We start from the raw sequence: 144,179 nt of genomic DNA on the forward strand, positions 1-144,179 counted from the left end.
TTTCAGTTTCGCGCAAATCACGGTTTCTGGTTTGGGAATGTTTTAATGTTTAATGTTTGTTGTGGGTACGACATCGCCGGTGCACTTGCTAATAAACTCGCTCACCGAATCAGTGTATTCATCAATGTTGTTGTTTGACGCAATGCGGAACATATCCCAATTCACGTGATCGAAGCCATCTTGAAGCGTGGAATCAGATTGGTCGGACCAGCGTTGAACAGACCTGAGCGTGGGAGCTTCCTGTTTTAGTCTCTGCCATCGATGTGTCTGCTTGGGGGGGAATATATGCGGCTGTGATTATAATCGAAGAGAATTCTCTTGGTAGATAATGCGGTCGACATTTGATTGTGAAGTCAGGTGAACAGAAGGACTTGAGTTCCTGTATGTTGTTATGATCACACCACGTCTTGTTAATCATAAGGCATACCCCCCCGCCCCTCTTTTTACTAGAAAGATGCTTGTTTCTGTCGGCGCGATGCGTGAAGAAACCAGCTGGCTGTCCCGACTCCGATAGCATGTCTCGAGTGAGCCATGTTTCCGTGAAGCAAAGAACGTTACAGTCTCTTATGTCTCTCTGGAATGTAACCCTTGCTCGGATTTCACCAACCTTGTTGTCAAGAGACTGGACATTGGCGAGTAGTATGCTCAGGAGTGGTGCGCGATGTGCCCGTCTCCGGAGCCTGACCAGAAGACTGCTTCGTCTGCCCCTTTTACGGCATCGTTGTTTTGGTTCGCCGGCTGGGATAAGATCCATTGTCCTGGGTGGTGGGCAAAACACAGGATCCACTTTGGGAAAGTCAATGACTTTGTAAGTGAGGAGCACAGATAAGTAGGCAATAATCCAAGCACAAAAGATGTTTCAGGCTTCTTGTTGGAGGGTAGGGCCACCTCACCATGTTCTGTAGATCACAGTGATGGGTGAGTGGTCTTGCATTAGTTCTAAATCTAAGTGACTTGTGATACACAGTGCCCAGTATCTGAAGGATGCTGGCTGGGGTTTGCATGTGTCTTGTCTTTGGCATCATTAAAAGTGAAGACTTATTTTATCAAATCGATTCTCTGTAATTATTATTACGTGATTAAACTAATAATGTACATTTTATTAACTAGGAAGTCGGGGCACCACGGAAAATCTTCAGATTACAGTTATGCTTTTCCGAATATAACTCTTCAGATATTTTAATGTCTGATCAATTAGTCTTCTATTAATTAATTATTATTAGTCTTCTATTAATGAATTATTATATCAGTCTCATCATTTAATACCATAGACACTTGTTAAGCGGCTAGTTAAAACATGGCAGTTATTTCATATTCAAGCGCTACACCTGCATTGCTTGCTGTTTGGGGTTTTAGGCTGGGTTTCTGTACAGCACTTTGAGATATCAGCTGATGTACGAAGGGCTATATAAATAAATTTGATTTGATTTGATTTGATCTGAATGTCGTAAATTGTTGGTTATCTGCATGAACCCAGCCTTTACTATAAATCATCCATACACCAGTTGGCTTAATCATTTATTTACTAACTAAATAATCACAGAAATGCACAAACAGTAGATATTGGTTACTAAAAATGATAGAGAAGATTCCCTAGTGGGCTAAACTGATATGACGGCTTGGTGGACAAAGGGAAGGGGGTGGTACTGAGAAAGAGCGGGAAAGACAAAAATGGATTCATTACACAGTCTATAATTATATACATTGAAATGCTAATCCTTCACACGTGAACGGCTGCTCATTCGAGAATAATTGCAAGTACATATTTATGGTGTGTCATTGTTGACTTCTCTTTTGGAATCCAGTCCATCTGCTGGAGAGTTCATCCAAGTCTTTCTTTCTGTTTCCCTGAAGATCAAAGTATTTTGTGGTTAGAATGGATACTTCAGAGAACCATTCAGAAATGATCTCATAGACTAGATGTTTCGGCGGTTGTCGGTATTCGCATCCCAGGTTTACATAATTTTTAGCTGCATACTAGTAATTAGTATCTAAGATTTGCTCTTATTCTGAAGGGATCGATAGTCTCGGAGTTGAACCATTTACAGCCGTGTAGCCAATGCTCCACGGGGTTATGGTTAGGAATTCAACAACCAATGCAATCACAGCTCACGCTGTTGGTTTGCTTAGTCTTGGTACAGAAACCTGTGCCACCTCAGCTTACACCAAGGTATGCGTGATCTTAACTATTCACAATCACAGCTCACGCTGGCTTGCTTAGTCTGAAGAGGATTTTCTTGGGAGGGGATTTTATTCATAACAGTAGAAGAGGGCGCTTCCATGACACCTGATCATGTCTGTGGTCACGAGGGCGGGCCAATGACTTAGTTCAAGTTTAAAGGGAATACAATTCTCTCACATTAAAGGTTCAACATCACATTACATCATTTCACAAATAGTTTCATCTTTACTCATTCAAATTATACAATAATTAGATGCAAAAACCATAATTGAGAAATGTACACATTCAGAGATATAGTTGTGTGTGTTTTCTGTCCTTCGTGAGGTCACCAAATGAAACACACTCAACATAGCTGTCCCTTAAGTGTCCACGGACCCTTCCCACATTCTTACAAGTGGACATATAGTTTACTTTTCCCATTTTGGGGATTTAGGAGTTCGTCCACGTGAAATCCTGTGTTCACTCTGTGGTCTCTCTCTCTGCATGGCCAGGGGGAGAGAGTCTCCGCCAGGAATTTACGACCTGAGATAACAGAACCTGGGTGTAGAAGAGAGTGAGAGAGGGGGAAGCCATGATCTATACCCAGAAAGGGCCACGTCATGACACATGTAAACTATATTAGGTCTTTCCTGACACATAAAGAAACAAGATTTATTCCTGAAATAAAACCCAACTTTTGAGATACAAATTGTATGTGCTGTTTAAAACAATGTTTTTAATCTATCCAGATACCAAGATAAGAGGCCACCCTTTCAATGTGTTGATAACTTACTGTTAAAATCTGTCTGCTTTGAGATTGGAAAAAAATATGAACCGTCTTTCCATTGGTGAAGTTGTTTCTGAATGTCGTCAAATTATGAAAAGCATCTTCAATTTAGAGGCACAGGATTGTAGCAGTATAGTAGTAATATTGTGTATAATTGTGTCTGACAGGACGCCGTATGGTAAAGGATATGAGGTGGCAGTAGTGTAGTAGTAGTGCTAGTATTATTGTCTCTAACAGGACTCTGCATGGTAAAGAATATAAGGTGACAGCAGTAGCAGTAGTGCAGTAGTGATATTATGTATTATTGTGTCTAACAGAACTATGCTTGGTAAAGAATACGAGGTGACAGCAGTAGCAGTAGTGTGAGTAGCTAGTAGTATGGTAGTAATCTTGTATATATTATTGTCTCTAACAGGACTCTGCATGGTAAAGAATATGATGTGACAATAGTCATAGTGTAGTAGTAGTGGTATTGATGTAGTAGTAATATTATATATTGTTGCAGGACTCTGTATGGCAAATAATACGAGGTGGCAGTAGTAGTAGTATTGTAATAGTGTAGTATTAGTACTATTGTAGTAGTAGTATTGTAATAGTGTAGAAGTAATATTATTTTGTATATTCCTGCAGGACTCCGTATGGTAAAGAATATGAGGTGACAGCCCACACCTTCCTGGACTCCCATAAGGCTGAGCGAGACATCAACCATTGGCTGCTGCTGACCGCTGACCCTGCAGGGGCCCGGCTTACTCTACTGGACCACCCATAGACACACAATGGCACTTAACACACACACAACAGGGAATATGAAATTAAGTGGCACAGTTTCAATAAAGGTTTGATTCTGATCATCTCGTTTTTATTACTGCTCTAAGAAAGTGGGAACGTCACCACCATCATCATCACCACCAAAGTCATCACAGTACAGTGTACCGGGTTACTGGGTTAGTACAGTGTAAAGGGTTAGTACAGTGTAAAGGGTTACTGGGTTAGTACAGTGTAAAGGGTTAGTACAGTGTAAAGGGTTACTGGGCTAGTAAAGGGTTAGTACAGTGTAAAGGGTTACTGGGTTAGTACAGTGTAAAGGGTTAGTACAATGTAAAGGGTTAGTACAGTGTAAAGGGTTACTGGGTTGGTACAGTGTAACGGGTTACTGGGTTAGTACAATGTAAAGGGTTACTGGGTTAGTACAGTGTAAAGGGTTGCTGGGTTAGTACAGTGCAAATGGTTACTGGGTTAGTACAGTGTAAAGGGTTGCTGGGTTAGTACAGTGTAAAGGGTTAGTACAGTGTAAATGGTTACTGGGTTAGTACAGTGTAAAGGGTTACTGGGTTAGTACAGTGTAAAGGGTTAGTACAGTGTAAAGGGTTACTGGGCTAGTACAGTGTAAAGGGTTAGTACGGTGTAAAGGGTTACTGGGTTGGTACAGTGTAACGGGTTACTGGGTTGGTACAGTGTAAAGGGTTAGTACAATGTAAATGGTTACTGGGTTAGTACAGTGTAAAGGGTTACTGGGTTGGTACAGTGTAAAGGGTTACTGGGTTAGTACAGTGTAACGGGTTACTGGGTTAGTACAGTGTAAAGGGTTACTGGGTTGGTACAGTGTAAAGGGTTAGTACAATGTAAATGGTTACTGGGTTAGTACAGTGTAAAGGGTTACTGGGTTGGTACAGTGTAAAGGGTTACTGGGTTAGTACAGTGTAACGGGTTACTGGGTTAGTACAGTGTAAAGGGTTACTGGGTTAGTACAGTGTAAAGGGTTACTGGGTTAGTACAGTGTAAAGGGTTACTGGGTTGGTACAGTGTAACGGGTTACTGGGTTAGTACAGTGTAAAGGGTTACTGGGTTGGTACAGTGTAAAGGGTTACTGGGTTAGTACAGTGTAAAGGGTTACTGGGTTGGTACAGTGTACCGGGTTACTGGGTTAGTACAGTGTAAAGGGTTACTGGGTTAGTACAGTGTAAAGGGTTAGTACAGTGTAAAGGGTTGCTGGGTTAGTACAGTGTAAAGGGTTAGTACAGTGTAAAGGGTTGCTGGGTTAGTACAGTGTAAAGGGTTACTGGGTTAGTACAGTGCAAAGGGTTACTGGGTTAGCACAGTGTAAAGGGTTACTGGGTTAGTACAGTGTAAAGGGTTACTGGGTTAGCACAGTGTAAAGGGTTACTGGGTTAGTACAGTGCAAAGGGTTACTGGGTTAGTACAGTGTAAAGGGTTACTGGGTTAGTACAGTGCAAAGGGTTACTGGGTTAGCACAGTGTAAAGGGTTACTGGGTTAGTACAGTGTAAAGGGTTACTGGGTTAGTACAGTGTAAAGGGTTACTGGGTTAGTACAGTGCAAAGGGTTACTGGGTTAGCACAGTGTAAAGGGTTACTGGGTTAGTACAGTGTAAAGGGTTACTGGGTTAGCACAGTGTAAAGGGTTACTGGGTTAGTACAGTGCAAAGGGTTACTGGGTTAGTACAGTGTAAAGGGTTACTGGGTTAGCACAGTGTAAAGGGTTACTGGGTTAGTACAGTGTAAAGGGTTAGTACAGTGTAAAGGGTTACTGGGTTAGTACAGTGCAAAGGGTTACTGGGTTAGCACAGTGTAAAGGGTTACTGGGTTAGTACAGTGTAAAGGGTTACTGGGTTAGCACAGTGTAAAGGGTTACTGGGTTAGTACAGTGCAAAGGGTTACTGGGTTAGTACAGTGTAAAGGGTTACTGGGTTAGCACAGTGTAAAGGGTTACTGGGTTAGTACAGTGTAAAGGGTTAGTACAGTGTAGTTTCCTGAATCGGGTCACATATTTGGTAGTTAGTGGAAACCCCAACTGGATGCTTCACACATTATTTGTCACGTGCGACGAATACAACAATACACCTTACAGTGAAACGCTTGCTTACAGGTTCTAACCAACAGTGCAAAAAATATATTAGGTGAACAATAGGTAAGTAAAGAAATAAAACAACAGTAGAAGGACAGTGAAAAATAACAGCAGCGAGGCTACATACAGACACCGGTTAGTCAGGCTGATTGAGGTAGTATGTACATGTAGATATGGTTAAAGTGACTATGCATATATGATGAACAGAGAGTAGCAGTAGCCTAAAAGAGGGGGGGTGGGTGGCAGGACACAATGCAATATCCAATGAATTATCTGGGTCATTGTTCTATCTGTGTGCAGATGGCCCACATCGCACTTCCCACGGAGAGAAAGAGAAAAGTGTATAATTTATGCTGCTACTGCTCTTGCTTTTCATAAGTGCCGCGTGCAGCTTGTTGTCGCCCAATCACAAGTCATCAAACCGGCACTGCAGCCTGGTCTCATAGACTAGATGTAACATAGGAAATGTAAATCCAAGACACTCAAACTAATATGATACCGTATGTTACATTTAGTATGGTAACATTAAGACTGTGCTTCGATCTAGGTTGGGCAAAACTATACATGGCGGTGTTCGCCTTAGTAATCTCACTGGAATAAAGACCTCCTCCATTCCTGTCATTACTGAAAGAGATTATGATGTTGCACATCTCAAAATAGGGCTACTTAATGTTAGATCCCTCACTTCCAAGGCGGTTATAGTCAATGAACTAATCACTATTCATAATCTTGATGTGATTGGCCTGACTGAAACATGGCTTAAGTCTGATGAATTTACTGTGTTAAATGAGGCCTCTCCTCCTGGTTACACTTGTGACCATATCCCCCATGCATCCCACAAAGGCGGAGGTGTTACTAACATTTAACCTGTCTAGGACACAGGTTCCGCTAACGGAACGCCCCCCCATCATTCCGCTGAAAAGGCAGCGCGGGAAATTCAAAAATATTTTTTTGAAATATTTAACTTTCACACATTAACAAGTCCAATACAGTAAATGAAAGATAAACATCTTGTTAATCTACCCATCGTGTCCGATTTGTAAAATGTTTTACTGCGAACACTGTCAAACATGGTGGTGGCAGCATCATGGTTTGGGCCTGCTTTTCTTCAGCAGGGACAGGGAAGATGGTTAAAATTGATGGGAAGATGGATGGAGCCAAATACAGGACCATTCTGGAAGAAAACCTGATGGAGTCTGCAAAAGACCTGAGACTGGGACGGAGATTTGTCTTCCAACAAGACAATGATCCAAAACATAAAGCAAAATCTACAATGGAATGGTTCAAAAATAAACATATCCAGGTGTTAGAATGGCCAAGTCAAAGTCCAGACCTGAATCCAATCGAGAATCTGTGGAAAGAACTGAAAACTGCTGTTCACAAATGCTCTCCATCCAACCTCAATGAGCTCGAGCTGTTTTGCAAGGAGGAATGGGAAAAAGTTTCAGTCTCTCGATGTGCAAAACTGATAGAGACATACCCCAAGCGACTTACAGCTGTAATCGCAGCAAAAGGTGGCGCTACAAAGTATTAACTTAAGGGGGCTGAATAATTTTGCACGCCCAATTTTTCAGTTTTTGATTTGTTAAAAAGTTTGAAATATCCAATAAATGTCGTTCCACTTCATGATTGTGTCCCACTTGTTGTTGATTCTTCACAAAAAAATACAGTTTTATATCTTTATGTTTGAAGCCTGAAATGTGGCAAAAGGTCGCCGAATACTTTCGCAAGGCACTGTACATATGAGATGAGTATGTAAACAAAGTGGCATAGTTAAAGTGACTAGTGATACATGTATTACATAAGTATGCAGTAGATGATATAGAGTACAGTATATACGTATACATATGAGATGAATAATGTAGGGTATGTAAACATTATATTAGGTAGCATTGTTTAAAGTGGCGAGTGATATATTTTACATCATTTCCCATCAATTCCCATTATTAAAGTGGCTGGAGTTGAGTCAGTGTGTTGGCAGCAGCCACTCAATGTTAGTGGTGGCTGTTTAACAGTCTGATGGCCTTGAGATAGAAGCTGTTTTTCAGTCTCTCGGTCCCAGCTTTGATGCACCTGTACTGACCTCGCCTTCTGGATGATAGCGGGGTGAACAGGCAGTGGCTCGGGTGGTTGTTGCCCTTGATGATCTTTATGGCCTTCCTGTAACATCGGGTGGTGTAGGTGTCCTGGAGGGCAGGTAGTTTGCCCCCAGTGATGCGTTGTGCAGACCTCACTACCCTCTGGAGAGCCTTACGGTTGTGGGCGGAGCAGTTTCCGTACCAGGCGGTGATACAGCCCGACAGGATACTCTCGCTTGTGCATCTGTAGAAGTTTGTGAGTGCTTTTGGTGACAAGCCGAATTTCTTCAGCCTCCTGAGGTTGAAGAGGCGCTGCTGCGCCTTCTTCACGATGCTGTCTGTGTGGGTGGACCAATTCAGTTTGTCTGTGATGTGTACGCCGAGGAACTTAAACTTACTACCCTCTCCACTACTCTCCACTAAGTCAGCCATCAGACAATAAGATATCATACTGACACCAAACGTACACATACAGTACTGACTCCAACTATCACATATTTCAGAGCCTGCCCACAATTCATAGCGCCTTTTTTAAAAACCATAAAAACCTTCAAAAACATAAATTACATTGCTACAGAAACTTTAGGGTCTGTCTCTATGGGCCGAGATGGTTTCAATGCACGTAAACTCCTCTCACTGTCAACTGCGTTTATTTTCGGCAAATTTAATGTGTAAATATTTGTATGAACATAACAAGATTCAACAACAGACAAAAATTGAACAAGTTCCACAGACATATGACTTAAAGAAATGGAATAATGTGTCCCTGAACAAAGGGGGGGTCAAAAGTAACAGACAGTATCTGATGTGGCCACCAGCTGTATTAAGCACTGCATTGCATCTCCTCCTCATGAACTGCACCAGATTTGCCCGTTCTTGCTGTGAGATGTTACCCCACTCTTCCACCAAGGCACCTGCAAGTTCCCAGACATTTCTGGGGGGAATGGCCCTAGCCAACACCCTCCGATCCAACAGGTCCCAGACGTGCTCAATGGGATTGAGATCCGAGCTCTTCGCTGGCCATGGCAGAACACTGACATTCTTGTCTTGCAGGAAATCAGGCACAGAACGAGCAGTATGGCTGGTGGCATTGTCATGTCAGGATGAGCCTGCAGGAAGGGTACCACATGAGGGAGGATGTCTTCCCTGTAACGCACAGCGTTGAGATTGCCTGCAATGACAACAAGCTCAGTCCAATGATGCTGTGACACACCGCCCCAGACCATGATGGAACCTCCGCCTCCAAATCCAAACCTCCGCCTCCAAATCCAGAGTACAGGCATCGGTGTAACGCTCATTCCTTCAACGATAAACATGAATCCAACCATCACCCCTGTTGAGACCAAACCACGACTCGTCAGTGAAGAGCACTTTTTGCCAGTCCTGTCTGGTCCAGCGATGGTGGATTTGTGCCCATAGGCAATGTTGTTGCCAGTGATGTCTGGTGAGGACCTGCCTTACAACAGGCCTACAAGCCCTCAGTCCAGCCTCTCTCAGCCTATTGCGGACAGTCTGAGCACTGATGAAGGGATTGTCCTGGTGTAGCTCGGGCAGTTGTTGCCATCCTGTACCTGTCCCGCAGGTGTGATGTTCGGATGCACCGATCATGTGCAGGTGTTGTTACACGTGGTCTGACACTGCAAGGACGATCAGCTGTTGTCCTGTCTCCCTGTAGTACGGACATTGCAATTTATTGCCCTGGCCACATCTGCAGTCCTCATGCCTCCTTGCAGCATGCATAAGGCACATTCACGCATGTGAGCAGGGACCATGGGCATCTTTCTTTTGGTGTTTTTCAGAGTCAGCAGAAAGGCCTCTTTAGTGTCCTCTAAGTTTACATAACTGTGACCTTAATTGCCTACCGTCTGTCAGCTGTTAGTGTCTTATGACCGTTCCACAGGTGCATGTTCATTAATTGTTTTTGGTTTATTGAACAAGAATGGGAAACACCTCCTGTCTCAGCCTCCAGTATTTATGCTGCAGTAGTTTATGTGTCGGGGGGCTAGGGTCAGTTTGTTATATCTGGAGTACTTCTCCTGTCCTATTCGGTGTCCTGTGTGAATCTAAGTGTGCGTTCTCTAATTCTCTCCTTCTCTCTCTCGGAGGACCTGAGCCCTAGGACCATGCCCCAGGATTACCTGACATGATGACTCCTTGCTGTCCCCAGTCCACCTGGCCGTGCTGCTGCTCCAGTTTCAACTGTTCTGCCTTCTTATTATTCGAACATGCTGATCATTTATGAACATTTGAACATCTTGGCCATGTTCTGTTATAATCTCCACCCGGCACAGCCAGAAGAGGACTGGCCACCCAACATATGCTCTCTCTCATTCTCTCTTTTTTTCTCTCTCTCAGAGGACCTGAGCCCTAGGACCATGCCCCAGGATTACCTGACATGATGACTCCTTGCTGTCCGTCCCCAGTCCACCTGGCCGTGCTGCTGCTCCAGTTTCAACTGTTCTGCCTTCTTATTATTCGAACATGCTGATCATTTATGAACATTTGAACATCTTGGCCATGTTCTGTTATAATCTCCACCCGGCACAGCCAGGAGAGGACTGGCCACCCCACATAGCCTGGTTCCTCTCTAGGTTTCTTCCTAGGTTTTGGCCTTTCTAGGGAGTTTTTCCTAGCCACCGTGCTTCTACACCTGCATTGCTTGCTGTTTGGGGTTTTAGACTGGGTTTCTGTACAGCACTTTGAGATATCAGCTGATGTACGAAGGGCTATATAAATAAATTTGATTTGATTTGAAACAGTGTTTAAAACTTTTACAATGAACTTCTGTGAAGTTATTTAAATTTTTACGAATTATCATTGAAAGACAGGGTCCTGAAAAAGGGATGTTTCTTTTTTTGCTGAGTTTACTGTTGTGATTCTGGGACTTTTCTAAATGTCATTTTCGAGACATTAAAAATGAATTGAAGGTTTTGCAAATGGACAAGGCTGTTTCTCGGCCTGAGAACCTTCTAGAGCCACATAACTCACCGTGCACTATCGACTTAAGGTTTCTAAAGTTTCAAAGATCTAGGTCTGATGGTTCTTTGATAGTTCGAACACAGGTAACTATTGCAGGCTCTGTGTGTCTGTAAGCCTCACACTGTGTCACTCCACATTGACTGTGTGTGAGTACAGATAATCACAGAAATCACGTAGAGCTCCGAAACCCTCAATGGATTCGCCTGAAAATGTAACCATCACCAGACGGACGTTGTACAATTTCTCGTAAATTACGATAGATAAATGGCTGGTTCTATTTTTCCTTACACCGTAGGTTTATGTACTTTGACGTGAAGTGGTCAAATTAGTGCTGTATTACTGTTTTTGACCATTAATTCCAGAACTCAAAGAGCCTCAACGCCATCTTATTTATGGGCTAAAAGCACATTTGGCCAAACCTGTGATCACGGAGTTTCGTCTTCGAAGTCTTTTCCATTTACGAGAAACGGCCATGTCCGTTTGATGTTTTGTCCATTTGCAATAAGCAGCCAGTTGCCATCTGGTGGAATTTTCCAGTACAGCGGAAAAATGTGAAAACTTTACAACGCCGAAACCAAATGCCCGAGATACTTTTTTTCCGGGCCCTGGGGGACGATCTGGGGCCGTAGGACTATTTTAATAACATCCACAGACGTCTAATAAGGGACCATACATTTGCAAGATGGAGATTCTCATCAACTATACGGGAAATGGCACTCGCATCCCTTATGTAGGTAAATCTATTGTAGTGACATGTAAAGGAATTGGCACCTTACCTGACTGTACTGAAGCGAGCTGAGGTGCTGTACTGGAAGGGTTGTAGTGCTTAAATACCACAGGGATGTTTCTAAATGTAATGTCTAGGGCCTATAATAAAACTCTGCCACTAGTCTCCACCTCTGAGTCAGACCAGCCCTGGCCCAAGGACTAGCCACCACACTTCTTGACTTTTCCCAAGGAAAAGGTACACCGTTTAAGCTCTTATTCGATCAAAATGTAAAGTAATTTGCTATTGAGCTTCTCCAAAGCATGACAAAGTGTAATATTCAATAGTTTATCTTTCTGTATTTTCACTACAAAGGGGGGCGTCTCACCTCAAGTTCTTCAAAACATTATAGGTTTTTAAATGTTCTTATTCATTGCCACAGTTAATGTGAGTATACATAATTATTATTTTGACATTTAAGGTACATATACATATTATTTTGATAGTTAATGTGTGTGTGTGTGTGTGTGTGTGTGTGTGTGTGTGTGTATATGTATAAATATTGGAGCTCAAGAATTTCACTGTACTCTAATCACACCTGCAACACTGTACCCTGTAATAACACCTGCAACCCTGTACATGTGACTATTAAACACTGTAATAACACCTGCAACCCTGTACATGTGACTATTAAACACTGTACCCTGTAATCACACCTGCTACCCTGTACATGTGACAATTACACTGTAATAACACCTGCAACCCTGTACATGTGACTATTAAACACTGTACCCTGTAATCACACCTGCTACCCTGTACATGTGACAATTACACTGTAATAACACCTGCTACCCTGTACATGTGACTATTAAACACTGTAATCACACCTGTAACCCTGTACATGTGACTATTAAACACTGTAATAACACCTGTAACCCTGTACATGTGACTATTAAACACTGTAATAACACCTGTAACCCTGTACATGTGACTATTAAACACTGTACCCTGTAATAGCACCTGTAACCCAGTACATGTGACTATTAAACACTGTACCCTGTAATAACACCTGCAACCCTGTACATGTGACTATTAAACACTGTAATAACACCTGTAACCCTGTACATGTGACTATTAAACACTGTACCCTGTAATAACACCTGCAACCCAGTACATGTGACTATTAAACACTGTACCCTGTAATAACACCTGTAACCCTGTACATGTGACTATTAAACACTGTACCCTGTAATAACACCTGCCCCCCTGTACATGTGACTATTAAACACTGTAATAACACCTGTAACCCTGTACATGTGACTATTAAACACTGTAATAACACCTGTAACCCTGAACATGTGACTATTAAACACTGTACCCTGTAATAACACCTGTAACCCTGTAAATGTGACTATTAAACACTGTACCCTGTAATAACACCTGCAACCATGTACATGTGACTATTAAACACTAATAACACCTGCAACCCTGTACATGTGACTATTAAACACTGTAATAACACCTGTAACCCTGTACATGTGACTATTAAACACTGTAATAACACCTGCAACCCTGTACATGTGACTATTAAACACTGTACCCTGTAATAACACCTGTAACCCTGTACATGTGACTATTAAACACTGTAATAACACCTGTAACCCTGTACATCTGACTATTAAACACTGTACCCTGTAATAACACCTGCAACCATGTAAATGTGACTATTACACACTAATAACACCTGCAACCCTGTACATCTGACTATTAAACACTGTACCCTGCAATCACACCTGCAACCCTGTACATGTGACTATTAAACACTGTACCCTGTAATAGCACCTGTAACCCAGTACATGTGACTATTAAACACTGTACCCTGTAATAACACCTGTAACCCTGTACATGTGACTATTAAACACTGTACCCTGTAATAACACCTGCCCCCCTGTACATGTGACTATTAAACACTGTAATAACACCTGTAACCCTGTACATGTGACTATTAAACACTGTAATAACACCTGTAACCCTGAACATGTGACTATTAAACACTGTACCCTGTAATAACACCTGTAACCCTGTAAATGTGACTATTAAACACTGTACCCTGTAATAACACCTGTAACCCTGTAAATGTGACTATTAAACACTGTACCCTGTAATAACACCTGTAACCCTGTAAATGTGACTATTAAACACTGTACCCTGTAATAACACCTGCAACCATGTACATGTGACTATTAAACACTAATAACACCTGTAACCCTGTACATGTGACTATTAAACACTGTAATAACACCTGTAACCCTGTACATCTGACTATTAAACACTGTACCCTGTAATAACACCTGCAACCATGTAAATGTGACTATTAAACACTAATAACACCTGCAACCCTGTACATGTGACTATTAAACACTGTACCCTGTAATCACACCTGCTACCCTGTACATGTGACTATTACACTGTAATAACACCTGCAACCCTGTACATGTGACTATTACACTGTAATAACACCTGCTATCCTGTACATGTGACTATTAAACACTGTACCCTGTAATCACACCTGCTACCCTGTACATGTGACTATTACACTGTAATAACACCTGCAACCCTGTACATGTGACTATTAAACACTGTACCCTGTAATCACACCTGCTACCCTGTACATGTGACTATTACACTGTAATAACACCTGTAACCCTGTACATGTGACTAAACACTTAAACACTGTACCCTGTACATCTGACTATTAAACACACCCTGTAATCAACCCTGTACATCTGACTATTAAACACTGTAACACCCTGTAATCACACACTGCTAACACCTGTAACCCATCTGACTATTAAACACTGTACCCTGTAATCACACCTGCTACCCTGTACATGTGACTATTAAACACTGTAATAACACCTGCAACCCTGTACATGTGACTATTAAACACTAATAACACCTGCAACCCTGTACATGTGACTATTAAACACTGTAATAACACCTGTAACCCTGTACATGTGACTATTAAACACTGTAATAACACCTGCAACCCTGTACATGTGACTATTACACTGTAATAACAACTGCTACCCTGTACATCTGACTATTAAACACTGTACCCTGCAATCACACCTGCTACCCTGTACATGTGACTATTACACTGTAATAACACCTGTAACCCTGTACATGTGACTATTAAACACTGAAATAACACCTGTAACCCTGAACATGTGATTATTATACTCTTTAATCTGAATAATGCAGAAAGTACACCAACCCACTCAACATTTTAGTAATTTAGCAGACGCTTTCATCCAGAGCATACATGTTCGTACTGGTCCCTCATGAGAATCGAACCCACAAACCTGGCATTGCAAGCGCCATGCTATAATGGTTCTATACATGCATATCTAACACTTGTGAAATTGTTAAATATTATTTGTTAAATATTACTGCACTGTTGGAGCTAGAAACACAAGCATTTCGCTTCACCTGCAATAACATCTACTAAACATGTGTATGCGACCAATAACATTTGATTTATAGATGGTTCTGTAGGTGGTCCTAAGGGCTGTTCTGCTGGATAGAGCGTTGGATCTGCCTCTTCATCCACTTGTCTCGCCTCTGTGTTCTCTTCCCTTTATTCTTCTTCTTCTTCGCTCCCCGGCTGGAGGTGGGGTTAGCTGGCCCTACCTTCCCCTTACTTGGACCCGGCGTCCCTGGTTCTCCAGCCCCGCCCTTCCTTGCCTGGGAGGACAGGAGAGAGTAACTGCTATGGGAGCTGCTGGGGGCAGACTAGCTGTATGAGAGGGGTGTGTTATGACAGACATGTTAGGGTGTGTTAGAGGGTGTTACCCTGAAGGCCTGTAGCAGCACAACAGTAAACTCTGAGGGTGAATAGAATGTTTCAGATTCCATTTTTCCACCATGATGATACCTTCCTGCTGTTGAGTTCTACAGCTACTTATTAAAGCAACTTTTTGGGCGACCTGACCAAATTCACAGAAATGTCAGTAATAGTTCTGATATTCTCATTGAAAGCGAGTCTAAGAATGGGTTGATCTGTTCTATGTGCGCCATTTCTATGCACTCGTTCTTAAGTTTTGTTTTTCCGTATTTTATTTTCGGCTTCTGGTCGAAGGTCCAGGAATGGCAGAAGAATTGAAACATTTACCTGGAGCTAACTCTGCAGATAGTACTGCTGGGTAATCTGAAAAGTCAGTCAATTTCCCTCTCAGCAAAAATGTTTTTTTTTAATTTACAATCTGTAGAAACTAAGAGAATAGAAAGGTTCAGAACTTGTGTGAAACATCACAGCAGAGTTGAAAAATATGACAAATAGAAATAAAAACTGGGAGGGGTTGAGGATAGCTGAAGGATGAGACTACAAACAAACAAAAGATAACTATTGTAAAATATACTGTGTCTAACATGTACATAGTATGTATAAGCTGGAAGTAGAAGCCTAATAGTTGTTGTCCATTAGTTTACTAAATGGTACGGTTAGGGGAAAATAATAAAGGAAATCATTCATAATATATATTTTAAGGGGATTGGAAATGCAGACAATTACATTGATGGAAGCCGCAATGTTAAAGTTGATCCACCCCCTACATTTCTTTGAACAAACATTCTCTACACTATACTTGCTTGCTGTCACAAACTGAAAGTAGGCGAACTATTCGAATTTTAGCAACCAGGAAACATATATATTTTTCCCATTAATATTTCAAAAGCTAGTAACGATATAAAGTAAAAGTATAGTATTCAGAGCCCTTGACTTTTTCCACATTTTGTTACGTTACAGCCTTATTCTACAATGGATTAAATTGTCCCCCCCCCCACAATACCCCTAATGACATCACAATACCCCCTGATGACAAAGAAAAAAACAGGTATTTAGAAATGTTTGCAAATGTATTAAAAAAAAATAATAATAATAATTGAATATTACATTTACATAAGTATTCAGACTCTTTACTCAGTACTTTGTTGAAGCACCTTTGGCAGCGATTACAGCCTCGAGTCTTGGGTATTTGTATTTATTATGGATCCTCATCAAGCCAGCAGCTTCTCTTCCCGCAAAATGAAGGCAGTTATACCATTTAAAAAACGTTAAAATATATTCACAGATGTCACAACACACGATGTGCCCTCAGGCCCCTACTCCACCACATATCTACAGTACAAAATCTCTGTGTACATGTGTGTAGAGTGCGTATGTTATCGTGTGTGTCTGTGCCAATGTTTGTGCTGCCTCACAGTCCCCGCTGTTCCATAAGGTATATTTTTATCTGTTTTTTAAATATAATATTACTGCTGCATCAGGTACTTGATGTGGAATAGAGTTCCATGCAGTCATGGCTCTATGTAGTACTGTGTGCCTTCCATAGTCTGTTCTGGACTTGGGGACTGTGAAGAGACCTCTGGTGTCATGTCTTGTGGGGTATGAATGGGTGTCTGAGCTGTGCGCCAGTAGTTCAAACAGACAGCTTGGTGAATTCAACATGTCAATACCTCTCATAAATACAAGTAGTGATGAACTCAATCTCTCTTCCACTTTGAGCCAGGAGAGATTGACATGCATATTATTAATATTAGTTATCTGTGTACTGTACATCCAAGGGCTTTATTATGGACAGACTTTTCCCCATTTTAGCTATTGTTGTATCAATATGTTATTACCATGACAGTTTACAATCCAGGGTTACTCCAAGCAGCTTAGTCACCTCAACTTGCTCAATTTTCACATTACTTATTACAAGATTTAGTTAACGACTTGTCCCAAATACAATGGTTTTAGTTTTAGAAACATTTAGGACTAACATTCTTTGCCACCCACTCTGAAACTAACTGCAGCTCTTTGTTAATTAAGTGTTGCAGTCATTTCAGTTGCTGTAGTAGCTGACGTATAATCAGTCATTCGCTAACATAGACACACTGGCTTTACTCAAAGCGAGTGGCATGTTATTAGTAAAGATTGAAAAAAGTAAGGGGCCTGGACAACTGCCCTGGGGAATTCCTGATTCTATCTGGATTATGTTGGAGAAGATTCCATTAAAGAACAACCTCTGTGTTCTGTTAGACAGGTAACACTATCCACAATATAGCAGGTGGTGTAAAGCCATAACACGTGTTTTTCCAGCAGCAGACAATGATCGATAGTCAAAAGCCGCACTTCAGTCTAACAAAAAAGACCCCAGAATCTTATCATCAAGCCAATCATCAGTCATTTGTGTAAGTGCTACACTTGTCCTTCCCTATAAGCATGCTGAAAGTTTGTTGTCAATTTGTTTACAGTAAAATAGCATTGTATCAGTTCAAACTATTTTTTCAAAAGGTTTACTAAGGGTTGGTAACAGGCCGATTGGTCGGCTATTTGAGCCAGTAAAAGGGGCTTTACTATTTGTAGGTAGCGGAATTACTTTTGCTTCCTTCCAAGCCTGGGGGCATGCACTTTCTAGTAGGCTTAAATTGACAATATGGCAAATAAGTGGCAATTTCATCCATTATTATCCTCAGTAATTTTCCATCCAAGTAGTCAGACCCCGGTGGCATGTCATTGTTGATAGACAACAACAAAAATCACCTCTTTCACTCACTTTACGGAATTCAAAATTACAATTCTTGTCTTTAATAATTTGGTCAAACATAATTGGATGTGTAGTGTCAGCATTTGTTGCTGGCTTGTCATGCCTAAGTTTGCTTATCTTGCCAATGAAAAACAAATTAAAGTAGTTAGGAATATCAGTTGGTTTTGTGATGAATGAGCCATCTGATTCAATTAATGGAGGAGCTGAGTTTGCCTTTTTCCCCAAAATGCCATTTAAGGTGCTCCAAAGCTTTTTACTGTCATTCTTCATATAATTTCTTTCTTTCATAGTGTAGTTTCTTCTTTTTATTCAGTTTAGTCGCATGATTTCTCAATTTGCAATAAGTTTGCCAATCGGTTGTGCAGACTTATTTGCCATTCATTTTGCCTCATCCCTCTCCATACAATTTTTCAAATCCTCCTCAATCCACAGGAATTTAACAGTTTTTACAGTCATTTTCTTGCATACTTATTAGTAACTGGAATAAGCAATTACATAAATGTGTCCAGTGCAGCATCTGTTTGCTCCTCATTACACACCATGGACCAATGCATTCTTCACAACAACAGGAATCACCACAAAACTTCTTATATTACCTCTTATACACTATATTTGATCCAGCCTTAAATGTTGTTTTCCAAGATATGGTTACTATATTATGATCACTACATCCGATGGATTTGTATACTGCTTTCAAGCAAATTTCTGCAGCATTAGTAAAGATGTGATCAATACATTTAATTCCTGTGCTGTTTGTAACTAACTACCCTGGTAGGTTGACTGATTACAGGTGCTGGTTACAGTTTGACGTTTTTCTTGAGGGCAGCTTGATGAATGCCAGTCAATATTTAAAATCACCCAGAAAATATACCTCTGTTGATATCACATACATTATCAAGCATTTCACATGTTATCCAGATACTGACTGTAAGCACTTGGTGGTCTATAGCAGCTTCCCACCAGAATGGGCTTTAGGTGAGGCAGATGAACCTGTAGCCATATTACTTCAACAGTATTTAACATTAGATCTTCTCTAAGCTTTACAGGAATGTGGTTCTGAATACAAACAGCAAGATCTCCACCATTGGAAATTCTATCTTTTCTGTAAATGTTATAACCTTGTATTGCTACCACTCTTATCAAAGGTATTGTCTAAGTGAGTTTCAGAGATAGTCCGAATATGAATGTCATCTGTTACTAGCAAGTTATTGATTTTATGAACCTTGTTTCTTAAGCTACATATGGTAACGTGGGCTATTTTGAGCCCTTTTCTTCTGGGATGCTTGCTTGTTTTCATTGCTTTACTGGGAAGCTTAGTAGAAGTAGATATGTTTGTGTTATTTATGTTAGTGCAGGATCAGCTGCTCACAGTGGACTTCCTTCTAGGGCACACCGGCTCAGTGCTAACAGTATAACTCTGGTTCATAGGCACATGATTACAGCATAGCTGTAGGATCAGCAGAGATATTCAGGGCAGTTAGAGATACATACATTGTGTCTACCAACACCCCTGGTGTAATGTACATTTGCTAAAGCATTGATAACTCTATGTTACAATGGTAGGGATCAACTGAGCTGGGCTTGAGTCATTGGGTAGCCTAGTGGTTAGAGTGTTGGACTAGTAACCGAAAGGTTGCAAGTTCAAATCCCCGAGCTGACAAGGTACAAATCTGTCGTTCTGCCCCTGCACAGGCAGTTAACCCACTGTTCCTAGGCCGTCTTTGAAAATAAGAATTTGTTCTTAACTGACTTGCCTAGTTAAATAAAGGTTAAAAAAATGAATAAATTGATAAGCCATTGTCTCAACGCAGCCTTATAATGCTGTGAAAGGATCCAGGAACCCAAATGATTTGGGTGGATCCCATCCTCCTTATAAAACCTGTTATGTTTCCAAAAGGTATCGAAATTGTCAACAAAAGTTGCACCCATTGAGCTACAATAATCAAGTAGCCAGTTGTGAAGAGATGGAATCCTGCTAAAGCATTCAATGCCTCGATTCAGAGAGGGCACAGGGCCAGATATGATGGGTCTTTTGTTAGTGTCTAGCACGGAGTCAATCACCTCTTTAAAATACAGTTTCAACTGTTCAGAACTGCCCTTCATAATGTCATTAAAACCCTCATGGACTATGATAGAATGAATTTCCATGTCCTGACGTAGTACATTTGGGAGCATCTTAGTAATGTAATTTACTCAAGCTCCGAGATAGGACATTGTTTTTGCACCAGGAACGGTCACATGTCTTACCATGGAGCTGCCCAGAATCAGATGGCTTAAAGGACGGGGAAATCCGCCCACTCCCACAGAGAACCCTTTATAGAACAGCGAGAGGCAGGATAACCTGAGCCCGTTGCTCCCGGCGCAGGCCTCCCACAGATGGAGAAGTCCCGCTCGATCCAGAGCAGGGACGGAAGGTTGCCGATGACGAATTTGAAATGGTAGTAGTAGGCACTGCGACCACAGACACAGGCCCAGCGACGAAGATGCAGGAAGATCAAGCTCCAGGATGGCGAAACTATTAGTTGTTTGTATCCGCTCCGGGCCTCTCGTTGGGAGTGTAGACTGCGTTGCGGGATTCCTATGTCTTTGGCTTACACGGCTCATGACATGAGATCATCGTCGATTGCCTTGCTCCTCTTGCTGTGCTCCATCGACTCCGCTATCAGATGGGGGACCTCCGGGCAACACAGGCCAGTCTGTTAACGGCAAGGCGGAGATGCATCCAACAATGCCGTCCAGCCACCGGTGTAGAAAATGTTAACATCACCTCTGCATTTTTCCCCCAGTTTCTTAAGTAGGCTGGCGACCTGCGTGATCAAGGAAGCCACCTCAAGCCAATAATCCTCGGCAAGCAAACATTTGCTGCATTGGAACATGGAGGGATACGGTTTGTCCCGAAACAAAGCGTAGTAGATACAGCGCCGACAGCGCTGGAACAATTCATTTCTTTCCCCAGACAAAGATGGCTCCATTGCAAAACTCATCTGGTACCAACTTCCTTAGCTTGATGGCTAGTAGCTTAGCTTTTCTTTTAAGCAGGGTTTAAACTGTCAAGCAGGATTCCGGGACAAGAAATAGCGGTGCTCTTAATACCTAACGGCGTCGCAAAAACAAGTTCGGTATTCGTATTTAATGAAAAGTTTGTTTGAATCAAAAATAACAAACCAAGTGTTTTCCAGCATACAAGTATGACGCTAAACTTTTGACTGGTACTCGAGTCTTCTTGGGTATGACGCTACAAGCTTGGCACACCTATATTTGGGGAGTTTCTCCCATTCTTCTCTGCAGATCTTTTTAACGTCTGTCAGGTTGTGTTGAGAGCGTCGCTGTACAGCTATTTTCAGGTCTCTTAAGAGATGGTCGAAGCATTCTGCAACACTCGCAATAACATCTGCTAACCATGTATATGTGACCAATAAAATGTTATTTGATCGGGTTCCAGTCTGTGCTCTGGCTGGGCCACTCAAGGACATTCAGAGACTTGTCCCGAAGCCACTCCTCCGTTGTCTTGGCTGTGTGATTAGGGTTTTGTCCTGTTGGAAGGGGAACCTTCGCCCCAGTCTGACGTCCTGAGTGCTCTGGAGCAGGTTTTCATCAAGGATCTCTCTGTACTTTGCTCTGTTCATCTTTCCCTTGATCCTGATTAGTCTCCCATTCCCTGCCGCTGAAAAACATCCCTACAGTATGATGATGATGCCAGGTTTCCTTCAGACGTGATGCTTGACATTCAGGCCAAAGATTTCAACTTTGGTTTCATCAGACAAGAAAATCTTGTTTCTCATGTTCTGAGAGTCTTTAGGTGTCTTTTGGCAAACTCTAAGCGGGCCTTCATGTGCCTTTTACTGAGGAGTGGCTTCCATCTGGCCACTCTACCATAAAGGCCTGATTGGTGGAGTGCTGCAGAGATGGTTTTCCTTCTGGAAGGTATTCCCATCACCACAGAACAACTCTGGAGAGTGATCATCGGATTCTTGGTCACCTCTCTGACCAAGGCCCTTCTTCCCCGATTGCTCAGTTTGGCCATGCGGCCAGCTCAAGGAAGAGTCTTGGTGGTTCCAAATGAAGGCCATTGTGTTCTTGGGGACCTTCTATGCTGCAGACTGTTTTTTGGTGCCCTTCCCAGATCTGTGCCTCAACACAATTCTGTCTCAGAGCTCTACGGACAACTCCTTCGACCCCATGGCTTGGTTTTTGCTCTTACATGCACTGTCAACTGTGGGACCTTATATAGACAGGTGCGTGCCTTTCCAAATCATGTCAAATCAATTGAATTTACCACAGATGGACTCCAGTTTGTAGAAACAGAAGGACAACTAATGAAGTCACTGAAACCCTTAAAGAGTTGCAGTCGGTTTTTAGAATGGGTGGCCAGTAATAAACTGGTCCTGAACATCTCTAAAACTAAAAGCATTGTATTTGGTACAAATCATTCCTTAAGTTCTAGACCTCAGCTGAATCTAGTAATGAATGGTGTGGCTGTTGAACAAGTTGAGACTAAATCACTTGGCGTTACCTTAGATTGTAAACTGTCATGGTCAAAACATATAGATTCAATGTTTGTAAAGATGGGTAGAGGTTTGGCCGTAATAAAGAGATGCCTTGCTTTTTTGACACCACACTCCAAAAAGCAAGTTCTGCAGGCTCTAGTTTTATCTCATCTTGATTGTGGTCCGGTCGTGTGGTCCAGTGCTGCAAGGAAAGACCTAGTTAAACTGCAGCTGGCCCAGAACAGAGCGGTACGTTCTACTCTCATTGTAATCAGAGGGCTGATATAAATACTATGCATGCCAGTCTCTCTTGGCTAAGAGTTGAGGAGAGACTGACTGCATCACTTATTTTTATAAGAAACATTAATGTGTTGAAAATCCCAAATTGTTCACAAAGTCAACTTACACAAAGCTCTGACACACACACTTACCCCACCAGACATGCCACCAGGCGTCTTTTCACAGTCCCCAAATCCAGAACAAATTAAAGAGAACGTACAGTATTACATACAATGCCTTGCAAAAATATTCATCCCCCTTGGCATGTTCCCTATTTTGTGGCATTACAACCTGTAATATAAATGTATTTAATTTAAATGGACATACACAAAATAGTCCAAATTGGGAAGTGAAATGAAAAAATAATATAAAAAATTAAAAAGTGGTGGGTGCATATGTGTTCACCCCTTTGCTTTGAAGCCCCTAAATAAGATCTGGTGCAACCAATTACCGTCAGAAGTCACATAATTAGTTAAATAAAGTCCACCTGTATACTATCTAAGTGTCACATGATCTCAGTATATATACACCTGTTCTAAAAGGCCCCAGAGTCTGGGGCACAACCAAGCAAGTGGCACCATGAAGACAAAAGGAGCTCTCCAAACAGGTCAGGGATAAAGTTGTGGAGAAGTACAGATGAGGGTTGGGTTATAAAAAAAAAATCCCAAACTTTCAACATCCCACGGAGCACCATTAAATCCATTATTTTAAAAATGGAAAGAATATGGCACCACAGCAAACCTGCCAAGTGAGGGCCGCCCACCAAAACTCATGGACCAGGCAAGGAGGGCATTAATCAGAGAGGCAACAAAAGATAACCCTGAAGGAGCTGCAAAGCTCCACAGCGGAGATTGGAGAATCTGTCCATAGGACCACTTTAAACCGTACACTCCACAGAGCTGGGCTTTACGGAAGAGTGGCCAGAAAAAAAGCAATTGCAAACAATGAAATAAGCAAACACGTTTGCTGTTCGTCAAAGAGCATGTGGGAGACTCCCCAAACATATGGAAGAAGGTACTCTGGTCAGATGAGACAAAAATGTAGCTATTTGGTCATCAAGGAAAATGCTATGTCTGGCTCAAACCCAACACCTCTCATCACCCCAATAATACCATCCCCACAGTGAAGCATGGTGGTGGCAGCATCATGCTGTGGAAATGTTGTTCATCAGCAGGGACTGGGAAACTGGTCAGAATTGAAGGAATGAGGGATGGCGCTAAATACAAGGATATTCTTGAGGGAAACCTGTTTCAGCCTTCCAGAGATTTGAGAATGGGACCTTCACCTTCCAGCAGGACAATGACCCGAAGCATACTGCTAAAGCAACACTCAAGTGGTTTAAAGGGAAACATTTAAATATCTTGGAATGGCCTAATCAAACCCAGACCTCAATCCAATTGAGAATCTGTGGTATGACTTAAAGATTGCTGTACACAAGCGGAACACATACAACTTGATGGAGCCGGAGCAGTTTGCCTTGAAGAATGGGCAAAAATCCCAGTGGCTAGTTGTGCCAAGCTTATAGAGACATACCCCAAGAGACTTGCAGCTGTAATTGCTGCAAAAGGTACATAGTATTGACTTTGAGGGGGTGAATAGTTATGCACAATCAAGTTAATTTTTTTTGTCTTATTTCTTGTTTGTTTCACAATAAAAAAATATTTAGCATCTTCAAAGTGGTAGGCATGTTGTGTAAATCAAATGATACAATCTGGAATTAAAATAGATTTTGGGGGGGATTGTAAGGCAACAAAATAGGAAAAATACCAAGGGGTGAATACTTTCGCAAGCCACTGTAGAGCGCTTATTGCATGGAACTTCCTTTCATCTCAAATAAACAGCGAACCTGGTTTCAAAAAACAGATAAAGCAACACCTCGCGGCACAACACCTCTCCCTTATTTGACCTAGATAGTGTGTGTGTATGCATTGATATGAAGGCTACGTTTGCCTTTTAAAAAATGTATGTAGTTCTGTTCTTGTCTAATGATGTTCTGTATTATTTATTTATTTATTTAACCAGGTAGGCTAGTTGAGAACAAGTTCTCATTTACAACTGTGACCTGGCAAAGATAAAGCAAAGCAGTGCGACACAAACAACAACACAGAGTTACACATGGAATAAACAAACATACAGTCAATAACACAATATACATTTTTTTTAAGTCTATGTACAGTGTGTGCAAATGAGGTAAGGCAATAAATAGGCCATAGTGGCAAAATAATTACAATTTAGCAATTTAAACACTGGAGTGGTAGATGTGCAGAAGATGAATGTGCAAGTAGAGATACTGGGGTGCAAAGGAGTTTTTTTTAATGTCATTCTGTATTATGTGTCATGACATTGGCCTCTTTGGGTATAGCAAGGTCCTGAGAAGACCTCATGGACACACAGTTATAGAGAGTCGTTTTTCATGGAGAACAAAGGAAATCCTTCCACCTCACAGAACTTGTGGTACGAACCAAATTTCATGTTCCTGAGATAGTATAAAAGATCGGTGAAGAATCCAGCTACGAACTTGTCCGTTTTTCAAAACTTGAGAAAGCTCATGGGAGACGATGTGGCCACATTACCATAACGCCGTTTATATAATAGCCCCAGATATAAGGTTTACATCTAATTGTTGTATAAGATGAATGAGTGAGTATGATACTGTTTACACAATTTTACAATGTGATTTTGGACTGTTTAATGAAGGAAAACTCAAAAAGGGAATTGGATTTGAACTAAATCAGAGGACCGCCCCTGAGCCCAGTTAGGGTCAGACATCCTGGGACAGCCCTTTTCTGCCATTCCGAATAAAACCCAACTTTGAGAAATTATCACCAGACCAAGCTTACCTCAATTACGAGATGGCTAAAGGTTGCAGACCATGTTTTTCTCCATTAGAAGGACAAAGGTTGTAGACCTGAATCTTTTAACCATACCACGTGATTAAACTCTTAGACTATCGATAACGACAGAATAAGAACAAGTCTTTGATATTGATTACTAGTCTGCAGCTAGGAATTCGGTATAATTGAATGCGAAGAACGACAACTGCCGAAACATCCATTCTATAACAAATGAATGCATGTCACTTTGAACTATCCCCTCTAACCACAACCGAGAGAGAGAGGGAGGGAGAGAGATGGACAATTCTACCAAAAACACAAACTTTTCACCAGCGATCAAGACGACACACTGAGCGTAAATATATATATTGATTGCAATTGTTCCCGAATGAGTGAGTGTTCAAGTGTAAAGGATTAGCATTTCAATTGTTATAATCATTAACTGTAGTGACTTTAGTCGACCCCCACTCCCCCTTTTGTCTAACAAGCCGCCATGCCGGTTTAGCCCACTAGGGCACATTCTCCTATCATTTCATGTAACCATATTTACCATGTTTGTTTGTTTATGCATTTCTGTGAATTACTTAGTAATAAATAAATTATTTAAGACAATTGATGTATGGATGACTCATAGTGAAGACTGGGTTCGTGCAGATAACCAACAATTTACGACGTTTGGAATGAGACTAACGGGAGGTACAGTAAATAATTAATTAATTAGAAGACTAATTGATCAGATAAAATATCTGAAAAGTTATTTTAGGAACTGATAACTTTGTAATCTGAATATATTTCCTAGGTCCCCCGACTTCCTAGTTAATTCGTTTTTGCAACAGCTAATGGGGATCCTAATAAAATACCAAATCTCTGCAGCACTCCACCAATCAGGCCTTTATGCTAAAGTGGAAAGATGGAAGCCACTCCTTAGTAAAAGGAGCATGACAGCCCACTTGGAGTTTGCCAAAAGGCACCTAAAGACTCTCTGGTCTAATGAAACCAAGATTGAACTCTTTGGACTGAATGTCAAGTGTCACGTCTGTAGGAAACCTGACACCATGAAGCATGGTGGTGGCTGCATCGTTCTGTGGGGATGTTTTTCAGTGGCAGGGACTGGGAGACTAGTCTAGTTCATCTTCCAACTGGACAATGACCCTAAGCACACAGCCAAGACAACGCAGTGGCTTCGAGGCAAGTATCAATGTCCATGAGTGGCCCAGCAAAAGCCTGGATCGGATCCAACATCTCTGGAGAGACCTGAAAACAGCTGTGCAGCGAAGCTCCCCATCCAACCTGACAAAGCTTGAGAGGATTTGCAGAGAAGAATGGGAGAAACTCTGCATATAAAGGTGTGCCAAGCTAGTACACACCCAAGAAGACTTGTAATCACTGCCAAAAGGTGCTTCAACAAAGTACTAAGTAAAGGGTCTGAACAGTACCAGTCAAAAGTTTGGACACACCTACTCATTCAAGGGGTTTCCTTTACTTTGGCAATTTTCTACTTTGTAGAATAATAGTGAAGACATCAAAACTATGAACTAACACATACATTATGTGTTAAACAAATCAAAATATATTTTAGATTCTTCAAATTAGCCTTTGCCTTGATGGCAGCTTTGCACACTCTCGGCATTCACTCAACCAGCTTCACCTGGAATGCTTTTCCAACAGTCTTGAAGGAGTTTCCACATATGCTGAGCACTTGTTGGCTGTTTTTCCTTCATCCTGCAGTCCAAACAAACACTCTCATCCCAAACAATCTCAATTGGGTTGAGGTCGGGTGATTGTGGAGGCCAGGTCATCTGATGCAGCACTCAATCACTCTCCTTCTTGGTCAAATAGCCCTTACAGAGCCTGGAGGTGTGTTGGGTTATTAACCTGTTAAAAAACAACTGATAACCCCACTAAACCCAAAACAGATGGGATGGTATTGTTGCAGAATGCTGTGGTAGCCATGCTGGTTAAGTGTGCCTTGACTTCTAAATAAATCACTGACAGTGTCACCAGCAAAGCACCCCCACACCATTTCCATGCTCACAGTGGGAACCACACATGCAGAGATCATCCGCTCACCTACTCTGCGTCTCACTGAGACACAGCGGTTGGAACCAAAAATCTGAAATTTGGATTCATCAGACCAATGGATTGTTTTTCTACCAGTCAAATGTCCATTGCTCATGTTTCTTAGCCCAAGCAATTCTCTTCTTATTATTGGTGTCCTTTACTGCAAAGTGGTTTCTTTGCAGTAACTCATGCAGTCTCCTCTGAACAGTTGATGTTGAGATGTGTTTTTTACTTGAACTCTGAAGCATTTATTTGGGCTGCAATTTCTGAGGCTGGTAACTCTAATGAACTTATCCTCTGCAGCAGAGGTAACTCTGGGTCTTCCTTTCCTGTGGCAGTCCTCATGAGAGACAGTTTTATCATAGCACTTGATGGTTTTTGCAACTGCACTCAAAGTTCTTAAAGTAATGATGGACTGTTGTTTCCCTTTGCTTATTTGAGCTGTTCTTGCCATAATATGGACTTGGTCTTTAATAGTGCTATCTTCTGTACAACACCTGATTGGCTCAAACAAATGAAGGACAGAAATTCCACAAATTAACTTTTAACAAGGCACACCTGTTAATTGAAATGCATTCCAGGTGACTAACTCATGAAGCTGGTTGAGAGAATGCCAAGAATGTGCAAAGGGTGACTACTTTGAAGAATCAAAAATCTAAAATATATTTGATTTGTTTGACTTTTTTGGGATAGGGGGCAGCATTTTCACTTTTGGATGAATAGCGTGCCCAGAGTGAACTGCCTCCTACTCTGTCCCAGATGCTAATATAAGCATATTATTATTCGTATTGGATAAAAAACTCTGAAGTTTCTAAAACTGTTTGAATGATGTCTGAGTATAACAGAACTCATATGAGTAATGTTGACTACCCAATATGGCGGGTATCTTTTTGGCTGCTTTGTTGTCTAAAGGTTGTACTCAAATTATTGCATGGTTTGCTCTGACACAGCGGTTGCATTAAGGAGAAGTTTATCTAAAGTTCCATGTATAATAGTCGTATCTTTATCAATGTTTATTATGAGTATTTCTGTAAATTGATGTGGCTCTCTGCAATATCACCGCTTGTTTTAGAACTACTGAACGTACCGCGCCAATGTAAACTCTGATTTTTTGAAAAAAATATGAACTTTATCAAACAAAACATACATTATTATTGTGTAACATGAAGTCCTATGAGTGTCATCTGATGAAGATTTCAGTGTCATCTGATTTTATCTCTATTTCTGCTTTTTGTGACTCCTCTCTTTGGCTGGAAAAAATGGCTGTGTTTTTCTGTGGCTTGGTGGTTTGTGGTGCTTTCACTGTAAATCCTTTTTGAAATCAGACACTGTGGCTGGATTAAAGAGAATTGTATCTTTAAAATAGTGTAAAATACTTGTATACTTGAGGAATTGTAATTATGAGATTTTTGTTGTTTTGAATTTGGCGCACAGCACTTTCACTGGCTGTTGTGGGACGGAACCCCAGTCCTAGACAGGTTAACCTCACTAGGGGATGTGGGACGGTAGCGTCCCACCTGGCCAACATGCAGTGAAATTGCAGAGCGCCAAATTCAAAAACAGAAGTACTTATTATAAAAATTCATAAAACATACAAGTGTTATACATCGGTTTAAAGATCAACTTGTTAATCCAACCACATGTAGAGGAGTTACACAAGTCAGAAATAGCAATAAAATTAATCACTTACCTTTGATGATCTTCATATGGTTACACTCACAAGACTCCCATTTAGTCAATAAATGTTTGTTTTGTTTGATAAAGTCCCTCTTTATATCCAAAAAACGCGTTATGTTCACTAATCCACAGGCTCAAACGCAGTCACAACAGGCAGACGAAAAATCCAAATAGTATCATTAAAGTTCGTAGAAACATGTCAAATAATGTTTATAATCAATCCTCAGGTTGTTTTTAGCCTAAATAATCGATAATATTTCAATCGGACAATAACGTCGTCAATATAAAAGGTAAACAAGAAAGGCGCGCTCTTGGTCGCACGCATGAAAAATCTCTGGGACACTGTAGGGTCCACTCATTCAGAGTGCTCTTACTCTCTCATTTTTCAGAATACAAACAGTCTAAAGACTGTGGACATCTAATGGAAGCCATAGGAAGTGCAATTTGAGTCCTAAGTCAATGGATACTGTAATGGCATTCAATAGAAAACTACAAACGTTTAACAAATCCCACTTCTTGGATGGATTTTTCTCAGGTTTTCGCCTGCCAAATCAGTTCTGTTATACTCACAGACATTAAAGTTTACAAAACTGTTCAAATAGAGTGTTTTCTATGCAAATCTACCAATTATATGCATATCCTAACTTCTGGGCCTGAGTAGCAGGCAGTTTACTTTGGGCATGCTTTTCATCCGGAGGTAAAAATAGTGCCCCCTACCCTAGTGAAGTTAACACTTTTTTGGTTACTTCATAGTTTTGATGTCTTTGCTATTATTCAACAATGTAGAAAATAGTAAAAATAAAGGAAAAACCCTGGAATGAGTAGGTGTGTCAACTTTTGACTGGTACTGCAAATGTGATAGTTTCTTATTTGTAATACATTATACATTTTTTATTTGCAACAATTTCAAAAAATCTGTTTTTGCTTTGTCATTATGGGATATTGTGTGTAGTTGGATTAAATAGTTTTTTCCCTCATCAATCTTAGAATAAGGCTGTAGCGTAACAAAATGTGAAACGAGTCAAGGGGTCTGAATAGTTTCCGAATGCACTGTGTTGCCATTTTGACGATTCTATTTGTATACTGATTCGTTACTGTGATTTTATTGCAATTTCATGTTCCAAACATATTGCTCATTCCTCCTCTCCCCTGTAACTCCCCAGGTCATTGTTCTAAACGAGACTGTGTTCTCAGTCAACTCACCTGGTGAAATAAGGGTTCAATAAAATAAAATAAAAATATGTCTGTTGAAGAGAGACAGCATATTGATCAGTCATGGAAATAAGTGCCAAAAACATGTTGGCTCACTATTTAAAAAGAAGCTGGAGAACAAGCTATAGGGTTAGGGTTGGGGTTGGGGTTAGGGTTGGGGGTTAGGGTTGGGGTTAGGGTTAAACTATAGGATGACATGTTTTTTAAATTTGTATTAATTGATACTTGGTATTGGTATAATATTGCGATATGTAACATTCTTTCCCCCTCTCACATCTGTTGTACCTTCTGTCTATGCTGCAGGTTTGGTTGGGGGTTAGAATTAGTGGTTAAGACTAGGGGTTAAGGTTACCTTGTGTTGCTGCAGGTCTGGTTGGGGAATAAGGTTAGGATCATCAGGGGTTAAGGTTACCTTGTATTATTGCAGGTCTGGTTGGGGGTTAGGATTAGGGGTTAAGATTACCTTGTGTTGCTGCAGGTCTGATTGGGGAATAGGGTTAGGATTAGAGGTTAAGATTACCTTGTGTTGCTGTAGGTCTGATGATTGGGGAATAGGGTTAGGAGTTAGGATTAGGGGTTAAGATTACCTTGTGTTGCTGCAGGTCTGGTTAGGGGTTAAGATTAGGGGTTAAGGTTACCTTGTGTTGTTGCAGGTCTGGAGGGGGGAAGGTACAGGGTGGCCGGCTGTGTTTCTGGTGGAAGGGTAGGACCAGCGTGGGGTCCAGCGGTACCCAGGGTACAGGGCCGAGGGCAGAGGGAGGGGGCACGCTGCTATGGGTCTGGTGCAGGTTATAGGCCTCTCGGACAATCCTCCGCCCCTCCGTTGCCTTTAAGATGGTTACGAAGGGCTCCCCTGCCTTATGACCAATCAGATAGTGGCCCTCAGATAACCTATTAGACACACAGATCAGATAGTGGCCCGCAGATAACCTAAAGACACAATTGTGTGAGGGGTAGGAATGGGAGGATTTCTCCATTCCCTTCTCAGGCCTTTGTATTGGGCAGTTGAATGGTGAGAAATGCCTCAGTCCCTAAAGCAAAAACTTTACAGTACAGGGCATCAATAAGCTGCTCCCAAACATTTTTAACAGCACCAGGAAAGTGAGGCAATGATAGTTCATGTGGGATTCAAAGACATTATGAAGGGCAGCTCGGAACAGCTGAAGATGTATTTTAAAAAACTGATTGGGTCTCTGCTTGACACCAACAAACGCCCCATAATATCTGTCCTCTGCCCTCCCTAAATGGTGCCATTGAACGGTTCAGCAGACTTCCATAACTGACTACCAGACTATTACAGCTCTGTGGGTGTGACATTTATTGACAATTCTGATACCTTCTGGAAACAAAGCTCATTTTATAAGGAGGATGGGATCCAAACAAATCACTTGGGGTCCTGGATCCTTTCACAGCATTATAAGGCTGCGTTGAGACAATGACTTATCAATGACCCAAGCCCAGCTCATTTAATCCCTACCATTGTGTCCCTGAGTCATCATAATGCTTCAGCAAATATACATTATTCTAGGGGCGTTGGAAGATACAATGTAAGTAACCTAATTTATGTCCATCTGAATGCCACTGCTGATCCCATAGCTATTGTATGCAGTAATCAACCTCTTCACCCTCATCATTCAGTTAGGCCTCATTTAAATTATATTGTGAGGTACATTTTTACTCCTGAATTTATTTAGACTTGCCATAACAAAAGGGTTGAATACTTATTGACTTAAGACATTTCAGCTTTATTTTGATTTTTTATTAATTTAAATAAATAAATCTAATTCCACTTTGACATTATGGGGTATTACTGTGTGTTGGCCAGGAAAACACAATCCCAATTCAACACATTTTAAATTCAGGCTATAAGTCAAGGGGTGTGAAGACTTGAGGCACTGTATCATGATATTAATTGAATATTGAAATCATTTCAAATGCCCATCCCTAAAAGTACACTAGGTGATGAGGCAGTAAGCGAAAGATCGCTGGTTCCAATACCCGCGACGCCAAGGTGAATAATCTGTTGATGTGCCCTTGAACAAGTCACTGAACCCTAATTTGCTCCAGGGACACCGTACTACTATGGCTGACCCTGTAAAACCATATATTTCACTGCATCTATCCGGTGTGTGACAAAATAAAATGAATGCTACACTATAATACACTACAATAAATGGTTCGAAGACATTACACCACCTTTACATCTTTAGCAAGTCAACTCACCAGTAAGAGGAAGTCAACTCACCAGTAAGAGGAAGTCAACTCACCAGTAAGAGGAAGTCAACTCACCAGTAAGAGGAAGTCAACTCACCAGTAAGAGGAAGTCAACTCACCAGTAAGAGGAAGTCAACTCACCAGTAAGAGGAAGTCAACTCACCCAGTGATCTTCTTCAGCAGATGATGCAGTATGTTGAGGGACTTGGCTGGTCTGCAGGGTAGAGACAGAGGAGAGTGGAGACAGAGGAGAGAAGACAGAGGAGAGAGAAGACCGAGGAGAGAGAAGAGTAGATAGGCAAGAGAGTAGAGGAGGAAGAGACAGATAATAGAGAGAGTGGAGAGTAGAGTAGAGAGGACAGGAGAGAGAGGAGAGACGGAAGATTAGAGAGAGTAGAGTAGAGGAGACAGGAGAGTAGAGTTGAAAAGGAAACCAGAGTAGAGTAGGAGAGGAGAGTAGAGACAGGAGACAGAAGAGAGTAGAGAGGAGAAAGAGAGAGTAGAGGATAATAGAGGATAAGAGAGAGAGCAGAGTAGAGAGAATAGATAAACATCAGGTTGGACTGAGGACGATAGACATGAGATAATTAATTCTAACATACATCACTGAGGACAGCTAGTGATGATTAGATGCATTTCTGTAGTATGGCTCTCCTGTCCTTAAGGACACTCACTTGAAGTCACAGGAAGCGTTGGGTTTCCAGTTTTCTGGCAGCTTCCTGAGCAGAGCTACCTTTGAAGTGTGGGCGCTGATATGACCTAGAGAGAGAGAGAGAGGGAGAAGAGACCCTTCAGCAAGCTGGTCCTGGGGCTCTGTTCACAAACAGACCCCACAGAGCCCCAGGACAGCAACACAATTAGACCCAAGCAAATCATGAGGAAACAAAGAAATGATTACTTGACACATTGGAAATTATTAACAAAAAAACAGAGCAAACTAGAATGCTATTTGGCCCTAAACAGAGAGTACACAGTGGCAGAATACCTGACCACTGTGACTGACCCAAACTTAAGGAAAGCTATGACTATGTACAGACTCAGTGAGCATAGCCTTGCTATTGAGAAAGGCCGCCATTTGCGGACCTGGCTCTCGAGAAGTCAGGCTACATGCACACTGCCTACAAAATGAGGTGGAAACTGAGCTGCACTTCCTAACCTCCTGCCAAATGTATGACCATATTAGAGACACATATTACCCTCTGATTAAACAGATCCAAAAATAATTAGAAAAAAATCTATTTTGATAAACTCCCATATCGACTGGGTGAAATACCACAGTGTGCCATCACAGCAGCAAGATTTGTGACCTTTTGCCAGAAGAAAAGGGCAACCAGTGAAGAACACACACAATTATAAATACAAGCCATATTTATATATATATATATTCCCTCTTGTACTTTAACTATTTGCACATTGTTACAACACTGTGTGTATATATAAATATATATATATAAATATATATATATATATATATACATATACATACACACACATACATACATACACACAGCGGGGCAAAAAAGTATTTAGTCAGCCACCAATTGTGCAAATTCTCCCACTTAAAAAGATGAGGCCTGTAATTTTCATCATAGGTACACTTCAACTATGACAGACAAAATGAGAAAAAAAATCCAGAAAATCACATTGTAGGATTTTCAATTAATTTATTTGCAATTTATGGTGGAAAATAAGTATTTGGTCAATAACAAAAGTTTATCTCAATACTTTCATTGCCAACAAAGGGTATGTAAACAGAGGTCAAATGTTTTCTTTAAGTCTTCACAAGGTTTTCACACACTTTTCTATGGGGTTGAGATCTGGAGACTGGCTAGGCCACTCCAGGAGATTGAAATACTTCTTACGAAGCCACTCCTTCATTGCCCGGGCGGTGTGTTTGGGATCATTGTCATGCTGAAAGACCCAGCCACGTTTCATCTTCAATGCCCTTGCTGATGGAAGCAGGTTTTCACTCAAAATCTCACGATACATGGCCCCATTCATTCTTTCCTTTACACGGATCAGTCGTCCTGGTCCCTTTGCAGAAAAACAGCCCCAAAGCATGATGTTTCCACCCCCATGCTTCACAGTAGGTATGGTGTTCTTTGGATGCAACTCAGCATTCTTTGTCCTCCAAACACGACGAGTTGAGTTTTTACCAAAAAGTTATATTTTGGTTTCATCTGACCTTCTCCCAATCTTCTTCTGGATCATCCAAATGCTCTCTAGCAAACTTCAGACGGGCCTGGACATGTACTGGCTTAAGCAGGGGGACACGTCTGGCACTGCAGGATTTGAGTCCCTGGCGGCGTAGTGTGTTACTGAAGGTAGGCTTTGTTACTTTTGTCCCAGCTCTCTGCAGGTCATTCACTAGGTCACCCCGTGTGGTTCTGGGATTTTTGCTCACCGTTCTTGTGATCATTTTGACCCCACGGGGTGAGATCTTGCATGGAGCCTCCGATCGAGGGAGATTATCAGTGGTCTTGTATGTCTTCCATTTCCTAATAATTGCTCCCACAGTTGATTTCTTCAAACCAAGCTGCCTACCTATTGCAGATTCAGTCTTCCCAGCCTGGTGCAGGTCTACAGGTCTGTTTTTGGTGTCCTTTGACAGCTCTTTTGTCTTGGCCATAGTGGAGTTTGGAGTGTGACTGTTTGAGGTTGTGGACAGGTGTCTTTTATACTGATAATAAGTTCAAACAGGTGCCATTAATACAGGTAACAAGTGGAGGACAGAGGAGCCTGTTAAAGAAGAAGGTACAGGTCTGTGAGAGCCAGAAATCTTGCTTGTTTGTAGGTGACCAAATACTTATTTTCCACCATAATTTGCAAATAAATTAATAAAAAATCATACAATGTGATTTTCTGGATTTTTTTCTCATTTTGTCTGTCATAGTTGAAGTGTACCTATGATGAAAATTACAGGCCTCTCTCATCTTTTTAAGTGGGAGAACTTGCACAATTGGTGGCTGACTAAATACTTTTTGCCCCACTGTATATAGGGGACAGTGTAGTAGTATCTTCCAGAGGGACATCAGAGACTGTAACGTTCTTTGCTTCACGGAAACATGGCTCACTGGAGAGACGCTATCGGAGGCGGTGCAGCCAGCGGGTTTCTCCATGCATCGCGCCGACAGAAACATACATCTTTCTGGCAAGAAGAGGGGCGGGGGCGTATGCCTTATGGCTAACGAGACATGGTGTGATGAAAGAAACATACAGGAACTCAAATCCTTCTGTTCACCTGATTTAGAATTCCTCACAATCAAATGTAGACCGCATTATCTACCAAGAGAATTCTCTTCGATTATAATCACAGCCGTATATATCCCCCCCCCAAGCAGACACATCGATGGCTCTGAACGAACTTTATTTGACTCTTTGCAAACTGGAATCCATTTATCCGGAGGCTGCATTCATTGTAGCTGGGGATTTTAACAAGGGTAATCTGAAAACAAGACTCCCTAAATTTTATCAGCATATCGATTGCGCAACCAGGGGTGGAAAACCTTGGATCATTGTTACTCTAACTTCCGCGACGCATATAAGGCCCTGCCCCGCCCTCCTTTCGGAAAAGCTGACCACGACTCCATTTTGTTGATCCCTGCCTACAGACAGAAACTAAAACAAGAGGCTCCCACGCTGAGGTCTGTCCAACGCTGGTCCGACCAAGCTGACTCCACACTCCAAGACTGCTTCCATCACGTGGACTGGGATATGTTTCGTATTGCGTCAGATAACAATATTGACGAATACGCTGATTCGGTGTGCGAGTTCATTAGAACGTGCATTGAAGATGTCGTTCCCATAGCAACGATTAAAACATTCCCTAACCAGAAACCGTGGATTGATGGCAGCATTCGCGTGAAACTGAAAGCGCGAACCACTGCTTTTAATCAGGGCAAGGTGACTGGTAACATGACCGAACACAAACAGTGCAGCTATTCCTTCCGCAAGGCTATCAAACAAGCTAAGCGTCAGTACAGAGACAAAGTAGAATCTCAATTCAACGGCTCAGACACAAGAGTCATGTGGCAGGGTCTACAGTCAATCACGGACTACAAGAAGAAATCCAGCCCAGTCACGGACCAGGATGTCTTGCTCCCAGGCAGACTAAATAACTTTTTTGCCCGCTTTGAGGACAATACAGTGCCACTGACACGGACGGCAACGAAAACATGCGGACTCTCCTTCACTGCAGCCGAGGTGAGTAAGACATTTAAACGTGTTAACCCTCGCAAGGCTGCAGGCCCAGACGGCATCCCCAGCCGTGCCCTCAGAGCATGCGCAGACCAGCTGGCCGGTGTGTTTATGGACATATTCAATCAATCCCTATACCAGTCTGCTGTTCCCACATGCTTCAAGAGGGCCACCATTGTTCCTGTTCCCAAGAAAGCTAAGGTAACTGAGCTAAACGACTACCACCCCGTAGCACTCACTTCCGTCATCATGAAGTGCTTTGAGAGACTAGTCAAGGACCATATCACCTCCACCCTACCTGACACCCTAGACCCACTCCAATTTGCTTACCGCCCAAATAGGTCCACAGTCGATGCAATCTCAATCACACTGCACACTGCCCTAACCCATCTGGACAAGAGGAATACCTTTGTGAGAATGCTGTTCATCGACTACAGCTCGGCATTCAACACCATAGTACCCTCCAAGCTCGTCATCAAGCTCGAGACCCTGGGTCTCGACCCCGCCCTGTGCAACTGGGTACTGGACTTCCTGACGGGCCGCCCCCAGGTGGTGAGGGTAGGCAACAACATCTCCACCCCGCTGATCCTCAACACTGGGGCCCCACAAGGGTGCGTTCTGAGCCCTCTCCTGTACTCCCTGTTCACCCACGACTGCGTGGCAACGCACGCCTCCAACTCAATCATCAAGTTTGCGGACGACACAACAGTGGTAGGCTTGATTACCAACAACGACGAGACGGCCTACAGGGAGGAGGTGAGGGCCCTCGGAGTGTGGTGTCAGGAAAATAACCTCACACTCAACGTCAACAAAACTAAGGAGATGATTGTGGACTTCAGGAAACAGCAGAGGGAACACCCCCTATCCACATCGATGGAACAGTAGTGGAGAGGGTAGCAAGTTTTAAGTTCCTCGGCATACACATCACAGACAAACTGAATTGGTCCACTCACACAGACAGCATCGTGAAGAAGGCGCAGCAGCGCCTCTTCAACCTCAGGAGGCTGAAGAAATTCGGCTTGTCACCAAAAGCACTCACAAACTTCTACAGATGCACAATCGAGAGCATCCTGGCGGGCTGTATCACCGCCTGGTACGGCAACTGCTCCGCCCACAACCGTAAGGCTCTCCAGAGGGTAGTGAGGTCTGCACAACGCATTACCGGGGCAAACTACCTGCCCTCCAGGACACCTACACCACCCGATGTTACAGGAAGGCCATAAAGATCATCAAGGACATCAACCAACCGAGCCACTGCCTGTTCACCCCGCTATCATCCAGAAGGCGAGGTCAGTACAGGTGCATCAAAGCTGGGACCGAGAGACTGAAAAACAGCTTCTATTTCAAGGCCATCAGACTGTTAAACAGCCACCACTAACATTGAGTGGCTGCTGCCAACACACTGACACTGACACTGACTCAACTCCAGCCACTTTAATAATGGGAATTGATGGGAAATGATGTAAATATATCACTAGCCACTTTAAACAAATGCTACCTTATATAATGTTACTTACCCTACATTATTCATCTCATATGCATACGTATATACTGTACTCTATATCATCGACTGCATCCTTATGTAATACATGTATCACTAGCCACTTTAACTATGCCACTTTGTTTACATACTCATCTCATATGTATATACTGTACTCGATACCATCTACTGTATCTTGCCTATGCTGCTCTGTACCATCACTCATTCATATATCCTTATGTACATATTCTTTATCCCCTTACACTGTGTATAAGACAGTAGTTTTGGAATTGTTAGCTATATTACTTGTTGGTTATCACTGCATTGTCGGAACTAGAAGCACAAGCATTTCGCTACACTCGCATTAACATCTGCTAACCATGTGTATGTGACAAATAACATTTGATTTGATTTGATTTTTTACCTATAAGATACAGATCTCCGCTGTGCAATCTGGTGTCCGAGCTGGTCACGGGTGCACCTCAGCCACACTCAAGGTACTAAACGATATCATAACCGCCATCGATAAAAGACAGTACTGTGCAGCCGTCTTCAGCGACCTTGCCAAGGCTTTCGACTCTGTCAATCACCATATTCTTATCGGCAGACTCAGTAGCCTTGGTTTTTCTAATGACTGCCTTGCCTGGTTCACCAACTACTTTGCAGACAGAGTTCAGTGTGTCAAATCGGAGGGCATGCTGTCCGGTCCTCTGGCAGTCTCTATGGGGGTGCCACAGGGTTCAATTCTCGGGCCGACTCTTTTCTCTGTATATATCAATGATGTTGCTCTTGCTGCGGGCGATTCCCTGATCCACCTCTACGCAGACGACACCATTCTGTATACTTCCGGCCCGTCCTTGGACACTGTGCTATCTAACCTCCAAACGAGCTTCAATGCCATACAACACTCCTTCCGTGGCTTCCAACTGCTCTTAAACGCTAGTAAAACCAAATGCATGCTTTTCAACCGTTCGCTGCCAGCACCCGCACGCCCGACTAGCATCACCACCCTGGATGGTTCCGACCTAGAATATGTGGACATCTATAAGTACCTAGGTGTCTGGCTAAACTGTAAACTCTCCTTCCAGACTCATATCAAACATCTCAAATCTAAAATCAAATCTAGAGTCGGCTTTCTATTCCGCAACAAAGCCTCCTTCACTCACGCCGCCAAACTTACCCTAGTAAAACTGACTATTCTACCGATCCTCGACTTCGGCGATGTCATCTACAAAATAGCTTCCAATACTCTACTCAGCAAACTGGATGCAGTTTATCACAGTGCCATCCGTTTTGTTACTAAAGCACCTTATACCATCCACCACTGCGACCTGTATGCTCTAGTCGGCTGGCCCTCCCTACAGATTCGTCGCCAGACCCACTGGCTCCAGCTCATCTACAAGTCCATAATAGGTAAAGCTCCGCCTTATCTCAGATCACTGGTCACGATGGCAACACCCACCCGTAGCACGCGCTCCAGCAGGTGTATCTCACTGATCATCCCTAAAGCCAACACCTCATTTGGCCGCCTTTCGTTCCAGTTCTCTGCTGCCTGTGACTGGAACGAATTGCAAAAATGGCTGAAGTTGGAGACTTTTATCTCCCTCACCAACTTCAAACATTTGCTATCTGAGCAGCTAACCGATCGCTGCAGCTGTACATAGTCTATCGGTAAATAGCCCACCCAATTTTACCTACCTCATCCCCATACTGTTTATATTTATTTACTTTTCTGCTCTTTTGCACACCAATATCTCTACCTGTACATGACCATCTGATCATTTATCACTCCAGTGTTAATCTGCTAAATTGTAATTATTCGCCTACCTCCTCATGCTTTCTGCACACAATGTATATAGACTTTTTTCTCTATTGTGTTATCGACTTGTTAATTGTTGACTCCATGTGTAACTCTGTGTTGTCTGTTCACACTGCTATGCTTTATCTTGGCCAGGTCGCAGTTGCAAATGAGAACTTGTTCTCAACTAGCCTACCTGGTTAAATAAAGGTGAAATAAAACAATAAAATAAAAATATATAGGGGACAGTGTAGTAGTATCTTACCTATATAGGGGACAGTATAGTAGTATCTTACCTATATATAAGGGACAGTGCTCTAGTGTAGTAGTATATTACCTATATAGGGGACAGTGCTCTAGTGTAGTAGTATCTTACCTATATATAGGGGACAGTGTAGTAGTATCTTACCTATATATAAGGGACAGTGCTCTAGTGTAGTAGTATCTTACCTATATATAAGGGACAGTGCTCTAGTGTAGTAGTATCTTACCTACATATAAGGGACAGTGCTCTAGTGTAGTAGTATCTTACCTATATATAGAGGAGAGTGTAGTAGTATAAGGGACAGTGCTCTAGCGTAGCAGTATCATACCTATATAGGGGACAGTGTAGTAGTAGTATCTTACCTATATATAGGGGACAGTGTAGTAGTATCTTACCTATATATAAGGGACAGTGCTCTAGTGTAGTAGTATCTTACCTATATATAGGGGACATTGTAGTAGTATCTTACCTATATATAGGGGACAGCATAGTAGTATCTTACCTATATATAGGGGACAGTGTAGTAGTATCTTACCTATATATAGGAGACAGTGTAGTAGTATCTTACCTATATAGGGGCCAGTATAGTAGTATCTTACCTATATATAAGGGACAGTGCTCTAGTGTAGTAGTATATTACCTATATAGGGGACAGTGCTCTAGTGTAGTAGTATCTTACCTATATATAGGGGACAGTGTAGTAGTATCTTACCTATATATAGGGGACAGTGTAGTAGTATCTTACCTATATATAAGGGACAGTGCTCTAGTGTAGTAGTATCTTACCTATATAAAGGGGACAGTGTAGTAGAATCTTACCTATATATAAGGGACAGTGCTCTAGTGTAGTAGTATCTTACCTATATATAGGGGACAGTGTAGTAGTATCTTACCTATATAGGGGACAGTATAGTAGTATCTTACCTATATATAAGGGACAGTGCTCTAGTGTAGTAGTATATTACCTATATAGGGGACAGTGCTCTAGTGTAGTAGTATCTTACCTATATATAGGGGACAGTGTAGTAGTATCTTACCTATATATAAGGGACAGTGCTCTAGTGTAGTAGTATCTTACCTATATAAAGGGGACAGTGTAGTAGAATCTTACCTATATATAAGGGACAGTGCTCTAGTGTAGTAGTATCTTACCTATATATAGGGGACAGTGTAGTAGTATCTTACCTATATAGGGGACAGTGCAGTAGTATCTTACCTATATAGGGGACAGTATAGTAGTATCTTACCTATATATAAGGGACAGTGCTCTAGTGTAGTAGTATATTACCTATATAGGGGACAGTGCTCTAGTGTAGTAGTATCTTACCTATATATAGGGGACAGTGTAGTAGTATCTTACCTATATATAGGGGACAGTGCAGTAGTATCTTACCTATATATAGGGGACAGTGCTCTAGTGTAGTAGTATCTTACCTATATAGGGGACAGTGTAGTAGTATCTTACCTATATATAGGGGACAGTGCTCTAGTGTAGTAGAATCTTACCTATATAGGGGACAGTGTAGTCGTATCTTACCTATATATAGGGGACAGTGTAGTAGTATCTTACCTATATATAGGGGACAGTGTAGTAGTATCTTACCTATATATAAGGGACAGTGCTCTAGTGTAGTAGTATCTTACCTATATAAAGGGGACAGTGTAGTAGAATCTTACCTATATATAAGGGACAGTGCTCTAGTGTAGTAGTATCTTACCTATATAAAGGGGACAGTGTAGTAGAATCTTACCTATATATAGGGGACAGTGTAGTAGTATCTTACCTATATATAGGGGACAGTGTAGTAGTATCTTACCTATATAGGGGACAGTGCAGTAGTATCTTACCTATATAGGGGACAGTATAGTAGTATCTTACCTATATATAAGGGACAGTGCTCTAGTGTAGTAGTATATTACCTATATAGGGGACAGTGCTCTAGTGTAGTAGTATCTTACCTATATATAGGGGACAGTGTAGTAGTATCTTACCTATATATAGGGGACAGTGCAGTAGTATCTTACCTATATATAGGGGACAGTGCTCTAGTGTAGTAGTATCTTACCTATATAGGGGACAGTGTAGTAGTATCTTACCTATATATAGGGGACAGTGCTCTAGTGTAGTAGAATCTTACCTATATAGGGGACAGTGTAGTCGTATCTTACCTATATATAGGGGACAGTGTAGTAGTATCTTACCTATATATAGGGGACAGTGTAGTAGTATCTTACCTATATATAAGGGACAGTGCTCTAGTGTAGTAGTATCTTACCTATATAAAGGGGACAGTGCAGTAGTATCTTACCTATATATAGGGGACAGTGCTCTAGTGTAGTAGTATCTTACCTATATAGGGGACAGTGTAGTAGAATCTTACCTATATATAGGGGACAGTGTAGTAGTATCTTACCTATATATAGGGGACAGTGTAGTAGTATCTTACCTATATAGGGGACAGTGCAGTAGTATCTTACCTATATAGGGGAAAGTGCTCTAGTGTAGTAGTATTTTACCTATATAGGGGACAGTGTAGTAGTATCTTACCTATATATAGGGGACAGTGCAGTAGTATCTTACCTATAGAGGGGAAAGTGCTCTAGTGTATTAGAATCTTACCTATATATAAGGGAGAGTGCTCTAGTGTAGTAGTAACTTACCTATATATAGGGGACAGTGTAGTAGTATCTTACCTATATATAGGGGACAGTGCAGTAGTATCTTACCTATATATAGGGGACAGTGCTCTAGTGTAGTAGTATCTTACCTATATAAAAGGGGACAGTGTAGTAGAGTCTTACCTATATATAGGGGACAGTGTAGTAGAATCTTACCTATATATAAGGGACAGTGCTCTAGTGTAGTAGTATCTTACCTATATATAAGGGACAGTGCTCTAGTGTAGTAGTATCTTACCTATATAAAGGGGACAGTGTAGTAGAGTCTTACCTATATATAGGGGACAGTGTAGTAGTATCTTACCTATGTATAGGGGACAGTGCTCTAGTGTAGTAGTATTTTACCTATATAGGGGACAGTGTAGTAGTATCTTACCTATATATAGGGGACAGTGTAGTAATATCTTACCTATATAGGGGACAGTGCAGTAGTATCTTGCCTATATAGGGAAAGTGCTCTAGTGTAGTAGAATCTTACCTATATATAAGGGAGAGTGCTCTAGTGTAGTAGTATCTTACCTATATATAGGGGACAGTGTAGTAGTATCTTACCTATATATAGGGGACAGTGCAGTAGTATCTTACCTATATATAGGGGACAGTGCTCTAGTGTAGTAGTATCTTACCTATATAGGGGACAGTGTAGTAGTATCTTACCTATATATAGGGGACAGTGCAGTAGTATCTTACCTATATAGGGGAAAGTGCTCTAGTGTAGTAGTATTTTACCTATATAGGGGACAGTGTAGTAGTATCTTACCTATATATAGGGGACAGTGCAGTAGTATCTTACCTATAGAGGGGAAAGTGCTCTAGTGTATTAGAATCTTACCTATATATAAGGGAGAGTGCTCTAGTGTAGTAGTAACTTACCTATATATAGGGGACAGTGTAGTAGTATCTTACCTATATATAGGGGACAGTGCAGTAGTATCTTACCTATATATAGGGGACAGTGCTCTAGTGTAGTAGTATCTTACCTATATAAAAGGGGACAGTGTAGTAGAGTCTTACCTATATATAGGGGACAGTGTAGTAGAATCTTACCTATATATAAGGGACAGTGCTCTAGTGTAGTAGTATCTTACCTATATATAAGGGACAGTGCTCTAGTGTAGTAGTATCTTACCTATATAAAGGGGACAGTGTAGTAGAGTCTTACCTATATATAGGGGACAGTGTAGTAGTATCTTACCTATGTATAGGGGACAGTGCTCTAGTGTAGTAGTATTTTACCTATATAGGGGACAGTGTAGTAGTATCTTACCTATATAGGGGACAGTGCAGTAGTATCTTGCCTATATAGGGAAAGTGCTCTAGTGTAGTAGAATCTTACCTATATATAAGGGAGAGTGCTCTAGTGTAGTAGTATCTTACCTATATATAGGGGACAGTGTAGTAGTATCTTACCTATATATAGGGGACAGTGCAGTAGTATCTTACCTATATATAGGGGACAGTGCTCTAGTGTAGTAGTATCTTACCTATATAGGGGACAGTGTAGTAATATCTTACCTATATATAGGGGACAGTGTTCTAGTGTAGTAGAATCTTACCTATATAGGGGACAGTGTAGTCGTATCTTACCTAGAAATAGGGGACAGTGTAGTAGTATCTTACCTATATATAGGGGACAGTGTAGTAGTATCTTACCTATATATAAGGGACAGTGCTCTAGTGTAGTAGTATCTTACCTATATAGGGGACAGTGCTCTAGTGTAGTAGTATCTTACCTATATATAGGGGACAGTGCTCTAGTGTAGTAGTATCTTACCTATATATAGGGGACAGTGCTCTAGTGTAGTAGTATCTTACCTATATATAGGGGACAGTGCTCTAGTGTAGTAGTATCTTACCTATATATAGGGGACAGTGCTCTAGTGTCGTAGTATCTTACCTTTTATAGGGGACAGTGTAGTAGTATCTTACCTATATAGGGGACAGTGCTCTAGTGTAGTAGTATCTTACCTATTTATAGGGGACAGTGTAGTAGTATCTTACCTATATATAGGGGACAGTGTAGTAGTATCTTACCTATATATAGGGGACAGTGTAGTAGTATCTTACCTATATATACAGGACAGTGCTCTAGTGTAGTAGTATCTTACCTATATATAGGGGACAGTGCTCTAGTGTAGTAGTATCTTACCTATATATAGGGGACAGTGCTCTAGTGTAGTAGTATCTTACCTATATAAAGGGGACAGTGTAGTAGAATCTTACCTATATATAAGGGACAGTGCTCTAGTGTAGTAGTATCTTACCTATATAAAGGGGACAGTGTAGTAGAATCTTACCTATATATAGGGGACAGTGCTCTAGTGTCGTAGTATCTTACCTTTTATAGGGGACAGTGTAGTAGTATCTTACCTATATAGGGGACAGTGCTCTAGTGTAGTAGTATCTTACCTATTTATAGGGGACAGTGTAGTAGTATCTTACCTATATATAGGGGACAGTGTAGTAGTATCTTACCTATATAGGGGACAGTGTAGTAGAATCTTACCTATATAGGGGACAGTGTAGTAGTATCTTACCTATATATAAGGGACAGTGCTCTAGTGTAGTAGTATCTTACCTATATATAGGGGACAGTGTAGTAGTATTGTACCTATATATAGGGGACAGTGTAGTAGTATCTTACCTATATATACAGGACAGTGCTCTAGTGGAGTAGTATCTTACCAATATATAGGGGACAGTGCTCTATTGTAGTAGTATCTTACCTATATATAAGGGACAGTGCTCTAGTGTAGTAGTATCTTACCTATATATAAGGGACAGTGCTCTAGTGTAGCAGTATCTTACCTATATAGGGGACAGTGTAGTAGTACCTTACCTATATAGGGGACAGTGTAGTAGTATCTTACCTATATATAAGGGACAGTGCTCTAGTGTAGTAGTATCTTACCTATATATAGGGGACAGTGTAGTAGTATCTTACCTATATATAGGGGACAGTGTAGTAGTATCTTACCTATATATAGGGGACAGTGTAGTAGTATCTTACATATATATAGGGGACAGTGCTCTAGTGGAGTAGTATCTTACCTATATATAGGGGACAGTGCTCTAGTGTAGTAGTATCTTACCTATATATAGGGGACAGTGCTCTAGTGTAGTAGTATCTTACCTATATATAGGGGACAGTGCTCTAGTGTAGTAGTATCTTACCTATATAAAGGGGACAGTGTAGTAGAATCTTACCTATATATAGGGGACAGTGCTCTAGTGTCGTAGTATCTTACCTTTTATAGGGGACAGTGTAGTAGTATCTTACCTATATAGGGGACAGTGCGCTAGTGTAGTAGTATCTTACCTATTTATAGGGGACAGTGTAGTAGTATCTTACCTATATATAGGGGACAGTGTAGTAGTATCTTACCTATATATAGGGGACAGTGTAGTAGTATCTTACCTATATATACAGGACAGTGCTCTAGTGTAGTAGTATCTTACCTATATATAGGGGACAGTGTAGTAGTATCTTACCTATATATAGGGGACAGTGCTCTAGTGTAGTAGTATCTTACCTATATAAAGGGGACAGTGTAGTAGAATCTTACCTATATATAAGGGACAGTGCTCTAGTGTAGTAGTATCTTACCTATATAAAGGGGACAGTGTAGTAGAATCTTACCTATATATAGGGACAGTGCTCTAGTGTAGTAGTATCTTACCTTTTATAGGGGACAGTGTAGTAGTATCTTACCTATATAGGGACAGTGCTCTAGTGTAGTAGTATCTTACCTATTTATAGGGGACAGTGTAGTAGTAGTATCTTACCTATATATAGGGGACAGTGTAGTAGTATCTTACCTATATAGGGGACAGTGTAGTAGAATCTTAGCTATATAGGGGACAGTGTAGTAGTATCTTACCTATATATAAGGGACAGTGCTCTAGTGTAGTAGTATCTTACCTATATATAGGGGACAGTGTAGTAGTATCGTACCTATATATAGGGGACAGTGTAGTAGTATCTTACCTATATATACAGGACAGTGCTCTAGTGGAGTAGTATCTTACCAATATATAGGGGAAAGTGCTCTATTGTAGTAGTATCTTACCTATATATAAGGGACAGTGCTCTAGTAGTAGTATCTTACCTATATATAGGGACAGTGCTCTAGTGTAGCAGTATCTTACCTATATAGGGGACAGTGTAGTAGTAGTACCTTACCTATATAGGGGACAGTGTAGTAGTATCTTACCTATATATAGGGACAGTGCTCTAGTGTAGTAGTATCTTACCTATATAGGGGACAGTGTAGTAGTATCTTACCTATATATAGGGGACAGTGTAGTAGTATCTTACCTATATATAGGGGACAGTGTAGTAGTATCTTACATATATATAGGGGACAGTGCTCTAGTGGAGTAGTATCTTACCTATATATAGGGGACAGTGCTCTAGTGTAGTAGTATCTTACCTTTTATATGGGACAGTGTAGTAGTATCTTACCTATATAGGGGACAGTGCTCTAGTGTAGTAGTATCTTACCTATATGTAGGGGACAGTGTAGTAGTATCTTACCTATATATAAGGGACAGTGCTCTAGTGTAGCAGTATCTTACCTATATAGGGGACAGTGTAGTAGTATCTTACCTATATATAAGGGACAGTGCTCTAGTGTAGTAGTATCTTACCTATATATAGGGGACAGTGTAGTAGTATCCACCTATATATAGGGGACAGTGTAGTAGTATCTTACCTATATATAGGGGACAGTGTAGTAGTATCTTACCTATATAGGGGACAGTGTAGCAGTATCTTACCTATATAGGGGACAGTGTAGTAGTATCTTACCTATATATAGGGGACAGTGTAGTAGTATCTTACCTATATATAGGGGACAGTGTAGTAGTACCTTACCTATATAGGGGACAGTGTAGTAGTATCTTACCTATATTTAAGGGACAGTGCTCTAGTGTAGTAGTATCTTACCTATATAAGGGACAGTGCTCTAGTGTAGTAGTATCTTACCTATATATAGGGGACAGTGTAGTAGTATCTTACCTATATATAGGGGACAGTGTAGTAGTATCTTACCTATATATAAGGGACAGTGCTCTAGTGTAGTAGTATCTTACCTATATGTAGGGGACAGTGTAGTAGTATCTTACCTATATATAAGGGACAGTGCTCTAGTGTAGCAGTATCTTACCTATATAGGGGACAGTGTAGTCGTATCTTACCTATATATAGGGGACAGTGTAGTAGTATCTTACCTATATATAAGGGACAGTGTAGTAGTATCTTACCTATATATAGGGGACAGTGTAGTCGTATCTTACCTATATATAGGGGACAGTGTAGTAGTATCTTACCTATATATAAGGGACAGTGTAGTAGTATCTTACCTATATGTAGGGGACAGTGTAGTAGTATCTTACCTATATATAAGGGACAGTGCTCTAGTGTAGCAGTATCTTACCTATATAGGGGACAGTGTAGTCGTATCTTACCTATATATAGGGGACAGTGTAGTAGTATCTTACCTATATATAGGGGACAGTGTAGTAGTACCTTACCTATATAGGGGACAGTGTAGTAGTATCTTACCTATATATAAGGGACAGTGCTCTAGTGTAGTAGTATCTTACCTATATATAGGGGACAGTGTAGTAGTATCTTAACTATATATAGGGGACAGTGTAGTAGTATCTTACCTATATATAGGGGACAGTGTAGTAGTATCTTACCTATATATAAGGGACAGTGCTCTAGTGTAGTAGTATCTTACCTATATATAGGGGACAGTGTAGTAGTATCTTACCTATATATAGGGGACAGTGTAGTAGTATCTTACCTATATATAAGGGACAGTGCTCTAGTGTAGTAGTATCTTACCTTTTTTAGGGGACAGTGTAGTAGTATCTTACATATATAGGGGACAGTGCTCTAGTGTAGTAGTATCTTACCTTTTTTAGGGGACAGTGTAGTAGTATCTTACCTATATAGGGGACAGTGCTCTAGTGTAGTAGAATCTTACCTATATATATATATATATTGTTTTTTTTTACCTTTATTTAACTAGACAAGTCGCCCCAGGGGACAATGTAGTAGTGTCTTACTTATATATAGGGGATAGTGTAGTAGTACCTTACCTATATATAAGGGACAGTGCTCTAGTGTAGCAGTATCTTACCTATATATAGGGGACAATGTAGTAGTATCTTACCTATATAGGGGACAGTGCTCTAGTGTGGTAGTATCTTACCTATATAGGGGACAGTGTAGTAGTATCTTACCTATATAGGGGACAGTGCTCTAGTGTAGTAGTATCTTACCTATATAGGGGACAGTGTAGTAGTATCTTACCTATATATAGGGGACAGTGCTCTAGTGTAGTAGTATCTTACCTATATAGGGGACAGTGTAGTAGTATCTTACCTATATATAGGGGACAGTGTAGTAGTATCTTACCTATATATAGGGGACAGTGTAGTAGTATCTTACCTATATAGGGGACAGTGTAGTAGTATCTTACCTATATATAGGGGACAGTGTAGTAGTATCTTACCTATATAGGGGATAGTGTAGTAGTACCTTACCTATATATAAGGGACAGTGCTCTAGTGTAGCAGTATCTTACCTATATATAGGGGACAATGTAGTAGTATCTTACCTATATAGGGGACAGTGCTCTAGTGTGGTAGTATCTTACCTATATAGGGGACAGTGTAGTAGTATCTTACCTATATAGGGGACAGTGCTCTAGTGTAGTAGTATCTTACCTATATAGGGGACAGTGTAGTAGTATCTTACCTATATATAGGGGACAGTGCTCTAGTGTAGTAGTATCTTACCTATATATAGGGGACAGTGCTCTAGTGTAGTAGTATCTTACCTATATAGGGGACAGTGTAGTAGTATCTTACCTATATATAGGGGACAGTGTAGTAGTATCTTACCTATATAGGGGACAGTGTAGTAGTACCTTACCTATATATAAGGGACAGTGCTCTAGTGTAGCAGTATCTTACCTATATATAGGGGACAGTGTAGCAGTACCTTACCTATATATAAGGGACAGTGCTCTAGTGTAGTAGTATCTTACCTATATAGGGGACAGTGCTCTAGTGTGGTAGTATCTTACCTATATATAGGGGACAGTGTAGTAGTATCTTACCTATATAGGGGACAGTGTAGTAGTATCTTACTTATTTGGGGGACAATGCTCTAGTGTAGTAGAATCTTACCTTTATAGGGGACAGTGCTGGAGTGTACTGGTATCTTACCTATATAGGGGACAGTGCTGGAGTGTAGTAGTGTCTCGGCCCACAGCCGGCAGGCCTCAGTCTTAGTTAGACTCTCCACTCCATAAGAAAGCTGGTACTCCATCTTGGACAGGACATAGACAGGGACCACCTGCAGGACACACACGCAGGTTTACTAAGGGTTTACTCAACACAGTGAACAGCATATACCAGATGTGTGGTACATGTTTACAGAGAAGGAGTATATTAAAAACAGAAAACTGTTTTGGTTGAAATATTTGTTTTTGTCTGAAGCCCGAAAAACACATGAAATTCAAAAGATAATTTGACCTACGCACTAACTAGGCTTTTCAGCAGCTCAACTACTGTCCGTTTATTGATCTACTGTACTGCAACAACATATGTACTCACACAACAGACTATATTGGATTCAGACAGGACCTATAGGTTACCATGCTTCCTCTCTACAGGACCTATAGGTTACCATGCTTCCTCTCTACAGGACCTATAGGTTACCATGCTTCCTCTCTACAAGGTCTATAGGTTACCATGCGTCCTCTCTACAAGGTCTATAGGTTACCATGCTTCCTCTCTACAGGACCTATAGGTTACCATGCTTCCTCTCTACAGGGCCTATAGGTTACCATGCTTCCTCTCTACAGGGCCTATAGGTTACCATGCTTCCTCTCTACAGGACCTGTAGGTTACCATGCTAGTTCTGGTCTTCACTGATCTCCACCAGCTCCATCTGTGGTGTAGTTCTGGTCTTCACTGATCTCCATCAGCTCCAGCTGTGGTGTAGTTCTGGTCTTCACTGATCTGCATCAGCTCCATCTGTGGTGTAGTTCTGGTCTTCACTGATCTCCGTCAGATCCATCTGTGACATATTGGGGCAGGACTCGGTTGTATCCTGATGGTCGTTGATGTCCTGTCACCACACACCACACCAGACCTCCTACTTAAGGTTGTCTCATCGTTGTCGGTGAACAGGCCTACCACCGTTGTGTCGTCAGAAAACTTAATGATAGTGTTGGAGTTGTGTTTGGCCGCGCAGTCGTGGGTGAACAGGGAGTACAGGAGGAGGGGACTAAGCACGCACCCCTGAGGGACTCCAGTGTTGAGGATCAGCGTGGCAGATGTGTTGTTGCCTACCCTTACCACCTGGGGGTGGCCTGTCAAGAAGTCCATGATCCAGTTGCAGAGAGAGGGGTTTAGTCCCAGGGTCCTTAGCTTAGTGATGAGCTTTGAGGGCACTATGGTGTTGAACGCTGAGCTGTAGTCAATGAATTGCATTCTCACATAGGTGTTCTTTTTGTCCAGGTAGGAAAGGGCAGTGTGGAGTGCGATTGAGATTGTGTCATCTGTTGATTTGTTGGGACGGTATGTGAATTGGAGTGGGTCTCAGGTTTCTGGGATGATGGTGTTGTGATGTGAGCCATGACCAGCCTTTCAAAGCACTTCATGGCTACCGACGTGAGTGCTGCGGGGCGGTAGTCATTTAGGCAGGTTACCTTAGTGTTCTCAGGCACAGAGACTACGGCGGTCTGCTTAAAACATATTAGTATTACAGACTGTCAGGGAGAGGTTGAAAATGTCAGTGAAGACAATTGCCTGTTGGACCTCGCATGACCCGAGTACACGTCCTGGTAATACACCTGGCCCTGCAGCCTTGTGAATGTTGACCTGTTTAAAGGTCTTACTCACATCGGCTACAGAGAGCATTATCACACAGTCGTCCGTAACAGCTGGTGCTCTAATGCATGTTTCCTTGTTGCTTTCCTCGAAACGAGCATAAAAGGAATTTAGCTCGTCTGGTAGGCTTGCATCACTGGGCAGCTCGCGTCTGGGATTCCCTTTGTAGTCCATAATAGTTTTCAAGCCCTGCCACATCCGACGAGCGTCAGAGCCGGTGGACTAGGATTTAATCTTAATCCTGTATTGATGCTTTGCTTGTTTGATAGTGTGTCAGAGGGCATAGTGGGATTTCTTATAGGCGTCCGGATTAGTCTCCCGCTCCTTGAAAGCGGCAGCTCTAGCCTTTAGCTCAGTGTGAATGTTGCCTGTAATCCATGGCTTCTGGTTGGGGTATGTACGTATGGTCACCGTGGGGACGACGTCATTGATGCACTTATTGATGAAGCAATTGTCTGTGGTGGTATACTCCTCAATGCCATCGGAGGAATCCCGGAACATATTCCAGTCTGTACTAGCAAAACAGTCCTGTAGCGTAGCATCCACGTCATCTGACCACTTCCATACTGAGCGAGTCGCTGGTACTTCCTGCTGTAGTTCTAGCTTGTAAGCAGGAATCAGGATGATAGAATTATGGTCAGATTTATGGAGGGCGAGGGAGAGCTTTGTACGCATCTCTGTGTGTGGAATAAAGGTGGTCAGAGTTTTTTTTCTTCCTCTGGTTGCACATGTGACATGCTGGTAGAAATGAGGTAAAACAGACTACAGTTTCCCTGCATTAAAGTCCCCGGCCACTAGGAGCGCTGCTTCTGGATGAGCATGTTCTTGTTAGCTTACGGCCTTTGCACTCAACGAGCTGTATGTCTGAGTGCAAATATTATACAATCCAGGTGTGCAAATCTCTAAGCGACTTACCCAGAAGACTCGCTGCCAAAGGTGATTCTTACGTATTGACTCAGGGGGTTGAATACTTATGTATTTAAGATATATTAGTTTTATTTTTCACAAATGTTTCTTCCACTTTGACATTAACAAGTATTTTGTGTAGATCCTTGACAAAAAAAATGACAATTAGATTTGAATCCCACCTTGTAATAACAAAACGTGGGAAAAAACGTTGTTGCTGGTGCCCAGCCTGCGTGTGTGTGTGTATCTGTGTTCCAGACCTTGTTGCTGGTTGCTGGTGCCCAGCCTGCGCGTGTGTGTGTGTGTTCCAGACCTTGTTGCTGGTGTCCAGCCCTGTGTGTGTGTGTGTGTGTACGTTCCAGACCTTGTTGCTGGTGCCCAGCCTGCGCGTGTGTGTGTGTGTACGTTCCAGACCTTGTTGCTGGTGCCCAGCCTGCGCGTGTGTGTGTGTTCCAGACCTTGTTGCTGGTGCCCAGCCTGCGTGCGTGTGTGTGTGTGTTCCAGACCTTGTTGCTGGTGCCCAGCCTGCGTGCGTGTGTGTGTTCCAGACCTTGTTGCTGGTGCCCAGCCTGCGTGCGTGTGTGTGTGTTCCAGACCTTGTTGCTGGTGCCCAGCCTGCGTGTGTGTGTGTTCCAGACCTTGTTGCTGGTGCCCAGCCTGCGTGTGTGTGTGTGTTCCAGACCTTGTTGCTGGTGCCCAGCCTGCGTGTGTGTGTGTGTGTGTGTTCCAGACCTTGTTGCTGGTGCCCAGCCTGCGCGCGCATGTGTGTGTGTGTGTGTTCCAGACCTTGTTGCTGGTGCCCAGCCTCTGTGTGCGTGTGTGTGTGTGTGTGTGTGTGTGTGTGTGTGTGTGTGTGTGTGTGTGTGTGTGTGTGTGTGTGTGTACGTTCCAGACCTTGTTGCTGGTGCCCAGCCTGCGCGTGTGTGTGTGTGTACGTTCCAGACCTTGTTGCTGGTGCCCAGCCTGCGCGTGTGTGTGTGTTCCAGACCTTGTTGCTGGTGCCCAGCCTGCGTGCGTGTGTGTGTGTGTTCCAGACCTTGTTGCTGGTGCCCAGCCTGCGTGCGTGTGTGTGTTCCAGACCTTGTTGCTGGTGCCCAGCCTGCGTGCGTGTGTGTGTGTGTTCCAGACCTTGTTGCTGGTGCCCAGCCTGTGTGTGTGTGTTCCAGACCTTGTTGCTGGTGCCCAGCCTGCGTGTGTGTGTGTGTTCCAGACCTTGTTGCTGGTGCCCAGCCTGCGTGTGTGTGTGTGTGTGTGTGTTCCAGACCTTGTTGCTGGTGCCCAGCCTGCGCGCGCATGTGTGTGTGTGTGTGTTCCAGACCTTGTTGCTGGTGCCCAGCCTCTGTGTGTGTGTGTGTGTGTGTGTGTGTGTGTGTGTGTGTGTGTGTGTGTGTGTGTGTTCCAGACCTTGTTGCTGGTGCCCAGCCTGCGAGTGAGTGAGTGTGTGTGTGTGTTCCAGACCTTGTTGCTGGTGCCCAGCCTGCGAGTGAGTGAGTGTGTGTGTGTGTTCCAGACCTTGTTGCTGGTGCCCAGCCTGCGCGTGTGTGCCAGACAGACGTCACTCCGCACCAGCAGCAGCAGGTCCTGTAGACTGTACAGTTTATACAGCAGGTTTCCTTCCTCTGGAGATGAATAGTCCTCCTCATCCTCAGCCCCCCATGAGATCATCACACAGCAGCCCTGGGGGGGGACATTAACATGTAACACAGCAGCCCTGGGGGGTGACATTAACATGTAACACATCAGCCCTGGGGAGGAACACATTAACATGTAACACATCAGCCCTGGGGAGGGACACATTAACATGTAACACATCAGCCCTGGGGGAACATTAACATGTAACACATCAGCCCTGAGGGGATGGACACATTAACATGTAACACATCAGCCCTGGGGGGAACATGAACATGTAACACATCAGCCCTGGGGGGAGGGACACATTAACATGTAACAGATCAGCCCTGGGGGGGACACATTAACATGTAACACAACCACAGCTATAATCACTACACACATACCATGCTACAGTCTCACATACTGAATATATTTATATCTGTCCATGTTGATGGTTAATACTAACGTTTTTGTTGTACAGTCTTCCTGTTGTCTATTGGTCCAGATTGAGAAGGGGCGTCGACATACGTCTCTCCATCCTGGGTACTCTCCAGGTAGTTGGACACACAGGGCTTCACCAGCGACTGGGGGTTTGGGTTGGAGAGGGGTTCTGCGGGCTGGGAGGAGCAGGGTCTGGCTGGGTCCTGGGTCTGGTTGTTAGAGGGTTTGGGTTTGAGCATGGCCTTCTGCATGGCTAGGATCTGACCCAGCTGGTCACAGCCCCCTGGTACCTTAGCCTTCCTGGCCACTCTCCTTGTCCCGGTGGCGAGGGGTGGTGGTGAGGAGGCAGAGGGGGATCGGGGAGTGTCCTGTTGATGTGTTGGGGAGAGTTGGGTCGCCGTGGTTGGGGGTAACCTGTTGGTGGTGGAGACTGGGGATACAGGGTCATCAATCACCAGGCGCTCGTCTTCTGAGTCTCCACCTGAGGATAACTGTTCCTCAGAGTCCTGTACAGAGCCAGGTTTCAGCTGATTGGCTGAAGGGACAGTAGCAGCCAATGATTGTTCAGCACAGCTCTGCTCTCTTAGCTCTATCCCCTCTGTCTCTGAAACCACCTTTGTGTTTGTCCATAATAAGTTCACCTCTTCATCCTGAGTTCTGCTGGCCTTAGATACCTCTTTACCCAGGGTCCCACTGTACTGTTTAGACTTGGTTTTAGGCTGACTGACCAAGTCTTTCTGTAGATGATGGGTCTTCAGCCTCTTGGGGGACTGAGTCGTTTCTCCAAACGTTTCTAAGTCTGTGAGATCAAGTCCAAAGTCCAGACCAGAGGTCTCAAACGAGGCCAGCCTCCTCTGGGAGCTCTCCTGTAGAGCACACACTGAGTTAGAGCTATCCTGTAGAGCGCACACTGAGTTCGAGCTCTCCTGTAGAGCGCACACCGAGTTAGAAACCAACTTTACTCTAGCAAGGGAAACAATTACAAAACATCTGCTATGAAACCAAATTAAGGGTTAGGCTACATACAGCTAGGAGATGTAGGGTTAAGGTCAGGGTTAGGGGTTAGGCTACAGACAGCTAGGAGATGTAGGGTTAAGGTCAGGGTTAGGGGTTAGGCTACATACAGCTAGGAGATGTAGGGTTAAGGTCAGGGTTTAGGGTACAGACAGCTAAGAGATGTAGGGTTAAGGTCAGTGTTAGGAGTTAGGGTACAGACAGCTAGGAGATGTAGGGTTACGGTCAGGGTTAGGGTACAGACATCTAGGAGATGTAGGGTTAATATCAGGGGTTAGGGTACAGACAGCTAGGAGATGTAGGGTTAAGGTCAGGGTTAGGGTACAGACAGCTAGGAGATGTAGGGTTAAGGTCAGGGTTAGGGGTTGGGGTACAGACAGCTAGGAGATGTAGGGTTAAGGTCAGGGTTAGGCTACAGACAGCTAGGAGATGTAGGGTTAAGGTCAGGGTTAGGCTACAGACAGCTAGGAGATATAGGGTTAAGGTCAGGGTTAGGCTACAGACAGCTAGGAGATGTAGGGTTAAGGTCAGGGTTAGGCTACAGACAGCTAGGAGATATAGGGTTAAGGTCAGGGTTAGGGTACAGACAGCTAGGAGATGTAAGGTTAAGGTCAGGGTTAGGGGTTAGGCTACAGACAGCTAGGAGATGTAGGGTTAAGGTTAGGGTTAGGGGTTAGGGTACAGACAGCTAGGAGATGTAGGGTTAAGGTCAGGGTTAGGGGTTAGGGGTTAGGCTCCAGACAGCTAGGAGATGTAGGGTTAAGGTCAGGGTTAGGGTACAGACAGCTAGGAGATGTAGGGTTAAGGTCAGGGTTAGGCTACAGACAGCTAGGAGATATAGGGTTAAGGTCAGAGTTAGGGGTTAGGGTACAGACAGCTAGGAGATGTAGGGTTAAGGTTAGCGGTTAGGGTACAGACAGCTAGGAGATGTAGGGTTAAGGTCAGTGTTAGGGGTTAGGGTAGACAGCTAGGAGATGTAGGGTTAAGGTCAGGGTTAGGGGTTAGGGTAGACAGCTAGGAGATGTAGGGTTAAGGTCAGAGTTAGGCTACAGACAGCTAGGAGATATAGGGTTAAGGTCAGAGTTAGGGGTTAGGGTACAGACGGCTAGGAGATGTAGGGTTAAGGTTAGCGGTTAGGGTACAGACAGCTAGGAGATGTAGGGTTAAGGTCAGTGTTAGGGGTTAGGGTAGACAGCTAGGAGATGTAGGGTTAAGGTCAGGGTTAGGGGTTAGGGTAGACAGCTAGGAGATGTAGGGTTAAGGTCAGAGTTAGGCTACAGACAGCTAGGAGATATAGGGTTAAGGTCAGAGTTAGGGGTTAGGGTACAGACGGCTAGGAGATATAGGGTTAAGGTTAGGGGTTAGGGTACAGACAGTTAGGAGATGTAGGGTTAAGGTTAGGGGTTAGGGTACAGACAGTTAGGAGATGTAGGGTTAAGGTTAGGCTACATACAGCGGGTAGTTGTTTGTTCATAGCTGGAGTCTCAGTCATGAGGTGGAAGACATTCTTGGTTCCAGTCTTGTTGACTGACAGCTTCATGCTCTCCTCATGGAACAGCAGACTCCTCTCTCTCACAGTCATCTCTGTCTGCAGCAGTGGAGGGTCGATGTACACCGTCTTACTCCGGCTACTGCCTGCAATACAGATACATTACTTACAGGTCTGCTGGTTCACATCATGAAAACTAGTTTATTAAACAGATGTTGACTTTATGGCAGGTCTGAACATTGTAGATCTCTCATTGGATTGTTCAACGTTGGTCTGACCAATTGGAATCTATGCTTCAAAACAGTTTTGATCACCTGGACTGGGAAAGGTTCCGGGTCACCTCTGGGAATAGTATGGACATATACACTGACTCTGTGACTGGGTTCACCAGGAAGTGCATAGAGGATGTTGTTACTACTGTGACTGGGTTCACCAGGAAGTGCATAGAGGATGTTGTTACGACTGTGATGATTAGAACTTATCCAAACCTAAAATGTGGATAGATGGCAGCATTCAAAATGCAAAATTAAAGTGTGAACCACCACAGTTAACCACAGCAAGGTGACTGGGAACATGGACGTGTACAAACAGACCAGCTCTGTGAGGCAATAAAATAGGCACAAACAACAGCACAGGAACAAAGTGGAGTTGCAAGTCAACTGCTCAGACACACTATATGTGGCAGGGACTACAGGCAATCACAGACAATAAAGGGAGAGCCAGCCACGTTGCGGACACAAACACCTCGCTCTCGGTCAAGTTAAGGACCTTGTTCGCCCGCATTGAGGAAAACACCACCGAGCCACCAACGCGGGCCCCGCCTCTCATGAAGACTGTGTGCTACCGATCTCTGTCGCTGACGTGAGTAAGTGATTTAAGCGTGTTAACCATCGCAAGGCTGCTGGCCCAGACGGCATTCAAAGCAGAGCATATGCAGACCAACTGGCTGGAGTGTTTATTGACATATTCAATCTCTCCAAATACCAGTCTGTTATCCCCAATTTCTTCAAGATATCCACCATTGTTTCTATACCCAAGAAAGCAAAGGAAACTGACCTAAATGACTGTTGCCCTGTAACACTCACTTCTGCCATAACAAATTGCTTTAGAAGGCTAGTTAAGGATCACATCAGCTCCACCTTACACACCACCCTAGATCCATTACAATTTGCATACTGCCCCAACAGATCCACAGGCAACGCAATCGCCTTTGCAAAGCCCTTTCCCACCTGGACAAGAGGAATACATATGTAAGAATGCTGTTCATTGACTACAGATCAGCCTTCAACACCATAGTGCCCGACAAGCTCATCACTAAGCTCAGGGCTCTGGGTCTGAACTTCCAGATGGCCCGTCCCCTGGAGCTGATCGTAGACTACAGGAGACAGCAGCGAGAGCACGTCCCCATCCACATCAACGGCCAGCAGTGGAGTGGGTCAAAGCGTCAAGTTCCTCAGCATGCACATCACTGAGGACCTGAAATGTTCCCTTCACACCACCAGAGTGAAAATGTGTCTTGGCCCCTAAGACCGTCACGAATTTCTACAGATGCATCATCGAGACCATCTGTCACTAGCCGGCTCCCACCCGGTACTCTACCCTGAACCTTAGTCACTGTCACTAGCCGGCTACCACCGGCTAGTGAAATGCTTAAATGCTTAATTATGGGCCCTTCCCAACAATGCAGAGAGAAATGTTTTGAAATAATAGAAAAAATAATAATACCAGAAATAAATACAAAAAGAGAATCAGGTTTGTTGAAACTATGAAATTACATACGGAATCATGTAGTAACCAAAAATGTGTTAAACAATTCTTCAAAGTAGCCACCCTTTGCCTTGATGACAGCTTTGCACTCTTGGCATTCTCTCAACCAGCTTCATGACGTCGTCACCTGGAATGCGTTTCAATTAAAAGGTGTGCCTTGTTAAAAGTTAATTTGTGCAATTTATTTTCTTAATGCGTTTGAGCCAATCAATTGTGTTGTGAACAGGTAGGGGTGGTATACAGAACATAGCACTATTTGGTAAAAGACCAAGTCCATATTATGGCAAGAACAGCTTAAATAAGCAAAGAGACATGACAGCCCATCATTACTTAAGACATGAAGGTCAGTCAATCTGGAAAATGTCAAGAACTTTGAAAGTTTCTTCAAGTGCAGTCGCAAAAACCATCAAGCGCTATGATAAAACTGTCTCTCATGAGGACTGCCACAGGAAAGGAAGACCCAGAGTTACCTCTGTTGCAGAGGATAAGTTCAATAGAGTTACCAGCCTCAGATTGCAGCCCAAAAAAATGCTTCACAGAGTTCAACTAACAGACACATCTCAACCTCAACTATTCAGAGGAGACTGCATGAATCAGGTCTTCATGGTCGAATTGCTGCAGAGAAACCTCTACTAAAAGGACACCAATAAGAAGAGGAGACATACTTGGGCCAAGAAACACAAGCAATGGATATTAGACCGGTGGAAATCTGTCCTCCGGTCTGATGAGTCCCAATTTGAGATTTTTGGTTCCAACTACGGAGTCTTTGTGAGATGCAGAGCAGGTGAACGGATAATCTCCGCATGTGTGGTTTGCACCATGAAGCATGGAGGAGGTGGTGTGATGGTGCTTTGCTGGTGTCACTGTCAGTGATTTATATAGAATTCAAGGCATACTTAACCAGCGTGGCTACCACAGCATTCTGCAGCTTTTTTGCCCGCTTTGAGGACAATACAGTGCCACTGACACAGCCTGCAACGAAAACATGCGGTCTCTCCTTCACTGCAGCCGAAGTGAGTAAGACATTTAAACGTGTTAACCCTCGCAAGGCTGCAGGCCCAGACGGCATCCCCAGCCGCGCCCTCAGAGCATGCGCAGACCAGCTGGCCGGTGTGTTTACAGACATATTCAACCAATCCCTATACCAGTCTGCTGTTCCCACATGCTTCAAGAGGGCCACCATTGTTCCTGTTCCCAAGAAAGCTAAGGTAACGGAGCTAAACGACTACCGCCCCGTAGCACTCACATCCGTCATCATGAAGTGCTTTGAGAGACTAGTCAAGGACCATATCACCTCCACCCTACCTGACACCCTTGACCCACTCCAATTTGCTTACCGCCCAAATAGGTCCACAGACGATGCAATCTCAACCACACTGCACACTGCCCTAACCCATCTGGACAAGAGGAATACCTATGTGAGAATGCTGTTCATCGACTACAGCTCGGCATTCAACACCATAGTACCCTCCAAGCTCGTCATCAAGCTCGAGACCCTGGGTCTCGACCCCGCCCTGTGCAACTGGGTACTGGACTTCCTGACGGGCCGCCCCCAGGTGGTGAGGGTAGGCAACAACATCTCCTCCCCGCTGATCCTCAACACTGGGGCCCCACAAGGGTGCGTTCTGAGCCCTCTCCTGTACTCCCTGTTCACCCACGACTGCGTGGCCACTTTCTGTCCAAAAATGATGCAGAAAAATTAATCCATGCTTTTGTCACTTCTAGGTTAGACTACTGCAATGCTCTATTTTCCGGCTACCCGGATAAAGCACTAAATAAACTTCAGTTAGTGCTAAATACGGCTGCTAGAATCCTGACTAGAACCAAAAATTTGATCATATTACTCCAGTGCTAGCCTCTCTACACTGGCTTCCTGTCAAAGCAAGGGCTGATTTCAAGGTTTTACTGCTAACCTACAAAGCATTACATGGGCTTGCTCCTACCTATCTCTCTGATTTGGTCCTGCCGTACATACCTACACGTACGCTACGGTCACAAGACGCAGGCCTCCTAATTGTCCCTAGAATTTCTAAGCAAACAGCTGGAGGCAGGGCTTTCTCCTATAGAGCTCCATTTTTATGGAACGGTCTGCCTACCATGTCAGAGACGCAAACTCGGTCTCAACCTTTAAGTCTTTACTGAAGACTCATCTCTTCAGTGGGTCATATGATTGAGTGTAGTCTGGCCCAGGAGTGTGAAGGTGAACGGAAAGGCTCTGGAGCAACGAACCGCCCTTGCTGTCTCTGCCTGGCCGGTTCCCCTCTTTCCACTGGGATTCTCTGCCTCTAACCCTATTACAGGGGCTGGGTCACTGGCTTACTGGGGCTCTCTCATGCCGTCCCTGGAGGGGGTGCGTCACCTGAGTGGGTTGATTCACTGTTGTGGTCATCCTGTCTGGGTTGGCGCCCCCCTTGGGTTGTGCCGTGGCGGAGATCTTTGTGGGCTATACTCAGCCTTGTCTCAGGATGGTAAGTTGGTGGTTGAAGATATCCCTCTAGTGGTGTGGGGGCTGTGCTTTGGCAAAGTGGGTGGGGTTATATCCTTCCTGTTTGGCCCTGTCCGGGGTGACCTCGGATGGGGCCACAGTGTCTCCTGACCCCTCCTGTCTCAGCCTCCAGTATTTATGCTGCTGTAGTTTATGTGTCGGGGGCTGGGGTCAGTTTGTTATATCTGGAGTACTTCTCCTGTCCTATTCGGTGTCCTGTGTGAATCTAAGTGTGCGTTCTCTAATTCTCTCCTTCTCTCTTTCTTTCTCTCTCTCGGAGGACCTGAGCCCTAGGACCTGAGCTCCAGGACTACCTGACATGATGACTCCTTGCTGTCCCCAGTCCACCTGGCCATGCTGCTGTTCCAGTTTCAACTGACCTGAGCCCTAGGACCATGCCCCAGGACTACCTGACATGATGACTCCTTGCTGTCCCCAGTCCACCTGGCCATGCTGCTGCTCCAGTTTCAACTTCCACCTGACTGTGCTGCTGCTCCAGTTTCAACTGTTCTGCCTTATTATTATTCGACCATGCTGGTCATTTATGAACATTTGAACATCTTGGCCATGTTCTGTTATAATCTCCACCCGGCACAGCCAGAAGAGGCCACCCCACATAGCCTGGTTCCTCTCTAGGTTTCTTCCTAGGTTTTGGCCTTTCTAGGGAGTTTTTCCTAGCCACCGTGCTCCGAAACCTGCATTGCTTGCTGTTTGGGGTTTTAGGCTGGGTTTCTGTACAGCACTTTGAGACTTTCTGATGTACGAAGGGCTATATAAATAAATTTGATTTGATTTGATTTGATTGTGGACTTCAGGAAACAGCAGAGGGAACACCCCCATCCACATCGATGGAACAGTAGTGGAGAGGGTAGCAAGTTTTAAGTTCCTCAGCATACACATCAGACAAACTGAATTGGTCCACTCACACAGACAGCATCGTGAGGAAGGCGCAGCAGCGCCTCTTCAACCTCAGGAGGCTGAAGAAATTCGGCTTGTCACCAAAAGCACTCACAAACTTCTACAGATGCACAATCGAGAGCATCCTGGCGGGCTGTATCACCGCCTGGTATGGCAACTGCACCGCCCTCAACCGTAAGGCTCTCCAGAGGGTAGTGAGGTCTGCACAACGCATTACCGGGGCAAACTACCTGCCCTCCAGGACACCTACACCACCCGATGCTACAGGAAGGCCATAAAGATCATCAAGGACATCAACCACCCGAGCCACTGCCTGTTCACCCCGCTGTCATCCAGAAGGCGAGGTCAGTACAGGTGCATCAAAGCTGGGACCGAGAGACTGAAAAACAGCTTCTATCTCAAGGCCATCAGACTGTTAAACAGCCACCACTAACATTGAGTGGCTACTGCCAACACACTGTCAATGACACTGACTCTACTCCAGCCACTTTAATCATGGGAATTGATGGGAAATGATGTAAATATATCACTAGCCACTTTAAACAATGCTACCTTATATAATGTTACTTACCCTACATTATTCATCTCATATGCATACGTAGATACTGTACTCTATATCATCGACTGCATCCTTATGTAATACATGTATCACTAGCCACTTTAACTATGCCACTTGGTTTACATACTCATCTCATATGTATATACTGTACTCGATATCATCTACTGTATCTTGCCTATGCTGCTCTGTACCATCACTCATTCATATATCCTTATGTACATATTCTTTATCCCCTTACACTGTGTATAAGACAGTAGTTTTTTTTTGGAATTGTTAGTTAGATTACTTGTTCGTTATTACTGCATTGTCGGAACTAGAAGCACAAGCATTTCGCTACACTCGCATTAACATCTGCTAACCATGTGTATGTGACAAATAAAATTTGATTTGATTTGACATTTTTCCTCCTGAACTTATTTAGGCTTGTCATAACAAAGGGGTTGAATACTTATTGGCAAGACATTTCCCCTTCTCAATTTAAATGGCTTTGTAAATATTTAGAAAACATCGTTCCGCTTTAACATTATGGGATATTGTGTGTAGGCCAGTGACCCAAAAAAATCTAAATAGAATCCATTTTAAATTCACCGGGTAACGGGTCAAAAAATATATATATTTATTTATAAATTATGTGTTTTGCATGTTTGACACCCAGACAGGAAAGTAGATTTAGGGTCATGTTGGAAAAATGTGTTGCCAGTCTGCCCAGCACCGCCAGTCTGCCCAGCGTCGCCAGTCTGCCCAGCGTCGTCAGTCTGCCCAGCGTCGCCAGTCTGCCCAGCGCCGCCAGTCTGCCCAGCGTCGCCAGTCTGCCCAGCGTCGCCAGTCTGCCCAGCGTCGCCAGTCTGCCCAGCGTCGCCAGTCTGCCCAGCATCTGCCAGTCTGCCCAGCATCTGCCAGTCAACCAGACTCTTCCAGATCTGCCAGTCAACCAGGCTCTTCCAGATCTGCCAGTCAATCAGACTCTTCCAGATCCGCCAGTCAGCCGGGATCTGCCAGAACTGCCAGTCAACCAGGATCCGCCAGTCGACCAGGATCCGCCAGTCTGCCAGGATCCGCCAGTCTGCCAGGATCCGCCAGAACTGCCAGTCGGCCAGGATCTGCCAGTCGGCCAGGATCTGCCAGTCGGCCAGGATCCGCCAGTCGGCCAGGATCTGCCAGTCAGCCAGGATCCGCCAGTCTGCCAGGATCAGTTAGATCCGCCATTCAGCCAGGATCCGCCAGTCTGCCAGGATCCGCCAGTCTGCCAGGATCCGCCAGTCAGCCAGGATCCGCCAGTCAGCCAGGATCCGCCAGTCTGCCAGGATCCACCAGTCTCAGCCAGGATCCGCCAGAAGTGCCAGTCAGCCAGGATCCGCCAGTCTGCCAGGATCCGCCAGTCAGCCAGGATCCACCAGTCAGCCAGGATCCGCCAGTCTGCCAGGATCCGCCAGTCTGCCAGGATCCGCCAGTCTGCCAGGATCCGCCAGAACTGCCAGTCGGCCAGGATCTGCCAGTTGGCCAGGATCTGCCAGTCGGCCAGGATCCGCCAGTCTGCCAGGATCCGCCAGTCTGCCAGGATCAGTTAGATCCGCCATTCAGCCAGGATCCGCCAGTCTGCCAGGATCCGCCAGTCTGCCAGGATCCGCCAGCCTGCCAGGATCCGCCAGTCAGCCAGGATCCACCAGTCAGCCAGGATCCACCAGTCAGCCAGGATCCGCCAGTCTGCCAGGATCCACCAGTCAGCCAGGATCCGCCAGAAGTGCCAGTCAGCCAGGATCTGCCGGAACCACCAGCCAGCCAGGATCTGGTAGATCCATCAACCTGCCTGAGCTTCCTCTCACTCCCGAGCTTCCCCTCGGTCCCGAGCTCCCCTCGGTCCCGAGCTTCCCCTCGGTCCCGAGCTTCCCCTCGGTCCCGAGCTACCTCAGTCCAGTGGGGCCCGTTGTTAGGTTTCCTAGGCCAAGGTTAGCGGCGAGGGTCGCCACTCAAGGGACACTAAGGAGGTGGACTAAGACAATTATGGAGTGGGGTCCACGTCCAGCACCAGAGCCGCCACCGCGGACAGATGCCCACCCAGACCCTCCCCTACAGGTTTAGGTTGTGCGTTCGGGAGTCCGCACCTTAGGGGAGGGGTTCTGTCACGCCCTGGTCAAAGTATTTTGTGTTTATCTTTATGTATTTGGTCAGGCCAGGGTGTGGCATGGGGTTTTTGTAATTGTGGTGTGTTTGTCTTGGGGTTTTGGTGGTGGTATTGGGATTGTAGCTTAGTGGGTTGTCTAGCAAAGTCTATGGCTGTCTGGAGTGGTTCTCAATCAGAGGCAGATGCTTATCGCAGATGATTTAACCATATTTAGGCAGCCATATTCTTTGAGTTTGTCGTGGGTGATTGTCCTTAGTGTCCTATGTGTACTCTCGGTTAGTTTGCACTAGATAGGCTGTTTCGGTTTCGATTACGTTTATTGTTTTGTGTAGTGTTCGTGTTTCTTCGTTTGATTAAACATGAATCTAAATCGACACGCTGCAGTTTGGTCCGACTCTCCATCACCACTAGAAAACCGTAACAAAATGGCAAAAAAAAATGTATTTTAGTGATTTCAAACTGAGTCAAATTGATCCAAAACAAAAAGGGAAGGGATATTATTATTATTATTTTTAAATCACACTAACTTCCTCCAGTCTTCTTGGGTATGACGCTACAAGCTTGGCACACCTGTATTTGGGGAGTTTTTTTCCCATTCTTCTCTGCAGATCCTCTCAAGCTCTGTCAGGTTGGATGGGGAGTATCGCTGCACAGCTATTTTCAGGTCTCTCCAGAGATGTTAGATCAGGTTCAAGTTCGGGCTCTGGCTGGGCTACTCAAGGACATTCAGAGACTTGTCCTGATGCCACTCCTGCGTTGTCTTGGTTGTGTTATTACGGTTGTTGTCCTGTTGGAAGGTGAACCGCCGCCCCAGTCTGAGGCCCTGAGCGCTCTGGAGCAGGTTTTCATGAAGGATCTCTGTACATCTTTCCCTCGATCCTGACTAGCCTCCCAGTCCCTGCCTCTGAAAAAAATCCCCATATCATGATGCTGCCACCACCATGCTTCACCGTAAGGATAGTGCCAGGTTTCCACCAGACGTGACGCTTGGCATTCAGGCCAAAGAGTTCAATCTTGGTTTCATCAGACCAGAGAATCTTTTTTCTCATGCTCTGAGAGTCATTTAGATGCTTTTTGACAAACTCCAAGCGGGCTGTCAAGTGCCTGATGAGTGGCTTCTGTCTTGTCACTCTACCACAAAGGCCTGATTGGTGGACTGTTGCAGAAATGGTTGTCCTTCTGGAAGATTCTCCCATCTCCACAGAGGAACTCTGGAGAGTCTGTCAGAGTGACCATCGGGTTCTTGGTTACCTTCTTGACCAAGGCCCTTCTCCCCCGAATACTCAGTTTGCCCGGGCGGCCAGCTCTAGGAAGAGTCTTGGTGGTTCCAAACCTCTTCCATTTAAGAATGATGGAACACCAAGTCACTGTGTTCTTCAATGCTGCAGAAATGTAACTGACCGGCTCGATTCAGTCTTATGTAGCAAAATTTGAAATTGGGATTTTTTACATTGGATAAAAGTAGAGACTCAGAGCTAGAAATTGGTATATCATACACAACAGTCGAGGAACAATGGAAAAGTAATTCTGCTTTGAAAGTTGACAAACTTGTAACCTCACTTTTGAGAAAATGGTGGACAGCTCTTCTTTGTCGACACCCATTCAGCATCGTTCACACCCAGCTAAGCTTTAGCACCAATCTCAGGATTCACATGTGAGGCTATGTACTAAACAACCAAAGATTTTCAAGGCTGAAGGCTGGTTTATACTACGGGTGTGTTTGTGAATATTATCTGGAGTGCCAGAGTGTGCTCTGGGCGTTCATAAACTCTGAGCGTTGTCAGATTGTCAGATTGTAAATTCAGAGCGTTTCGCTCTCGGAAGCATTCAGAGCGCACACTGGACGATCTGGCAGAGGAGTAGGGATGATCCTAGCGTTCTGACCTAACAACAGCAGTCAAGCAACCAAGATAACTGGCTAATGTTGGCTAGCTGGATAGCTATTTCGTTTTTCTTGCCAATGTTTACTGACACTGGCCATATTCAACGGGTGTTGAGCACTCGTAAATGAGTCAGTTATTCTGCGCTCTGGCACACTCAGACCAGAGTGCACTGACATCGCAGTAGATAGCCGGAGCGAATTTACCAGCTACGTCTATCGACAGTTGTGGCAGTGACATCATAAACATTCTATTGAAATAGTTAATTGCATAATGGAGGCTTTTGTTTAGACATGTAGCTAATGAACCATAATCCCAACTCGTAACGTTACTACCCTGCATGAATCTGCAGGTAGCTAACCAACCAGGTTCAATGTTAGCTAGCTAACATTAGGCTATAACTAGCAATGCAAATGGCTCTGAGATACAAATAATATTACGACACAGATCATACACGTAACGTTAGCTAGCTAGCCAGCAGCACACTAACTTGAAACAAAAACAACTCTGACAAAATTAGAAAACATGTAATATCTGAAAATGTAGCTAGCTAGATTCTCTTATCCGTATACATGGATGGATGCTTCTCCCTCTGTCACGGATGCCATGGTTGCCCTTAGTTTGAAGATGTATAAAACACCCGTCTCCATATTACAACAGCCTTCTGTGTGTTGTCTTTTCGACTCCCTCAGCTATCATACTCTAATTCCACTGATTTCAGAACCCGGTCCTCCAGAAAGTGGAGAGCAACACTTATGCAGTTCTACTACATGATAACCTTCAAAAAAGCCGCATTCGAAAGGATTACCTACATAAACTGACCAGCTCATGTTATAGACAGACGCACGCTACATGGCAGACCAATCCGAACTCATCTCTTGGCATGTCCAACCCATTCATTATCCCTGCCAATCATGGCTAGCGGGAAGGTTGCCAGCTTTTTCCGTGGCTAATCCAACTAGGCTCGTAATTTAACAATTGTATTGGTATTTACAGATAGCGTTTGTAATTAAGACACATGAAAGTTCACGTGTTCCAGAAGACAATTCTGCCAAAACACACATTTTGATTAATAAAAAAGTTTACGTTCAAATGCCTCTCCGTGCAACATACGCCCAATTTCCAAAAATGAGTCACAAATGTTTTGGTACCCTTCCCCAGGTCTGTACCTCGACACAAAAATTATGTCGACCTCATGGCTTGGTTTTTGCTCATACATGCACTGTCAAGTGTGGGACCTTATATAGAGAGGTGTGTGCCTTTCCAAATCATGTCCAATCAATTGAATTTACCACAGGTGAACTCCAATCAAGTTGTAAAAATATCTCAAGGATGATTAATGATAACAGGATGCACCTGAGCTCAATTTACAGTCTCATAGCAAAGGGTATAAATTCTTATGTAAATAAGGTATCTGTTTTTTATTTTTAATATATTTGCAAACATTTCTAAAAACCTGTTTTTGCTTTGAAATTATGAGGTATTGTATGTACATTGATGAGAGAAAAAAAGTATATAATCCATCTTAGAGTAAGGCTGTAACCTAACAAAATGTGGAAAAGGGGTCTGAATACTTCCCGAACACACTGTAGCCACGTCCTTACCCGGTACTCCCTGTATACAGCCATGTCCTTACCCGGTACTCCCTGTATACAGCCGTGTCATTACCCGGTATTCCCTGTATACAGCCATGTCCTTACCCGGTACTCCCTGTATACAGCCATGTCCTTACCCGGTACTCCCTGTATACAGCCATGTCATTACCCGGGACTCCTGTATACAGCCATGTCATTACCCGGTACTCCCTGTATACAGCCATGTCATTACCCGGTACTCCCTGTATACAGCCATGTCCTTACCCGGTACTCCCTGTATACAACCATGTCATTACCCGGTACCCCCTGTATACAACCATGTCATTACCCGGTACTCCCTGTATACAGCCATGTCCTTACCCGGTACTCCCTGTATACAGCCATGTCATTACCCGGTACTCCCTGTATACAACCATGTCATTACCCGGTACCCCCCGCCCGTTGCCTCGGCGCCAGGAACCCCGCCTGTTGCCTTGGCGCCAGGAACCCCCGCCCGTTGCCTCGGCGCCAGGAACCCCCGCCCGTTGCCTCGGCGCCGGGAACCCCCCGCCCGTTGACCTGTTGTATTTGTGACAAATAAAATTGGCTTTGACAATATTGCCGACCGCCAGCTTTAAAGCCTCTCATTTGCCAATACAAAGCATCATCCATCCAGGGTTTATAAACTGCACATTATTGATTTCAACACTTTGTTTTGAAAAAAATTGCAGTTTTATAATGCTATTCTTAACATTTTGCCACGAGGCTGAGAGAAACTCTTGTAAAGCAAATTTCCACACATTCTACACATTTTGATATTATATGCTATCTGGGGAGCCCTGGTTAGGGTTCAGGGTAATGTCCTACCTCTCCCACGGTTGATATTTGGAATAACTCCATTGCATGCTCCTCGGGCCTCATCTCCATCTCAAATGGAGGAGAAAGCGAGAGGTTCCTCCCCTTCGACCTTCTCCTCCAATGGGTTTTGAGAAGGTGACGAGGAGAAAGGACTTGAGGGTTTTACCACTCCAGGTAACTCCCAAGGTTAGGGGTCAGGATGAGGGGTTAGGGGTCAGGATGAGGGGTTAGGGGTCAGGATGAGGGGTTAGGGGTCAGGATGAGGGGTTAGGTTATACCCTACCTCTCCCTGGGTTAGGGTCAGGATGAGGGGTCAGGGGTTAGGTGATATCCTACCTCTCCCAGGGTTGGTTTTGACCACTACAGGTAACTCCCAGGGATCAGTGAAGTCCGGACCGTGGTTGTCCAGCAGTCTGACCAGACTTTCTCTACTCAGGACAACATGGGGTTCATACCGACCACTCAGCTTCTCTGCATTACTGTCAGTACTGATGCCCTAAATGTGACACAAACACCAACATTAGTGTATAAAATGAGGATTCTAAGTCATAACACTGTTTAGAAACATCAATGGAAGAGTGCTGCTGGAGGGTGTTTAATAGTTGAGTTCATATACAAAGTAGAGGTCGGCCGATTAATCGGAATGGCCGATTAATTAGGGCCGATTTCAAGTTTTCATAACAATCGGTAATTGGCATTTTTAGACACCGATCATGTTTTTGCATTATTTAAACCAAATTGAACATGTTTCATTATTTATTTGAGGCTAAATTGATTTTATTGATGTATTATATTAAGTTAGAATAAAAGTGTTCATTCAGTATTGTTGTAATTGTCATTATTACAAATAAATAAATCGCCATCAGCTTTCTTTCGTCCTCCAATAATCGATATCGGCATTGAAAAATCATAATCGGTCGACCTCTAATATAAAGGCCTCCCAAAGACTGAGTTCCAACCTGACACATTAACCAATGATGTCTCTCTGTGTTGTAGTAATTAAGAAGTAATGCATCATTCTTACAGAGTGTGAGAGCTTTGCTTTCTTGACTGGAGGAATATCTGATGAAACAGTCTCGTAGTCAAATGCCAACTGTGCTTCATTAGGCACCACTTTGTGGTCTGTGATCACCACCTCGCCCTGCAGGCACACACAGGAGGAGAAGAGAGGTTCTGTGACAAGTACGAAGGATAACAGTTTATAGTACTACTATTATACAGAATACATTATTCTAGTATATCTCACCATAGTATATCTCACCATAGTACATCTCACCATAGTATTACTGTTATATATAATACATTATTCTAGTATATCTCACCATAGTAAGGAGCTGTCATATAGAATACATTATTCTAGTATCTCTCACCATAGTATTACAGTTATTTATAAACTGGGTGGTTCCAGCCCTGAATGCTGATTGGCTGACAACCGTGGTATATCAGACCGTATACCACGGGTATGACAAAACATTTATTTTTACTGCTCTAATTACTTTAGGGCTGTATCCAGGCACTCCACGTTGCGTCGTGATTAAGAACAGCCCTTAGCCGTGGTATATTGGCCATATACCACACCCCCTCATGGCTTATTGCTTAAATAGAATACATGATTCTAGTATATCTTACCATAGTATTACTGTTATATAGAATACATTATTCTAGTATATCTCACCATAGTATTACTGTTATATAGAATACATTATTCTAGTATATCTCACCATAGTGAGCAGCTGTTTCTCAAAGTTGAGCTGGAGGCTAGAAGAGAAGTTTCCTCCTGTGAGGCTGGTTATCTCATGGATCTGATAGAGTTGGGGATACATCCTCATTTGGTCTAGACAGGCTCTCAGGTACTCCTGGAACAGAAAAGGATGAGAGTACCATACAGAGTTGTATCATCAGCAGACTAGTAACCAGGAAGTAACAGTGCATTACCTCTGAGTAGAGAGCGGCCCCCTGGGATATGTAGTTGTAGTCGTCAGGACACATCCTGGCCACTTCCTGCAGGTACCTCATGAACTCTGACCTCTCACTGTTCACATGCAGCAACAGAGTCTGATCGGCATAGATAAACAGGGTTAGTGCTAGGTCGGGTAGAGTGAAGGCAAGCTGCGATTAGAATCTGACAAGGAGGGAGGCACAGGTCACAACATTGAGTTCTGTCAATGTCAATGCATGTTTTAAGTACAATGACCGAATGCACAGGCTCTGACCCTACAGGCACAGTCACAGGCTTTGACCCGACAGGCACAGTCACAGGCTCTGACCCAACAGGCACAGTCACAGGCTCTGACCCTACAGGCACAGGCTCTGACCTTACAGTCACAGGCTCTGACCCTACAGGCACAGGCTCTGACCTTACAGTCACAGGCTCTGACCCTACAGGCACAGGCTCTGACAACAGGCACAGTCACAGGCTCTGACCCAACAGGGTCACAGGCTCTGACCCTACAGGCACAGGCTCTGACCCTACAGTCACAGGCTCTGACCCTACAGTCACAGGCTCTGACCCTACAGTCACAGGCTTTGACCCGACAGGCACAGTCACAGGCTCTGACCCAACAGGCACAGTCACAGGCTCTGACCCTACAGGAACAGTCACAGGCTCAACCCTTACAGGCACAGGCTCTGACCTTACAGGCAGGCAGGCACAGGCTCTGACCTTACAGTCACAGGCTCTGACCTTACAGTCACAGGCTCTGACCTTACAGTCACAGGCTCTGACCTTACAGTCACAGGCTCTGACCTTACAGTCACAGGCTCTGACCTTACAGTTACAGGCTCTGACCTTACAGTCACAGGCTCTGACCCTACAGTTACAGGCTCTGACCCTACAGTTACAGGCTCTGACCCTACAGTCACAGGCTCTGACCCAACAGGAACAGCCACAGTGTGACAAAAGCATAGAGTAGTGTTGAGAGCATTATGTGCACAAGGAGCTTCTCTGTATGTATTGTATACAAATGTATTGTGTTGGTAATGTTAAGAGCCAGTTGGTAGCCTACCTGAGAAGCCTCTCTGGGCTGTTTGCTGGTCAGCACATGGAGATATGTCAGCTGGTCTTTACTGGTGAGTCTGGAGAAACAGGGGTATGGAATCCTGGGCTCTGGGAACAACTCTGGTACCTGGCTGGGAAGGCCGGGGTCCTGGCCGGAGGGCCTAGGGTGACTGGGTTCCTGTCTGGAGACTGCCTCTCCAGCAGGCGGGTGATCATCTTTACGGTCACCGTGTTCATCCTGACTGTCAGAACAGGGTTCTCCGGTGCCACTCCTCTCATCATTTATGTTACTGCTGCTGTTTGACTGGTTCTGTGTAGAGGGGAGCTTGGCTGGTCCTGTTGTGTCCTCTAACTCCTCCTTCACGTCAACCTTTACTGTGGGACTGGACACCACAACAACACATCATCATTCTAATGGTTACCAGTTCTAATGGTCACCAGTTCATCATTCTAATGGTTACCAGTTCATCATTCTAATGGTTACCAGTTCTAATGGTTACCATTTCATCATTCTAATGGTTACCAGTTCATCATTCTAATGGTTACCAGTTCAACATTCTAATGGTTACCAGTTCAACATTATAATGGTTACCAGTTCTAATGGTTACCAGTTCATCATTCTAATGGTTACCAGTTCATCATTCTAATGGTTACCAGTTCAACATTCTAATGGTTACCAGTTCATCATTCTAATGGTTACCAGTTCATCATTCTAATGGTTACCAGTTCATCATTCTAATGGTTACCAGTTCATCATTCTAATGGTTACCAGTTCAACATTATAATGGTTACCAGTTCATCATTCTAATGGTTACCAGTTCATCATTCTAATGGTTACCAGTTCAACATTCTAATGGTTACCAGTTCATCATTCTAATGGTTACCAGTTCATCATTCTAATGGTTACCAGTTCAACATTATAATGGTTACCAGTTCATCATTCTAATGGTTACCAGTTCATCATTCTAATGGTTACCAGTTTTAACAATGAGAAAGAAATAAAACTCCCCTCAATTTGCTGTCCACTGACGCCACGTTAGGTAGCCACTGACACTACGTTAGGTAGCCACTGACGCTACGTTAGGTAGCCACTGACGCTACATTAGGTAGCCACTGACGCTACGTTAGGTAGCCACTGACGCTACGTTAGGTAGCCACTGACGCTACGTTAGGTAGCCACTGACGCCACGTTAGGTAGCCACTGACACTACGTTAGGTAGCCACTGACGCTACGTTAGGTAGCCACTGACGCCACGTTAGGTAGCCACTGACACTACGTTAGGTAGCCACTGACGCTACGTTAGGTAGCCACTGACGCCACGTTAGGTAGCCACTGACGCCACGTTAGGTAGCCACTGACGCCACGTTAGGTAGCCACTGACGCCACGTTAGGTAGCCACTGACGCCACGTTAGGTAGCCACTGACACTACGTTAGGTAGCCACTGACGCCACGTTAGGTAGCCACTGACGCCACGTTAGGTAGCCACTGACGCCACGTTAGGTAGCCACTGACGCCACGTTAGGTAGCCACTGACGCCACGTTAGGTAGCCACTGACGCCACGTTAGGTAGCCACTGACGCCACGTTAGGTAGCCACTGACGCTACGTTAGGTAGCCACTGACGCTACGTTAGGTAGCCACTGACGCTACGTTAGGTAGCCACTGACGCCACGTTAGGTAGCCACTGACGCCACGTTAGGTAGCCACTGACGCCACGTTAGGTAGCCACTGACGCCACGTTAGGTAGCCACTGACGCCACGTTAGGTAGCCACTGACGCCACGTTAGGTAGCCACTGACGCCACGTTAGGTAGCCACTGACGCCACGTTAGGTAGCCACTGACGCCACGTTAGGTAGCCACTGACGCCACGTTAGGTAGCCACTGACGCCACGTTAGGTAGCCACTGACGCCACGTTAGGTAGCCACTGACGCCACGTTAGGTAGCCACTGACGCCACGTTAGGTAGCCACTGACGCCACGTTAGGTAGCCACTGACGCCACGTTAGGTAGCCACTGACGCCACGTTAGGTAGCCACTGACGCCACGTTAGGTAGCCACTGACGCCACGTTAGGTAGCCACTGACGCCACGTTAGGTAGCCACTGACGCCACGTTAGGTAGCCACTGACGCCACGTTAGGTAGCCACTGACGCTACGTTAGGTAGCCACTGACGCCACGTTAGGTAGCCACTGACGCTACGTTAGGTAGCCACTGACGCCACGTTAGGTAGCCACTGACACTACGTTAGGTAGCCACTGACGCTACGTTAGGTAGCCACTGACGCTACGTTAGGTAGCCACTGACGCTACGTTAGGTAGCCACTGACGCCACGTTAGGTAGCCACTGACGCCACGTTAGGTAGCCACTGACGCTACGTTAGGTAGCCACTGACGCCACGTTAGGTAGCCACTGACGCCACGTTAGGTAGCCACTGACGCCACGTTAGGTAGCCACTGACGCTACGTTAGGTAGCCACTGACGCCACGTTAGGTAGCCACTGACGCTACGTTAGGTAGCCACTGACGCTACGTTAGGTAGCCACTGACGCCACGTTAGGTAGCCACTGACGCTACGTTAGGTAGCCACTGACGCTACGTTAGGTAGCCACTGACGCTACGTTAGGTAGCCACTGACGCTACGTTAGGTAGCCACTGACGCCACGTTAGGTAGCCACTGACGCTACGTTAGGTAGCCACTGACGCCACGTTAGGTAGCCACTGACGCTACGTTAGGTAGCCACTGACGCCACGTTAGGTAGCCACTGACGCTACGTTAGGTAGCCACTGACGCTACGTTAGGTAGCCACTGACGCTAGCTGCATACTGTACCTTACAACAGCGATAGCCCACAGTCCCTTGATGGTCGGCGCCAGGGAGTACTTATCATATAGGTCTTTGTTAAATAATAGACCGTCTGGGGCTGGGAGCGGGACGTCCTCCCTACGAGGAGATAGGGAACAGCGTTTCATCAGGATTATGTTACAACTAGCAAACGGCTACGGCAAACCTCAAACTTGCCATAGTTTAAATATCGTTAGTTAAGCGCCAAATGTCCCCAAACATTTTCGCCAACTGGTTAATCACAAACCAAGCTCACCATGTCAGCTCCATATGTACCGCTGTTTTAGGTTGCCCTGGTTATGAGATAAGATGTAGCTGAGGATAATACAACTATAAATAGTTAACTAGTAGCCAGTTATCTACTTTAACAATGGCATTGATGTGAGCTACAACGTGAAACCGCTGTGATACAGGCAAGAACTACTAAGTACTTCCGGGTCAGGACTTTTGGAATCCTTCAGAATAAATGTCCTGTCCTGTATCAAAATCAAAATTACCACTGTTTTGTGTGTGTGTCTGTCTGTCTGTCTGTCTGTCTGTGTGTGTGTGCTCTTAACATTTATTGCACCGTACACAATTATCTGTTCTTTGTGTCACAGTAAAACACTGGGTGTAAGCTATATATGACAAAACTGAAATGCTGAATTGTTTCAATGAGCACTTTGTATCATCTGGTAGGCTGTTTGATTCAGTGTTCTCTGTCTCTGTACAACCCTGTGTGGATGAACCAGTGAGAGCTGGTCAAGCTTTTAGCTTTTTGCCATTCTCAGTGCAGGTGGTACATAAAGCCCTGAAATCCTTAGACCAGAGAAAGCCTGCAGGTCCTGATCTTTTGGATCCCTGCTTTTTAAATCTGCCAGCTGATTTCATAGCTGAACCACTTACATATCTGTTCAATCTAACCCTGGAATGTAATGAAATTCCAAAGATCTGGAAATCAGCATTTGTCCGACCACTTTTAAAAGGGGATATCCAACTCTTTTAAATAAGTATAGGCCAATCTCAAAGCTGTCACCCCTGGTGAAAATACTTGAAACTTTTGTGAGTGAACAGCTAAAAGAGTTTTTATTTACGAACTCTATTTTATCAATGTATCAATTGGGCTTCAGGAAGAAGCATAGCACAATTACAGCAGCCATGAAGGTTTTAAATTATATCACTGAAGCCCTTAACAAAAAACAGCACGGTGTCTCACTTTTTATTGATCTCTCTAAGGCTTTTGATACAGTTGATCACGCTAAACTATTTATTTTATTTTATTTTACCTTTATTTAACTAGGCAAGTCAGTTAAGAACAAATTCTTATTTGGCAGAGATTGTCGAGTGTAGGTCTTTCGGAGCATGCAGTTGCATGGTTTGCTAACTATCTGTCTGATAGAACGCAGTGCACTCAATTTGATGGGCTTATGTCTGTTAAATTGTCTGTCTTGAATGGTGTGCCCCAAGGCTCTGTACTTGGTCTTCTCTTATTCACTATTTATATAAATGATTTAGACAAAAATGTCCAAAATCTACAACTTCATTTTTATGCTGATGATACTGTTATTTACTGTTGTGCCTCGTCTCTTACAAAAGCTTTCCAGAACATGCATACTGCTTTTTATACTGTTCAACATACCTTGTGTCAATTGAAGCTTATCCTCAATACTGACAAACTAAACTAATGGTGTTTTCTAAAGCAAGAAATAGACCTCTGAACCTTTCACCTATTACTACCTGTCAGGGCAAGGAGACTGAGGTTGTAACTTCATATAAATATCTTGGAATTTTAATTGATGACGGCCTCTCTTTTAAATTGCATATTCAACAATTTACAAACAAATTGAAGCTGAAATTGGGATTTTATTTTAGGAATAAGGCCTGTTTTTCTTTTGAAGCCAGAAGGAGGCTAGTATCAGCTACATTTATGCCTTTACTAGACTATGGGGATATTTTATATAGGAATGCTTCCGCTCAGTGTTTGAGATCAATTGACACTCTTTTACACTCTTTTCATGGCACTTTGAGATTTATTTTAAACTGCAAAACCCTTACGCACCACTGTACTTTGTATACCAGGGTTGGCTGGCCTTCTCTAGTCACTCATAAGCTCAGTCACTGGTATACTTTTATTTACAAAGCCATTTTGGGTTTACTACCTTTTTATTTGTGCATTTTTATTGTTCAGAAATGTGGTGGGTACTCTTTTCGTTCGCTGGACTTTATCCTGCTAACTGTTCCAAATGTCCGAACTGAATTTGGTGAAAGGGCTTTTATGTACTCTACGCCATTGTCTTGGAACGCCTTACAAAATAATTTGAAACTAGAAGAACTTGTCCAGATTGGTGTTTTTAAATCACTGATTTTGAGACTGATTCCCTGACCTGTCAATGTTTTTAATTTGCTGTTTTATACTCTTGTGAATTCAATGGTTATTACTAGATTACTTGTAGTTTTTCATGTTGTCGCTCTGTAATTTTTATTTTATTTTTTTACCTTTATTTAACTAGGCAAGTCAGTTAAGAACAAATTCTTATTTTCAATGACGGCCTATGAACAGTGGGTTAACTGCCTGTTCAGGGGCAGAACGACAGATTTGTACCTTGTCAGCTCGGGGATTCGAACTTGCAACCTTTAAGTTACTAGTCCAACGCTCTAACTACTAGGCTACCCTGACTTGGTGCTGCCTATCTTGGCCAGGGCGCTCTTGAAAATAAGATTTTAATCTCAATGAGCCCTTCCTGGTTAAATAAACGTTACATTTTTTTTAAAGCTCTGTGCATTTGGAAACTAGAAGTGCTGCTGAGTAGAATGGATCCCCCTTTTACTGTTACACAACGTAACAAGGTCATTTTGTACGGTACGATATGAATGTCAAATATGAAGAAAAAAAATTGGATATAAGTTGATGGGCCACTCTGTTAGGGCCGCCAAATGAGCAGCTCCTCTGGGTGTGAACTCTGGATTTGGATACTAAAAGTCCTGTGTAGAGTGGAACCCCTTTTACATGCAACACTATAATATGATTATGAATATTGTTATTACTATTATTATGAATTATCTTAAGTTGTTTGTATTACCATGATCCGGAGTGCCAAGTCCAGGTCCAAAAGGCTTCTCAACAGCTTCTACCCCCAAGCCATAAGACTCCTGAACAGCTAATCAAATGGCTACCCAGACTATTTGCATTGCCCCCCTCCTCTAGCAGCTACTCTCTGTTTATTATCTATGCATAATCACTTTAACTCTTCCTACATGTACATATTACCTCAATTACCTCGACTAACCGGTGCCCCCACACATTGACTCTGTCCCGATACCCCCTGTATATAGCCTCCACATTGACTCTGTACCGATACTTCCTGTATATACCCCCACACATTGACTCTGTACCGGTACCCCCTGTATACAGCCTCCACATTGACTCTGTACCGGTACCCCCTGTATATAACCTCCACATTGACTCTGTACCGGTACCCCCTGTATATAGCCTCCACATTGACTCTGTACCAGTACCCCCTGTATATAGCCTCCACATTGACTCTGTACAGAAATACCCTGTATATAGCCTCCACATTGACTCTGTACCGGTACCCCCTGTATATAGCCTCCACATTGCCTCTGTACCGTAATACCCTGTATGTAGCCTCCACATTGACTCTGTACCGGTACCACCCTGTATATAGCCTCCACATTGACTCTGTACCATTACCCCCTGTATATAGCCTCCACATTGACTCTGTACCAGTACCCCCTGTATATAGCCTCCACATTGACTCTGTACCGTAATACCCTGTATATAGCCTCCACATTGACTCTGTACCGGTACCCCCTGTATATAGCCTCCACATTGACTCTGTACCGTAATACCCTGTATATAGCCTCCACATTGACTCTGTACCGGTACCACCCTGTATATAGCCTCCACATTGACTCTGTACCATTACCCCCTGTATATAGCCTCCACATTGACTCTGTACCGGTACCCCCTGTATATAACCTCCACATTGACTCTGTACCGGTACCCCCTGTATATAGCCTCCACATTGACTCTGTACCGGTACCACCCTGTATATAGCCTCCACATTGACTCTGTACCATTACCACCCTGTATATAGCCTCCACATTGACTCTGTACCGGTACTCCTGTATATAGCCTCCACATTGACTCTGTACCGGTACCCCCTGTATATAGCCTCCACATTGACTCTGTACCGTAATACCCTGTATATAGCCTCCACATTGACTCGGTACCGGTACCCCCTGTATATAGCCTCCACATTGACTCTGTACCGGTACCCCCTGTATATAGCCTCCACATTGACTCTGTACCGGTACCCCCTGTATATAGCCTCCCATTGACTCTGTACTGGTACCCCCTGTATATAGCCTCCACATTGACTCTGTACTGGTACCCCTGTATATAGCCTCCACATTGACTCTGTACTGGTACCCCCTGTATATAGCCTCCACATTGACTCTGTACCGGTACCCCCTGTATATAGCCTCCACATTGACTCTGTACCGGTACCCCCTGTATATAGCCTCCACATTGACTCTGTACCGGTACCCCCTGTATATAGCCTCCACATTGACTCTGTACCGGTACCCCTGTATATAGCCTCCACATTGACTCTGTACCGTAACACCCTGTATATAGCCTCCCCTGTATATAGCCTCCACATTGACCCTGTACCGTAATACCCTGTATATAGCCTCCACATTGACTCTGTACCGGTACTCCCTGTATATAACCTCCACATTGACTCTGTAATACCCTGTATATAGCCTCCACATTGACCCTGTACCCCCTGTATATAGCCTCCACATTGACTCTGTACCGGTACCCCCTGTATATAGCCTCCACATTGACTCTGTACCGGTACCCCCTGTATATAGTCTCGCTATTGTTATTTTACTGCTGCTGTTTAATTATTTATTACTTTTATTTCTTATTTTTTACATATCTATTTTTTCTTTTTTTTTTTCTTTTTCTTAAACCTGAATTATTGGTTAACGGCTTGTAAGTAAGTATCACATTTGTTCTTAACTGACTTAGTTAAATAAAGGTAAAATAAATAAAAATTGACATGATTTTTAATAGCATTAAAGTAATGATGACTAGATAGTTCAAATCAAATTGTATTTGTCACATGTGCCGGATACAACAGGTGAAATGTATTCAAATCAGGGACTGTAGTGACCTCTGTTGCACTGAGATGCAGTGCCTTAGACCGCTGCACCACTCTGGAGCCTAATGCTATGATATTATTTGTGCTATAAAGGCGATTAACTTTATTCTTTTTTCATATTGTTAAACAATTCTAAGTCTACTAACATTTCGCCACATTTTACAAATTTCGACCATTTGTATTATTTTTCACAAGCAAAATCATTGTGTGATTTTTATTTGGAAGGAAATTGCCACGGTCACGGCCTTATTCTCGCTAGGGCTTGCTTATTCTTGCTGCCAGCATGGAGATCAATGTGGACAATCCTCAGTGGTCTGTCACTAGTTACCCACAATGTCAGAATCGGATGTATCGTAAAAAATCATGCAAATAAAATTGTGATTTTTGGTCTTAATTTAAGGTTGAGGTTAGGCATCAGATTAGCAGTGTGGTTAGGGTTAAGATTATGGTTAGGTTTAAAATCATATTTTAAGAAGATAGCTACAATGTAGAAATAGTCTGGGTTTAGCCATAATTATGACTTTGTGGCTATGGTAACCTATAATAATTCCCCAATAAACTAAGTACATTTTGAAGTTTCCAGATAGCAGATCATTTGAGCTGCATATCCCATGTAGACTCAAACTAGTATCTTATTTATTTCTTATGTAATGTAATTATACTGTAGAGGGAAACACAATAAGGAAAACAACATATCCATGCAGTCGTAGGGTATTCCCATCTCTACAGCACACAAGCTTAGGTTGGTTTTATTTTCCTACGTTGGAGGAGCTCCAGAGCGGTTTGCAGTAACTTTTTACAAGAATGTGACATAATAAAATTTGCACCATCATAAAAGCAAATGCAAAGACATTTTCCACAGAAGCTAAACATAGCAGGCACATTCCTCTGCTCAGACGTTGCTGACGCCAGCCAGATCTTACAACGCCTGGATACAGTATTTTTATTTATCAAATCAAGTCAAATCAAATCAAACTTTATTTGTCACATGCGCCGAATACAACAAGTGTAGACCTAACCGTGAAATGCTTACTTACAAGCCCTTAACCAACAGTGCAGTTCAAGAAGAGTTAAGAAAATATTTACCAAATAAAGTAAAAAATGTAATAAAGAAATTATGGTAATAACAAGAACCAGGCTATACACAGGGGGTACTGGTATCGAGTCAGTGTGCGGGGGTAAAGGTTAGCTAAGGTAATTTATACATGTAGGCGTGAAGTGACTATGCATAAAAAATAAATGGCGAGTAGCAGCAGTGTACAAAACAAATGGAGGGGGGGGGAGACTTGGACTTGGTGCTCCGGTACCGCTTGCTGTGCAGCAGTAGAGAAAACAGTCTATGACTTGGGTGACTAGAGTCTCTGACAATTTCATGGGCTTTCCTCTGACATTGCCTAGTATAATAGGCCCTGGATGGCAGGAAACTTGGCCCCAGTGATGTGCTGGGCCATACGCATTACCCTCTGTAGCGTCTTACGGTCGGAGGCCGAGCAGTTGCCATACCAGGCAGTGATGCAACCGGTCAAGATGCTCTCAATGGTGCAGCTGTTTAACTTTTTGAGGATCTGGGGACCCATGCCAAATCTTTTCGGTCTCCTGAGAGGGAAAATGTTTTGTCGTGCCCTCTTCACAATTGTCTTGGTGTGTTTGGATCATGATAGTTCGTTGGTGATGTGGACACCAAGGAACTTGAAACTCTCGACCCACTCCACCACAGCCCCGATCAGACCTACCACTGTTGTGTCGTCAGCAAACTTAATGATAGTGTTGGAGTCGTGCTTTGAGTACACGTCCTGGTAAACCATCTGGCCCCGCGGCTTTGTGAATGTTGACCTGTTTAAACTGGGCAGCTCGCGTCTGGGTTTTCCTTTGTAGTCCATAATAGTTCAGCTAATCACATCATTATAGTGTCGGTGCAACTATAGAAGGGATTGATTGAAGGCCAATGTTAAATTCAAATCTCCCTACCATCATATCTAAGACAATATGACACCAATGTCGATGAAACATCATAAATCAAATTGATGGACCCCGCCTCTTGTCATGAGCCCTCCGGCCGTTACCGAGAACCACATACCAAATTTTCAAAAGGGTGGTTAGCATGAGTAAAAAAAATACAAAAAATATTGCCAAGACCTTGCTCAATATCTAGGCGTTGGCAGTAATTCATTTGATCCCGATACCGGTTGGAACTAGATCGGCACCTCTTAGTTTTGGACTGTTTTGTTCCGGAACCTACGTGCCTGGATCCGGTTGCCTGACTCTCATAGCATGAAAAAAATGTTTGCAATGTAATAATTATAACATGTAAAAACATAGATGCCTGATATTCTAAGAATTGATTTGGGTTAGGTCAGTTGGGGTTTATGGTTTGTGCAACATTGTAGCCAAGAGACCACCACATGGCCGTTGTTGTGGTGAGAGAGAGAAGAATCTCTCACAGAACTAGAATGAGATTCACTTTCTATGATCTCTCCCTTTTTTTGCTCTGATAGACATGAGCCTGCAAATATCATCTCTCCATCGTTGCACATTTAGTTTCTTATAAAATCATAGCTGCAGGAAGGGTGCTGGAGATGCAGCACCCCTGATAAATTGAAATAAATTTGTTATGTAATATTTTTTAACCTTTATTTAACTATGCAAGTCAGTTAAAGAACAAATTCTTACCTACAATGATGGCCTAGGAACAGTGGGTTAACTGCCTTATTCAGGGGTAGAACGACAGATGTGTACCTTGTCAGCTCAGGGATTTGATCTAGCAACCTTTCAGTTACTGGCCCAACGCTCTAACCACGAGGCTACCTACTGGCTACTCGTCCAACACTCTAACCACAAGGCTACCTACCACCTCTAACCACTAGGCTACCTGCTGCCTCTAACCACTAGGCACCTGCCACCTCTAACCACGGGGCTACCTGCTGCCTCTAACCACAAGGCTACCTGCCGTCTCTAACCACTAGGCTACCTGCCGCCTCTAACCACTAGTGTCAAGCCCTGACCATAGAGAGCCCTCTGGGTTCTCTATGGTGTAATAGGTTGGGGCGTGACTAGGGGGATTTCTAGGTAGCGTGCCAAGCAGCGTGCCAAGGAGGTGAAGGAGAGTTTTTCATGGGAAGAGATACTAGGTGGATGTGAGACCCTTCCTTGGCGGGAGTCGCCGAGGAGTAAAGGAGGACAGCGACGACGCCGGGGTCCGCGGCCACAAACAGCCCAAGGGCAACCTCAAATTTTTTTTAGGGTTAGTACAAGGGGCGGTCGGCCGAGGAGAGAGCCAGAGACCATTTGGGAATCGATGGAGCAGTTTGAGGAGGGACATCAGTGAGAGATTTTGGCTAGGAGTATGCTGCAGCGCAGGCGTTTTGAGGAGCGTGTCATCAGTCAGGTGCAACCTGTGCTGGCTCCATGCACCAGGCCTCCAGTGTGCCTTCCCAGCCCGGTACGTCCTGTGCCGCTCCCCGCTCTCGCCCTGAAGAGCGTGTCATCAGTACGGTGCAACCTGTGCCGGTGCCCAGTCCAGGCACGCTCCATGGCCGGAGTCTTCCTCTGCGCCGGTGCCCAGTCAGGGCACGGCGTTCAGCCCGGCTCCATGGCCAGATTTGAGCGGGTGCTACATCCCGCACCGACGCTAATTGCCCACCCTAACCCTCCCGATCTAGTTTCAGGTTTTGCAGTCGGAGTCCGCACCTTTTGGGGGGGGGGGGTACTGTCACACCCTGACCATAGAGTATTCCCGGCGCCGACAGAGATGGCCGCCTCGCTTCGCGTTTCTAGGAAACTATGCAGTTTTTTGTTTTTTTACGTGTTATTTCTTACACTAGTACCCCAGGTCATCTTAGGTTTCTTTACATACAGCCGAGAAGAACTACTGAATATAAGATCAGCGTCAACTCACCATCAGTACGACCAAGAATATGTTTTTCGCGATGCGGATCCTGTGTTCTGCCTTACAACCAGTGTAACGGAGTGGATCACATGCAGCGACAAAAAAAAAACGACTCAGAAAAAGAGGGAAACGAAGCGGTCTTCTGGTCAGACTCCGGAGACGGGCACATCGTGCACCACTCCCTAGCATTCTTCTTGCCAATGTCCAGTCTCTTGACAACAAGGTTGATGAAATCCGAGCAAGGGTAGCATTCCAGAGGGACATCAGAGACTGTAACGTTCTCTGCTTCACGGAAACATGGCTAACTGGAGAGACGCAATCCGAAGCGGTGCAGCCAGCGGGTTTCTCCACGCATCGCGCCGACAGAAACAAACATCTTTCTGGTAAGAAGACGGGGGGGGCGTATGCCTTATGGCCAACGTGACATGGTGTGATGAAAGAAACATACAGGAACTCAAATCCTTCTGTTCACCTGATTTAGAATTCCTCACAATCAAATGTAGACCGCATTATCTACCAAGAGAATTCTCTTCGATTATAATCACAGCCGTATATTTCCCCCAAGCAGACACATCGATGGCTCTGAACGAACTTTATTTAACTCTCTGCAAACTGGAAACGATTTATCCGGAGGCTGCATTCATTGTAGCTGGGGATTTTAACAAGGCTAATCTGAAAACAAGACTCCCTAAATTTTATCAGCATATCGATTGCGCAACCAGGGGTGGAAAGACCCTGGATCATTGTTACTCTAACTTCCGCGACGCATATAAGGCCCTGCCCCGCCCCCTTTCGGAAAAGCTGACCACGACTCCATTTTGTTGATCCCTGCCTACAGACAGAAACTAAAACAAGAAGCTCCCACGCTGAGGTCTGTCCAACGCTGGTCCGACCAAGCTGACTCCACACTCCAAGACTGCTTCCATCACGTGGACTGGGAGATGTTTCGTATTGCGTCAGACAACAACATTGACGAATACGCTGATACGGTGTGCGAGTTCATTAGAACGTGCGTTGAAGATGTCATTCCCATAGCAACGATTAAAACATTCCCTAACCAGAAACCGTGGATTGATGGCAGCATTCGTGTGAAACTGAAGGCACGAACCACTGCTTTTAATCAGGGCAAGGTGTCTGGTAACATGACTGAATACAAACAGTGCAGCTATTCCCTCCGCAAGGCTATCAAACAAGCTAAGCGCCAGTACAGAGACAAAGTAGAATCTCAATTCAACGGCTCAGACACAAGAGGTATGTGGCAGGGTCTACAGTCAATCACGGACTACAGGAAGAAACCCAGCCCAGTCACGGACCAGGATGTCTTGCTCCCAGGCAGACTAACTTTTTTGCCCGCTTTGAGGACAATACAGTGCCACTGATACGGCCTGCAACGGAAACATGCGGTCTCTCCTTCACTGCAGCCGAAGTGAGTAAGACATTTAAACGTGTTAACCCTCGCAAGGCTGCAGGCCCAGACGGCATCCCCAGCCGCGCCCTCAGAGCATGCGCAGACCAGCTGGCCGGTGTGTTTACGGACATATTCAATCAATCCCTATACCAGTCTGCTGTTCCCACATGCTTCAAGAGGGCCACCATTGTTCCTGTTCCCAAGAAAGCTAAGGTAACTGAGCTAAACGACTACCGCCCCGTAGCACTCACATCCGTCATCATGAAGTGCTTTGAGAGACTAGTCAAGGACCATATCACCTCCACCCTACCTGACACCCTTGACCCACTCCAATTTGCTTACCGCCCAAATAGGTCCACAGACGATGCAATCTCAACCACACTGCACACTGCCCTAACCCATCTGGACAAGAGGAATACCTATGTGAGAATGCTGTTCATCGACTACAGCTCGGCATTCAACACCATAGTACCCTCCAAGCTCGTCATCAAGCTCGAGACCCTGGGTCTCGACCCCGCCCTGTGCAACTGGGTACTGGACTTCCTGACGGGCCGCCCCCAGGTGGTGAGGGTAGGCAACAACATCTCCTCCCCGCTGATCCTCAACACTGGGGCCCCACAAGGGTGCGTTCTGAGCCCTCTCCTGTACTCCCTGTTCACCCACGACTGCGTGGCCATGCACGCCTCCAACTCAATCATCAAGTTTGCGGACGACACAACAGTGGTAGGCTTGATTACCAACAACGACGAGACGGCCAACAGGGAGGAGGTGAGGGCCCTCGGAGTGTGGTGTCAGGAAAATAACCTCACACTCAACGTCAACAAAACTAAGGAGATGATTGTGGACTTCAGGAAACAGCAGAGGGAACACCCCCATCCACATCGATGGAACAGTAGTGGAGAGGGTAGCAAGTTTTAAGTTCCTCGGCATACACATCACAGACAAACTGAATTGGTCCACTCACACAGACAGCATCGTGAGGAAGGCGCAGCAGCGCCTCTTCAACCTCAGGAGGCTGAAGAAATTTGGCTTGTCACCAAAAGCACTCACAAACTTCTACAGATGCACAATCGAGAGCATCCTGGCGGGCTGTATCACCGCCTGGTATGGCAACTGCACCGCCCTCAACCGTAAGGCTCTCCAGAGGGTAGTGAGGTCTGCACAACGCATCACCGGGGGCAAACTACCTGCCCTCCAGGACACCTACACCACCCGATGCTACAGGAAGGCCATAAAGATCATCAAGGACATCAACCACCCGAGCCACTGCCTGTTCACCCCGCTGTCATCCAGAAGGCGAGGTCAGTACAGGTGCATCAAAGCTGGGACCGAGAGACTGAAAAACAGCTTCTATCTCAAGGCCATCAGACTGTTAAACAGCCACCACTAACATTGAGTGGCTACTGCCAACACACTGTCAATGACACTGACTCTACTCCAGCCACTTTAATCATGGGAATTGATGGGAAATGATGTAAATATATCACTAGCCACTTTAAACAATGCTACCTTATATAATGTTACTTACCCTACATTGTTCATCTCATATGCATACGTTGATACTGTACTCTATATCATCGACTGCATCCTTATGTAATACATGTATCACTAGCCACTTTAACTATGCCACTTGGTTTACATACTTATCTCATATGTATATACTGTACTCGATATCATCTACTGTATCTTGCCTATGCTGCTCTGTACCATCACTCATTTATATATCCTTATGTACATATTCTTTATCCCCTTACACTGTGTATAAGACAGTAGTTTTTTTTGGAATTGTTAGTTAGATTACTTGCTCGTTATTACTGCATTGTCGGAACTAGAAGCACAAGCATTTCGCTACACTCGCATTAACATCTGCTAACCATGTGTATGTGACAAATAAAATTTGATTTGATTTAATTTGATTTAGAGAGCCCTCTGGGTTCTCTATGGTGTAATAGGTCAGGGCGTGACTAAGGGGATTTCTAGGTATTATATTTCTATGTTGGTGTGTGTGTATGGTTCCCAATTGGAGGCAGCTGAATATCGTGACCTCTAATTGGGGATCATACTTAGTGTGTCCTTTTTCCCACCTGCGATGTGGGATATTATTTTGTATGAGTGCCTATGTGCGCTACGTATTTCACGATCGTTATATCTTTGTTGTTTTGGAAGTTTCACTATCATTAAAATGTGGAACTCTACTCACGCTGCGCCTTGGTCTAATTATTTATTTGACGGTCGTGACAACTAGGCTACCTGCCTCCTCTTAACTACTAGGCTACCTACCAACCTTTCCAAAAGAAATGTAATAATTCAGAATACTAGACCAGGAGTGGGCTTATGATTTAGCCACAGAGGATCAATATCTTAAAAAACCTGTGGACAACCTGTGGATTGTGTGTTTTCCCATAACAAGGCATAGCCTACCTGTGGATTGTGTGTTGTCCCATACCAAGGCGTAGCCTACCTGTGGATTGTGTGTTGTCCCATAACAAGGCGTAGCCTACCTGTGGATTGTGTGTTTCTGACAATGCTAACATATATTTTAGCCTAAGCTCGGGGTTCTAACACCGGGTTGGTTTGTCGGCAACAACACAGCTGCTAGTGAGTGATACACGGGTCCTGTATTTTTGGAGTCGAGTCCGACTCCTGTGGTTGGAGTTGTAGGAGTCGACTCTTACTTGACTCCCAAAACATGCTGAAACGGATGCGCACACATGTACACACCATTTCATTATTGCAGAGTCCTACTAGGAAGACTGCGTCTGCATTCTAGAGACTATAGCTTGTGTGTCTATGTATGCTGATGGCTCAACACGTCAGCTGCAACAGTCAAATAAATCACTGAGACACTTAACACAGAGCTCCAGTCAGTTTTAGAATGGCTAACTAGCAATAGGCTTGTGCTAAATATCTCAAAAACTAAAAGCATCATTTTTGGGACAAATCACTCACTCAACGCTAAACCTAGTTTAGATCTATTATTGAAAAATGTGGTTATTGAGCAAATTGAGGAGACTACACTGCTGGGTGTAACCCTAGATAGCAAGCTTTCATGGTCAAAACATATAGACTCAGTGGTTTCTAAAATGGGAAGAGGTCTGTCCATGATAGGGCTTAGCTCTGCCTTCTTGACATCTCAGTCGACAAGACAGGTCCTACAGGCCCTAGTTTTGTCACACCTGGAATACTGGTAACGGTCACTTGCGGAAAAGAAGGACATCGGTAAATTGCAGTTGGTCCAGAATAAAGTAGCACGTATCACACTTACACTACCGTTCAAAAGTTTGGGGTCACTTAGAAATGTCCTTGTTTTTGAAAGAAAAGCACATTTTTTTGTCCATTAAAATAACATCAAATTTATCAGAAATACAGTGTAGACATTGTTAATGATGTAAATGACTATTGTAGCTATACACCTACACCTACATTTTTTATGGAATATCTACACAGGTGTACAGAGGCCCATTATCAGCAACCAATCACTCCTGTGTTCAATTGGTACGTTGTGATAGCTAATCCAAGTTTATAATTTTAAAAGGCTAATTGATCATTAGAAATCCTTTTGCAATTATGTTAGCACAGCTGAAAACTGTTGTGCTGATTAAAGAAGCGATAAAACTGGTCTTCTTTAGACTAGTTGAGTATCTGGTGCATCAGCATTTGTGGGTTCGTTTACAGGCTCAAAATGACCAGAAACAAATAACTTTCTTCTGAAACTTGTCAGTCTATTCTTGTTCTGAGAAACAAAGGCTATTCCATGTGAGAAATTGCCAAGAAATTGAAGATCTCGTACAACTCTGGGTACTACTCTCTTCACAGAACAGAGCTTTAACCAGAATAGAAAGAGGAGTGGGTGGCCCCATTGATCATCCTTGAGATGTTTCTACAACTCGATCGGAGTCCACCTGTGTTAAATTCTATTGATTGGACCTGATTTGAAAAGGCACACACCTGTCTATGTAAGGTCCCACAGTTGACAGTGTATGTCAGAGCCAAACTGAGCAGGGCCTTGGTCAGGGAGGTGACCAAGAACCCGATGGTCACTCTGATAGAGCTCCAGACGTCCTCTGTGGAGATCGGAGAACCTTCCAGAAGGACAACCATCTCTGCAGCACTCCACCAATCAGGCCGTTATGGCACAGTGGCCAGATGGAAGCCACTCCTCAGTTAAAGGCACGACAGCCCGCTTGGAGTTTGCCAAAAGGCACCTAAAGGACTCTCACAAGATTATCTGGTCTGATGAAACCAAGATTAAACTCTTTGGCCTGAATGCCAAGCATCACGTCTAGAGGAAACCTGGCACCATCCCTACAGAGAAGCATGGTGGTGGCAGCATCATGCTGTGGAGATGTTTTCAGCGGCAGGGACTGGGAGACTAGTCAGGTTTGAGGAAAAGATGAATGGAGCAAAGTACAGAGAGATCCTTGATGAAAACCTGCTCCAGAGTGCTCAGGACCTCAGACTGGGGAAAACATTCACCTTCCAACAGAACGATGACCCCAAGCACACAGCCAAGATAACGCAGGAGTGGCTTCGAGAAAAGTCTCTGAATGTCCTTGAGCGGTCCAGCCAGAGCCCAGACTTGAACCCGATCGAACATCTCTGGAGAGACCTGAAAATAGCTGTGCAGCAACAATCCCCATCCAACCTGACAGAGCTTGGATCTGCGGAGAATAATGGGAGACACTCCCGACATGTGCCAAGCTTGTAGCGTCACACCCAAGAACACTCAAGGATGTAATCGCTTCCAAAGGTGCTTCAACAAAGTACTGAGTAAAGGGTCTGAATACTAATGTAAATGTGATATTTAATGTATTTAGTTTTTGCAAACAATGCTAAAAAAATGGGTTTGTGTAGATTGATGAGGGGAATTTTCTTTTTTAGAATAAGGCTCTAACGTAACAAAATATGGAAAAAGTGAAGGGGTCTGAATACTTTCCGAATGCACTGTATGTATGCTATCTGTTGCCTGCAGATTACAGATACTAACTGTTCTCTTATGTGATTGCTATCAGTTTTAGAAAATACAATGTAAGTACAAATAGTTCACTGCAAATATAAACAAATTGTTGGTTTTAATACATTATAGGTATAGTACTGGACCAGAGCTACCTGGACAGAGGTTGGTACCCCTGTATATAGCCTAGTTATTGTTATTTTATTGTGTTTCTTTTTATTATTATTTTTACTTTAGTTTAATTAGTTTATTTCTTGAACTGGATTGTTGGTTAAGGTCTTGTAATTTAGCATTTCACGGTAAGGTCTACCTACACCTGTTGTATTCAGCATTTCACGGTAAGGTCTACCTACACCTGTTGTATTCAGCATTTCACGGTAAGGTCTACTACACCTGTTGTATTCAGCATTTCACTGTAAGGTCTACCTACACCTGTTGTATTCAGCATTTCACGGTAAGGTCTACTACACCTGTTGTATTCAGCATTTCACTGTACGGTCTACTACACCTGTTGTATTCAGCCTTTCACTGTGAGGTCTACTACACCTGTTGTATTCAGCATTTCACGGTAAGGTCTACCTACACCTGTTGTATTCAGCATTTCACGGTAAGGTCTACCTACACCTGTTGGCTCATGTGACAAATAATGGTTGATTTTAATTGAAAAAATAGACCACAGTACAGGCAGTAAAAAACAACAGTCCATAGTAAACAGGCAGTAAAAAACAACAGTCCATAGTAAACAGGCAGTAAAAAACAACAGCCCATAGTAAACAGGCAGTAAATAACAACAGCCCATAGTAAACAGGCAGTAAATAACAACAGCCCATAGTAAACAGGCAGTAAAAAACAACAGTCCATAGTAAACAGGCAGTAAATAACAACAGCCCATAGTAAACACAAAGAAAAAATCTGCGACAGCCTGTCTGTCTGTCTGTTATAGCGGAGGTTAAGTTGAGTTTATGACGGAGGCCATTAGAGCCTCACTGAGCCGCCTGCTTGAGTTTATGACGAAGGCCTTTAGAGCCTCACTGAGCCGCCTGCTTGCATTAACACCGTCCTATACTATACATGCTTATTAGCATTGGGCTCCACATTAATTAATCATTTTAGTTAATTAAGGACAACATGGTGGTTTAGTAAAGTGTGTGGTCTATATTTCATCCTCTATAATATAACATGACCTTCTTCTCTCTGTCGTATGTGGCATGCAATTAAGACAACAGTTCACGTTGTAGCTAATACAGTGACAGAAGCTCTCACTACAGGCTAAACTGGGATTAGAAATCTAAACTAGGATTAGAAATCTAAACTAGGATCAGAAATAACATAAAATAGACAGTTAGAAATCTGAGTACAAAACCAGCATCTGATATAAATTGAGAAACAGAGACTCTTCGGAAACACATCAGCATGACACGTGTACAGGTGTGTGAGTTGGACAGGATACAAATATATTTTTTATTGTAATCCCTCTCTAAACATTATTTCAGATAGAAATAAACTGGGAGTGAATTAGTGGGAACAGCAATCTAATGTAAACCGTTATATTAGCATGGCGAGGCTGAGTAAGATAGGCTATACTGTACAACTCTAAACCGGTTTACATGTTAACTCATCTTTCATGTACTGCAGTAGAAAGCAAGAAACAAATTGGCAGTTGTAATAGTAGATGAGATGAGGTTGGGAATTGACTGGCTAGGATAAAGAACTGACTGTCACGTTCTGACCTTAGTTCTTTTGTTATGTCTTTGTTTTAGTATGGTCAGTGTTGGGTGGGTTGTCTATGTTCCTTTTTCTATGATTTGGTATTTCTGTGTTTGGCCTGGTATGGTTCTCAATCAGAGGCAGCTGTCAATCGTTGTCCCTGATTGAGAAGCATACTTAGGCAGCCTGTTTTCACCCTTGAGTTGTGGGTGATTATACTTTCTGTTTAGTGTGTTGCACCTGACGGCGCTGTTTCGGTTGTGCTTTTGTGTTTCTTTGTTAGATGTTGTTCAGTTGAAATAAATAACATGAACAAGTACCATGCTGCGCTTTGGTCCTCGACTTCTTCCAACGACGACCGTTACACTGACAGCAATAGAACTCAATATAAAGAGTGAATAGATTCAATTAATATAGTGTAGGCTGCATTTACAAAGGCAGCCCAAATCTGATTATTTTTCCAGTAATTGGTCTTTTGACCAATTAGATCAGCTATTTTGCCAATACTTCGGCAAAATATCAGAATTGGGCCTCCTGTGTCAACGCAGCCATATAGATTGCAAACAGAAAATTAGGTATTCACTGCTTGTGTTTTAATAAACATGAATGTGTATCCACAATGCCAGAACAGGTCTTAGGGTCTCCTAGCCCGTTTCCTAGTCAGACATTAGGGTTAGGTCTCCTAGCCCGTTTCCCAGTCAGACATTAGGGTTAGGTCTCCTAGCCCGTTTCCCAGTCAGACATTAGGGTTAGGTCTCCTAGCCCGTTTCCCAGTCAGACATTAGGGTTAGGTCTCCTAGCCCGTTTCCTAGTTTCCCAGTCAGACATTAGGGTTAGGTCTCCTAGCCCGTTTCCCAGTCGGACATTAGGGTTAAGTCTCCTAGCCCGTTTCCCAGTCAGACATTAGGGTTAGGTCTTCTAGCCCGTTTCCCAGTCAGACATTAGGGTTAGGTCTCCTAGCCCGTTTCCCAGTCAGACATTAGGGTTAGGTCTCCTAGCCCATTTCCTAGTTTCCCAGTCAGACATTAGGGTTAGGTCTCCTAGCCCGTTTCCTAGTTTCCCAGTCAGACATTAGGGTTAGGTCTCCTAGCCCGTTTCCTAGTTTCCTAGTCAGACATTAGGGTTAGGTCTCCTAGCCCGTTTCCTAGTTTCCCAGTCAGACATTAGGGTTAGGTCTCCTAGCCCGTTTCCCAGTCAGACATTAGGGTTAGGTCTCCTAGCCCGTTTCCCAGTCAGACATTAGGGTTAGGTCTCCTAGCCTATTTCCTAGTTTCCCAGTCAGACATTAGGGTTAGGTCTCCTAGCCCGTTTCCTAGTTTCCCAGTCAGACATTAGGGTTAGGTCTCCTAGCCCGTTTCCCAGTCAGACATTAGGGTTAGGTCTCCTAGCCCATTTCCCAGTCAGACATTAGGGTTAGGTCTCCTAGCCCCGTTTCCCAGTCAGACATTAGGGTTAGGTTTCCTAGCCAGTTTCCTAGTTTCCTAGTCAGACATTAGGGTTAGGTCTCCTAGCCCGTTTCCTAGTCAGACATTAGGGTTAGGTCTCCTAGCCCATTTCCCAGTCAGACATTAGGGTTAGGTCTCCTAGCCCGTTTCCCGGTCAGACATTAGGGTTAGGTCTCCTAGCCCGTTTCCCAGTCAGACATTAGGGTTAGGTCTCCTAGCCTGTTTCCCAGTCAGACATTAGGGTTAGGTCTCCTAGCCAGTTTCCTAGTTTCCTAGTCAGACATTAGGGTTAGGTCTCCTAGCCAGTTTCCTAGTTTCCTAGTCAGACATTAGGGTTAGGTCTCCTAGACCGTTTCCTAGTCAGACATTAGGGTTAGGTCTCCTAGCCTGTTTCCCAGTCAGACATTAGGGTTAGGTCTCCTAGCCAGTTTCCTAGTTTCCTAGTCAGACATTAGGGTTAGGTCTCCTAGCCCGTTTCCTAGTCAGACATTAGGGTTAGGTCTCCTAGCCCGTTTCCCAGTCAGACATTAGGGTTAGGTCTCCTAGCCCGTTTCCCAGTCAGACATTAGGGTTAGGTCTCCTAGCCTGTTTCCCAGTCAGACATTAGGGTTTGGTCTCCTAGCCAGTTTCCTAGTTTCCTAGTCAGACATTAGGGTTGGTCTCCTAGCCCGTTTCCCAGTCAGACATTAGGGTTAGGTCTCCTAGCCCGTTTCCCAGTCAGACATTAGGGTTAGGTCTCCTAGCCCGTTTCCCAGTCAGACATTAGGGTTAGGTCTCCTAGCCCGTTTCCCAGTCAGACATTAGGGTTAGGTCTCCTAGCCCGTTTCCTAGTCAGACATTAGGGTTAGGTCTCCTAGCCCGTTTCCTAGTCAGACATTAGGGTTAGGTCTCCTAGCCAGTTTCCCAGTCAGACATTAGGGTTAGGTCTCTAGCCCGTTTCCTAGTTTCCCAGTCAGACATTAGGGTTAGGTCTCCTAGCCCGTTTCCCAGTCAGACATTAGGGTTAGGTCTCCTAGCCCGTTTCCCAGTCAGACATTAGGGTTAGGTCTCCTAGCCAGTTTCCTAGTTTCACACAACTGTGTTAAAATCCATTTTATCAGTTTATCAGCTGTCTAATTTGAATGATTTTTTTTAAATATGGGGGGGAAATGGTGTTGCACATGTCACCATTAACATCAGCACTATGAGGAGATGTGATGCAAAGTCCCTCTTTTTAACTCACCTGCAAATTCATTTTCTTTGTTCTTTCTTTGTTGTTCCTTTTCCATACAATCCATTATGTCCAATTGCACCAAATAGTATATGAATAATGCAAGAGTTTAAATCCCAGCAGTTTTTAAAATGACATTCAGGAGCAAAGTGTTTTCAATTGTTTTTAATTCATTAAAAAAACATATTAATTGGAATATAAAATTAGAATTGAATATAGCTAATAACATTAAATAATATTGGAATATAACATTTAATAACAATAACTTAACTAATTAACTCAGTGTAACATTGATGTGGCAAATCTAAGACGCTCTGCTATTGCACAATTTTAATTTGTACATAGGTCACAAATAAAGCTCTCCCCAGTCAGATTGGAGCACAACTCATGAGCACACCTCCTTCACTGCTCACACCTAATCCTGTCCCCACCTCCTTCACTGCTCACACCTAATCCTGTCCCCACCTCCTTCACTGCTCACACCTAATCCTGTCCCCACCTCCTTCACTGCTCACACCTAATCCTGTCCCCACCTCCTTCACTGCTCACACCTAATCCTGTCCCCACCTCCTTCACTGCTCACACCTAATCCTGTCCCCACCTCCTTCACTGCTCACACCTAATCCTGTCCCCACCTCCTTCACTGCTCACACCTAATCCTGTCCCCACCTCCTTCACTGCTCACACCTAATCCTGTCCCCACCTCCTTCACTGCTCACACCTAATCCTGTCCCCACCTCCTTCACTGCTCACACCTAATCCTGTCCCCACCACCTGTGACTGAAAAGCTCTCTCATAAAAACGTAGCTAGCTATCCAACAATATGACATAAAATGCTGTGTAAAATATCCAAAAGGCTCTAAAGTAACATAAACTGAAAGGCTATCAGTCACTAGAGGAAAAATTTACAATTAAGTTGCCCCCAAACACACTCATCCAACATATTTATACTTTACTCAAAAATGATCTACATTTTTCTCTCTAAACAAGTGGATTATTTATCTAAATGTTTTCCTACTTGTATATTTTTTAAAAACTATTATAGATCTAACTTAATTGGAATATATCTACAACTTTTTAAAACATACATTTTTGGGGGATTAATTTACCACAAAATCATTTGTTGAAACATCTCCAAAACGTGTTATGACCCAGAGGACATTGTTTGAGCAAGAACAGTGGCAGCCAGTGTTGGGAAAATAATTTGGTGGCATCTTTTGGTCTTTATTTGTATTTTATTCCACCTTTATTTAACCAGGTAGGCCAGTTGAGATCAAGTTCTCATTTACAACTGCGACCTGGCCAAGATAAATCAAAGCATTGCGACACAAACAACAACACAGAGTTACACATGGGATGAACAAACGTACAGTCAATAATACAATAGAAAAAATATATATGTACAGTGTGTTCCAATGTAGAAGAGTAGTGGGGTAAGGCAATAAATAGGCCCTACAGGCAAAAATAATTACAATTTAGCATTAATACTGGAGTAATAGATGTGCAGATGATGATGTGCAAGTAGAGATACTGGGGTGCAAAAAAGCAAGAAGTAATTTCAGTCATTGGCAGCAGAGAAGTGGAATGAAAGATGGCCAAAGCAGGAATTGGCTTTGGGGGCGGGTGCTACAGGTGGGTGTTGCTATGGTGAACAGTGAGCTGAGGGCTTTACCTAGCAGGGCTTTACCTAGCAGAGACTTATAGATTACCTGGAGCCAGTGGGTTTGGCAACGAGTATGAAGCGAGGGCCAGCCAATGAGAGCATACAGGTCGCAGTGGTGGGTGGTATATGGGGCTTTAGTAACAAAACGGATGGCACTGTGATAGACTGCATCCAATTTGCGGAGTAGAGTGTTGGAGGCTATTTTCTAAATGACATCACCGAAGTCAAGGATCGGTAGTATAATCAGTTTTACGAGGGTATGTTTGGCAGCATGAGTGAAGGAGGCTTTGTTGCGAAATAGGAAGCTGATTCTAGATTTAATTTTGGACTGGAGATGCTTAATGTGAGTCTGGAAGAAGAGTTTACAGTCTAACCAGACACCTAGGTATTTGTAATTGTCAGAACCGTCCAGAGTAGTCATGCTAGTCGGGCGGAGGGTGCGGGCAGCGATCGGTTGAAGAGCATGCATTTAGTTTAACTTGCATTTAAAAGCAGTTGTATGGCATTGAAGCTCATTTGGAGGTTTGTTAGCACAGTGTCCAAAGAAGGGCCAGGTGTATACAGAATGGTGTCTTCTGTGTAGAGTGAATTACAGGTGGGGAAGTTACCCCAGGGGGCTAGCTACCCCTTAGTACACCAAGATATAAATGTACCACACTAGAACAGTTTGTATATAAATAGGAATATACACAATACATATGAAATACTTGTCTATTTTAGTCATTTAAATAGATTTAAAATGTTTAATAATCTACTTTGATTATTGCATTGTGAAAACATAGATATGCAGAGACACATAAATCAATCAAATGTATTTATAAAGCCCTTTTTACATCAGCTGATGTCACAAAGTGCTATACAGAAACCCAGCCTAAAACCCCAAACAGCAAGCAATGCAGATGTAGAAGCACCGTAGCTGGGAATCCGGCCTCACACATGACGTTGATAGTGCATCAAGGAGAGTTCACTTGTTATCTGCTTGCCACCTAATCCATAATATCAGTGTTGTAAAGAGATGGCTTACTAAATAGCCCTTAAAGTGAAACTTTAATTAACTGGTAGCAGTTATGTCAGTGCAAAACACTAAAACGTTATGAGATTCTAAAATGTCTTAAATGACAATTACGATAATTACGAGCTAGGCCTACTCTGTTTGTGATTGATATTTTGGGGAAGTTCTAAGCAAAATCTCAAGTTGTTATAACTAAGTATTAGCCTACGGCAGTTTCCTCTTCGCGTTAATGTTTTTCTTCTCTACGTGTCTATAGCTGAATGAATGAGGCCGGTTGTCTGCGCTGTGACTATGGCAGTAACACCACGCATTCTAAGCACCCGCATTGTGATTCTGATTCAGCCGTTCCTTCGTTCTGTTCTCTGTTCATTCTGTTATGACTGCTCCTGTGGGAGCGACATGAGGAAGATCCTCTCTCACTGTGGGTTCTGGTGTAGCCACACACTCTACACAGCGTTCTGTACTCTGTTCATTCTGTTATGACTGCTCCTGTGGGAGCGACATGAGGAAGATCCTCTCTCACTGTGGGTTCTGGTGTAGCCACACACTCTACACAGCGTTCTGTACTCTGTTCATTCTGTTATGACTGCTCCTGTGGGAGCGACATGAGGAAGATCCTCTCTCACTGTGGGTTCTGGTGTAGCCACACACTCTACACAGCGTTCTGTACTCTGTTCATTCTGTTATGACTGCTCCTGTGGGAGCGACATGAGGAAGATCCTCTCTCACTGTGGGTTCTGGTGTAGCCACACACTCTACACAGCGTTCTGTACTCTGTTCATTCTGTTATGACTGCTCCTGTGGGAGCGACATGAGGAAGATCCTCTCCCACTGTGGGTTCTGGTGTAGCCACACACTCTACACTGCGTTCTGTACTCTGATAGACACAGCAATATACCCGAGACACTGTACACAACGTTCTGTACTCTGATAGACAACAATATACCTTGAAATTAAATAGGTATATTCGAACATGAATAGGCATTTGATGTAATACTAGTAATAATAATTCTTATATTATAATTAACCTGTTATTATGTTGTTTGTCTGGAAGTCTTTTTTTTAAATAAATAACTGCATGATAACAGTATTATACCAGTTGTTAATCATCACAGAATACACCAACCATTACAATAAAGTTTACACCATTTTAATGAGAAAATATTTTGATGACCATGTTTATAACGCACGCATGCTGTCAGAAAAACACATAGTTTAGGGTTGAGCATGCTGTCAGAAAAACACACAGTTTAGGGTTGAGCATGCTGTCAGAAAAACACACAGTTTAGGGTTGAGCATGCTGTCAGAAAAACACACAGTTTAGGTTGAGCATGCTGTCAGAAAAACACACAGTTTAGGGTTGAGCATGCATGCTGTCAGAAAAACACACAGTTTAGGGTTGAGCATGCTGTCAGAAAAACACACAGTTTAGGTTGAGCATGCTGTCAGAAAAACACACAGTTTAGGGTTGAGCATGCTGTCAGAAAAACACACAGTTTAGGGTTGAGCATGCTGTCAGAAAAACACACAGTTTAGGGTTGAGCATGCTGTCAGAAAAACACACAGTTTAGGGTTGAGCATGCTGTCAGAAAAACACACAGTTTAGGGTTGAGCATGCTGTCAGAAAAACACACAGTTTAGGGTTGAGCATGCTGTCAGAAAAACACACAGTTTAGGGTTGAGCATGCTGTCAGAAAAACACACAAAAGCACACACAGTTTAGGGTTGAGCATGCTGTCAGAAAAACACACAGTTTAGGGTTGAGCATGCTGTCAGAAAAACACACAGTTTAGGGTTGAGCATGCTGTCAGAAAAACAAACAGTTTAGGGTTGAGCATGCTGTCAGAAAAACACACAGTTTAGGGTTGAGCATGCTGTCAGAAAAACACACAGTTTAGGGTTGAGCATGCTGTCAGAAAAACACACAGTTTAGGGTTGAGCATGCTGTCAGAAAAACACACAGTTTAGGGTTGAGCATGCTGTCAGAAAAACACACAGTTTAGGGTTGAGCATGCTGTCAGAAAAACACACAGTTTAGGGTTGAGCATGCTGTCAGAGCATGCTGTCAAAACACACAGTTTAGGGTTGAGCATGCTGTCAGAAAAACACACAGTTTAGGGTTGAGCATGCTGTCAGAAAAACACACAGTTTAGGGTTGAGCATGCTGTCAGAAAAACACACAGTTTAGGGTTGAGCATGCTGTCAGAAAAACACACAGTTTAGGGTTGAGCATGCTGTCAGAAAAACACACAGTTTAGGGTTGAGCATGCTGTCAGAAAAACACACAGTTTAGGGGTTGAGCATGCTGTCAGAAAAACACACAGTTTAGGGTTGAGCATGCTGTCAGAAAAACACACAGTTTAGGGTTGAGCATGCTGTCAGAAAAACACACAGTTTAGGGTTGAGCATGCTGTCAGAAAAACACACAGTTTAGGGTTGAGCATGCTGTCAGAAAAACACACAGTTTAGGGTTGAGCATGCTGTCAGAAAAACACACAGTTTAGGGTTGAGCATGCTGTCAGAAAAACACACAGTTTAGGGTTGAGCATGCTGTCCCTTTAACAGAGAAAAAAATACATTTACAGCGTTTCATCCACTAGTCACCAGGGCGTTCAATTAAACGCTTCACAGAACAGCTTAAAAGTGCATTTTACAACATTGTCATTTCAACTTATTCGCAATTATTCACATTTATTCTCATATTTATTTTGCATTTAGCAAGGACCCTATAACCCTATAGTTCCCTTAACATTACTATTTTTTAAGATTGAAAAAAGTGTAATAATTCTGTCCGTTTGTTTTTACAGAGATGATTAAAACAAATCCAATACATATGTTATTCCCACAGAAACCACCAATCCACTATCAAAAATAACAATCTGTTACAAACAATAGATCAATTCAGAGGTTCGTCTGCTTGACACACATTGACATTCTAATCAAGTGTTTGTTGTCATCAGATATGTCATTGTCTAACGAGTCAGGTTGTAGTTCAGGGGGGCTTTGCATTGTTCAGTTATAATCACTATAACTAACTTCGAGATCCTTGATAATAACTGCAATAATGTAGTAAAAAAAGTCTGATATGACCTACCTAATGTAACCATAGTTTGTCAGGTGCAATTAAAGTATTGGAAGCCCAGATACAAATGGAATAATGTTTTCAAAGAAAAGTAACTCTCTCTCTCATTCTTCTGACTGAGCCTCTGTTTGCAGTGCCTCACTCCTTTACAACTCGGACAAAACTGTAAACACAGATACTTTATAAGCTGAAGAGCAATATTTCACTATAACTCTGTTGGACCCATGTTATAAGACAATGCGCATTCAAAGCAAATACACAATGTACGTAGGCTCTACACTGCTACACGGGACTATATTGTCTTGATCGTAGTGATTCTCGGCGCAAGATGTCAGCAGCAAGAGTCAAAATAAACTGAGGATTTGGTCTGAGCCTGCTGGTCTCATTCATAAAGGGTTCAGTATAGCTCTGTTGGTCAATGCACCACCACGGACTGCACTGTGGGGTTGGTGTGAGTCTGCCCGGGAGTGGAGGGGCTGCATCTGCTGGTGGCTGCCTGCGGGGAAGTGGGGCTCAGAGACTGGTAAGAGTTGGAGAGGAAGGCGGGGATGTGGGGCGTCAGCCCCCCCCGGAGAGACACCGGGGTAGGGGTGGGTTTGATGGGCACTGGGATGGCCGGTAGGGTCTGTCCTCCGTGACACCCTGATTTAAGGGGCATGCTGAAGGCCCCATAGTCACCGCGCATAGAGATAGGAGAAACAGAGTCCACCATAGTGTTGTACATGTGAGGCCAGGCCGCAGTCAGCTGGTTGTGCATCCGGTAGCCTGCAGACATGGACTGACTCCCAGGCACCTTAAACTCTCTGGCGATGATGTTCTCTATAGCAAATGGGTGTTTAAAAGTTGATGGCTGCGACACTCCCAAGTTATAGCTGGAGATCCGAGGGAGGTGTGTGCCGATGGCAGCCAGGGCGCTAAGCCTGAGCTTAGCCTGCTGTTGGAGGTAATGGGCCGCGTCAGACAGCTTGGGCTGAGCCAGGTGCTCCTGCGCCGCCATGATCATCATCACCTTGAACCGTTTTCGGCGCCGCAAGAAACTCCCGTTCTCGAACATGTCCCCGCAGCTGGGGTGCAGAGCCCAGAAGCTACCCTTCCCGGGCTGGTCCGGACGCCGCGGGATCTTGATGAAACAGTCGTTGAAGGACAGGTTGTGCCGTAAGGAGTTCTGCCATCGCTGGGTGTTCTCTCTGTAGTAAGGGAACCTGTCCATGATGAACTTGTAGATCTCGCTGAGAGGGAGCATCTTCTCCGGGCAGGACTGGATGGCCATGGCGGTGAGGGAGATGTAGGAATAGGGAGGTTTCTGGTCGCTGTACGTGTTCCTCCCTGGTCGGGGCATTCTGACAGTGTTCTTTCACCACACTTCAAATAACTCGTTCCGCTTAGTTTGGCTCGGTGGTGAACACTTCTCAGCACTCTGCATGAAAATAAATATTATGCATGTATAAAATAAAAAACACAAAGTTTAACGTTTGAAAGTTGCGGTATATCGATCCATTCTCCAGAACTCTGTGCTGCAGCTCTCTCTTCCTGGGAATGTCAGCCTGGTTGTCTTGGCCGAGCTGTGAGCTGTGGTCTTGACTTTAGTAAAGTGGCAGTCAACTTTTCTCTCCGTGAAAGCTAAATGGAACGGATCTCATCTCCCCTTCTCATCCCGTCCCGATGAGCTAAGTAGCAGCAATACTTCCATGTCCTCCTCTCACTGCCGTGTGATAGTGGGTTGTGGTGCCGTGGGATAGTGGGTTGTGGTTATAGCAGCTGGACAGCCCCCCCCCCAGAGCAGCTCCACTAATGTGTCACCTCATATCACATGACAGTCACTCAGGGAGGAGGGGGATAAATGCATAATCCGTTTTCATTGACACCTACTGTATTTACATGGACACCTTGGGCCAATAGAAATCTTTTCCATCTGAAGATAGTACAAAGGGAAACAGTCTCGGGACCCTGGATTGAACCGCGAGGGCACTACGTAGCTAACAGTGTGCAGGTATTCGCTAACCTTTCCGCAGGGGGCTTAAAGTCATCAATTCACACTACAATTAGAGCTCCCGAGCTATGGGATGTTTGACATGGAAATTGGCTGTTTGGGTTAGGGGTTAGAGTTAGGGCACTATCACTGTGGTTTGTATTGTTAGAATGTTTAATGACATCACTTTCCCTTTGTTTTGTATGCTACTGTCAATGTTGACAGTTCTGTAAATCACGTTGGATGTTAAAAACCTTCTGCTAAATGAACATGATTTTGCTCTTTACAAAACAATATGTTTTACAATTTGAAGACATGTGTATTGTATTTCTGTTCGTCTATAAATGTATTCAGTGTGAGTCGGTGTGAATATTATCAACCTGATCTGTTCTGATAATCTGGGCTCAATTCATTCAGGCAGGTGTGTAAAGGTTTACATTGGTGAGTAATGCCGCTTAAACGCGAAACTGTACATTTTTCCACCCACAATCAGACAGGAAAATAATCGTTTCAAATTAGCAAACACACTTAGCACTTGCAAATATATCGAATAAATTATTATATTGCTATTAAATGTTGCATCCATTTAATTAATGCACTATAAATAAAATCATCATCGCAATATGCCATAGACCTACACAATTATGCTTCATTGAACCAAAAAATAACCACCATCATTGATTTATAGTAATTAATGAATAAACCTAAAATGTTATGAAACTTGAACCTGCCTCAACCTACTCCATTTTCCTGCGTGTCCAGGACATGAGCGGAGATGGAGTGTGGTCTATGAAAACGGGTAAGTATTTCCACAAAGCAACGAAAGCGGGTTTAAACTGAAATTTCATAAGGCAAGTGACTTTAGTATTTGTAAAACAAATTCGAAAAGTACTTCAGAAATGCAAATAAAGCCTTTGACCTAACGTGGTGAAAACTGTATAAAATAGTTAAGTCAATTATATGTCTCAAAATTATATAATTTTGAGACATGGCCATTGAAACTATTTACCAGGCACACCACGGAGCACGTTTCCGCTTGACGGGTTCCCAATGCCAGGGACCACACACGCGCACGCGGATTTGGTGATAATTTATGCTAATGAGGCTCCATAAATCCACAATACAGTCCATCATCAGACTGGCGGATTAGCAATAGAATCTGGTCTGGAAGGAAGACTCTATGGTCACAGTTATGGGCCTGTCGACTACTGTAGGAAATCAAGAACTCGAGGAAACTATGGTTATAAAACAATTCTCTCCAAGTTGTTAATAAAAGTACCAACCAAACTGTTAGGTTTCCTTGGTTGCCACAGAAAATAGACTTTAGGAAGTCAGTTCCACGCTGCGCATGGAAGCAGCTTTTTATTTCCATGGGGTTTTATTCCGCGTGAAAAGCTTCTTTTAACTTGTCATTCCTCTATTGGTGATCGGCAGAAAGGAGTGTGATCTGTCTGGGAGCCTTGGAGCACCCCGGGTCCATGAGGATCCTTTATGACAACAGTATTCACACATAAACCTGCCACTCTGATTGCCTGACACATCTTTCACTGGTCTTCCTCTTTATCTTCCCCACTGAGAGGTGATCAAATTAACAACAGTCTTCTTGTCCCCGAGGTTCCCCTGAAATATAATGGATCGAAACTGTTTTTATGTTATTTTATTTTTAACCACAAATCCAGACCTATAACACAATTTACACATTGATATTTGGCTGGCTATAATACAAAATGTTACGCATTCTAATTCCAGACATATTGTGGGCTCGAAAGTGCACGCTCACTCTACAGGCTAAGCATTCTGGGATGTTATCACAGTTTACCCTGATCAGAAAGGCACAGTAGAAACCTGAAGGAAGGCCACCCCAATCAGACCGCGTAACTCCACCCCAATCAGACCGCGTAACTCCACCCCAATCAGACCGCGTAACTCCACCCCAATCAGACCGTAACTCCACCCCAATCAGACCGCGTAACTCCACCCCAATCAGACCGCGTAACTCCACCCCAATCAGTAACTCCACCCCAATCAGCGTAACTCCACCCCAATCCACCCCAATCAGACCGCGTAACTCCACCCCAATCAGACCGCATAACTCCACCCCAATCAGACCGCATAACTCCACCCCAATCAGACCGCATGTCTCCACCCCAATCAGACCGCATGTCTCCACCCCAACCAGACCAAATACACTACATGACCATAAGTATGTGGACACCTGCTAGTCAAACTTTCATTCCAAAATCATGGCCATTATTATGATGTTGGTCCCCCCTTTGCTGCAATAACAGGGTGTGATGTCCGGCCCTCTGGCGGTTTCTATGGAGGTGCCACAGGGTTCAATTCTCGGGCCGACTATTTTCTCTGTATATATCAATGATGTTGCTCTGGCTGCTGGTGATTCTCTGATCCACCTCTACGCAGACGACACCATTCTGTATACTTCTGGCACTTCTTTGGACACAAGCGTCAATGCCATACAACTCTCCTTCCATGGCCTCCAACTGCTCTTAAATGCAAGCAAAACTAAATGCATGCTCTTCAACCGATCGCTACCAGCACCTGCCTGCACTCTGGACGGTTCTGACTTAGAATGTGTTAACATCTACAAATACCTAGGTGTCTGGTTAACTGTAAACTCTCCATCCAGACTCACATTAAACATCTCCAATCCAAAATTAAATCTAGAATCTGCTTCCTATTTCGCAACAAAGCATCCTTCACTCATGCTGCCAAACATACCCTTGTAAAACTGACTATCCTACCTATCCTTGACTTCGGCGATGTCATTTACAAAATAGCCTCCAACACTCTACTCAGCAAATTGGATGCAGTCTATCACAGTGCCATCCGTTTTGTTACTAAAGCCCCGAAAATCACTGAAGCTGGAGATTCATATCTCCCTCACTAACTTTAAGCACCAGCTGTCAGAGCAACTCACAGATCACTGCACCTGTACATAGCCCATCTGTAAATAGCCTATCCAACTACCTCATCCCCATAATGTAATCAATTTTTTTGCACTCCAGTATCTCTACTTGCACATTCATCTTCTGCACATCTTTCACTCCTGTGTTTAATTGCTATATTGTAATTATTTCGCCACAATGGCCTATTTATTGCCTTACCTCATCTTACCTAATTTGCACACACTGTATATATACTTTTTTCTATTGTGTTATTGACTGTATGTTTGTTTGTGTAACTCTGTGTTGTTGTTTGTGTCGCACTGCTTTTCTTTATCTTGGCCAGGTCACAGTTGTAAATGAGAACTTGTTCTCAACTAGCCTACCTGGTTAAATAAAGGTAAAATAAAAATAAATGAAAAACAGCCTCCACTCTTCTGGGAAGGCTTTCCACTAGATGTTGGAACATTGCTGCTATAACAGCCTCCACTCCTCTGGGAAGGCTTTCTACTAGATGTTGGAACATTGCTGCTATAACAGCCTCCACTCTTCTGGGAAGGCTTTCCACTAGATGTTGGAACATTGCTGCTATAACAGCCTCCACTCTTCTGGGAAGGCTTTCCACTAGATGTTGGAACATTGCTGCTATAACAGCCTCCACTATTCTGGGAAGGCTTTCCACTAGATGTTGGAACATTGCTGTGGGGACTTGCTTCCATTCAGTCACAAGAGCATTAGTGAGGTCAAGCACTGATGTTGGGCAATTAGGCCTGGCTCCCAGTCAGCGTTCCAATTCATCCCAAAGGTGTTCGATGGTGTTGAGGTCAGGGCTGTCTGCAGGCCAGTCAAGTTCTATCACACCAATTTTAACAAACCATTTCTGTATGGACATCGCTTTGTGACGGGGTCATTGTCATGCTGAAACAGGAAAGGGCCTCCCCAAACTGTTGCTACAAAGTTGGAAGCAAGAATCGTCTAGAATGTCATTGTATGCTGTGGAGCTAAAATTTCCCTTCACTGGAACTAAGGGGCCGAACTATGAAAAACAGCCCCAGACCATTATTCCTCCTCTACCAAACTTTACAGTTGGCACTCTGCATTTAGGCAGGTAGCATTGTCCTGGCATCCGCCAATCCCGGATTTGGTGAAGTGTGATTCATCAATCCAGAGGAAGCGTTTCCACTGCTCCAGAGTCCAATGGCGGCGAGCTTTGGACCACTCGAGCCAACGCTTTGCGCATGGTGATCTTAGGCTTGTGTGAGGCTGCTCGGCAATGGAAACCCATTTCATGAAGCTCCAGACGAACAGTTCTTGTGCTGATGTTGCTTCTAGAAGCAGTTTGGAACTAGGTAGTGAGTGTTGCATCCGAGGACAGACGATTTTTACGTGCTACATGTTTCAGCACTCCACGGTCTCATTATGTGAATGGCTGAGCCGTTGTTGCTCCTAGACATTTCCACTTCACAATAACAGCACTTACAGTTGACCAGCGCAGCTCTAGCAGGACAAGCTGACTTGTTGGAAAGGTGGCATCCTATGACGGTGCCACATTAAAAGTCACTGAGCTCTTCAGTAAGGCCATCCTACTGCCAATGTTTGTCTACGGAAATTGCCGAATCCACTCATTTGAAGGGTTTTGCATATATAGTCTATCTCCCCCCAACCACATTAAACACCACAAGGATAAAGTCCCCATCCAGCTGTAAATGATCCTGATGTTACCGGAGTTAACAGTTAACCAACTGAATTGAGCTGGGAGGAGCAGTGCTTGTTAGATCTCTGTGAAGATGTGTGCCACTTCCCCGCTCTACAATATGCTAACTTCGGCTATTGTAGTTTCAGCCTCAATGAAAATGCCACCATGACTCTGTCTCTGAAGGGATCACGTCGCCGGTCCTGCTGCTCCCAAACTCCTGGGTTCCAGCGGCAGTAGATCAGCTGTAATGTATGAGATGCTGAGTCATTTGTACACGCCGAACAAAGGTTGCGCTAAGCCAAATTGCATTGCACTTGTGAACTGAGCCCCAGTCTGAAGTGTCCTCTATAGTATAGTAATATCTCTAAGGAGCCTAGAGCCTAAAAAGGGAAGAAGACAAAGGGCCGTTCTGGAGCATCTCTTGGTCGAGTAGAGAGGCGGAACATTCCCAGGGCCGCACAGGACAAAGCCCGGGTCACGCGGATGAAGAAGAGAATCAAACTGTCACTGTCACACGTCATCAGTCCGCTGATGCTGAGATTCACAATAGGAAACAAATGTTGTTAAAAGAGGACCGAATCCATTCATTGTAAAGCAGCAAATGATAGCCACACAATATTGTCAGCCTGAACCAACTCGGGGTATGCGGCTGCCTCCCAGACCCTACAATATGATGACAGAACCACCATGGAAAATAGAGATAATATATCAAATATGATGACAGAACCACCGTGGAAAATAGAGATATTACATATACAAATAACCATCTAATAATTATTATTCAGGGATAATCTTTTTCTTTGCATTATGTTTTCATATTATAAAACATATGATGCGTTAAGCCTAATCGATTAGACATAATTAGCAGCATCTTCATGTTATTCACCAAGGATATAAGAGACAATATCATAGGCAATATAAACACATAAAAATGTCAACTCAGCTCCCTCATTCATTGAATCATGACATACCAGCAACAAACACTGACACTACACATCCAAGTATATCTGACCAAATTATGAAGAACAAGCATTGTACTTTTGAATTCCGTAAAGTCAGTGGGGAAGAGGTCAAAAAAAGTATTGTCTATCAACAATGACAAGCCAATGGGGTCGGACAATCTAGATGGAAAAATACTGAGGATAATAGCAGACGATATTGCCACTCCTATTTTCTACATCTTCAATTTCTGCCTACTTGAAAGTGTGCCCTCAGGCCTGGAGGGAAGCTAAAGTCATTCCGCTACCTAAGAATATCAAAGCACCCTTTACTGGCTCAAATAGCTGACCAATCAGCCTGATACCAACCCTTAGTAAACTTCTGGAAAGAATTGTGTTTGACCAGAAACAATGCTATTTCACAGTAAACAAATTGACAACAGACTTTCAGCATGCTTATTAGGGAAGGACACTCAACAAGCACAGCACTTACACAAATGACTGATGATTGGCTGAGAGAAATTGATGATCAAATGATTGTGGGGGCTGCCTTGTTAGACTTCATTAAAGCTTTTAACATTATCGATCATAGTCTACTGCTGGAAAAACGTATGTGTTATGGCTTTACACACCCTGCTAGAATGTGGATAAAGAGTTACTTGTCTAACAGAAACACAGAGGCTGTTCTTCAATGGAAGCCTCTCAAATATAATCCAGGTAGAATCAGGAATTCCCCAGGGAGGCTGTTTAGGCCCCTTGCTTTTTTTCAATTTTACTAACGACATGCCACTGACTGTGAGTAAAGCCAGAGTGTCTATAAATGTGGTTGACTCAGAATAAGGCTGGGTCTGAATACTTCCCAAAGGCACTGTATATTGACATTCTTGTGATCCTTTCAAACATTAGAAATCAATGTGCATTTTTTGTGATAGGTCAGATTTTTCTCCCGTTTTAATTGCGTCATTTTAAATTCAGCGAAATTATTAAAATAGATTTTCTATTTGTATTTATTATGGATCCCTGTTTCCATTGATTCCATTGATCCTTGAGATGTTTTTACAACTTGATTGGAGTCCACCTGTGGTAAATTCAATTGATTGGATATGATTTGGAAAGACACACACCTGTCTATATAAGGTCCCACATTTGACAGTGCATGTCAGAGCAAAAACCAAGCCATGAGGTAGAAGGTATTGTCCATAGAGCTTAGAGACAGGATTGTGTTGAGGCACAGACCTGGGGAAGGTACCAAATCAATTCTGCATCATTGAAGGTCCTCAAGAACACAGTGCCTTCATCATTCCTAAATGGAAGAAGTTTGGAACAAACAAGACTCTTCCTAGAGCTGGCTGCCCGGCCAAACTGAACAATTGGGGGAAAGTGGCCTTGGTCAGAACCTGATGGTCACTCTGACAGAGCTCTAGAGTTCTTCTCTGGAGATGGGAGAACCTTCCAGAAGGACAACCATCTCTGCAGCACTCCACCAATCAGGCCTTTATGGAAGAGTGGCCAGATGGAAGCCACTCCTCAGTAAAAGGCACATGACAGCTCACTTGGAGTTTGCCAAAAGGGACCTGAAGACTCTCAGACAATGAGAAACAAGATTCTCTGGTCTGATGAAACCAACTCTTTGGCCTGAATGCCAAGCGTCACGTCTGGAGGAAACCTGGCACCATCCCTACAGTGAAGCATAGTGGCAGCATCATGCTGTGGGGATGTTTTCAGCAGCAGAGACTGGGAGACTAGTCAGGGTCGAGTGAAAGATGAACAGAACAAAGTACAGAGAAATCCTTGATGAAAACCTGCTCCAGAGCGCTCAGGGGCGAAGGTTCACCTTCCAACAGGACGACAACCCTAAGCCCACTACCAAACAACGCAGGAGTAGCTTGAATGGCCCAGCCAGAGCACCGACTTAAACCCGATCTAACATCTCTGGAGAGACCTGAACGTAGCTGTGCAAGCAACGCTCCCCAAATGTGCTTCATCAAAGTACTAAGTAAAGGGTCTGAATACTTATGTAAATATGATATTTACGTTTTTTTCTTTTTAATACATTTGCAAAAAATGTCAAAAAGCCTGTTTTTGCTTTTTCATTATTGGGTATTGTGTGTAGATTGATGAGAGTTGTCTTCGTTTTTGGAATAAGGCTGTAAAGAATCACTAAAAATAGATAGTGTTAAAACAATAGCATGGAGAAAAGCACCAGAAATGGATGTCTTTCCCATAGAATTCTATTCAACGGGCCTCCCGAGTGGCACAGCGGTCCCCAACCACCAGGCCAGTACACATTCGCTACCGGGCCAGACGGAAAGGATAAATAATTTGTTTACATTCATTTAATCAGTGGCAGGGTAGCTTAGTTTTTTCCAGTCATTGGCAGCAGAGAACTGGAAGGAGAGGCGGCCAAAGAAAGAATTGGTTTTGGGGGAGACTAGAGAGATATACCTGCTGGAGCGTGTGCTACAGGTGGGAGATGCTATGGTGACCAGCGAGCTGAGATAAGGGGGGACTTTACCTAGCAGGGTCTTGTAGATGACATGGAGCCAGTGGGTTTGGCGACGAGTATGAAGCGAGGGCCAGCCAACAAGAGTGTACAGGTCGCAATGGTGGGTAGTATAAGGGGCTTTGGTGACAAAACGGATTGCACTGTGATAGACTGCATCCAATTTGTTGAGTAGGGTATTGGAGGCTATTTTGTAAATGACATCGCCGAAGTCGAGGATTGGTAGGATGGTCAGTTTTACAAGGGTATGTTTGGCAGCATGAGTGAAGGATGCTTTGTTGCGAAATAGGAAGCCAATTCTAGATTTAACTTTGGATTGGAGATGTTTAATGTGAGTCTGGAAGGAGAGTTGACAGACACCTAGGTATTTGTAGATGTCCACATATTCTAAGTCAGAACCATCCAGAGAAGTGGATGGGCAGGCAGGTGGCTGGAGGTATAAAATAACTCTTGCTTCTAAAAGGAGTCGGAGTATGTGCAGGAGAGCAACCTACTAGTTCAATAGAAGTGTCAGAATTAGGGGAGCTAAAGTATTCCCTTAAACGGATGTTTCTAAAAAACATACCTTAACATCAAAATCGTTGCACTGGGTTGTAGGCACAAACGATAACCCTTTATTAAGCAAAGAGACATGGGCAGGGCTCTATCATGCTTGATAAATTAAAGACACTCAGTCCTGTGGGTTTTGGGACCGTGTGAACGGTCTCCTCTGCCTCTGATAGTCGTTTCTTCTTACCCCGTCGGGTGCGGCATCTCGTCGATGCGCGTGCCTGCGGCCTCCTCCGCCCTTCTGTCCCTCCAGTCTCTCGTTGAATAAAAAACTACCACTGGAAGCCGATGAGGCGCTGGTTGTAGAGCGTTGATCAGACGGGGGTGGATCGAAGTAAGCGGCATCCCTCCTGCGTCTGCCATGGAGAGGAGGAGCAGGACCTCCCTTGTCAGGGTTTCTCCAGAAGTAGACGTTATCCTCGGCCTTGTTTTTTTTGTCTTGGTTGAATTTCTTGATTTTAAGTTCCTTTATTTCTGTAGACAACTTGTCCTGGAGCGCTTGGTTAGTTTTCATCAGTTCATTGAATATGCCATCATTATTAACAGCTATTTGTAGAGCTGTGCGTTTGTCTTTAATCGTGTTATCCATTTCAATAAAATCCTTCTTCAACAGGTCAACAATTAATGTCATTAAATCAATACAGCATTTGTTCAGGATGGCACACCAGTGCTCACAGAAATCATCTGTGCGCTGTCCCAATGAAGTGCACCCATGACCAGCTCGGAAACTCGATTGCGTAGCGGAGAAGGTACGGTGGGATTCGAAATGGTCGGTGATCTGTTTGTTAACTTGGCTTTCGAAGACCTTAGAAAGGCAGGGTAGGATAGGTCTGTAGCAGTTTGGGTCTAGAGTGTCTTCCCCTTTGAAGAGGGGGCTGACCGCGGCAGCTTTCCAATCTTTGGTGATCTCAGACGATACGAAAGAGAGGTTGAACTGGCTAGTAATAGGGCTTGCAACAATTTTGGCGGATAATTTTAGAAAGAGAGAGTCCAGATTGTCTAGCCCAGCTGGATTGTACGGGTCCAAGTTTTGCAGCTCTTTCAGAACATCTGCTATCTGAATTTGGGTGAAGGAGAAGCTGGGGAGGCTTGGGCAAGTAGCTGCGGGGGGTGCGGAGCTGTTGGCCGGGGTTGGAGTAGCCAGGAGGAAAGCATGGCCAGTCGTAGAGAAATGCTTATTGAAATTCTCGATTATCGTGGATTTATCTGGTGTGACAGTGTTTCCCAGCCTCAATGCAGTGGGCAGCTGGGAGGAGGTGGACTTTACAGTGTCCCAGAACTTTAGGAGTTAGAGCTACAGGATGCACATTTCTGTTTGAGAAAGCTAGCCTTTGCTTTCCTAACTGACTGTGTGTATTGGTTCCTGACCAATTCCCTAAAAAGTTGCATATCACGGGGACTATTCGATGCTAATGCAGTCAGCCACAGGATGTTTTTGTGCTGGTTGAGGGCAGTCAGGTCTGGAGTGAACCAAGGGCTATTACTGTTCTTAGTTATACAATTTTTTGAAAGGGGCTTATTTAATATGGTGAGGAAATTACTTTTAAAGAATAACCAGGCATCCTCTACTGACGGAATGAGGTCAATGCCCAGGCCAGGTCATTTAGAAAGGCCTGCTCGCAGAAGTGTTTTAGGGAGCGTTTGATAGTGATGAGGGGTGGTGGTTTGACCCATTACGGATGCAGGCAATGAGGCATTGATCGCAAGTTGGCAAGTTGGTCAGTATACTATCTATGAGGGTACCCATGTTTATATATTTAGGGTTGTACCTGGTGGGTTCCTTGATGATTTGAGTGATGTTGAGGGCATCTAGCTTAGATTGTAGGACAGCCGTGGTGTTAAGCATATCCCAGTTTAGGTCACCTAACATATGGTGTCCAGGGCACAGCTGCTAGCTGAGGGGGGGGGTCTATAACAGGTGGCAACAGTGAGAGACTTATTTCTGGAGACACTATAGCCACTCGGTAGCAGCCAGCTAGCTGCGATGACCCGATGCAAAGGTCCAGAGCTTACGGCAGGAATCCGGTGATGTAGTGGAGAAAAGCAGTCTGATATGCTCAGGGTTGCGCTGTGCAGACTGGCGGGTATTATTCAGGCTAAAAGCAGCTGGGGTCTGAGCTAAAGGTAAAGGCCTCTACCAGTGGCTAACAATGACTAAATAGCTAGTAGCTAATTAGCTGGTTAGCATCTGATGGCTAGCTGCTGATGGAGGTTCTAGCTATAATAGTTTATTTGGTAAATACTCTTCTTGAACTGCACTGTTTGTCAGGCCCTGATCTGTTTCACCTGTCTTTGTCTCCACCCCCCTCCAGGTGTCACCCATCTTCCCCATTATCCCCTGTGTATTTATTCCTGTGTGCTCTATTTGTCTGTTGCCAGTTCGTCTTGTTTGTCAAACTTACCAGCATTTGTCCTGTCAGCTCCTGTTTTTTCCTAGCCTCTCTTTTTCTCGCACTCCTGGTTTTGACCCTCGCCTGTTCCATCTCTGTACCCGCCTGCCTGACCACTCTGCCTGCCCCTGACCCTGCCTGCCGACCTGTACCCTTGCCCCTTCTCTGGATTATTGACCCCTGCCTGCTTTGACCTGTCTCTTGCCTGCACCTTGGACTATTAACCATTGTTTATTCAACGTGTCTGCATCTGGGTCTTATCTTGATTTCCGATACTACTGGTTAAGGACTTGTATGTAAGCATTCTACGGTAAGGTCTACACTTGTTGTATTCGGCACGTGACAAATAAAGTTTGATTTGATTTGGCTGGCTCGCTCGCTCGCTATCCAAGGTTACGTGTATGATCTTATTTGTTTCTCCGAACCATTTGCTTTGCTAGTTATAGCCTAATATTATAGCCAGATTCATGTAAGGGAGTAACATGAGTTTGATGGTTCATTGTTTAGCTAGTTAACAAAATACTCCACTCTGCAGGTGTCCATTTCAATAGAATGTCACTGCAACAACTGTTGAAAGACGTAGCTGGTAAATTCACTCTGGCTATCTACTCCAATTTCAGAGCACAGGTAAGATAGTCTAGCTAGCTACATTTGAATGTTTCGAAATTTGACAGAAAGTCATTTTCATTTCAAGTTAAAGTGTATTGTTAATTAGCTAACGTTAGCTGGCTAGCTCGCTATCTAATGTTACGTGTATGATCTCATTTTTCATATCTCAGAACCATTTGCTTTGCTAGTTATAGCCTTATGTTAGCTGACATTGAACCTGGTTGGTTAGCTACCTGCAGATTCATGCAGGGTAGTAACGTCATCAGTTGGGACTATGGTTAATTGTTTACATAGCTAGCTACTTCGATTTCAGAGCACTCTCGTCTGAGTGTGCCAGAGCGCAGAATAACTGAAGAAAATTTATGAACGCTCAACACCTGTTGAATATGGCCGGTGTCAGTAAACGTTAAACGGCAAAAATCTTAAGTCGGTACTACACAGTGAGTTACGTGGCTTTAGAATGTTCTCAGGCTGAGAAACAGCCTTGTCCATTTGCAATATATTCATTTCATTCTTAACATCACGAAAATGACAACATTTAGAAAAGTCCCATTAACTGACCCTATACGTTTCTGACAGATATCTATTTCAGAGACCCCGTTGCAACGCCTGAAAAAAAGAATTTTCTGCACTAATTAAGATCGCCTCGAATGTCCTATCAAACCGAAACTCAGGATTCAGGGTCGCCTCAGCTAGGCCTACATATAATGTCAGAACTGGACCTGGAGCTTGAACGTAACTATGTGTTAAGGTTTTTTTAAGTTTTAAAAGAATGCGCTATGAATTTCAGCCTGTCTTTGACATATGTGATAGTTGGCCTCTAAACAAGTTGGACAAAGTCAGTTTGGTGTCAGTATCTATTAGTTTGGTATCAATATATCATATTGACTGATGGCTGACTGTCCAATTGCAGTATGATAAATTGGCATTGTCCATATGTTATATTACAAATGGACACATACATTTAATTAGGGATTTACCATCACCAAATGGACAGGCTGAAATCAACACCAACGAGTGAGTGAGAGGAACCAGTATCACTGCTAGGCCATCCCGGGTTCAGCAAGCCAGACAATTGGGTATCTCAGCAATGTAACAGCATGGCCAATTTGTGATGGTGAATGTCCATTGTAATACAGTATATCGCTAATGGAAAGTGTCTATTGGTCATATGATATGTTGCCAGTGCCAACATTTCATACTCCAATTGGACACTGTCCATTTAAAATATATTTAAGCATTGATTTACCTTCACCAAATGGACAGGCTGAAATCAACACCAACGAGCGAGTGAGAGGAACCACTATCCCTGCTAGGCCATGCTATGTTCAACGAGCCAGACAATTGGGCATTTCAGGAATGTAACAGCATGTCCAATTTGTGATGGTAAATGCCCATTGTAATACAGTGCCTTTGGAAAGTATTCAGACCCCTTTACTTTTTCCACACTTTGTTAGGTTACAGCCTTATTCTAAATTTGATAAAATTGTTTTCTTCCCTCATCAATCTCCACAATAGCCCATAATGACAAAGCAACAAAAAAATGTTGCTTATTTATTTAAAAATATCTAAAATACCACATTTACATAAGTATTCAGACCCTTTAATCATTACTTTGTTGAAGCACCTTTGGCAGCGAGTACATCTTCGAGTCTTTGTGACGTAGAAGTCCGCCACTGGCCACGGGTAGCATTTGGTTCCTTAACGCAGGCACACATTCATCACTCCTCCCTGCTCCGTTATCAGATAAGGTAACAATGTGGGTCAACACAAGTTAACTTCTCTGTCTTAGTACATACATTTCACACTTGTCAGTGTTCTATTGTAATATAAGCAATATGTATTATACTTATCTATGTTGTTGATGAGTGCATTGTTTGTTTGTTCTGTTCCTCTCTCTATCTCTGTAGCTTCCGGGTATGCTGGATAAGGACCCGAGCTAAGGGAATTGGGCGGACTTTGTAGTGCCTGTCCCAAATGGCTCATTAAAGTCAATGTGCATATTGAAAGACACTGTCAGTAGTGATGTAATTTTGTAAATGTTATGTGGTGATATTGTTTCATAAACATGTTGCAATGTATATACTTTAGTATGTTTAGTTATATGGAAAATTTAGGTTTGACAAATTAATTGTTTAATTAATTGGTGTTAATTGTTCTGAGGGGAGGGGCTAGCCCTACAAAAGGAGCCTCTCTTTCAGTTCATGAAGAGGCCATTTTGGATTGAGCTGTGAATGGGGAAATCATTGTTTTTTTAAATTTTTTATAGCTGGCCCATAAGGTATATGTTTGATGGCAGTACTGTTGTTTTGTTCAGGAATCACTTTGTAAATAAACACCCTGAAGCACAGAAGAACTTCTGCGGCTTTGCCATCTTTATTTTGATAGAGGTTAGGTTTTCCAGTTTAGCCTTCTGGCCTACTCTATATGACAGTCTTCTTAGGCATGTTGCTACACACCTGTATTTGAGGAGATTCTCCCATTCTTTGCAGATCCTCTAAAGCTCTGTCAGTTTGGATGGGGAGCGTTGCTGCACAGCTATTTTCAGGTCTCTCCAGAGATGTCTGATCGGGTTCAAGTCAGGACTCTGGCTGGACCACTCAAGGACATAGAGACTTGTCCCAAAGCAACTCCTGCGTTGTCTTGGCTGTGTGCTTAGGGCCGTGTCCTGTTGGAAGGTGAACATTAGCCCCCTTCTGAGGTCCTGAGCGCTCTGGAACAGGTTTTCATCAAGGATCTCTCTGTATATTGCTCTGTTCATCTGTGCCTCGATCCTGACTAGTCTCCCAGTCCCTGACGCTGAAAAACATACCGACAGCATGATCAAATCAAATCAAATGTATTTTTATAGCCCTTCGTACATCAGCTGATATCTCAAAGTGCTGTACAGAAACCCAGCCTAAAACCCCAAACAGCAAGCAATGCAGGTGTAGAAGCACAGTGGCTAGGAAAAACTCCCTAGAAAGGCCAAAACCTAGGAAGAAACCTAGAGAGGAACCAGGCTATGTGGGGTGGCCAGTCCTCTTCTGGCTGTGCCGGGTGGAGATTATAACAGAACATGGCTGCCACCACCATGCTTCACTGTAGGGATGGTGACATGTTTCCTCCTGACGTGATGCTTGGCATTTAGGCCAAAGAGTTTAATCTTAATTTCTTCAGACCAGAGAATCTTGTTTCTCATGGTCTGAGAGTCTTTAGGTGCCTTTTGGCAAACTCCAAGTGGGCTGTCATGTACCTTTTACTGAGGAGTGGCTTCCATCTGGCTACTCTATCATAAAGGCCTGATTGGTGGAGTGCTGCAGAGATGGTTTTCCTTCTGGAAGGTTCTCCCATCTCAGAGTAACTCTAGAGCTCTGTCAGAGTGACCATCGGTTTCTTGGTCACCTTCCTGACCAAGGCCCTTCTCCCCCAATACTAAATAAATGCTCGATCTTGTCCAGTGTTTACTGCACAGATATAATAAAGTGTTGTATCTGCAGAAGTTCACCTCAGCGTCGTCACAGACTGGCCTTCCCTGGTCCTGCTGAGACCCCTGTCACCATCTGAACCTGCTCAGATGAGGCATGACAAAGAATTACCTTGGTGTACATTTATACATTATATTATTCGTGAATATAATTAATGGTTCAATCATTGAAATTACCATTTTTCCCAGACTGTACCTATCAAATCAAGATGGAATTTTGTATCCATTCACTAATTGTTATTATATACTGCAAAATTCACCCGAGCTCCGTAGACTGGTCTTCCCTGGCTCTCTGACCCTGCTGGGACACCTGTCACCATATGATCCTGTGTTGTGTCCTGACTGCACCATGACAGTGTAGCCTGTAGAGCTGTTTATACCGTGTCAGTATGAAAAGTAGGGAATTTGTTAGGGACACTGACAGATTGATAACGTTACATTCCTATACTGACTCTAATAAAAATTCACATTGCGTTGTCAAAATTCTGAATATCAGTCTTCAATCGTTTGGCCGCTGGTTTCATAGTTTGATTTAGGTCTAGTGTGATTGAACAAAAGTTTGTGAGCTAGCTAGCTAACATTTTTGGATATCTCTGATGGTATATCAACTGGCGAAAACTAGCCAAGTTAATTTACTTCTGTTGAAATCGGACAAAAAAAGGCCACAAAACATTTCCATACAGCTGTTAGATACTGCTACATGCTAATTCTCTTCAGACAAAACGTCCGTCGAGAGGGATGGAACATTAGCTAACATTACATGTCAGTTACACTACTAGCTCAGCACTGGGAATAAAGAAACAAACATTCTGTTAAGTCAAACAGCAGTTACCTTGCCAGCTACGTCAGTCAAATTAAGAGCAGCCCATTTCTGATTTGCTTGCTTTTACAACTTCAGAAGCTTTGCCTTCACACTGCCTACCTGCATGCTCTGAGGCGTCCGCATGGTCCTAAAGCACACCGAAGGTATTTTTGTTTGTTGTAAAGGGGTTCCCATTATTCATTATTAAAGGGGTTTCCATTATTCATTATTAAAGAGGTTTCCATTATTCATTATAAAAGAGGTTTCCATTATCCATTATCAAAGGGGTTTCCATTATCAAAGGGGTTTCCATTATCCATTATAAAATGTGTTTCATTATCCATTATCAAAGGGATTTTCTCGATCCGTTTAACAAAAAAGTGCTTAAAGCTACAAGTGTTTAAAAAAAAATCTTTACTGAGAGGTAATGCCCTAACTCGGCTCTGCTACATTGTACAACTCAATCCTCTGATGTGAAAATAATATTTGTGCCGTTCAATCATCACTATGTTTACGTCCCTCAACCCCATCTATGAACTTCTCCAGGCCACAAACGCACTCATGTAATACAGACCAATAAAGACACACCAATAAGACGCATCATAGGTGTCAACATGATTAATCTAACACAAAACTAAACTGACACATTCAAGGATGCCTCCAAAAAATGGTACCCTGTTTCCCCATAGAGCTCTGGTCAAACGTAGTACACTATATAGGGAATAGGGTACCATTTTGGGACTCTCCCCTAGTCAGAGACAGTATTCTGCCCAGCAGCAGGACAGTAGTTAAGTGAGCCAGTTGAATTAATAATGAGTCATGTAATATCTCCCCAGGAGTTATTATCCCTCTAACTGGTTAGTCAATTTAATTATTAGGAGCCTCCTTGTTACTGTCAGGATTGATGTAACACAAACGTAATTAAAAACCTTGAGTCTTAATTACTAGAGTTACTATTACTAGAGTTGGAATTAGCCAACTCAATGACGTGGAAATGAGAGCATTATTTAAGAAACATGCTGGAAGGAGTTATGATAATTCACAGGGTTCACAGTAGCAGACCTTTTCACTTGCTGTTGCATATTCATTAAACACACTATACAAATGTTATGTAAAAGTGTTAGTAATGCCTTGTTAATTTATTCAGATTTATTGAGTTAATCTTGTAAAAAGTCCCAGTTTAATGTCTCTATTTCGTTAAAAGGCATCAGAGATTGGCCGAGGTTTCAACGTGTAGATCAGGATTAGTGAGTTTAGATGAAGAGGTTTTAACATGTAGATTAGGATTAGTGAGGTTTTAACATGTAGATCAGGATTAGTGAGATTTAAACATGTAGATCAGGATTAGTGAGGTTTTAACATGTAGATCAGGATTAGTGAGGTTTTAACATGTAGATCGGGATTAGTGAGGTTTTAACATGTAGATCAGGATTAGTGAGTTTAGATGAAGAGGTTTTAACATGTAGATCAGGATTAGTGAGGTTTTAACATGTAGATCAGGATTAGTGAGGTTTTAACATGTAGATCAGGATTAGTGAGCTTAGATGAAGAGGTTTTAACATGTAGATCAGGATTAGTGAGGTTTTAACATGTAGATCAGGATTAGTGAGATTTTAACATGTAGATCAGGATTAGTGAGGTTTTAACATGTAGATCAGGATTAGTGAGCTTAGATGAAGAGGTTTTAACATGTAGATCAGGATTAGTGAGGTTTTAACATGTAGATCAGGATTAGTGAGATTTTAACATGTAGATCAGGATTAGTGAGGTTTTAACATGTAGATCAGGATTAGTGAGGTTTTAATATGTAGATCCGGATTAGTGAGTTTAGATGACGAGGTTTTAACATGTAGATCCGGATTAGTGAGATTTTAACATGTAGATCCAGATTAGTGAGATTTTAACATGTAGATCAGGATTAGTGAGGTTTTAACATGTAGATCAGGATTAGTGAGGTTTTAACATGTAGATCAGGATTAGTGAGGTTGTATGAAGAGGTTTTAACATGTAGATCATGATTAGTGAGGTTTTAACATGTAGATCAGGATTAGTGAGGTTTTAACATGTAGATCAGGATTAGTGATCTTAGATGAAGAGGTTTTAACATGTAGATCAGGATTATCAAATTAAATCAATAGTTATTTGTCACATGCTCTGAATACAACAGGTGTAGACCTTACCGTGGAATGTTTTCTTACAAACCCTAAACCAACAACGCAGTTCACGAAAGAGTTAAGAAAAATATTTACTAAATAAACTAAAGTAGAAATAGTAAAATAATAATCAAAAGTAACACAATAAAAATAACAATAACGAGGCTATATACATGGGCTACCGGAACAGAGTCAATGTGGAGGCTATATACATGGGCTACCGGTACAGAGTCAATGTGGAGGCTATAAACAGGGGCTACCGGAACAGAGTCAATGTGGAGGCTATATACAGGGGGTACCGGTACAGAGTCAATGTGGAGGCTATATACAGGGGGTACCGGTCAATGTGTGGGGTACAGGTTAGTAATGAGGCTATTTACAGGGGGTACAGGTTAGTAATGAGGCTATATACAGGGGGTACCGATACAGAGTCAATGTGCGGGGTACAGATTAGTAATGAGGCTATATACAGGGGTACAGGTTAGTAATGAGGCTATATACAGGGGGTACAGGTTAGTAATGAGGCTATATACAGGGGTTACCGGTACAGAGTCAATGTGTGGGGTACAGGTTAGTAATGAGGCTATTTACAGGGGTACAGGTTAGTAATGAGGCTATATACAGGGGTACCGGTACAGACTCAATGTATGGGGTACAGGTTAGTAATGAGGCTATATACAGGGGGTACATGTTAGTAATGAGGCTATATACAGGGGTTACCGGTACAGAGTCAATGTGTGGGGTTCAGGTTAGTAATGAGGCTATTTACAGGGGGTACAGGTTAGTAATGAGGCTATATACAGGGGGTACCGGTACAGAGTCAATGTACGAGGTACAGGTTAGTAATGAGGCTATATACAGGGGGTACAGGTTAGTAATGAGGCTATATACAGGGGGTACAGGTTAGTAATGAGACTATATACAGGAGGTACAGGTTAGTAATGAGGCTATATACAGGGGTACAGGTTAGTAATGAGGCTATATACAGGGGGTACAGGTTAATAATGAGGCTATATACAGAGGGTACAGGTTAGTAATGAGGCTATATACAGGGGGTACCGGTACAGAGTCACGGGGTACAGGTTAGTAATGAGGCTATATATAGGGGGTACATGTTAGTAATGAGGCTATATACAGGGGGTACCGGTACAGAGTCAATGTATGGGGTACAGGTTAATAATGAGGCTATATACAGGGGGTACAGGTTAGTAATGAGGCTATATACAGAGGGTACCGGTACAGACTCAATGTATGGGGTACAGGTTAGTAATAAGGCTATATACAGGGGGTACATGTTAGTAATGAGGCTATATACATGGGGTACCGGTACAGAGTCAATGTACGGGGTACAGGTTAGTAATGAGGCTATATACAGGGGGTACCGGTACAGAGTCAATGTGGAGGCTATATACAGGGGGTACAGAGTCAATGTACGGGGTACAGGTTAGTAATGAGGCTATATACAGGGGTTCAGGTTAGTAATGAGGCTATATACAGGGGTACCAGTACAGAGTCAATGTGGAGGCTTTATACAGGGGGTACAGGTTAGTAATGAGGCTATATACAGGGGTACAGAGTCAATGTACGGGGTACAGGTTCGTAATGAGGCTATATACAGGGGGTACAGGTTAGTAATGAGGCTATATACAGGGGTACAGCTTAGTAATGAGACTATATACAGGAGGTACAGGTTAGTAATGAGGCTATATACAGGGGGTACAGGTTAGTAATGAGGCTATATACAGGGGGTACCGGTACAGAGTCAATGTACGGGGTACAGGTTAGTAATGAGGCTATATATAGGGGGTACATGTTAGTAATGAGGCTATATACAGGGGGTACCGGTACAGAGTCAATGTATGGGGTACAGGTTAATAATGAGGCTATATACAGGGGGTACAGGTTAGTAATGAGGCTATATACAGAGGGTACCGGTACAGACTCAATGTATGGGGTACAGGTTAGTAATAAGGCTATATACAGGGGTACATGTTAGTAATGAGGCTATATACATGGGGTACCGGTACAGAGTCACGGGGTACAGGTTAGTAATGAGGCTATATACAGGGGTACCGGTACAGAGTCAATGTGGAGGCTATATACAGGGGGTACAGAGTCAATGTACGGGGTACAGGTTAGTAATGAGGCTATATACAGGGGTACAGGTTAGTAATGAGGCTATATACAGGGGTTCAGGTTAGTAATGAGGCTATATACAGGGGTACCAGTACAGAGTCAATGTGGAGGCTTTATACAGGGGGTACAGGTTAGTAATGAGGCTATATACAGGGGGTACAGAGTCAATGTACGGGGTACAGGTTCGTAATGAGGCTATATACAGGGGGTACAGGTTAGTAATGAGGCTATATACAGGGGGTACAGGTTAGTAATGAAGCTATAAACAGTGAGGTTTTATGAAGAGGTTTTAACATGTAGATCAGGATTAGTGAGGCTTGATGAAGACGCTACATAGCAACGCTTCAGACATTGATTTTCTTAAGACCATTCAACATTAATCAATTAAATCACCCCAAAAAGGATGATTAATTGAGTCACCTAAAAGGTAATGAAATCTAAGAAGGGAGTTATGAAAGACAGAGGTAGTTCATGTCATAGTTGTGTTGAAAAATGTTATATATCGGTCTTATGTCCTGATAGATACTGGTTGAAAATACCATCTACATAGGACCTTCTAATCAACAGGTTTGCATGGGTGGGAGTTTTGGATTTCCATCGTCACAGCACCATGAGGTAAATTGGTTAGTTTAGACCAATAAATCAAATCAAATCTTCTTTTTTTTGTCTCATGCACCGAATACAGTCTACTAATAAAGTCTACTTACAAGCCCGTAACCAGCAGTTTTAAGAAAAATACCAGTTACAAAAAAAATTACTAAATAAAGTAAAGAATTTTTTTAAAGAACAACAATAAAATAACAATAACGAGGCTATATACTGGGGGTACCGTTACCGAGTCAATGTGCGGAGGTGCAGGTTAGTGATGAGGCTATATACTGGGGGTACCGTTACCGAGTCAATGTGCGGAGGTACAGGTTAGTAATGAGGCTATATACAGGGGGTACTGGTACAGAGTCAATGTGCGGAGGTACAGGTTAGTAATGAGGCTATATACAGGGGGTACTGGTACAGAGTCAATGTGCGGAGGTACAGGTTAGTAATGAGGCTATATACAGGGGTACTGGTACAGAGTCAATGTGCGGAGGTACAGGTTAGTAATGAGGCTATATACAGAGGGCACCGGTACAGAGTCAATGTGCGGAGGTACAGGTTAGTCGAGATAATTAAGGTAATATTTACATATGGGTAGGGGTAAAGTGACTATGCAGAGATAATAAACAGGGAGTAGCAGCAACATAAAAAAAGGGAGGGGGGGTTCAATGCAAATAGTCCGGTAAGCCATTTGATTAGCTTTTCAGCAGTCTTATATCTTGGGGGAAGAAGCTGTTAAGCCTTTTGGACCTAGATTAGTCTATGACTAGGGTTTCAAGTGATATCATATCCAATATACTGTGTCTATGGGGTCAGATTGCACTTCCTAAGGCTTCCAATAGATGTCAACAGTCTTTAGAACGTTGTTACAGGCTTCTACTGTGAAGGGGGAGTGAATAAGAGCTGTTTGAGCCAGTGGTTTGGCTGAAAGCCTTTAGTTTAGTCACACGCACGGCTGTGAGCACGAGCTCCGTTCCCTTTCATTTCTAAAGACAAAGGAATTGTCTGGTTGGAATATCATTGAAGATTTATGATATAAACATCCTAAAGATTGATTCTATACATCATTTGACATGTTTCTACAAACTGTAATGGAACTTTTTTGACCTTTCGTCTAGACTTTGTGCTCGCACCTTGTGCATTTGGATTACTGGACTAAACGCGTGAACAAAAAAGAGGTATTTGGACAAAGATTAACTTTATCGAACAAAATGAAAAAAGGTTGTTTAACATGGAGACCTGGGAGTGCCATCAGATGAAGATCATCACAGGTAAGTGATTGATTTTAACTCTATTTCTGACTTTTGTGACACCTCGCTTTGGTTGGAAAAGGGCTGTATGGTTTTCTGTGGCTAGGCGCTGACATAACATAATCGCATGGTGTGCTTTTGCCATAAAGCCTTTTTGAAATCTGACACAACGGTTGCATTAAGGAAAAGTTTATCTTTAATCGTATAGTAAACACTTGTATCTTAGATCAATGTTTATGATGAGTATTTCTGTAATTTGATGTAGCTCTGCACTTTCACAGGATGTTTGTTTGAGACAATGCATTTCTGAACATAACGTGCCAATGTAAACTGAGATTTTTGGATATAAATATGAACTTTATCGAACAAAACATACATGTATTGTGTAACATGAAGTCCTATGAGTGCCATCTGATGAAGATCATCAAAGGTTAATGATTAATTTAATCGCTATTTCCACTTGTACGAGAGAGGTTAAAGGTTTTACTAACATCGGCTGCGGAGAGCGTGATCACACAGTCTTCCGGAACAACTGGTGCTCTCGTGCATGTTTTGGTGTTACTTGTCTCGAAGTGAGCATAGAAGTAATTTAGCTCGTCTGGTAGGCTCGTGTCACTGGGCAGCTCTGTGCTTCCCATTGTAGTCTGTAATAGGTTGTAAGCACTGCCACATCCGACGAGCATTGGAGCCGGTGTAGCAAGATCGAACCAAGATGGCATAGCAGTTCAGACGTCTTTTGTCCTCGTCTTGTCGTGTCCTGTATATATATATATTTACAACTTTTTTCACATACATTTTATTTTTATTTTCCATCAACTCATCTTCAAAACACTCTCCTGCAACCCGCCTCACCAATTTATATTTATAAAAAAGTATTATTTACCTCAAATCTGTAATCCTCCAAGAAGCTAGCCAGAAGCTAGCCAGAAACTCCAAGAAGCTAGCCAGAAACTAGCCAGAAGCTAGCCAGGAGCTAGCCCAGAGGCTAATCCAGAAGCTAATCAGAAGCTAGTTCAGAAGCTAGTTAGCTTCTTTACTGGCAAATTGTTAGTATTCAGCTAACCACGGTTTGTGGTCATCAGCTATCCTTTAGCTCGAAAATCTATCGCCAGTTTTGTACGGCGCAGCGCGGCTCGGAACGGGACATACCGGACCAATTTTTCTCTCCATGTCCCTGGAATGCAACTGCTCTCTGGACATTCATACCCGGATCTCACAGCTAGCTAGCTGCTATCCGTGTGACTATCGGCTTTCGTCGATTCCGGAGCAAATATCAATTATTCCGGAGCTAGCCAGCTCCGTCAATCACTCCTGAGTTCCATCAATCACTCCTGGGCTGCAGTCACCTATCCGGACCCGTTTTACTGCCTACGCGGAGCCCCACCGGGCCGTCACAACTGGACTGCCGACGTTATCTACCCGAAGGAGATCCGGCTGGCTCCTCCGTCGCGACGTTACCTGAACGCCCATCTGCGGCCTGCTAACCGTTAGCTGTCTTACCGGCTGCTATCTGAATAGACAATCAGACAATTTATTTATTTTTATTATTATTATGTTTTCTTCTTGGGCCTCTATAACTATATCTATTGTTTTTATTTTTGTTGTTGTTGTGTGATTTGGATTAATCCCCTCTACCACACGGAACCCCACTAATCTACTGACGGAACGCAAGAGGTGGCTAACAACAGACCTCCATCCTATGCTAGCTTGCTACCGATGGCCTGGCTAGCTGTCTAAATCGCCGTGACCCCCAACCAACCTCTCCAGTCACTGGACCCTTTTGATCACTCGACTAAGCATGCCTCTCCTTAATGTCAATATGTCTTGTCCATTGCTGTTCTGGTTAGTGTTTATTGGCTGATTTCACTGTAGAGCCTCTAGTCCTGCTCACTATACCTTATCTAACCTATTAGTTCCACCACCCACACATGCAATGACATCTCCTGGTTTCAATGATGTTTCTAGAGACAATATCTCTCTCTTCATCACTCAATACCTAGGTTTACCTCCACTGTATTCACATCCTACCATACCTTTGTCTGTACATTATACCTTGATGCTATTTTATCGCCCCCAGAAACCTCCTTTTACTCTCTGTTCCAGACGTTCTAGACGACCAATTCTTATTGCTTTTAGCCGCACCCTTATTCTACTCCTCCTATGTTCCTCTGGCGATGTAGAGTTGAATCAAGGCCCTGCAGTGCCTAGCTCCACTCCTATTCCCCAGGCACTCTCTTTTGACGACTTCTGTAACCGTAATAGCCTTGGTTTCATGCATGTTATTAACATTAGAAGCCTCCTCCCTAAGTTTGTTCTATTCACTGCTTTAGCACACTCTGCCAACCTGGATGTTCTAGCTGTGTCTGAATCCTGGCTTAGGAAGACCACCAAAAATTCAGAAAATGTCATTCCAAACTACAACATTTTCAGACAAGATAGAACTGCCAAAGGGGGCGGTGTTGCAATCTATTGCAAAGATAGCCTGCAGAGTTCTGTCCTACTATCCAGGTCTGTACCCAAACAATTTGAACTTCTACTTTTAAAAATCCACCTCTCTAAAAGCAAGTCTCTCAACGTTGCCGCCTGCTATAGACCACCCTCTGCCCCCAGCTGTGCTCTGGACACCATATGTGAACTGATTGCCCCCCATCTATCTTCAGAGCTCGTACTGCTAAGCAACCTAAACTGGAACATGCTTAACACCCCAGCCATCCTACAATCTAAACTTGATGCCCTCAATCTCACACAAATTATCAATGAACCTACCAGGTACCTCCTCAAAGCCTTAAACACAGGCACCCTCATAGATATCATCCTAACCAACTTCCCCTCTAAATACACCTCTGCTGTCTTCAACCAAGATCTCAGCGATCACTGCCTCATTGCCTGCATCCGTAATGGGTCAGCGGTCAAACGACCTCCACTCATCACTGTAAAACGCTCCCTGAAACACTTCAGCGAGCAGGCCTTTCTAATCGACCTGGCCAGGGTATCCTGGAAGGATATTGATCTCATCCCATCAGGAGAGGATGCCTGGATATTTTTTTGAAATGCCTTCCTAACCATCTTAAATAAACATGCCCCATTCAAGAAATTTAGAACCAGGAACAGATATAGCCCTTGGTTCTCCCCAGACCTGACTGCCCTTAACCAACACAAAAACATCCTATGGCGTTCTGCATTAGCATCGAACAGCCCCCGTGATATGCAGCTGTTCAGGGAAGCTAGAAACCATTATACACAGGCAGTTAGAAAAGCCAAGGCTAGCTTTTTCAAGCAGAAATTTGCTTCCTGCAACACTAACTCAAAAAAGTTCTGGGACACTGTAAAGTCCATGGAGAATAAGAACACCTCCTCCCAGCTGCCCACTGCACTGAAGATAGGAAACACTGTCACCACTGATAAATCCACCATAATTGAGAATTTCAATAAGCATTTTTCTACGGCTGGCCATGCTTTCCACCTGGCTACTCCTACCCCGGTCAACAGCACTGCACCCCCAACAGCAACTCGCCCAAGCCTTCCCCATTTCTCCTTCTCCCAAATCCATTCATCTGATGTTCTGAAAGAGCTGCAAAATCTGGACCCCTACAAATCAGCCAGGCTAGACAATCTGGACCCTTTCTTTCTAAAATTATCTGCTGAAATTGTTGCCACCCCTATTACTAGCCTGTTCAACCTCTCTTTCGTGTCGTCTGAGATTCCCAAAGATTGGAAAGCAGCTGCGGTCATCCCCCTCTTCAAAGGGGGGGACGCTCTTGACCCAAACTGCTATCTATCCTACCTTGCCTTTCTAAGGTCTTCGAAAGCCAAGTCAACAAACAGATTACCGACCATTTCGAATCTCACCATACCTTCTCTGCTATGCAATCTGGTTTCAGAGCTGGTCATGGGTGCACCTCAGCCACGCTCAAGGTCCTAAACGATATCTTAACCGCCATCGATAAGAAACATTACTGTGCAGCCGTATTCATTGATCTGGCCAAGGCTTTCGACTCTGTCAATCACCACATCCTCATCGGCAGACCCGACAGCCTTGGTTTTTCAAATGATTGCCTCGCCTGGTTCACCAACTACTTCTCTGATAGAGTTCAATATGTCAAATCGGAGGGTCTGCTGTCCTGTAAAACTAAATGCATGCTCTTCAACCGATCGCTACCTGCACCTGCCCGCCTGTCCAACATCACTACGCTGGACAGCTCTGACTTAGAATACGTGGACAACTACAAATACTTAGGTGTCTGGTTAGACTGTAAACTCTCCTTCCAGACCCATATCAAACATCTCCAATCCAAAGTTAAATCTAGAATTGGCTTCCTATTTCGCAACAAAGCATCCTTCACTCATGCTTCCAAACATACCCTTGTAAAACTGACCATCCTACCAATCCTCGACTTTGGCGATGTCATTTACAAAATAGCCTCCAATACCCTACTCAACAAATTGGATGCAGTCTATCACAGTGCAATCCATTTTGTCACCAAAGCCCCATATACTACCCACCATTGCGACCTGTACGCTCTCGTTGGCTGGCCCTCGCTTCATACTCGTCGCCAAACCCACTGGCTCCATGTCATCTACAAGACCCTGCTAGGTAAAGTCCCCCTTATCTCAGCTCGCTGGTCACCATAGCATCTCCCACCTGTAGCACACGCTCCAGCAGGTATATCTCTCTAGTCACCCCCAAAACCAATTCTTTCTTTGGCCGCCTCTCCTTCCAGTTCTCTGCTGCCAATGACTGGAACGAACTACAAAAATCTCTGAAACTGGAAACACTTATCTCCCTCACTAGCTTTAAGCACCAACTGTCAGAGCAGCTCACAGATTACTGCACCTGTACATAGCCCATCTATAATTTAGCCCAAACAACTACCTCTTTCCCAACTGTATTTAATTAATTAATTTATTTTGCTCCTTTGCACCCCATTATTTTTATTTCTACTTTGCACATTCTTCCATTGCAAAACTACCATTCCAGTGTTTTACTTGCTATATTGTATTTACTTTGCCACCATGGCCTTTTTTGCCTTTACCTCCCTTCTCACCTCATTTGCTCACATTGTATGTAGACTTGTTTATACTGTATTATTGACTGTATGTTTGTTTTACTCCATGTGTAACTCTGTGTCGTTGTATCTGTCGAACTGCTTTGCTTTATCTTGGCCAGGTCGCAATTGTAAATGAGAGCTTGTTCTCAACTTGCCTACCTGGTTAAATAAAGGTAAAATAAATCAAATAAAAAAATGATTCGATCTTAGTCCTGTTTTGATGCTTTGCCTGTTTGATGGTTCATCGGAGTGCATAGCGGGATTTCTTATAAGCTTCCAAGTTAGAGTCCCGTTCCTTGAAAGCGGCAGCTCTACCCTTTATCTCAGTGCGGATGTTGCCTGTAATCCATGGCTTCTGGTTGGGGTATGTACGTACGGTCACTGTGGGGACAATTTCATCGATGCACTTATTGATGAAGCCAGTGAATGGTGTGATGTACTCCTCAATGACATCAGAAGAATCCAGGAACATATTCCAGTCTGTGCTAGCAAAACAGTCCAGTAGCTTAGCATCTGCTTCATCTGACCAATTTTTTATTGACTGAGTCATTGGTGCTTCCTGCTTTAATTTTTGCTTGTAAGCAGGAATCAGGAGGATAGATTTATGGTCAGATTTGCCAAATGGAGGCTTCAGGAGAGCTTTTTACGCATCTCTGTGTGTGGAGTAAAGGTGGTTGGAATGAGGATTGGGGAAAAAGCCAGGCAGAGCTGGATATTAGCGGGCCAGACTTAATGTTGTTTGATCTGGGAAAAGAGCATGTCCTTGAGAATCCCAGACACTCAGAGTCATCATCACCTCCAGCTACTTTACTGTGGAACACAGAGTGGTACTACTACTACTACAACCATAGACAGGACTGTCTCGGTGTACTGTTACTACAACCATAGACAGGACTGTCTCGGTATACAGTGGTACTGCTACTACAACCATAGACAGGACTGTCTCGGTGTACTGTTACTACAACCATAGACAGGACTGTCTCGGTGTACAGTGGTACTGCTACTACAACCATAGACAGGACTGTCTCGGTGTACTGCTACTACAACCATAGACAGAACTGTCTCGGTGTACAGTGGTACTCTTACTACAACCATAGACAGGACTGTCTCGGTGTACAGTGGTACTACTACTACTACAACCATAGACAGGACTGTCTCGGTGTACAGTGGTACTGCTACTACAACCATAGACAGGACTGTCTCGGTGTACAGTGGTACTGCTACTACAACCATAGACAGGACTGTCTCGGTGTACAGTGTGTGAAATTCTAGCATATCATGTTCTCTAATTTGGTCAACAATAAAGCGGCCAATTAAAACATTGCAGCATTACAACTAGCTAATAAAGACGACAGGTTGCCTCAGGGGACGTCGCATTCGCTGGTAATTATGCACGCTGGTTTGCTCAGAGCCACTCAACCAATAGGAAGACATTAAACTGTTATGGCGCTGCCATGTCAATTCACTGCTCTACTAAAGAACAGAGACATTGGGTTTATATTGCTGCTATAGGACCATAGACAACCACTCAAAATTATACATAGAATATATCATGATACAATACTAAATATCTATTCTTGAATATAAAATATATATTTTATTCAAGAAAATATATAATATACAGTATTATGATTGTAAATGAAAGTATATACAGTGTATTCAATTGATAAAATGTATATTTTTCCTCATCAATCTACACACAATACCCATAATGACAAAGCGAAAACAGGTTTTTAGAATTTTTTGCTAATTTATCAAATAAAATAAAACAGAAATATCTTATTTACATAAGTATTCAGACCCTTTGCTCTGGGACTAGAAACTGAGCTGTTTCCATTGATCATCCTCGATGTTTCTACACCTTCATTAGAGTACATCTGTGGTAAATTCAATTTAAGTGTAGGAAATGATGAAACAGCGTCTGTGCCACCAATAAGTACAGATAGTAGTATAAATCCACTCGCAATCCCTGCAGCCGGACAACTTTCTCATGGCTTCTGGAAGGAAATGCTGTCGGGATGCTAAACCGGTTTTGCCCATTCAGCCGACAGAAACTTTCAACCGGTTATCCTCATTAAGCAACGATTAAAAATAATCATCCAGCTATCAACACTGTTTACCAGGGGGCAGGGCTACCGACGTTAAGGCTAATCTGAAGATGGTGCTGGCTAAAGCTAAAACTAACGAGTGTAAAGAGTATAGGGATATCGTTATCAACGTCGGCACCAACGATGTTAGGATGAAACAGTCAGAGGTCACCAAGCACAACATAGCTTCAGCGTGTAAATCAGCTAGAAAGATGTCTCGGCATCGAGTAAATGTCTCTGGCCCCCTCCCAGTTAGGGGGAGTGATGAGCTCTACAGCAGTGATGAGCTCTACAGCACAACTCAATCGCTGGTTGAAAACTGTTTTCTGCCCCTCCCAAAAGATAGAATTTGTAGATAATTGGCCCTCTTTCTGGGACTCATCCACAAACAGGACCTGGCCTGCTGAGGAGTGAAGTACTCCATCCTAGCTGGAGGGGTGCTCTCATCTTATCTACGAACATAGACAGGGCTCTAACTCATCTAGCTCCACAATGAAATAGGGTGCAGGCCAGGCAGCAGGCTGTTAGCCAGCCTGCCAGTTTAGTGGAGTCTGCCACTAACACAGTCAGTGTAGTCAGCTCAGCTATCCCCATTGAGACCGTGTCTGTGCCTCGACCTGGGTTGAGCAAAACTAAACATGGCGGTGTTCGCCTTAGCAATCTCATTGAAGTAAAGACCTCCTTCCTGTCATATTGAAAGAGATTGTGAAATCTCACATCTAAAAATAGGTCTACTTAATCCCTCACTTCCAAGGAAGTTATAGTCAATGAACTAATCACTGATCATAATGTGATTGGCCTGACTGAAACATGGCTTAAGCATGATGAATTTACTGTGAGAAATGAGACCTCACCTCCTGGTTACACTAGTGACCATATCCCCCGCGCATCCCGCAAAGGTGAAGGTGTGGCTAACATTTATGATAGCAAATTTCAATTTACAAAAAAAAAGACTGCGTTTTCATCTTTTGGGCATCTAGTAATGAAATCTATGCAGCCTACTCAATCACTTTTTATAGCTTCTGTTTACAGGCCATCTGGGCTGTATACAGCGTTCCTCATTGAGTTCCCTGAATTCCTATCGGACCTTATAGTAGTGGCAGATAATATTCACATTTTGGTGACTTTAATATTCACATGGAAAAGTCCACAGACCCACTCGAAAAGGCTTTTAGAGCCATCATCAACTCAATGGGTTTTTGTCCAACATGTCTCCGGACCTACTCACTGCCACGGTCATACTCTGGACCTAGTTTTGTCCCATGGAATGAATATTGTGGATTTTTATATTTTTCCTCATAATCCTGGACTATAGAACCACCATTTTATTACGTTTGCAATTGCAACAAATAATCTGCTTAGACCCCAACCAAGGATCAGCTTGGAAAGACAGTACCGTGCAGTATCGAAGAGCCCTCATTGCTGCTTGATCAGCCTATTTTTCAACTTAATTGAGGAGAAGAAGAACAATCCTAAATGTATTTTTGATATCCTAGTGGTTAGAGTGTAGGGACAGTTTGATACTGTCGCAAAGTTAAATAAAAAGCAGCATTCCCCAAGAGAGGATGGCTTTCACTTCAGCAGTAATAAATTCATGAACTTCATTGACGAAAAGATTATGATCATTAGAAAGCAAATTACGGACTCTCTGAATCTGCTTATTTCTCCAAAGCTCAGTTTTCCTGAGTCTGCACAGCAATGCCAGGACCTAGGGTAAAGGGAGATGCTCATGTTTTTTTAAATCCTATATCTCGACACATTCATGACAATAGTCATGGCCTCTAAACCTTCAAGCTGCATACTGGACCCTATTCCAACTAAACTACTGAAAGAGCTGCTTCCTGTGTTTGGCCCTCTTATGTTGAACATAATAAACGGCTCCCTATGATGTGTACCAAACTCACTAAAAGTGGCAGTAATAAAGCCTTTCTTGGAAAGGCCAAACCTTGACCCAGAAAATATAAAAAACTATCGGCCTATATGGAATCTCCCATTCCTCTTAAACATTTTTGAAAAAGCTGTTGCGTTGTAATTCACTGTCTTCCTGAAGACAAATAATGCTTCAGTCTGGTTTTAGACCCCATCATAGCACTGAAACTGCACTCGTGAAGGTGGTAAAGTACCTTTTAATGGTGTCAGACCAAGGCTCTGCATCTGTCCACGTGCTCCTAGAACTTAGCGCTGCTTTTGACACAATCGATCAACACATTCTTTTGGAGAGATTGGAAACCCAAATTGGTCTACACGGACATGTTCTGGCCTGGTTTAGATCTTATCTGTCGGAAAGACATCAGTTTGTCTTTGTGGATGGTTTGTCTTCTGAAAAACGTGTCGATGTTCCTCAAGGTTCCGTTTTAGGACCACTATTGTTTTCACTATATATTTTACCTCTTGGTGATGTTATTCGGAAACATGTTAACTTTCACTGCTATGCAGATGACACACAGCTGTACATTTTGATGAAACATGGTGAAACCCCAAAATTGCCCTCCCTGGAAGCCTGTGTTTTCAGACATAAGGAGGTGGATGGCGGCAAATGTTTTACTTTTAAACTCGGACAAAACATAAGGAAGTCCAAAAATGATGCAGAAAGATTAATCCATGCTTTGTCACTTCTAGGTAAGACTACTGCAATATCCTACTTTCCAGCTACCCGGATAAAGCACTAAATAAACTTTAGTTTGTGTTAAATACGGCTGCTAGAATCTTGACGAGAACCAACTAATTTGATCATATTACTCCAGTGCTAGCCTCCCTACACTGGCTTCTGTTAAGGCTAGGGCTGATTTCAAGGTTTTACTGCTAACCTACAAAGTATTATTTTGTAGGTTAGCAGTAATTTGGTCCTGCCGTACATACCTACATGTATGCTATGGTCACAAGACGCCGGCCTCCTTATTGTCCCTAGAATTTCTAAGCAAACAGCTGGTAGCAGCTTTCTCCCATAGTTTTCCATTTTATGGAATGATCTCGCGTTTGTGCTGTGGGGGAGATCTTTGTGGGCTACACTCAGCCTTGTCTCAGGGTAGTAAGTTGGTGGTTTGAAGATATCCCTCTAGTGGTGTGGGGGCTGTGCTTTGGCAAAGTGGGTGGGGTTATACCCTGCCTCTTTTGCGCTGTCCAGGGATAACGTTGGATGGGGCCACAGTGTCTCCCGACCCCTCCTGTCTCAGCCTGCAGTATTTATGCTGCCCACAGTGTCTCCTGACCCCTCCTGTCTCAGAGTGTCTCCTGACCCCTCCTGTCTCAGTGTCTCCTGACCCCTCCTGTCTCAGCCTGCAGTATTTATGCTGCCCACAGTGTCTCCTGATCCCTCCTGTCTCAGTGTCTCCGGACCCCTCCTGTCTCAGCCTGCAGTATTTATGCTGCCTACAGTGTCTCCGGACCCCTCCTGTCTCAGCCTGCAGTATTTATGCTGCCTACAGTGTCTCCGGACCCCTCCTGTCTCAGCCTGCAGTATTTATGCTGCCTACAGTGTCTCCGGACCCCTCCTGTCTCAGCCTGCAGTATTTATGCTGCCCACAGTGTCTCCTGACCCCTCCTGTCTCAGAGTGTCTCCTGACCCCTCCTGTCTCAGTGTCTCCGGACCCCTCCTGTCTCAGCCTGCAGTTTTTATGCTGCCCACAGTGTCTCCAGATCCCTCCTGTCTCAGCCTGCAGTATTTATGCTGCCCACAGTGTCTCCTGGTCCCTCCTGTCTCAGCCTGCAGTATTTATGCTGCCTACAGTGTCTCCGGACCCCTCCTGTCTCAGCCTGCAGTATTTATGCTGCCCACAGTGTCTCCTGACCCCTCCTGTCTCAGAGTGTCTCCTGACCCCTCCTGTCTCAGTGTCTCCGGACCCCTCCTGTCTCAGCCTGCAGTATTTATGCTGCCCACAGTGTCTCCCGATCCCTCCTGTCTCAGCCTGCAGTATTTATGCTGCCCACAGTGTCTCCTGATCCCTCCTGTCTCAGCCTGCAGTATTTATGCTGCCTACAGTGTCTCCGGACCCCTAATGTCTCAGCCTGCAGTATTTATGCTGCCCACAGTGTCTCCTGACCCCTCCTGTCTCAGAGTGTCTCCTGACCCCTCCTGTCTCAGTGTCTCCGGACCCCTCCTGTCTCAGCCTGCAGTATTTATGCTGCCCACAGTGTCTCCCGATCCCTCCTGTCTCAGCCTGCAGTATTTATGCTGCCCACAGTGTCTCCTGACCCCTTCTGTCTCAGCCTGCAGTATTTATGCTGCCTACAGTGTCTCTCGACCCCTCCTGTCTCAGCCTGCAGTATTTATGCTGCCCACAGTGTCTCCTGACCCTCCTGTCTCAGAGTGTCTCCTGACCCCTCCTGTCTCAGTGTCTCCGGACCCCTCCTGTCTCAGCCTGCAGTATTTATGCTGCCCACAGTGTCTCCTGACCCCTCCTGTCTCAGCCTGCAGTATTTATGCTGCCTACAGTGTCTCCGGACCCCTCCTGTCTCAGCCTGCAGTATATATGCTGCCCACAGTGTCTCCCGACCCCTCCTGTCTCAGCATCCAGTATTTATGCTGCAATAGTTTGTGTCGGGGGGCTAGGGTCAGTCTGTTGTATCTGGAGTATTTCTCCTGTCTTATCCGGTGTCCTGTGTGAATTTAAGTATGCTCCCTCTAATTCTCTCTCTCGCCCTCTCCCTCCCCTCCCGGAGGAGGGAGTGGATTGACCATGCCCTGGGACTATGCCTCAGGACTACCTGGCCTGATGACTCCTTGCTGTCCGCAGTCCACCTAGTCGTGCTGCTGCTCCAGTTTCAACTGTTCTGCCTGCATCTTTGGGGTGGCAAGTAGCCTAGTGGTTAGACCGTAGGGTTGCTGGATCGAATCCCCGAGCTGACAAGGTAATTAATTAATTCTGCCCCTGAACAAGACATTGTTTCCCAGTAGGCAGTCATTGTAAATAAGGATTATATATCCCTATTTTTAGTATTGGTAATGTGTATATTATATATCCCTATATTTAGTAGTGGTAATGTGTGTATTATATATCCCTCCCAGTAGTGGTAATGTGTGTATTATATATCCCTATATTTAGTAGTGGTAATGTGTGTATTATATATCCCTCCCAGTAGTGGTAATGTGTGTATTATATTTCCCTATATTTAGTAGTGGTAATGTGTGTATTATATATCCCTATATTTAGTAGTGGTAATGTGTGTATTATATATCCCTCCCAGTAGTGGTAATGTGTGTATTATATATCCCTCCCAGTAGTGGTAATGTGTGTATTATATATCCCTATATTTAGTAGTGGTAATGTGTGTATTATATATCCCTATATTTAGTAGTGGTAATGTGTGTATTATATATCCCTATATTTAGTAGTGGTAATGTGTGTATTATATATCCCTATATTTAGTAGTGGTAATGTGTGTATTATATATCCCTATATTTAGTAGTGGTAATGTGTGTATTATATATCCAACACACAGAACAAAACATAGAATGAAAAACATAGAATGCCTACCCCAACTCACGCCCTGACCAAACCAACATAGAGACATAAAAAAGGAACTAAGGTCAGGACGTGACAACCAGTCAAAAGTTTGGACACAATAGTGAAAACATCAAAACTATGAAAAAACACATACTGTATGGAATCATATTAAATCCCAAAAATTGTTAAACAAATCATCCCAAGAGTGTGCAAAGGGTGACTACTTTGAAGAATGTCAAATATAAAATGAAAACACCTGAGTGGCACTGTGGTCTAAGACACTGCATCTCAGTGCTAGAGCTGTCGCTATAGACCCTGGTTCGATTTCAGGCTGTATCACAACCGGCCGTGATTGGGAGTCCAATAGGGCGGCGCACAATTGGCCCAGCGTCGTCCGGGTTTGAGCATCATGGTGACAGGTGAAACCATGATAACCTGAGTGTGGTTAATGTCTCTAGGACGGTCTCTGCTGTCCTCTGGTGACAGGTGGAACCATGACAACCTGAGTGTCCTTAATGTCTCTAGGACGGTCTCTACCGCCCTCTGGTGACAGGTGGAACCATGACAACCTGAGTGTCGTTAATGTCTCTAGGACGGTCTCTGCTGCCCTCTGGTCACAGATAAATCCATGACAACCTGAGTGTAGTTAATGTCTCTAGGACGGTCTCTGCTGCCCTCTGGTGACAGATAAAACCATGACAACCTGAGTGTAGTTAATGTCTCTAGGACGGTCTCTGCCGCCCTCTGGTGACAGATAAAACCATGACAACCTGAGTGTAGTTAATGTCTCTAGGACGGTCTCTGCCGCCCTCTGGTGACAGATAAAACCATGACAACCTGAGTGTAGTTAATGTCTCTAGGACGGTCTCTGCCGCCCTCTGGTGACAGGTGTAACCATGACAACCTGAGTGTTGTTAATGTCTCTAGGACGGTCTCTGCTGCCCCTGGTGACAGGTGTAACCATGACAACCTGAGTTGACAACCTGAGTGTCGTTAATGTCTCTAGGACGGTCTCTGCTGCCCTCTGGTGACAGATAAAACCATGACAACCTGAGTGTCGTTAATGTCTCTAGGACGGTCTCTGCTGCCTTCTGGTGACAGGTGGAACCATGACACAGCAGGGTTAGAGAGGTATGCTGCTGTGAAATTTCCTGCAATTACAGGCAGAACAAATGAAGATTCTACACCTGTATACATTCAGAGAAGTAAGTCTATTGTCGCAGCAATAGTTGTGTTCACCACTGAAGAGTATAGACTACGACTGCCTTTCAGTGAGCAGGAAAGGATGTTGGTGAATTATACCCATTTCAATAAAACTACATGAGGTTCATGAGGACCTGCTCAGAAGCCATACAGCTAACAGCACCATATAATTAGCGGATGCAACTACCTTAAGTTTTTGTTTGTTTTCCATTATTCCATGTGCAATTTTGACACTTTAACTGAGAAAACAAGTCCATTTTTCAGATTTGTCCCTTATGAAAATGTCCCACAGGAATCCTGCAGGAATTTCTGAAATCAAGCAGGAATTTCTAAAGTCCTGCTGATCCTGTACGTTTTTTAAAATTCCTGCAGGACAAGGTACATTTCTGCAGATCAAGGCAAATTCCTGCAGTAATCCCTGCAGAGGCAGATGCTGCAGGACAAAGTCAATTCCTGCAGTAATCCCTACAGAGGCAGATGCTGCAGGACAAAGCAAAATCCTGGAGGAATACCTGCAAATCAAATCAAATCAAATGTTATTAGTCACATGCGCTGAATACAACAGGTTTAGACCTTACAGTGAAATGCTTACTTACGAGTCCCTAACCAAAAATGCAGTTAAATTATTATTAGTAGTAATGAATAACCGAATAATAAGTCATTATTAGTAACCAGTTAGTAATGAGGCTATATACAGGAGGCACCGGTACAGAGTCAATGTGTGGGGGTACAGGTTGGTAACGAGACTATATTCAGGGGATACAGAGTCAATGTGTAGGGGCACCGGTTAGTAATGAGACTATATACAGGGGGTACAGAGTCAATGTGTAGGGGCACCGGTTAGTAATGAGACTATATACAAGGGGTACAGAGTCAATGTGTAGGGGCACCGGTTAGTAATGAGACTATATACAAGGGGTACAGAGTCAATGTGTAGGGGCACCGGTTAGTAATGAGACTATATACAAGGGGTACAGAGTCAATGTGTAGGGGCACCGGTTAGAAATGAGACTATATACAGGGGGTACAGAGTCAATGTGTAGGGGCACCGGTTAGTAATGAGACTATATACAGGGGGTACAGAGTCAATGTGTAGGGGCACCGGTTAGTAATGAGACTATATACAAGGGGTACAGAGTCAATGTGTAGGGGCACCGGTTAGTAATGAGACTATATACAAGGGGTACAGAGTCAATGTGTAGGGGCACCGGTTAGAAATGAGACTATATACAGGGGGTACAGAGTCAATGTGTAGGGGCACCGGTTAGAAATGAGACTATATACAGGGGGTACAGAGTCAATGTGTAGGGGCACCGGTTAGAAATGAGACTATATTCAGGGGATACAGAGTCAATGTGTAGGGGCACCGGTTAGAAATGAGACTATATACAGGGGGTACAGAGTCAATGTGTAGGGGCACCGGTTAGTAATGAGACTATATACAAGGGGTACAGAGTCAATGTGTAGGGGCACCGGTTAGAAATGAGACTATATACAGGGGGTACAGAGTCAATGTGTAGGGGCACCGGTTAGTAATGAGACTATATACAAGGGGTACAGAGTCAATGTGTAGGGGCACCGGTTAGTAATGAGACTATATACAAGGGGTACAGAGTCAATGTGTAGGGGCACCGGTTAGAAATGAGACTATATACAGGGGTACAGAGTCAATGTGTAGGGGCACCGGTTAGTAATGAGACTATATACAGGGGGTACAGAGTCAATGTGTAGGGGCACCGGTTAGTAATGAGACTATATACAAGGGGTACAGAGTCAATGTGTAGGGGCACCGGTTAGAAATGAGACTATATACAGGGGTACAGAGTCAATGTGTAGGGGCACCGGTTAGTAATGAGACTATATACAAGGGGTACAGAGTCAATGTGTAGGGGCACCGGTTAGTAATGAGACTATATACAAGGGGTACAGAGTCAATGTGTAGGGGCACCGGTTAGTAATGAGACTATATACAAGGGGTACAGAGTCAATGTGTAGGGGCACCGGTTAGTAATGAGACTATATACAAGGGGTACAGAGTCAATGTGTAGGGGCACCGGTTAGTAATGAGACTATATACAAGGGGTACAGAGTCAATGTGTAGGGGCACCGGTTAGTAATGAGACTATATACAAGGGGTACAGAGTCAATGTGTAGGGGCACCGGTTAGTAATGAGACTATATACAAGGGGGTACAGAGTCAATGTGTAGGGGCACCGGTTAGTAATGAGACTATATACAAGGGGTACAGAGTCAATGTGTAGGGGCACCGGTTAGTAATGAGACTATATACAAGGGGTACAGAGTCAATGTGTAGGGGCACCGGTTAGTAATGAGACTATATACAGGGGGTACAGAGTCAATGTGCGGGGACACCAGATAGTCAAGGTAATTGAGGTAATATGTTCACCACCGTTCAAAAGTTTGGGGTCACTGAGAAATGTCTTTGTTTTTGAAAGAAAAGCACATTTTTTTGTCCATTAAAATAACATCAAATTGATCAGAAATACAGTGTAGACATGGTTAATGTTGTAAATGACTTTTGTAGCTGGAAACGGCTGGTTTTTAATGGAATAGCTACATAGGCGTACAGGGGCCCATTATCAGCAACCATCACTCCTGTGTTCCAATGGCACGTTGTGTTAGCTAATCCAAGTTTATCATTTTAAAAGGCTAATTGATCATTAGAAAACCCCTTTGCAATTGTGTTAACACAGCTTAAAACTGTTGTGCTGATTAAAGAAGCAATAAAACTGGCCTTTAGACTAGTTGAGTGTCTGGAGCATCAGCATTTGTGGGTTCGATTACAGGCTCAAATGGCCAGAAGCAAAGAACTTTCTTCTGAAACGCATCAGTCTTTTCTTGTTCTGAGAAATGAAGGCTATTCCATGCGAGAAATTGCCAAGAAACTGAAGATCTTGTACAACACTGTGTACCACTCCCTTCACAGAAACGTGCAAACTGATTCTAACCAGAATAGAAAGAGGAGTGGGAAGCCCCGGTGCACAACTGAGCAAGAGGACAAGTACATTAGAGTGTCTAGTTTGAGAAACAGACTCCTCACAAGTCCTCAACTGGCAGCTTTGTTAAATTGTACCCGCAAAACACCAGTCACAACGTCAACAGTGAAGAGGCGACTCCAGGATGCTGGCCTTCTAGGCAGAGTTGCAAAGAAAAAGCCATATCTCAGACTGGCCAATAAAAATAAAAGATTAAGATGGGAAAAAGAACACAGACACTGGACAGAGGAACTCTGGCCTAGAAGGCCAGCATCCTGGAGTTGTCTCTTCACTGTTGATGTTGAGACTGGTGTTTTGCGGGTACTATTTAATGAAGCTGCCAGTTGAGGACTTGGTCTCTTAGCAGAGATAGTATGTAATGTGTTGATAAATGTCTTATTGGTCTCTTAACGTAGATAGAACGTAATGTGTTGATAAATGTCATATTGGTCTCTTAGCAGAGATAGTATGTTGGTGCGTGTTGTGTTTGTCTGTTAGACCAGGGTTTTGGAATACTTGCCCTACTGACCTATCACTAACAACACTATCAACAAGGCAGGTCCTAGTTTCTACCTTCTTAACAGCACTATCAACAAGGCAGGTCCTACAGGCCCTAGTTTCTACCTTCTTAACAGCACTATCAACAAGGCAGGTCATACAGGCCCTCGTTTCTACCTTCTTAACAGCACTATCAACAAGGCAGGTCCTACAGGCCCTAGTTTTGTCGCACCTTGACTACTGTTCAGTCGTGTGGTCAAGTGCCTGTCACGCCCTGGTCTAAGTATTTTGTGTTTATCTTCATGTATTGGGTCAGGCCAGGGTGTGGCATGGGGTTTTTGTATTGTGGTGTGTTTTGTCTTGGGGTTTTGGTGTATATGTATTGGGATTTTAGCTAGTGGGGTTATCTAGCAAGGTCTATGGCTGTCTGGAGTGGTTCTCAATCAGAGGCAGGTGTTTATCGTTGTCTCTGATTGGGAACCATATTTAGGCAGCCATATTCTTTGAGTTTGTCGTGGGTGATTGTCCTTAGTGTCTTGATGTCCTTGTTCTGTGTGTATGTGCACCAGTATTAGGCTGTTTCGGTTTTCGTTACGTTTATTGTTTTGTAGTGTTTGTATTTAGATTCGTGTTACTTCAGTTTAATAAACATGGATCGCAATCTACACGCTGCATTTTGGTCCGACTCTCCTTCACCACAAGAGAACCGTTACAGTGCCACAAAAAAGAACAGGAAAATTGCAATTGTCTCATAACAGGGCAGCACGGCTGGTCCTTGGATGTACACAGAGAGCTAATATGAATAATTCTCCATTTTCAGAATGTCAAACTCTCCTGGCTGAAAATGGAGGAGAGATTGACTCTATCACTACTTTTATTTATGAGAGGTATTGACATGTTGAATGCTCGGACACCCATTCATACCCCACAAGACATGTCACAAGAGCTCTTCACAGTCCCAAGTACAGAACAGACTATGGGAGGCGTACAGTACTACATAGAGCCATAACTACATGGAACTCTATTTCACATCAAGTAACTGACACAAGCAGTAAAATTAGATTTAAAAAACATTAAAAAACACTTTATGGAACAGCGGGGACTCTGAAGCAACACAAACATTGGCACAGACACATGCACACACACACACGATAACATAAGCACTATACATACAAATGGATTTACTACTGTAGATATGTGGTAGTGGTGGAGTAGGGCCAGAGGGCACACAGTGTGTTGTGAAATCTGTGAATGTATTACAATGTTTTTAAAATGTTATAACTGCCTTAATTTTGCTGGACCCCAGGAAGAGTAGCTTCTGCCTTGGCAGGAATTAATGGGGATCCACAATAAACCCCAGGAAGAGTAGCTGCTGCTTGGCAGGAACTAATGGGGATCCATAATAAACCCCAGGAAAAGTAGCTGCTGCCTTGGCAGGAACTAATGGGGATCCATAATAAACCCCAGGAAGAGTAGCTGCTGCCTTGGCAGGAACTAATGGGGATCCATAATAAACCCCAGGAAGAGTAGCTGCTGCCTTGGCAGGAACTAATGGGGATCCATAATAAACCCCAGGAAGAGTAGCTGCTGCCTTGGCAGGAACTAATGGGGATCCATAATAAACCCCAGGAAGAGTAGCTGCTGCCTTGGCAGGAACTAATGGGGATCCATAATAAA

At 43.5% G+C, this 144,179-nt stretch overlaps 3 protein-coding genes across 3 annotated transcripts in view; 1 reads left to right on the forward strand and 2 right to left on the reverse strand.

Annotated features, from left to right (window-relative positions):
* The window catches only part of cfap161 (cilia and flagella associated protein 161), a 23,052-nt gene extending 19,256 nt beyond the window's left edge, over positions 1-3,796 (forward strand). Inside the window, 1 exon segment of the mRNA XM_042323551.1 lies at positions 3,579-3,796. Coding sequence (XP_042179485.1) covers positions 3,579-3,717 — 139 coding nt within the window. The 3' untranslated portion in view covers positions 3,718-3,796.
* An 11,007-nt stretch (positions 3,797-14,803) lies between these two features.
* On the reverse strand, positions 14,804-76,161 carry ice2 (interactor of little elongator complex ELL subunit 2). Its single transcript, XM_042327569.1, is given in 17 exon segments — positions 14,804-15,321; positions 31,356-31,608; positions 33,095-33,145; positions 33,606-33,690; positions 50,596-50,725; positions 53,537-53,701; positions 54,685-54,845; positions 54,848-54,883; positions 55,250-56,090; positions 57,692-57,873; positions 70,227-70,386; positions 70,915-71,031; positions 71,612-71,746; positions 71,826-71,945; positions 72,896-73,271; positions 75,719-75,829; positions 75,987-76,161. Coding segments are annotated over 17 exon segments (3,120 nt in total). The 5' UTR covers positions 76,001-76,161; the 3' UTR covers positions 14,804-15,138.
* Positions 76,162-100,248: 24,087 nt separating this feature from the next.
* LOC112214177 (forkhead box protein B1-like) lies at positions 100,249-103,019 on the reverse strand. Its single transcript, XM_024409046.2, has one exon. The coding sequence runs from the start codon at positions 102,605-102,607 to the stop codon at positions 101,684-101,686; it is 924 nt and encodes a 307-aa protein (XP_024264814.1). The 5' UTR covers positions 102,608-103,019; the 3' UTR covers positions 100,249-101,683.
* Between the last annotated feature and the right edge of the window lie 41,160 nt (positions 103,020-144,179).

Source organism: Oncorhynchus tshawytscha, linkage group LG01 (genome assembly GCF_018296145.1).
Source record: "Oncorhynchus tshawytscha isolate Ot180627B linkage group LG01, Otsh_v2.0, whole genome shotgun sequence".
Classification (NCBI taxonomy): Eukaryota; Metazoa; Chordata; class Actinopteri; order Salmoniformes; family Salmonidae; genus Oncorhynchus; species Oncorhynchus tshawytscha.

What these genes read in the sequence shown, in the direction of transcription:
- LOC112214177 (XM_024409046.2), bottom strand. Translation starts at nt 102,607, where the DNA reads ATGCCCCGACCAGGGAGGAACACGTACAGCGACCAGAAACCTCCCTAT.